At 43.8% G+C, this 144,179-nt stretch overlaps 1 protein-coding gene across 1 annotated transcript; it reads left to right on the top strand.

The window, feature by feature from the left end:
* The first annotated feature begins 29,953 nt into the window (after positions 1 to 29,953).
* On the top strand, positions 29,954 to 143,968 carry VWC2 (von Willebrand factor C domain containing 2). The gene is made up of 4 exons (XM_032642591.1): positions 29,954 to 30,094; positions 30,155 to 30,883; positions 52,193 to 52,322; positions 143,817 to 143,968. The coding sequence occupies exons 1-4, from the start codon at positions 29,954 to 29,956 to the stop codon at positions 143,966 to 143,968; spliced, it is 1,152 nt and encodes a 383-aa protein (XP_032498482.1).
* Positions 143,969 to 144,179: the final 211 nt, after the last annotated feature.

The raw sequence follows: 144,179 nt of genomic DNA, 5'->3' as shown, positions 1-144,179 counted from the left end.
AATCAAGCCATGAAGGAACCCTAAATGCATATTACCACGTGAAAGAATTCAATCTGGGAAGGCTACACGCTGTATAATTCCAACTCCATCACATTCTGGAAAAGGCAAAACTATGGAAACAATAAAAAGATCGGTGATTGCCTAGGGTTGGGAGGAGGGAAGGATGAATAGGTGGAGCACAGAGGAATTTGAGGGCAGCGTAAATACTGCTTGATACCATAATGATATATTCATGTGATTATTCATTTGTTCAAACCAATAGAATCTACAACATCTAGAGTTAACAGTCATGTAACCTATGGATTCTGGATGATAATGACATGTCAGTGTAGGTTTATCCCTTTCAACAAATGTACCCTCTGGTGGTGGATGTTGACAGTGAGGGAGGCTGTGTCTGTGCACATGGGAAAGGCTACACGGGAACTCTCTGTCCCTTCCCCTCAATTTTGCTATAAACCTAAAACTGCTCGAAAACATAAAGTCTTAATAAAATTATTTTTAATATATATAGCTATTTCATTTATTAACATTTTATTTCCAACTTTTTATTCTCTCCTTTGTTGATTTATAATTATTCTTTGTTAATATATTAAGGTCATACGTCTACTAAAACTTATTCTGAAGAACTTCTGTTTCATTGATCATCTAGGATTTCTTCATTGTTATACATGTATATGCTTTGTTGGGATTTTTGTGTGTGTGTGTTTTCTTTTAGGGGTCTTTCATACGGTCTATCACTAGATACAACAGGCAGGCTGCACAATGTATGTTGTAATAAAGAATAAGACAGGTCACCTCCCATTGTCTTCATTTTCAAAATACACTTTGCAAATCGTGAAGTTGGGGAGGAATTCAGGCAGAGTGTATTCAGCTTCTAGATTTAAATGGAAGATTAAACACAGACGTCCAAATTTTCTCCTTCCAGATACACTTTAAAAATAACTGTTCGTTTGAAAAGAGGCATAAACCCACAGAAACGGTGAGAACAGGGAAGGAGATAAGAAGAGGAAATTTCCAAGGCTTCGAAACAGATGGATGGGGTGGGAGCTGACCTAGAAGACCTGAACAAAGTGAATCCCGAGCAGGGAAGCAGCTGGAAGCCGAACGATTGACAGGGCAAAATCCTGAGTGCACACATGACTGATGACTCCAGTCTCTGTATCCAGAGCTGCTGTTGGGATGGGGCTAAACACAGAGGGGTGAGGTGGGCCATCCCTCTGTCCTCTGCAGAGACCTGCCTCCCAACAGCTATACATGGGACTGTGTCTGTCACTCGTGGCAGACCTCCAGTCCCAATGGAGAACCCCTCAATACCAAACAAGAGTGGGGTCCCTGCTGAGCCGACAGATGCACTGACCCCAGTAGCCCCCCATCCCAAGGCCAGGTGGGGTCATGGTCCCCAAAGGCTCAAGTATGACTAGCATGTCGCAGCATCAGGGACCTTCACTGCAATGGACTAGTCACAGCGTGGAGCAGCGGTATGATGTGTCCACCTGGGCCAGACAGCCTGACACGCTTGTGGACTCCCTATGCTGGGCAGCAAGACCAACTTGCTCAAGCTCTTCTTCAGCTGTGTCCCCCAACTTGCTCATCACTCCTGGGGATGAGAGGAGGACCTAGTACAGCCCAGGGTACCACAGCCCAGACCACGAACTATGGAGTTCCAAGCATCACAGGCAGCATCGCAGCAAACAGGCACAGTATGTGTTGGAAATGTGCAAAGGATGAAGTACCCTTACACATGGAAGAAACAGTTATGCTTTGAGAACAACAGATACCTACATGGAGCCCAACCCACCAATATAATTGAATGCAAGAGAGCAACTGTGACAAGCTTCAGGGCACAGCATCGGACGATGGCACCGCACCATTCCCAGCAATGGACAGCATTCAGAAAGACCCCAGGGAGGTTGCCTGTCTGCCTTGATCCCCAGTTGCCTGGAGTCATCAAGTCGGACCAACGCTGCTGGCTATCTGCAGCAACTGTGCTTTGGCAACAACAGGGTGCAGATGGAGGTACAGGACCCAGTGCCTGGGATGCCCCTGGGGAGAAAGTACCTTTCCGTTTGGCAGTCACAAGCTCGCATGCTTCAGAAATTGGCAGATGCAATTCAGAGCTCTTTTTTAAAGGGATTTTTTTTGAGACCAGATAGTCTTTTACTTCTAAGTATGTATTTCAGTATTTCTCAGGAAAAAACTAGGATAAATATCTATCTTGGAGTGCTTTTAGCATTTTCATATCATACGTCCACTTCATTAGCTTACTTATAAAACATGAAGCAAAAATCAAGTTAACCTGCATTTTTAAAGTATTTGCCAAAAATCTATTAGATAATGTAATATGTGTGAAACTTGTGAGCTCATGTGTTTTATGAGATTCTGGTCAAGATTGGTGCCAACATACAATTAAGGAGAGTTACAGAGGATTTATAACGGTTACTAATACTGAACATAGATGAATATTTTATTTCAGATTTTAAAGTATTTTCGGCATTTATAGAAACACAGTGAGTCACTGGTTACTGGCTAGTGTTCTGTAACATACAAATTCTTTCTATTTACATTTTAAGCCTTTTTTCTCCCTGCAATGTCATGTAGAACTTCAGTATTTTTCATAAATTTAATATTCAAAATAACATTCCATTTATGGACCTAAAGGTGGATACACTAAGCAAAGCACAGAAATATTCATGTAATGTACAAATGAATTAACAAATGAGAGAATATATAGGGAGAGTAGCTTCGGCAAACAACTCAAGGAACCAAATGACTTCCGTAACACACCATTGTAAAGCAATTATATTCCAATAAAGATGTAAAAAAAAAAAAAAATTCCTTCTTGTGAGGAAGCCTCCTGCATTGTTGGTGGGAATGTAACTTGGTGCAGTCACTATGGAGAACAGTATGGAGGTTCCTCAAAAAACTAAAAATAGAGCTACCATATGATACAGCAATCCCACTCCTGGGCATATATCCAGACAAAACTATAATCCAAAAAGATACATGCACCCCAATGTTCATAGAAGCTCTATTTACATTAGCCAAGAGATGGAAGCAAACTAAATGTCCATCAACAGAGGAATGGATAAAGAAGATGTAGTACATATATACAATGGAGTATTACTCAGCCATAAAAAAGAATGGAATAATGCCATTTGCCGCAACATGGATGGAACTAGAGGTTATCATACTAAGTGAAGTAAGTCAGACAGAGAAAGACAAATACCATATGATATCACTTATATGTGGAATCCAAAATATGACACAAATGTATCTATGGAACAGAAACACACTTGCAGACATAGAGAACAGACTTGCAGTTGCCAAGGGGGAGGACGCTTAGGAGAGGGAAGGATTGGGAGTCTGGGATTAGCAGGTGCAAACTGTTATATATAGGATGGATAAACAACAAGGTCCTACTGTGTAGCACAGGGAACTATATTCAATATCCTGTGATAAACATAATGGAAAAGAATATAAAAAAGAATTTATATATGTGTATTACTAAGTCACTTTGCTGTACAGCAGAAATTAACACAACATTGTAAATCAACTATACTTGAAACAAAATAAATTTTTTTAAAAATCTGTTCCTGTGAGTCTCCAGCCTTGCGTGCAGCTTTGCTGTGTTTGTGTATTTGTTCATTGCACTCGGAAGTGGAAGCACAAGGCCTGCATGTGGTTCAGCACCAGCTCAGCGGCCATGGCTCACGGGCCCAGCTGCCCCGCGGCATGTTGGATCTTCCCGGACCGGGGCACGAACCTGTGTCCCCTGCATCGCCAGGCGGACTCTCAACCACTGCGCCACCAGGGAAGCCCTCCCTTCCATTTCTTAATTAACCCGGGGAAAGATCTACATCTTCGAGAGTATCCTTAAACTTTATAAAAGATGTTTTATTTAGAATAAAAAGTAACCTTTGGACATTTCTTTAAAAAAGAGTATTGAGTGACAGCAAGAAGAGAAGCAATGCTGCCCTAAGATGACTTCCACTCTACATGGCTAGGCAGCGGCCAGAAGCCTGGAAATGCCTAGGGGATTCAAAGCTCACCTGAGAGTACAGGTACATACTCACCATTAAAGGAGAGTTCAGGGACAGGGCAGGGTCCTGCTGGGGACAGAGCATCCACCCCCCACTCCCCACACCAAGCTCCCCAGTGATGATGGAAGGATGGCTCTCACCCCACGGTGGAAAGGCTCTTCTCTGGCTAATTCAGCGAACCCAACAGGAAGGACCTAGAGATGAAATGTTAGTGGTTACCCCACAACAGCTCCCCTGCAGATGGGGTCAAAACTAACAATCCATTTCAGAGCCTCTGATCAGCTTTTCAGCCCTCAGACTCTTAATTATGAGACAGCAGCCATGTATTATCACGTATCTGAAGAAAGTGCCTATTAGGGAAAAGAGAGACTTCCTGAAATAATAGGAACAGACAAAAAACCAACTTGGAGGCAATAAAGACCATGCAGGGTGGAGAAAACTAAAACACAACAAAAGTTAACATGCTCAGAGGAAGAAAAGAACTACCCCATAAATGAAGTAAGTAATTATATATAATTAAGAGATATATGTGATAAATATATGACATCTATCTAATATACAGAACGTATATAATTAGTCATATAATCATAGCTAATTGTTAATAAATAAGAACTGTAGGCACATCCAATATATGTATGTATTGGACATATATATGGCATACATTTCTGTTGTATGTATTACATTCAGCAAAGAGTAAAGTGTTCATAAAAATTGAGACATGATAGTATGAATATAAAACTGAACAGAAGAATCTCCAAGTAGGGTCTGATCGAGACTGCAGAGAAAGAAGACCCTGAGCTCACCCCCTCCCATATGACCCAGCAATCCCACTCCTGGGCATACACCCTGAGAAAACCATAATTCAAAAAGAGTCATGCACCAAAATGTTCATTGCAGCTCTATTTACAATAGCCCGGAGATGGAAACAACCTAAGTTGTTTAGGTTCATCGGATGAATGGATAAAGAAGATGTGGCACATATATACAATGGAATATTACTCAGCCATAAAAGGAAACAAAATTGAGCTATTTGTAGTGAGGTGGATGGACCTAGAGTCTGTCATACAGAGTGAAGTAAGTCAGAAAGAGAAAGACAAATACCATATGCTAACACATATATATGGAATTTAAGGGGAAAAAATGTCATGAAGAACCTAGGGGTAAGACAGGAATAAAGACACAGACCTAATAGAGAATGGACTTAAGGATATGGGGAGGGGGAAGGGTAAGCTGTGACAAAGCGAGAGAGTGGCATGGACATATATACACTATCAAACGTAAGGTAGATAGCTAGTGGGAAGCAGCCGCATAGCACAGGGAGATCAGCTTGGTGCTTTGTGACCACCTAGAGGTGTGGGAAAAGGAGGGGGGGAGGGAGGGAGATGCAAGAGGGAAGAGATATGGGAACATATGTATATGTATAACTGATTCACTTTGTTATAAAGCAGAAACTAACACACCATTGTAAAGCAATTATACTCCAATAAAGATGTTAAAAAAAAAAAAACAAAAAACAACAACTATGACTACATATACAGTAACTATCTCTGAGAATGACCTGAAGACCTGCAGGACAGGTTTTCTACAACTAAGGATATGAAGAAAAGGCCACATGGAGATGGAGAAGAGGAGCAGAGATATGGTCCAGTTGGAACCAGCACGCTCAGGGCAGTGACTCACAAGTCGGGAGAATATCACCACCACAGAGGCCCCCCTGAGGAACAGGGGTCCAAGCCCCACTTCAGGCTCCCTAGCTGGGGCACCTACACCAGGAGAATGAGCCCCGTCATAAGTCTGACTTTGGAAACCAGCCAGGCTTACGTCCAGGCGAGCCTAAGGGCTGCAGGAAGTCGACCTCGCTCTTGAAGGGCTTCCACATGAACCCCCTCCTTCCGAGTTCCAGAGCAGAGGCAGCAGCTTGAAAAGCACCTGGGTCTTAGGAGGAGGAGATACATTGACTAATTTTAAGGAGTGTGCCAGGGGGACAGGGATCTCTCGGAACCTTTGGAACTTTCTTGGGGATGGAAGCAAGCACCGGCAGGTCTGCTGTTTTTTTTAACTCTCCTTCCACCTTGCTGGCCTGTCTCTGTTGGGTATCATTTCTGTCGCTCTCCATAAAACTAGCTCACCCTGTGCACCCTGCTTTGTTTTTCCCATGAGGACTTGCCCTGGCCAACCCACCCACCCCAGCCTGCCCCTCCAAAGCAGCTACTGCCCTCCCCCGACTGGAGCAGGTGCCCCACTAAAGTGCCTCCCACCAGGGGGGCCAGAATCGCCCCCCAGGATGCACACAGCAGTCACAGCCCAACCATGACAGGAGCCCACCTGGGGGATAACCCTGGGGCACCCGGCTCTGGAGACAGGAGGACTGTGCCACTGGACCCAATAGGACACCTTCTACATAAGGCCACCCCTTCAAGACCAGGACATGTAGCTGAAATACCTAATACAAAGAAACAACACAGAAAGATTGGCAAAATGAGGACAAACAACGTTGATTTAGAAAGTGGGCAGGGGACCTAAATAGACATTTTTCCAAAGAAGACATACAGATGGCCAACAGACATATGAAAAGATGCTCAACATCACTAATCATCAGGGAAATACAAATCAAAACCACAATGAGATGTCACCTCACACCTATCAAAATGACTATCATCGAAACGACAAGAAATAACAAGTGTTGGCAAGGAGGTGGAGAAAAAGGACACTCATTCACTGCTGATGGAAATGTAGATTGCTTCAGCCACTGTGGAGAACAGTATGGAGATTCCTCAGAAAATTAAAAGTAGAACAACCATATGATCCAGCAATTCTACTTCTGGGTATTTTTCCAAAGAAAACAAAAACACTAAATCAAAAAGATGTATGCACCCCTATGTTCATTGCAGCACTATTTACAATAGTCAAGACGTGGAAGCAAATAGGTATCCACTTAGATGGAAAGATGAATGGATAAAGAAATTGTGAGATATATATATATATATATATATATATATATATATAGGTGATGAAATATTAAATTAGATTTTAATTTAAAAAATAAAATCTCGCTATTTGCAACAACATGGATGGGCTTAGAGGGTATTGTGTTTACAAAATGATAATCCGAATTGTCCTATCTCTGTTATAGAAATTAAATTGACAGTTAATAATCTTCCAGCACAGAAAACGTCAGGAGATGATGTCTTCACTGTTCAACTTTAACACTTAAGAAAGAAATAATACGGAAACTACACAAACTCATCCGGTATACAAAAAGGAGGATACATTTTGTGATGCAAGCCTTACTCTGATACCAAAACCAGGCAAAGATGGTACAAATAAAGAAAACCACAGAATAATATCACTTACGAACATGAATGCATACATCTTTAATAAGCCCTCACAAATAAAATCCCACAATATGTAAAAATTGTCATATATCACGAACAAGTGTGTTTTACCCCTAGAATGCAAGCTGGTTCAACATTCGAAAGTCAGTCAGTGTCATTCATCATATATCTTATGTTAAGTGTTTTTACCACCATAAAATGAAATAATATATTTTTTAAAATAATGTGACTCTTCAAGAGTAATAGGTCATTTGGAAATTTAGGTCATTTGGGGGGAGACCTACTGCCAGGGTTGCTAGGGTGTGGGGATGAAAGGTCAGGTGAGGTGAAAAGCCTCCACTGGCATCTCCCTGATGGATAAAGAGCTGAGTGTTGGGGTACCACACCACCACCTCCTGCTCTAACTTCCTCATCTGTGAGCCAGGCATTAGAACAGAGTGGCACTGCTACACGAATGTTCCCCATCATCAAGCTGAAGAAGAAGAATTATAGGAATAAAAAGGGTTACAGGAGAAATGAGCATTTATCTTCTAATTCAGAACCTAAAAGGGCGTAGCAAACAGTGACGCATTTTACACATTTCAAGGCTGGAAGATGTTTGTCCACTCACCCTTTTCTAGTGAAATCAATGAATGGGAGCACTGGCCTCCCCCAACGGTCCTTCTGGTGAGGATTCCAAAGCGCCTACTTACATTTGGAGAAGTAAGAACTAAGAGAATCCTGAACACAGTTTTTAATTAAACCCAAGTATTTATATGCGGCTGCTAAATCGTGATTTCCCACGACTCTAAATAACAGGGGAGAAAAACTGTGTGAAAGTGTCTCTGGTGTCTGACCCGTGGAGCACAAAGGGCAAAGGTAGCTCCATCCGCCAAGTCCCCGTAGAAGGAGAAAGGGAAAGTCAGAGACAGCAGTAGAATGAAAAAGAATTCCCAAAAGTGGCTTTCAGGTGAGCAACGTTTCGGCAGTTACCTGAATATTTTCTGCTTGGAAAATGTAACCCTACTTTATGTCTTCTGCCACCTTTCTTCTATATTGAAAACACATTGGCTCATAAATTGTCAGCTTTTCTAGATTTTCAAAGGTCGGAGTTTTCCTTGCTTACGGTGTTAAATGCGCTATGATTGGTGTTGGTATTTTTCTTTGTATATTGCTGCAGCATGTAGGCAGACTTTACCCTTCCTTTCGGAGCATTCTTTCAACTGAGAAACGTCTGGCAGGGTTTCTGTTAGGGAAGTCCAGCCACTTCTGTATCTGAGGCTCACTGAGCACCACATGGCAGCAGCTCCTTACACCTTGAAAAACAGATAATTCCCCCAAATTATGGCATTCCTTTTTTTTTTTTTTACTTTAGCTTTGGTATTTCATTGTTTTCATTTTTTTCAATAAATTAAAGTAATATAGTCATTGTAAGAGAATAGGAAATGCAGGTAAACAGACATGGAAAAAAAAAGTAACATAGAATTCCATTTTCTAGAAAGAACCACCATTCATGTATTAGTTTATATTCTTCCAGGCGTATATGCTTACACGTGTATAATAATTCTCTGCCTTTACTAATCTACTTTCTCTCTTCGAATGCAAGGCTTTCCATGTAATAAATAAAATAGCTTTATCATTTTAAATAACTACTGCTTTTAGGATCCCATAATTTATTTTAAAATGGCTAGCTCGAGGCTAGAGAAGAAGTTTTATCAACAAAGATGGACTTTTAAGGACATAAAATGGCAAAAGATCTTGGGAGACTGTGTGGGCAAGGACTTTATATTTTAATAAATGAATCAATTTACTAAAAACCATTTGCAGTGAGTCTTCTGAATACATGGCAATCTTCTGTGAAAGAAATAAAGATAAACAGACCAGGATTCTGATCTCACAGAGTTTACTATGTAATGGGGAAAGAGACAAGTTCCTCCAAGAAACTTTAATTTGACAAGCCACATAACAAGTGAGGAGACCTTTATGGGTGCGTGAGATGGGTGTAGAAATGTGTCATGATTATACAGAGACGTTAGCTATGTCCCATTGGGGGACTGGAAGGTTTTCTGGAAAAGATGGCATTTGATTGAGTGCTTGAAAATGATGACTCTCAGGTCCAAGTCGACTAGAAAAGTTCCCAGTGACAAAGGAACAGCCTATGCACAATGCAAGGCAGGAGAGACAGACCAGAGCCTGGGGCTCCAGGGGCCACACCAGCTCCAGGCTGAGTGGGGAGGAGGGGCCCAGGGTGGACATGTAGGGCAGACAGTCACCAGATAAGAGCTGGCAGTGAATTCATCAGACGTTCCACAAACAAAACTCCCAACTGCTTATGACAGGTTCACTGGGCAGAATGGAAGAGGAGGAGGAACTTAAGCCCTTTGTGAATGACTTCCTCATGTCTGGAGAAGATGTGCCTTAAATCGCAGAGCCGTATACCACCTGTTTGAGGGAACATCACTGACTCAGTTTTGTAAACTGAAAAGCATCAGACTTGTCCTCCAATCTATAGATAATAAGTGATGGAAGCCCATGGAAATTCATGTCCATTAGCTTTCAGAGACTATTTCTGTCCCATCATTGCCACCCTGAAAGTGATTTAAATGCAGGCAGTCACCTGAAATGTGCTTTTCAATGAAAGGGAGGCCCGAGCTGATGGAGGAGTCCAGGAGGGGATCTAAAGAAAAAGATGAAAAGAAAGCAGGAGGACTCAGTCTGGCCGACAGGCTTGCACCCCTAATTGATGCTTCTTCTCAACTACACTGTCTGGAAAAAAGGTCTCTTATAAGCCACAAAATACCAGCAGGACCTCTTTTCCCAGTATGTTGCCCACACTTCTGAGGGAGACCCAGAGTCTCCAGGGTGCATGGAAGCCGGGGTACCCTGGAAAGAAGGGAACCCTGCTCACATCCATAACTTACATAAGCGCAGACCGATCCAAGGAAGCTGGACTTGGGGAAAATCTGCAGCCGAACCCCGAGCACTTGAGCAGGGAGCACACAGGCCTGTACTGACCATCCCTGGCCTGACCTCGCTGACTTCCATGGGATCTTTTTGTTCTAGGACGGAAAACGCAAAGCTGAAATCCCTGTGTCACCCACAGCCCCAAAAGCTCTGCTGTGAGCCCCCTTCTCTGAAAGAGCTGGGTGTGCAGGGAAGAGTCACTTTAGAAGGCTGGGAGAGATTTGTAGTAGGAGAGGAGAGTGGCTCAGTTCCAGACACTTGGCAGGTGGAGAAATACGTATTCAGTGAATTTGGGACCAAGTATGGAAATGACTTTGCTCAGTTCCCTGAAGCAGGTGGATTTGTGAGACTTGGAATCTTCCTTGAAAATTTATTTGAAGAAAAAATTGGGGGAATATCAAACAGGACTCCCTGGTAATCAAGACTCCTGAAATTTAAGCTCTATTTCCAGCCCGTAGAGGCACCAATTTTTGAAAGCAGGGGCTTCCTTTCACTTCTGTGCCATGGTTCCCCAATGTTTATGATCTGTGGAGAGACTAGTTTTTCTCAGGATGAGATTTCCCAAAGCAAAGAATATCCAGGGCCGCCTGTTAAATAAAGATATTTATTAATTTTAAGCACCCTATTACAATTGAAATGCTCCATGTACGGACCAGGGATAAGGCCACAGATACTACCTCTGCAGACTACCATATGGCCCCCCAAGTTCCTATTTGTCACTGCAGTAAAATTTTTGTGGACAACATTCATCCTCCAATAAAGGGACATCAAATGCTGTTTCTGAACTACTGAGATGGCCTAGTCCTACCTCTAAGAATTCCAACGTCTTCCTCCTTTGGGTCAGTTGTATGGTTTCTTCAGCGATGGATGGCTTCCACTCTAGATGACTCTTGCCCTCTTTAGCACAGGATGGACACAGCTCTTCCAACCGAGAGCAAGTTCAGGGGGATGGGAAAGCCAACTGCTGGCCGGACTCAAAACTGCAAAAAAGCAAGCAATTAGCTGCTGTGACTGGAACAGGTGGGTATCTGCAAGGGGAAATCAGAGAGATGCTAACCGGGAGGTCTGAGGTTGTCTGTATCATTTGGAGAAGCAAGCAAGAGGTCTAGAGTAACAGAGAAAGGCAAATATCATATGATATCACGTATATGTGGAATCAAAAAAATGATACAGATGAGCTTATTTACAAAACAGAAACAGACTCATAGAACAGAAACATAGAAAACAAGCTTATGGTTACCAAAAGGCTGGGGGAGGGATAAATTAGGAGGTTGGAATTAGCAGATCCACAATACTGTATATAAAATGGGTAACCAGCAAGGACCTACTGTAGAGCATAGGGGACTACATTCAATATTTTGTAATAACCTATATGGGAAAAGAATTTGAAATTTTATATATATATCTATAATTTGAAATTATATATATATATATAAAACTGAATTACTTTGCTGTACCCCTGAAACATTGTAAATCAACATTGTAAAACAACATTGTAAATCAACTCTACTTCAATAAAAAATAAATATAAAAAATACACAAAAACTAACCACCTCCAAATTTAAAAACAAATGAAAATTTAAAAAACAGTTACTAAGACACAAAAGGCAGAGTCATCTTAGGCCTTCAGAATTGCTCGTGTGTGTAGACAGGTATGAAGTCAGCATGTAAAAGTTATCTTGCAGGCTAACAGAAAGCTGTTTCTGTAAGCTCACGTATAGCTATGGTCACAGTCTGACTGCTAGAGTATGAGACATAGCAATTCTAAAAATATGACACATACACACCCTTCTTCTGTCTATAAAGAGTGAAAGAAATGGGTCAAAGCATGAAGAAGCTTTTCCTGAGTGGTCACATTATTGTTTATTACTTTCTTAGGCATTGCTATAATTCCCCAGATGTCCTTAAATGAGCATGTATTATTTTTTATTAAATGCCATTGTAATATCAGTAAGAAGAGTGTGCCCTTGTCCGCACGGAGGTTACAGTATAATAAAAGAAACTTTAGTTCCACTAAACATTTGCTTGGATGTTTCCCCAGAAGTCAGGATCATAAAGTGACTTCACTAAATGTCAAAAATCTCTACCTACAGAGCTCCGGTCACAGAGAGGAGTAGAATGTTAAAATAGGCATTTATTTTTACCTTTTGACTTGGAAAAAAAAAGGAGAAGCTGTCATTATCATGTCTTCTTATAGAAACTCTTAACAAAAAAAGTCAGCATTATGCAATCAATGGAAATAGGGTTGTCCGCTTCAGCAAATAAAAATGGAGGATTCTCAGTTAAATTTGAGTTTCTGATAAACAGCATGGAATATTTTTGACACAAGTATGTCTCAGAAGGTATTTTATGCATTTATCTACAATCCCAAGTGGAAAGAATCCAGGCTAAGGAGCCTTATTTTTTAGCTCAGACTTTTGCCCTGGCTCTGAGGATCTTGCTCTCGGTTTTCTGGGTTAAATAAGATGGCTCACCATTGACTGTTCCAATATTCTATATAAAGCTTGCAGGACAAGGAAAAGTTCCTTATGAACTTAGCCTCCCAGAGAGCTGTGATTGAGTAAAATAATTTTTTTTCTAAAGTGAGACCTGAGGATCTTGAAAACGTTTGCACATAGCCTTTGAGGTTTTTGTATTTGTTTCATTGATTTTCAGTTAAGTTTCACTCATCAACTAATTTTTAAAATCATATGAGCAAATTTCACTTCAATTAATATTTAGAAGGATGTGAAAAGATCACTCCTATTATACCAATAAAAAGTCATAGGAAAGTGTTTTAATGAAGCATTGGGGAGTTGCGGACGCAAAGAAATCTGAAAGAACGAGACTCCAGAAGCTCTAGGCTGTCCTAGCAATCAAGGGCTGGGGCATCCTTTCCCAGCAGGAGAAAAGAAGAGGAGAGAAAGAGGAAAGTAATTTGTTTTTTAATGTTGTCCAAATTGTTTTTCAAACTTGATCAAAAACAGCAATCCAGAGATACAGAAAGCTCTGCAGTCTTTAAACAGGATAAGTATAAATGAAATGACACCAAGGAACAGCATAGTTAAATGGCTTAAAGCCACATATAGAAAATCTTGAGAGAGGCTGAAGACTTCCAAAAATATGTTGAATAAAAGTGGTGAGAGTGGACATCCTTGTCTTGTTCCTGGTCTTAGAGGAAACGCTTTCAGCTTTTCACCGTTGAGTTTGATGTTAGCTGTAGGTTTGTCATATATGGCCTTTACTCTATTGAGATATGTTCCCTCTCTGCTCACTTTCTGGAGCGTTTTTACCATAAATGGGTTGTGAATTTTGTCAAAAGCTTTTTCTTCATCTACTGAGATGATCAAATGGTTTTTATTCTTCAGTTTGTTGATGTGGTACATCACACGGATTGATTGGTGGATCTTGAAAACTCCTTGCATCCCTGGGATAAAGCCCACTGGATCGTGGTGTAGGATCCTTTTAATGCATTGTTGGACTTGGATTGCTAGTATCTGGTTGAGAATGTTTGTGTCTATGTTCATCAGTGATATTGGCCTGTAATTTTCCTTTTTTGTGGTATCTTTGTCTGGTTTTGGTATCAGAGTGATGGTGGCCTCATAGAATGAGTGTGGGAGTTTTCCTCCCTCTGCAATTTTTTGGAACAGTTTCAGAAAGATAGACGTTAGCTCTTCTCTTAGCCATTAAAAAGAATGAAATAATGCTATTTGCAGCAACACGGATGGACCTAGAGATTGTCATACTGAATGAAGTAAGTCAGGCAGAGAAAGAGAAATATTGTATGGTATTGCTTATAGGCAGAATCTAAAAAAAAAAAGGATACAAATGAACTTATTTACAAAACAGAAACAGACTCACAGACCTAGAGAATGAACTTGTGGTTACTAGGGAGGAAGGGTGGGGGTGAGGGATAGTTAGGGAGTTTGGGATTGACATGCACACACTGCTATATTTAAAATGGGTAACTAACAAGGACCTAATGTACAGCACAGGGAACACTGCTCAATATTCTGTAATAACCTAATTGGGAAAACAATTTGAAAAATAATAGGTACATGTATATGTATAACTGAATCACTTTGTTGTACATCTGAAACTAACACAACATGGTTAATCAACTATGCTCCAATATAAAATAAAAAAGTTTAAAAAAGGAAGAAGCTAAAGAAAAATGCCATATTAGATACATGGAAACAATGTTCAAAAATACTAGACTTTGTATTCAGAACAATGGAAGACCAAAAATAATGAAACGACATCTTTAAAGTTCCAGGGAAAATGAAAATCTATCAGCCTAGAATTCAATATCCAGTGATAAGAAATTTCTAAAATGAAGAAGAAATGTTCAGATAAATGAAAGCTGAGAGATTTTATTGCCAGCAGACCTGTACTACAAGCTAAAGGAAGTTTTTCAAGTTAGAAAGAAACTAAAAAAGGATACCAGATGGAAACTTCTATCTTTAGAAAGAAATGAAGAGCATTAGAAAGAATAAGCATGTGAGCAAATAGAAATGTTATTTTGCTTTTTTTCTCATTGAAAAAAAATTTGTGACTTTTCAAAGCAATATATATATACATGTTTTTATATATTAATTAATTATATTGGGGTTTATAACATATGGAGAAGTAAAATGTCTAACAATGGTAGCATGAAGAATAGGATAGGGTGTAAATGGAATTATATTGTTGTAAAGTTCTTATCTTACACACAAAGTACTGTAACATTAATGAAAGTGGGCTGGGGCTTCCCTGGTGGCGCAGTGGTTGAGAGTCCGCCTGCCGATGCAGGGGACATGGGTTCGTGCCCCGGTCTGGGAAGATCCCACATGCCGCGGAGCGGCTGGGCCCATGAGCCATGGCCGCTGAGCCTGCGCGTCCGGAGCCTGTCCTCCGCAACGGGAGAGGCCACAACAGTGAGAGGCCCGCGTAACGCATAAAAAAAAAAAAAAAAAAAAAAAAAAAAAAAAAAAAGTGGGCTGGCAAGTTAAGGATACCCATTGTAACCCTTATAGAAACCATGACAAAAGTAACACAAAAATATGTAGCTAATATCCAATAAAAGAGATATAATGAAATAATGAAAAGTACCTAATGAACCCACAAGAAGACCACAAAGGAGGAACAAAGGAGTCACAAACATAAGGGACAAATAGAAAACAAATAGATGGTAGACATAAACCTGATTGTGTGAATAACTGCAATAAATGAAAATGAACTAAACTCTTTACATAAAAGGCAGAGATTTTCATTTAAAAGGCCATAAAGAAGGGACACAGATGCTCATGCCTTGGGATGCTCACCTTTATGCCGGTCCCAAGAGATGAATGTTAAATATGAAGGTCTGTAGAAAGATTGAAAGAACAGGAAAAGACACACTACACGAATGGTAAGAGCTTAAAAATTCATGTGACTATGTTAATATCAAACAAAAAAGAATTTCAGACAGGAGCATAACCAGATAGGAAGAGGATCATTTCTTAACTTAGCAATCCTAAGTGTGTATGAAAACATATAATAATTTTAACATATAGCAAGCAAAAATGGACAGAACTAAAGGTATTCAAAGCAAATCCACAGTCATAAATATTTTTTAAGGTATACTTTTCCTTTAATGTTAAGTTCATAATGACAGAAAATATAAGTTCATAATAACTGAATAGAAACAAGCATATATAGAGGTGTGTGTGTGTCTTTTTCCTTTTTTTAAATTTTATTATTTAACTTACTTATTTTTTTATACAGCAGGTTCTTATTAGTCATCCATTTTATACACATCAGTGTATACATGTCAATCCCAATCTCCCAATTCATCATATCACCATAAATATCTTAATACCTCTCTCTCAGCAAATGATAGAAAATGTAAACAAAAAATCACTAAGAATATGGAAGATATGAATAATGTTATCAACCAACTTGACATAAGTGACATTTGCAGAACACTACACCTAATAACTTCAGAATACACAATGTTTTCCATAGCTCTAGGAATATTGACCAAAACAGATCACATACTGGGTCATGAAACAAGTCCCAGTACATTTCAAAAGACAAATCCTAAGTATTATGTTTTCTCTTCTATTTAAATTATATTAAAATTCAATTTCAGTAATAATAAAATATCTAGAAAATTTCCAAATATTTGGCAAATTTATGGCAGAGTTTAAACAAGAAATAGATCAAAGGAAAAATAATATCCAAAAAAATTAGAAAATATTTTGAAATAATGGTGAAACAACAACATAGAAACATATATAGGATGTAGATATAGTGTTCCTTAAAGTAAAATTAGTAGCTTTAAATGGTTATATTTTAATAGAATAATATACAACCAATTATCTAAGCTTCCAATGTAAAAACAGTAGGAAAAAAATGGAACATGAAATACCCAATGAAACAGAAAATAAACTACAGAACACATCAATGAAGCCCAACATTTTTTTTCAAACAAAGATTAATGAAATTTCAAGAAGAATAGAAAGAACACACAAGCTGTAAGGATGAGATTGGAAAGACAACTACAGATTGAATTTTCAGGCATTATTAGGGTAACAAAGATGTAGTAGGAACAACATTATGCCAAAATCTGACAACTTGAATAAAATGACCAAATTTCTTGAAAATATCTTACCAAAGTGGCACAGACTAGAATATCTGAATTGTGATATATTTATTTCAAAAATTGAATTTATAATTGAAATTCTACTCACAGGTGTTGGGTTTGCAACCTCAGGAGCTTCCCAGGTGAGATCCGAAACTGGTCCCCCTACTCAGCAGGCAGGGAGAGGATGAAGAAAAAGGCAGAGTCTCCAGATGGGCAGGTGGGAGGTTTAACAAGCAGGGAACTTACTTGAGGTTTGTCTTGGGCACCTCAAGATGAGTAGATCTCAGCACCTGCCTGCCAGAATCTTAAAGTTTAAGATTTTAAACCCAGGAGGCCTTACCTGGGTTCAGTCACATTACCATCCAAGTGGTCTCAACAATACTCTCTCTACTCCTCAGGCAGCTTTTATCCTGGGGAAGGCAAGTAGGTCGCACCTTCCAAGTATGGGAAGGCTGAGGAGCCTCCAGTTGCCTGGGTCCAGCTCAAGGGTCAACCAGCAGTCAGGTCCTCTCGATGACCACCTCCAAAAACAAGGAAGCCCCCAAGGACAGATGGCTTCACTGGTGAGTTCTAGCAAACATTTAATGAAGAAATAATATGAATCTTAAACTCTTTCAGAAAAGAGAGGATGAGAAAATGCTTCCCAATTTCTTCTGTGAAGCCAGCCTTAACTAACAAGAAAATGTGATAGAGCTCTTACAAGAAAAATATATATAGGCCAATATTTCTGTGGAACATGAACATAAAAGTCATCATTAAATATTAGAAAATTGAATCCAGCATTGTGACCTAGGTGGGTTTCTCCCAGAAATGCAATATTTGTCCAACCTTCAAAAATCAAGCAGTATAATTCACACATTAAGAGAAGATCACGTGATCAGGTTAACAGATGCAGAAAATAGACAAAATTCAACACTTGTCATAAAAACAATCAGCAAAGAAAATAATAGGAAGAAATTTCTTCAATCTAATAAAGGTAATACATAAATAAACCTACAGCCAACACTATATTTAATCATGTAATTTGAATGCTTTCCATGTGGGATAGGAGACAAGGCTCTGAATCTTTTTTCCCACATTTTGTTGGTGGTCCCTAAAGAATACAGTGGAGCATTAAAACAATAAAACATAATAAAGATTGAAAAAAAATTAAAACTGTCTTTGTTTGAAGCCCATATAAATTTTTGCTTAGAAAATTCTGAAGAATATACAAAATAATTATTAGAATTAATAAGTGAATTTACCCAGATCAGTATGTAAAAACCAATTACATTACTATATACTAGCAATAAACAATTGGAAAATAAAATTTTAAAGTATCATTTACAATAGCATCTAAAAACAGAAAATATTCTTTCTAGTAAATTTAAGAAAGTATGCATAGGATATTTACATTAAAAAGTCCACAGAAAAAATAGAGCTAAACATATACAGAGATATACTATGTTCATGGATTAGAAGACTCAATGTTACTAAGTTGTCAGTTTTTCCCAAATGAATCTATAGACTCAACGCCATCCCAGCAAGCATTGCTGTAGAAATTGACATACTGGTTCAGCTACTCACATGGAAACCCAAAAGACTTATTAAAGCTAGTAAAAGTTTTAAAAGGTTGGAAGGACTTACATTAATGGATTTCAAGGCTTACTCTAAAGCTATTTAAATAGGGCAGGATAGCTGTTGCCATAATGATGTTTGTATAAATCCATGCAACGCAAGAGATCCAAAAAATACACATGGTGGTTGATAGAATTTTGACAATTCTGAAAGAAAAGTTACCTTAACAGTGATGCTGGAAAAACTAGATATCTATGTGAAAAGTAAAGAAATAAATCTTGACCTCTAACCTTGGATAAACCACAAAATTATCTTGACCTGAACATAAAAGCTAAAGCTATAAAGTATCCAGAAGAAAACAGGGAAGAAACTGTGCTCAGCCTCGGAGTAGGCAAAGATATCTTACAAAGCACATACACACACACAAAAAAGAGCACTAATGAATGAAACACAACTTTGATAGGCTATTTATGAAAATTAAAAATGACTGCTCTTCAGGAGACAGTTCAAAAAATGAGACTATGAACTTTTAAAACTTCATTTCATTGTTAAAAATTGAAAATGCAACCTTTTAAAAGTTTTTTTAAAACAATGAAAATGGGAGAAAACATTCATAATACTTTTAAAAGTTTTTTTAAAACAATGAAAATGGGAGAAAACATTCATAATACTTATAGGAATTCTATTGAAAATGTATAAACTCCAAAAATTCAATAAGAGGTAGACAACCAATTTTAAAAAGGGCAATTTCACGGGCTTCCCTGGTGGCACAGTGGTTGAGAACCTGCCTGCCAATGCAGGGAACACGGGTTCGAGCCCTGGTCTGGGAAGATCCCACATGCCGCAGAGCAACTGGGCCCGTGAGCCACAACTACTGAGCCTGCGCATCTGGAGCCTGTGCTCCACAACAAGAGAGGCCAAGACGGTGAAAGGCCCGCGCACCGCAACTAGAGAAAGCCCTCGCACAGAAACGACGACCCAACACAGCCAAAAATAAATAATTTTTTTTTTTTAAAAAGGGCAATTTCAGACAGTTTTCAAAACGTAAGGTACACCAAAGCCCAAAAAAGCACATGAAAAAGTATCCAACTTAGTTAATAGTTAACATTGCAAATGCAAATGAAAACCACACTGAGATTCCACCTCACCCACCAGAGAGGCTAAAATTTTAAAAATTTGATCAAACTTGTTGATGAGTATGTGGGACAGTGGGAACACTCATACTGCTGGTAGAAATGTATAATATTTACAACTATTTGGGAAAGTAATTTGGTAATTTCTTTTTCTTTTTTATTCTTTTGTTTTTGGGCCCCTCTGTGCAGCATGCTGGATCTTAGTTCCCCGACCGGGGATCGAAGCTGCGCCGCCTGCAAGGGAAGTGCGGAGTCTTAACCACTGGACTGCAGGGGAAGTCCCCTGGTAGTTACTTATAAAGGTATGTACACACTTATCACAGACACAGCAATTCTACTTGGAAAAAACTGGAAACGTGTATCCACAAAAAGACTTGTATAAAAATGCTCATGTCAGCTTTTATTCTAAAAGCCAGCAACAGCCCAAATGTCCGTTTGCAGGCAAGCGAAAAGACAAGCTATGGCAGAGCCATACAAAGGAACATGAGTCAGCAATGAGACTGCATAACCTCCCGGTCCCCATAACATATACGGGAATCACAGACACGTTGAAAGAAGCCAAGCACAGAAGGCTCTAAGATGTTGCATGATTCCAGCTAAAGGAAGTCCTTAACCAGCAAAATGAAAGAAGCTTTTGGGGACTGGGGAGTGAGGGGTGGAGTTGGTAGTCAGATAAGGGATTGACTGAAGGTGTTAGTAGGGCACTTTCTGAGGTGTAACCACGTGCATCTTGATTGGTGTGTGGTGACTCAGGTATACACATGGGTCAAAATGTAGCACAGTATAAAAAGTCTATGCAAGTTACTGTTTGTAAGTTCTTCCTCAATAAAGTCGGTGAGAAATGTAATAATCCTGATCTAGACCCCCAGGGGACTGCCTCACGGAAGACGGTGACATGATTCAATTCCCACAGCCCAGTTACGATCATGAGTACGCTGACACCACACTTGGTACAATTTTAATACTCACAGACTCAGTAAGAAACTTATCATCAAAACAGAAATAGACTCACAGACATAGGAAAAAAAAACCCTTATGGTTACCAGAGGGGAAAGTGGGGAGGAAGGGATAAATTAGGAGATTGGGATTAACGTACACATTCTACTATATATAAAATAGATAGGCACAAGGACCTACTGAATAGCACAGGGAACTAGACTCAATATTCTGTATATATACGTATATATATGAAACTGAATCACTTTGCTGTACACCTGAAGCTAACACAACATTGTAAATTAACTACATTTCAATTTAAAAAAACGGTTATTGAAAAGAAAGAATCGGCAGTGGGACTTCATAAATAAATGCCGTAGTCGTGATAAGTAGAGGCCAATGACCTTAGAGGAAGCCACGCTCATTGAAGTAATTTGAATACAGGAAAATGCTGGAGGATCCAGACCCCACCAGGCATGAACCCACTCACCACGCTGAGCTCAGAACCTACGTAAATGAGGACACAGCCGCCGACACTGCCCACAGATCTTCAGGGGTGGTCCTCCTCTGTCTCCTCAAACTAATACGGTTCATTGCAGTTCTATTGGTTTCGTAGTTTATTTTTTAACTGATCTGTAAATTTACTCTTATAGGTGCTTAAAAACTAAAGGCCTAAGAGTTTGTAGTGTTTAATATTCACATACGTTTAAGTAAAATTACAGTAAAAAGAATTGAAGTAAACATCGGGGGTCTGTGAGAATATTTCTCCTTTTAAAGGGATCAATACATTATTCAAGGCTGGGAGCTGCTGAGTATTTCTAAATGGTGTTATAATTGGAAGAGACCCAGAAAACTTGATTGAATGCTGGGGCTGCCAGGGAAAAAAATGTAGCAGCCCTGGCAATGGTGACTCTTTGTACAATTCAGAAACAGCTCTGCCTCTGAGCACACAGAGGCGGATTTGCTGGGATGGCATGAAAGGAATTCTTGTGTCGAAAAAGCAGTGGCTTCGTTTCTAAGTGAGAGGGCACTTTTGCGAATGCTGACAAAAGGACTAAAACCATTGACAGTCTAACCATTATGGTGGGATTTTGGTGTCTGCAGATATATTGGGCACCACTATTTGAATTATGATATCGTTGAATTCCATCAATTAAGCATTATATTTACCAGGGCTTTTGAGTTTGCAAGGGATAGAAAACTCCAATTCAAATAGACTCGGGCAAAAAAGATATGCCCTGGCTTTGACCACTGAAGACACCAGTCTCCTTTGAGGCTGTGAGGCTCTCACGTAATATTTTCAGGACTAAATTTGTCATCTTTTTTTTGCTTCGACTTTCTTCAGGGCTGTCTCCATTTCAGGTAGAGTCTACAACCAGTGATGCCCCTGGTAGGTCCGGCCTTAATTTTTACGAGACTCAAGTCAATGAGAAAGAGAAAAAAACTTCAATTCTCAGATGATTCAAGCAAAAGTGATAGACCTGACTGTCACAGCCTCAGCAGGACCACGCGACCATCCCTGACGCAACCATGGCCGAGGGACTGTGACCCCGGCCAGACCCGGTCCCTTGCCCCATCTGACAGCTCTGCCTGAGAAGGAGGTGGTTGAGGATGGAGATGGGCTTGGTTCTCTAGAAGAAAACGGTCAATGTTTGTTATCAGAAGGAAGAGAACGGATATTGGATGGCAAACATCCGGTAAAATCAGTGTGAGCGTAAATAAGTAAACCTCTAACGAATGAAATAGTAACAACATATTTGGGGCACGAGGAAGAAATATGATTTGAACGCAGCGTAGAAGGTGGGTTTGGAATTGTCTGAAAAAATTTATTCCAAGAATACTAATTAGTGAATTGGTTTCCATCTGGAAGCAAAACAGCTGTGGTACCCTGAGAAGACCCACCCTTGGCCACAGAAACACGAAGCTGTGCTCATCACATCTCCGGACGAAATAAACTTCGGCCGTTGAGTTAATTTATGGGAAGATAGAACGAGGATCACGAGAATAATGGACCAAATTGAATAACTTGATGTAAAGAATAAAATGAAGACTGATGATTGTGTACAGAGGAGCAAAGTATATGATGGAGAAACCTTGCCAGTGGAGACCCAAGTAACTCTTCACTGACCAGTGGTGGTGACCAGGTTTTGAATCCCTCAACCCTCACTCAATTCCTCAAAGGATTTTTTCTTGAATCTTGCAAGAAAGTGAGGGATAACAGGATGAAGAGGGTGCGGACAGCACAGTGGACGAGACTTCTTCTTGGCTCAAGACTACAGAGAAGCTTCACGCTTCCTTCTGCCTGCTGCTGGAAGAAAGGAGTTTCTCTCGAGAGCTAGAGTTAAAACCTAACTTGCATATTTTTGAGTGAGGAGAAGAAGGGTAAGAGTGAAGAGAGCCTGGCGGAGGGCAGAAGGAAGTCGAGAGACCCCCGAGTGCACCTGCAGGACTTCAGTGCGTGACCAAGCAGAGTGTGGAGGTCGGGGAGTAGCTGGAGATGCAAGCAAGGTGAGATCCTCAAAGATCACGCTGTCTGCATCCTTCCCTAATTCATCTGATAAACATTTGTCACGGCCCAGCTACATACTGCACAGGCCACAGGAGCTAGGGATACAGGAGTGACTTATGGTAAGGGGGTTGGGGCACGGAAGGTGAGAGGGCTCATTAAGCAAGTATATGCAACACTGTCTTACAGACGCTCAGTAGTGTAGATTTGAAAATAAAAGGCTGTTGGCTGTGTGGGCAGTTTGATGGTGTCAGCCTTGTTCTGCTTTGCAGGTCCAAATCACCACCCCCACCCAGGGAGGACCATAGACATGGACTCCACGGAAGGCTCTGTGTGCAGCAGGAACGGTTAACCTGAGATATGTGATGAATGACACTGACTGACATCCTGTCCATCACACGCTTCCCACACTCTCCCTTTGTCCTTGATTCCTCCTGGTTTATGCGCAAACCACTGACCATTTCCTTCCAGCTGTATCTCAGATTTATGATGCAGACAGCGTCCCCCTGAGCTCTGGATGTCTGGATGGCCCCACGTCTGGGGTCGATGCAGAAGTAGTTTGCGGCAAGGAAGCACTCCTGACCATCGTTGTGAGGCACACGCTTAATGTTGGAAGCCCAGGGCCTGAGCCCAAGCAGTGTCCCGGGCCAGGTTCCCCTTCCTCTGGTGCTGGCGTTGCTCCAGGAGCTGGTGACATCTGGAGAGCCTTGAGATCCCCCAGAGAACTTCAAAGTGCCCTCGGCATACCATGGAAGGGTCAAGAGGCCAGTCAGTTTGGGGCCTGGGGGAGAAGCCATCCCAGGAAGATACATTGCCTGACTCCCCAGCAGACATGTGTGCCACCCACGTGTGCTGTGGGTCCTCCTGGAAATATGCTCTGCCCCGTACTTGGCCTTCTGCTGGGTGGTGCCACGGCCCACTTTGGGGGACCTGGGAGCAGAGTACAAACAAAGCTAGGTCTCTGGTTGTGCCACTGCCCAGTCTGGTCCATGACTCCTGGTTAGACCAGGAGCCAGAGATGCGGTCCTTAGAAAACACACCCCCTCTCAGAAGTGCTCCGGAGTGGACCCCAGGCTCCCTTTATCAACCAAGGAAAACCCTGCCCGGGGTCAGCATGTCACCCAGCACCTGCCAGGCTGCCTCCTTTGGAGCTGTCCAAAAGGAGGAGGAAAACAACCTAAATGGTGTCACCCAAGGCTTTTCTGCCTCGCTCGATGCACACAGAACCTCGCCTCCGAGGGCACGGCATGTGCCAGCAGAAGCCCCCAGTCTTGTGCTATCCTCCTTAGGCCAATCCATGCCGAGGGGCCCGGGTTCCATTAGGACTGTTTTGGAAACTTCTGTATTGGTCCACGTGTATGTGGTCTGGGGGTCTGGGATGTTAATGCAGTGCAGGCCGTTATAGTATATTCGAAATGGATCCCTGGCCACCTCCTTTCAAGAAACATGCTTTTGCCACTGATTTTAGAAGACTTATCTGGGAGTCATCCTTTCGATTATCTGAACAGATGCTGCTGACTTTGGGCAGAACAGCAGGAGGGATGAGTCCCCGAGGTGTGGTGTACACAGGCAGCCCGTGCAGAGGGCCAGCATGGGAGCAGTAACTCTCCACCCCAGCCGTGGATCAAAGGCTGATCGGGATGGAGCTAGCTGTTGCCTCTGCTGACCAGTAGCCCGATCCAGAGCTGAGCTTTAGTCGCCAGCTTGCTCTGTGCACATCACAAAAGGCCACCTGAGCGCCCCAGGTTCTCTCACTCATCCCGTTGAGTTAGCGGTCCGCCTTCTGCCCCACCACAAAAATCCTGCTGACCCCGATTTCAGGTGCGAGTGGCTTTTATTCCCTCTAACCCGGAAAGATGAAGACTTTACAGCTTTTCCTTTTCTCTGGCCCAAGTCCAGAATTCAAGGTAAATGCGGCTTTGCAAAGGTGTGAACTAAATAAAAGCAACCCTTAGGCATTGGGCCCCGGCAATCAGGGAACAGCAGGATTTTGTGAGAGGCTGGAGGCTTTGCACTTTCTGCCCCGGCTTTACCTGGAACAGGAGTTTCCAGAAGGCTCTCCTTCCCACAGAAGCCACTCTGCATCCCCTCCCCGTAAGGCTGGCAGCGCTGGCAGCACCCTCCCCGTCCACGGCCAGCCCTGGAGAAGTTCTTCCTGCAGCAACAAGCAGCTCTTTACTCGTGGAGAAAATGCACAGGGCGCTTGGCCCCTAGCATCTGCTTTCCAGTCTCCACCAGGCCCTCTGTTTCGCAGCTGTTGTTTTTTTTTTCATCCTCCTAACCTCATCCCATATTTTATCCCACAGTCTCTTTTCTACTCTCAAGCCACAAACACCACCTCTGCCCCTTCGATTCCCACAGACAACCCTGTCTCATCCCCCTGGGGGCAGGGGGCAGACCCAAGTTTCCTGACATCTCCTCCCACTTTATCCTCTGATGTGCCTCCCTTCCCAGGGCACCTGGTCTGACTTTTTCCTCCAAGGAGTTACCTTCCCTGAGTATTGCAGGTATCACTCTGTCCCCGATTCCTTGGCGGACAGAGACTGAGCCCCAGAGTAGGTTGGTCTGGTCTAAACATGTGACCACAAGGACGTCCCCGGAACTGACAGCTCTGGTCATTTCCATCCCCTCTGCCTCTCTGTGCTCTCAGGAGAGCAGGGCCCGGAACGTGAAGTCACGTAGAATCAGCTGGATTGGGAAGCTGGGAGAACCTCATGTCACGTACAGTAAGTCAGGGACAGAGCGCCACCGAGGCAGGGAGCTGTGGCACTGGACCAGAAGCCCTGGAGTTAGAGTGAGGTTCCAGGGTCACCTGGCTCCTGCCCTGTGAGCTGGGACCTCAGCCAACTCACAACTTCCTTGAGGTGTGGTTCCCCACTGGCAAAATGGCAAACAATAATGGTGTCCCCAAGACCAGGTGTGCTGTGTGAAATAAGTGAGATGCTATGAATGGGCCCAGGACTGTGTGAGGCACAAGTGCTGTTTTCCCAGTTTTCCCTCCCTCCCCCATCCCATCCTCCCTTCCTTCCCTTTTTCTTCTCTCCCTCCCTCCTCATTTGCCTCCTGGGCTGTAAGCACAGGAAGATGAATCAAGCACAGCTCCAGCCCCTCGTTTAATAAGTCACTGTTTCAGAGGTGGGTGCAGACTCCATGGAGCTAAGACACGGTCGAGGCTACAAGACCTGAAACAGAGACAGAAACAAGCCTTGGTGAAGAGGAGGGTAAATGAGTTATGCCTCAGGGCACCGAAAAGGTGATGAGGAGGCAACTCTGAACTTGGCCTGGAACCCACCTGCCCTGCCCGCTGGGCCTGAGCACGGACTTGCAGACTCACAGCTTCTGCTGGTTGGTTTAAGACTAATAAAGCAGATTAAAACAGGGCCGGGGGCAGAAACATGCCATAGTCCCAGAGCACTTTGGGGTTCCTACCCACTCAGAGGTTTTTTTTCTTCTTCCTTTTAAAGATGAGAAAATGGGGACCCTGAGACAGCAGTTGACTTGTCCGAGATCACAAAACTGGCCCCTACTGGAGCCCAGTGAGACCCATATCTTACTCCATGACCAGAGATCTTTCTGATGCCACCTCTTACTCTGCAGCCTGAGAAGAATGTAGATAAAAGAAAGGAAGAAAGGAAGGAAGGAAAGAAGAAAGAGAGAGAGGGAGCGAGGGACTGGGGGTTGGGGGAGTGGATCAGATTCCCTCGATACCTGCAAAGTCCCTGATACTTCCTTGAATCTCTCAACTAATCAAGGCGGCTTGAGCGTTGTTTGCCACTAAGGACAGAAATCCTTCTAAAATTACTTCTCCCCTCATCTCGTCTGACCTACCACACTGCCTCTTAGAGTCGCTGCCCAAATGAAGAGGTTGGGACACTGGGCAACATGGTTAGCCCCTCATTCCGTCAGGCCCCTTCCCGGGGGGACCTACGGTCTCATCCTCAGGGCTCTCCACTGCACCCACGCGCGCTGGCACAAAGGTTTTCTGATTCAAGGGCCCCGTGATTGAGGTGGGATCGGAAGAGACTTCATGCTTCCCTCCATCGGACCCCCAACCAACTTGTCAGCCAGAAGTAGAATCTTCTGTACATACTCTTAGCGTTTTATTCTGATTTGTCACATCTACTTGGGGCTATGTCAGTGTAACCTTCTGAGAGTCCTTCTTGTCAAAACAAAAACAAACATGATATGTAATGACTGGGGGGCCAGGTTGCTCTGTCCCACAGGCAAGTGCAACCGTCTCTTGCCTCGAGGTGACAGCAAGAAAAGGGGGGTAGGGACTGCAAAGGCAGAAGTGCTTAAATCTTTCTGGACATTGAAACCCTCCACCCAAACCTTTTTTTCATTTTTTTGTTTTTTTGTTTTTGTTTTGGTAGATAAGGAGAAGCTTCTTCTCGCCCAGTCTTCCTGTGGCTGGGAGAGGGCCTTTCTGCAGTTCATTTAAATCTGGTCTGTCCACTATCAAGAGGTGGGAGAGAAGAGGAATTGGTCTCAAAGCTCCCACCCCAGCCCAGGGCCTGACCTTGTAGGGGAAAGGTTGTGTGTTTATACATCCGAGCATTTTCAGTGATTCTAAGATGACAGGGTAGGAACCATTGCCTTGGGAATGCACATCTCTATAATAAAAACCCCATTTTAGGGGTTAACGTGAAGTTTCCTTTCCTCCTTTATCCAAGAAAAGTAGCATGTCCATTGTGCAAAGCGTAAGACCGAGTCTGAACCACACAGGCCTCTGCTTCACAGCTTAGCATCCCAGCGAAGTTAACCCGAAATGTTTCTCTTCGGTGACAGGAGAGTGTGGGCAGGAAAGGGGGGACATAGGCATCGACGGGGAGAGATGGGCAGAGAGCCGGAAAGCACGCTGAACGGGTTTTTATGAGTTTCTGAGTCTTACGCGCCTATACCTCCGGGTTTCGGAATGTAAAGAGGAAAAAAAAAAAACCCTCCCACAGGCTGCTAAGCTAACACGGCCTTCGAATTCCAAATTGAACACACTTTGGTTCTGGTTTTTCAACAGTCGCAAAACCAAGCCGTCCACGGGGAGGAAAGCCAGAGGGGACCAATTAGGAAGGAAGAAATTAAAGGGAGGAATAAAGGAAAGGAAAAAGCCCAGATGAAAGGTCCAGTGGAGAGTGAGTGACAAGGCCGGAGGATGGCAGCCGGCGGCGGAGGTGGGGAGGCGGCTGCGCTGCAAGCTGACAGGTGGGTCTCGGGCCTGGAAGGGGGCGGGTGGGCGGGAGGCCCTCCAACCCCTGGGCAGCGCCGGCCGCCGCGGCGACGCCTCCCGAACCCGGGCCGCAGAGGAGGGGCGGGGAGCGCGCGGGGCGGGAGGCGGGAGGCGGGCGCGCGGGCTCCCACTCCGGCCTCAGCGCCACTCTCCCGCCGCGCTCCGGGCGTCCCTTCTGCCTCCGACGCGCCGCGGATACCCCAGCCTCCGGCTGCCTGGTACGGGGAGCTCCCCGCGCCTGCCGGAGGAGAGGAGCAAGGCCGAGCCGGGGCGGCCCCGGGGCACGATTTGTCGCGGAGACGCGGGGACCAGACCTGAGGATGAGCGGCGGAGGGCGGCCCGGGCACTGACGCGAGTTGGGGCCACGGCTCCCGGCCGCCGGCGGTGCGATGAGCCTGCCAGCGGAGACGCCCTAGCCGGGTGCACGCGCCGGGCGAAGCGCGCAGGTGGGGCTGCGCTCTCCGCGGTGCGCCCCGCGCCGGGCCCCCGCCGGCCGGAGGATGGGCGCCGGCGCCCCGGGGCCGCGCCCGCCGCTGCTGCCCCAGCGCCCGCCGCGAGCCCCGCGTCCGGCCGGCGCCCTGTGCTCATGTACGTAGGCTGGGCGCCCGCCCCCGGGGGATGAGGGTCCATGTTGGGTGTCCGCGCCCGGGGCGCCCTTCCGCCTCCCTGCTGCTCGGGAGCAGCCCCCCTAACCCAAGCCCAAGTTTGTACATATGGGTGATCGCCCGGGCTGAAGTCTGCCGGGCCGGGGATGGGGGTGGGCAGAGAGCACGGACGACCCGAGCCTGCTTGAGGGGGGTGGGGATGAGGGGGGTTGGAAGCCACCCGGAGGCGCGCTGAAAGGGGGGGCGAGGGGAGTTGGAGGGCTTGGTGGAGAGAGGCCGCATCCTGCGGCGTCTAGGGTTCCCTCGGCCCCTTGGGGCGGCATAAAGTTTGGGAACCAGAGAGGCTTTCGGAGACAGAGAGAGTGAAGGGGGCTCGCCCCGCCCGCCATCCCCGGCCTCCTCCACCGCACACCCTAGTGCTGCCGGGCCCCCCTGCTCCACCGCCACGACCCCCCCGGGTCAAAGAAATTAGGCGACTGCGCGTTGCGGCCCACGCAGGGGTCTCTGGTCTGCGCCCCGAGTCGCTGAGCGGCTGCCGGGGTGCTGTTGGAGGAGCCACAGCCTCCCAAAGCCGCGACCCGCAACCGGGAACGGGGATTGGGCTGGGGGACAGTCACGGACCTTCTTCTGGGCAACCGGGCCTCGGGCGGAGGGCGGGGAAGGGGCGTCTGCGCCCCGCACTGGTGGCGTTTGCAAAGTTGTTAGGATGAGTCACCGGGTCCTGGGAGCTTTCTTACCCCTCTCGCGCCCTTCTTCCCCAAACACCCTCGGGCAAGCGAGAAAGGGTTTCCCTCTTATTTTCCTGCAGGGCCGTCAGCGCCCGCTCCAGTGCGGAATTCTCCACTGAGTCGCCTTTAGGGAAGTGTGGCCGGGACCTGGAGAGGGCGCCGGGCTCCGGAGTTCTGTGGCTCCATCCGAGCCTTGCAGGGGGCGCGGGCCCCGCTAGCTGCATCCCCAATGCTCCGCCACCCCGCTAATCAAGAAGACACGGGGAACACTGCGGGCCGGTGTTTTTCTGGGACTCGCTTCCATGTCCGTGTCCACAGTCTGGGATGTGTAGGACCCCGGGCCGTGCCCCGGCGCCGGGCATGCCGTCCCTGCCCTCGGGGTCCGGCGCGTCCATTTCGGGAGCCGCCGGGCCGGGCGCGCGCGGGCCTCGGGGCTCAGCTGTGCTGCTTTCTCTCCGCAGGGACGGCGGCTCCAGACTGGCGGCGGCGCGCCCCCGGGCTGTGAATGCGACTCGCCCCTCGACCTCGCTCCCCGCCCGCCCGGCCGCCGGGACGCGGTAGGGGTTGCCCAGCTCCACTGCGATGGCAGTTGGCGCGCTGTCCAGTTCCCTCCTGCTCACCTGCTGCCTGATGGTGGCTCTGTGCAGCCCGAGCATCCCGCTGGAGAAGCTGGCCCAGGCGCCCGAGCGGCCGGGCGAGGAGAAGCGCGAGCACGCGTCTCGGGACGGCCCGGGCCGGGTGAGCGAGCTCGGGCGCCCGGCGAGGGACGAGGGCGGCGGCGGCCGGGACTGGAAGGGCAAGGGCGGCCGCGGGCTGGCCGGCCGGGAGGCGTGGAGCAGGCAGAAACAGTCCTGGGCCGCCCAGGGCGGGGGCGCCGGGGCCGGGGACCTGCAGGGGCGGCCCCGCGGGGACACCCCGCACGAAGAGCCCCCGGCCGCCGCCGCCGCCGCCGCCGCCGCCGCCGCCGCCGCCGCCCAGGACGCGGCGGGCCCAGACCCAGAGCCCACGCCCGAGCTGCCGGAGGAGTACGCGTACCCGGACTACCGGGGGAAGGGCTGCGTGGACGAGAGCGGCTTCGTGTACGCGATCGGGGAGAAGTTCGCGCCGGGCCCCTCGGCCTGCCCATGCCTGTGCACCGAGGAGGGGCCGCTGTGCGCGCAGCCCGAGTGCCCGCGGCTGCACCCACGCTGCATCCACGTCGACACGAGCCAGTGCTGTCCGCAGTGCAAGGAGAGGAAGAATTACTGCGAGTTCCGGGGCAAGACCTACCAGACCCTGGAGGAATTCGTGGTAAGAGGCGAGCGCCCGGGCGACTTTGCCCGTCCCAGGAGAGGGTGAACCGGCTCTGAGTCCCCACTTTGGAGAAGAGGCGCTCTGTGGTTCTCAGAGGTGGGCGGCGCTGTGCCCGCGTCCCCTCAGCACGACCCCTCTTTTTCAGTGCTGAGGTAATTTTTGAAAGCCGTGTGCCCAGTCCACGTGCATTCGCTCGGTCTTCACGATAAAAGGGTTTCCTTAGAGTGAAGCCCGTCCGTGGCCCTAAGGCGAACAGACCGAACAAAATCACTGGCTGTACTTTTAACCTTAATTGGCTGCCCCTGAGTTAAAAGTGTTGCTGCCGAAATGCTCGCCCTGTTTTCAAACACAGGGTAATTTACCCTGCTGTTTGGGATGTGTTCTTGAGCTAATAGCTCATTAAGGGAGACTGTACATATAAATAAGCCGTTTCCCTAGATTATGTGCTGGGTATCAGGCAGATGTTCTAGAAATTAAAAGAAAAAAATGCTTACTCAATGGATGCCAAAACAAAGTCGACAGCAAAAACAAGTCCAGGTTACGGTTAAAAATGGTTTTATTTTAGGTGAGTACTGGTAATAGTATTAGTAACGCTATTTCCTGAATGCCTAGTGTATGTTAGGCTCCAGGCTGCATTTCTCACCTGTATTAACTTAGTTAAACCTCAAACCACGCAATAAAGTAGATTATTATCTACTATCTCCAGCTGATAAAGAAGAGGAAACTGAGACACAGAATATTTTTAAAAGGTGTCGAAGGCAACACAGGTGTTACGAAGCAGATTCACGTGTCAAGCACGCTTTTACCCCCTACACTCTTATTTGAACCAAGAGCCCAGCCCATCCAGTGCTGTGCTGGCCGGGGGGGGGGGGGGGGGGGGGGGGGCGGGGGCGGGGGCGGGGTGAACTCCTCCCGAAAGCCCTGCTTCTTCAGTACCGAGCCTGGGAGACAACTGCACGGCTGCTCAGTCATTCCAGTCCCCCGTGGTCGGCTCAGTCCAACTGGACTTGGACAGTTGACTTGGCATGCCAGAGGTTTCCCGGGCACCTCCAGCCCCCAAAGCTGAACGAGGAGGCAGGTGCGAAGGAATCCTTCAGGGCGCCCAGACCATAGCCTCTGAGATCTGCAAGTTGAGAATGTACCAGGGTGTGACAGCGTGTAGTGAGTTTTAGGAATGAATTCCTGAGTGTTGCAGAAATATTAATACAAAGCCGAGAAGGACAGATCTATAGGTAATGTACAGAGTGTGTAGATGCTGGGATTTGGTCAGAAAAGATGAGTTTGCATTCTGGTTTTGCCACTAATGGGCTGCATCATGGGAACAAAGCACATCTCCCCTCTGGCTTTCTTTTTCCTCATCTCTAAGGTAAGGGCCCGAAATTCCTTTAAGGCTCCTTGGAGTTCTAACAACCTGACACCCAGGGTTTGTCTCCAGGCAAACCTGTTTAAGACAGTTCTTGGCTTCAGCCCTTTGGAGAGACAGACAACCTTGATGAGAACCTGCTAGGAACCAGGCCCTGGCCATACTACAGAAGTAAGTCTGGAACCCTGCCCTCAGAATGCTCCTGGAGGACTGGGGAGCTCGGCAGATGCCTCCCCAGATGTTCTGGGGTGCAGCCCGGAAGTGCATAAGTAATGCTGGCCATGGGAGCTGGTGGAGCCCAGAGGAGGGGCCTTCCGTGTTGGCCTGGGATGGGGCTGTAGCCAAACGATTCTCTGGAGTTTTAGATTCATAGGAAAATCTAAGTGTTACAAGATCAAAGACGAGGGATTAGTTTTTAATTAATACCATTTATTGTTTGCACTGTGTGTAGTTCCATAGTCGTTTCTTATAGGTGTCCATGAGGTAGGATGAGGAATTACTAGCATTTTGATCTCAAAAGCCCAAACGCATCCCAGAGCAGCCATCACAGGTAGAAGGAAGAATTCAAACTTCTGTTCTGTTATTCATTGCTAAGTGCTGGATGCCATGAAGCTGCCTGTGTGTATGGGGGTGGGAGATCGTTTTTTTGTTTGTTTGTTTTGTTTTTTTAACATCTTTATTGGAGTATAATTGCTTTACCGTGGTGTGTTAGTTTCTGCTTTATAACAAAGTGAATCAGCTATACATATACATATATCCCCATATCTCTTCCCTCTTGCATCTCCCTCCCTCCCACCCTCCCTATCCCACCCCTCTAGGTGGTCACAAAGCGCCAAGCTGATCTCCCTGTGCTATGCGGCTGCTTCCCACTAGCTATCAGTTTTACATTTGGTAGTGTATATACGTAAATGCCTTGTATTGTATTCCTGTTTTCAAAAATTGGTGCATAAGTAGAATGTGTTTCCCACTCTGAGATGGGAGATGATAGCAACTAAAGGGAGATTGGAAAGATTATAATCTCAGTAAGAATTAAAATACCAATAAAGCTATTTTTACAGTATTAAGCGCATCTTTCATCTTCAAGTGATCCTTTGTTCTTAACTTTCATCCAATCATTACCAGATGCTTGGATGAGACTGTGCACAGCTGCTATAAAATTTTCATTATCCTGCTCCTATGATAGGTACAACTGCATAACGATTGCGTTGTATATATCATGCTTTTTCATTCTGTTAGTATCAGGAACGCTCTAAGGCATTTCCCTAACTTAGTGTGGCTTTGTGCAAGTTTCACTCCGTGAACAAAAGAGGGTGCGGTGCTTTCTGGGAGTGTTGGAAGGATGAACATAGAGGGGTATAGGGTCAGCTGTGAGTCCAGGGGTTTGTGGGGCACAACTGCTCTTGTAGCTGCTCTGGGTCCTCCAGGCTTCCAGGAGACCCATGAAGGCCTGCAGTTTGCACAGCACACAGTACACGGAAGACAGGAAAGGAACGCATTTCACATCTGAAGCACTTTGCGCTTCTCTGAAAAAAATGTAATTCAGTGGAGGTTGTGGTGCCATAGGGTCATGTCTGGAGCGCTCCCGATCATGGCCAGGTCAGGGGAGGTGAAAGGCAGGCCGGTTCTGGGCCTCTTTCCTTGGCAGGCACGCAGGCGATTTCTGTTCTCTGCTTTCCGAGAGAGAGTCGGTTACTGAGGGAGGCTGGGAGCTCGTGGTGGGTGCCCGAGAAGGTGGAACCCCGGATCCTTGTGCCTGTGATGCTATCGCGTACGTGTTCCGGACAGAGCATGTCTCTTCCCTGCCCTCTCGTGCTCCTCTGTCCTGGGTATGTGTCTGCAGTCCCTGTGCCCGGTGCACAGTGAGGCCAAACAAACCGAAACGTCAGAGTTCGGAGCCGAGAAAGGTTTATTTATCACAGGGCCACGCCAGGAGAATGGCTGACGCATGCTCCAAAGACCCGGTGGGTTTCAGGGAAGAAGGTTTTATAGGCGAAACCTGGGGGGTGGGATTCAGGGTGTGTAACCCTCCTCTGATTGGTTGGTGGTGAAGTCACAGGGCGGTGCTCCAGGGATCTGTGCTCAGCCTGAAGTCACCATCCTCCACCGGGATGGGGGCCTTAGTTCCTGCAGAAGAGCTCAGGGATATGTATCAGATAATCTGTGCCCATCCCTCAGGAGGAACTGGGACCCTCCCACATCCTGCCCCTGTTTCCTTCTGCATTTCCTCACTCCCCTAATTAGTGACTATTTGAATCTGCCCTTTGGAACTCAGGGAAGGTCTTGGAGGCAGAAACCTTTTTCCTACAAACAAGAAATAAAAAGCACAGAAAGGCTTTTGTACTTGGGAGGGCCCCACAGGGTCCTGCTGGGTTTCACTCTCTGCCCAGTTTTCTCTGTACTTCAGTCCTGTCTTTCCCCTTCTCACCAAGGCTCTTTACCCCATTCAAATTCCCCTTCCTTACAGCCTGGTTGATCTCAGGCAGATGTCAGCACAAGACCTTCAGTGAAATACTATTAAGCTGCTGATAACAATTAGAGTAATACCCTCATCCCTCCAGGGGTGTTTGCAGTTTACTTTGTATATTCAAATAAAAACATAGTTACCAGTAGAATGTCCTCCACTGCCTCTGAAAGTATACCAAGTGTCCTGTTCTTACACCAGCAGGCCTCCAACTTTGAGTAAGGAAGCTGGTCTATTCGTTTATAATTTTTATACACGTCCCGTGCTCTCTTGCTCCCTGGGGCAAGCCATTTGTATAACAGAGTACCACAGACCCGGTGGCTTAAACAATAGAAACTTATAGCTTCACAGCCCTGGAGGCTGGAAGTCTGAGATCAAGGGGTGGGCAGGGCTGATTCCTCCTGAGGCCTCTCTCCTTAGCATGTAGAGGACCGCCTTCTCCCTGTGTCCTCACATGGTCGGCCCTCTGTGCATGTCTGTGTCCTGATCTCCTCTTCCTCTAAGGACACCACTCATATTGGATTAGGGCCAACACATACGACCTTATTTTACCTTAATTACCTCTGTAAAGACCTTGTCTCTAAATACAGTCACGTTCTGAGGTATTGGGTTTAGGACTGCAACATCTGAGTTTGAGAGGGGACACAGTGCAGCCTGTAACATAGGGTCAGTGACCAGAGTTGACCTCGTAGGCCTGGGTCCAAGGAGGTGTAGGGAATGCAGTGGGGCAAGGATGCATCAGCAAGTATGACTGGAAGAAAGAATTAGTAGAGAAGGCACAGAATGATGGGTAATACATGGGATGCCTTATAAACATAATTAAGCCGCCAACCCAGATTTTGTTGATTTAGTGTCTATTCCATTCCGAGCTCCACTTCGGGAATTACTGTGCTACTTACTTACGTCAGTGGGTCCTTGTATCATACGTATGAGGACCTCACTTTTAAATTTGCCCCTGAGAGCTACCATACATGCCAGCAGCAAGTCAAATTTGAAATTCATTAGTTAAAACACGATTCCATTTTGAGCAACAAAAGAACTTGTTCCCCTCCTGGGAATCCTGATTTCTGGGGAACTGTGCAGACAGAAACAGGGTCTGCAAGTTTGTTTCCGTGTTTTGTAGAACCTAACAGAATGCATGCGACTCCCTGAGATGCAGGAGAACTGAAATTTCACTTTGCTTTCGGTTGGGATGATATCAGTTCTGTGTGTCCACGTTGGTTACCGTAGCCGATCAGGTCTGACTGGCAATTGTATTAAGTCTTAGAAGAAAAAGAGAAAATGAATTATTGATGCGTGTTGCTTGCTGGGCTGTCTTGCAAAGCATAGGGACTGTTGGACAGAAGATCAGTGAACGAGGTAGTCACAGGTGAGATGACCCAGAACCACTGAGTCACAAGCCTCTCCTGGGGCCTCAGCAGCCGACTTGTTGCAAAATCTCCTTTCTCGGAGTTTATTAATGAAAAACAACTTACATGAAATTTGGAATCAAAAGCTCCATCTCAATAGATCTCTACTGCGATTATAAGCAAGTGCCAATAAAGAGAAAGACACAATCTCCGTATTTTTCAGTCTAATAGTATTTATATTCTTTTGACTGATGCTACTTAGACCAAAACAACACCATTATTATTTTCCTCCGCCGAGGAACACGAACCAAGTTGTGTAAAGTCGATGTTCTTTCCTGTAAGTCAGTTTCGTGCGCGCGCTATTGCTACGACTGAATTCGTTTTGGCTTCTAGGAAGATTTGGCAAATTCCGGACTTCTTAGTTTCTGCCCTTCTGTTCAATGCCATTTAAATGTTAACTTTTTTTTTTTTAAAGAAAGGAGAGTACATATGGTTCCCCTAGACCTTTCAGATGTGTCCCTAACTCAGGTAGGGGAAACCTAACGTGAATGACTGCGCTTTTACATGCTCCATTGCAGTACTTTTTTGCGCGTATGAGACAAATGCTATAAAAGTTCCCACGGGACATTTGGTCCTATCCAACACTTCCACAAAACCTCTGGTCCGTAAGATATTCCGTCTCTGCCAAAAGGTCCTTGATATTTGCAAGACCATTTTGTCCGGTCCAAAACTTACATAAGATATTTGGTCCATAGCAGAAGGTCTTTGTAGCAACATGGATGGATCTAGAGATGATCATACTAAGTGAGGTAAAACAGGCGGAGAAAGACAAATGTCATATTATATTGCTTATATGTGGAATACAACAAAAGATACAAATGAACATTTTACAAACGAGAAATAGACTCACAGACATAGAAAACAAATTTATCCGTACCGAAGGGGAAAGCAGGGGGGAGAGATAAATTAAGAGTTTGAGATTAACACACACACACCACTATATATAAAATAGATAATCAACAACCACCTACTGGATAGCACAGGGAACTGTATTCGTATCTTGTAAAAACTGTAATGGAAAAGAATCCGAAAAATTATATATACTAATATAATATAATACTGAAACACTTTGCCGTACACCAGAAACTAACACAGCATTGTAAGTCAACTATACGTAACAAAAACAGAAGAAAGGTCCTTGATATTTGGTCTTGTCCAAAGCCATTTGGCATGGACTCTTTGGATAGGACCGAATTTCAAGGACCTTTGGGTGTGGACCGAATGTCTTATGGAAGTTTTAGACAGGACCAGTATCTGCTCACCTAAATGTTTAGCCTTGTATGTTGGGAAGAAGGAAACCAACATTCATCCATTGCTTATATGTTTTATATGTTGGGTGGGGGCAGGGTTTACACAATAGACTGATGAGCTGGTGGTATTTTTTTTTTTTCTTAAAGGAGAGAAAACTAAGGTTCGAACCAGTTAAGTAACTTGACTGAAGTCATCAAGCTCGTGAAGGGGGAGCCAGGAGTTGAGTCCTGGTCTGTTGGACACTTCCTTCCAGCTCTGCCTCTTTACCTTCCTGATCCCGTGGGGATGGAGGGGCATTCTGTGTGTGGCTGGGACTGCACAGAGTCCTTACCCTCTGAAGACGTGAGCTTGTGTTCTGGTTCGTCCCTGTGCCCATGGGCAACACTCAGAACCTCCTTATTAGCTGGCGGGAAAACGTGGAGAGGATGCTGTCTCTCACATTATAAGAAGGAAATGAGAGATATGAGAACCTGCAGAGCTCTGCACAGACAGCAGAACAAAAGCCTGCCGCACTTGTGGCCTGGGGAGCTGTGCATCTCAGGGGCGGTCCTGCCCCAGCATGGCACTTGGTCACCAGCAAGATGGCCTGTGAATTTCCTCACCATCAGAGAGTGACTCTAGGGCGCTGTGTGTGCCCAGAAGTATTTCCTTCTCAGATCTGATAAGTCCCAACAGAAAGCTCATGCTCGCATTTATTTATTAAAAAATACTTTTTTGAATAAATATTTGCAGGCATTGGGCTACATCCTGGATACACAGTGACAAACCGTCAGGTCCCTCTGCTCAAGGGGCAGCGACCCTATAGAGAGTGATGTGCCCAGAGGTTGGTCAGGTGGGGTCGTGGTCTGCAGGGTAGGCAGGTGGAGGCCCCTCGCCTAGATTTCAGTGCTGTTAATGCTTTGTGTTTAAATGACAGAGGAAGAAGGATCCTGGGGCAGCTTTCTAGGGAAAAGACCAGAGCCTGTTTCAGATAGCGTAGTTGTGAGATTGAGTAAAGGATATGGTTTTCCGCTCAAGTCTGCATCCCCTGTAGCCGTCCTTCATGGCACGGTTCTGATTATGTAGCCGGAAATCCTTCTTGCTGCTTCCTGCCAGCTGGATCTCACTTCTCCTTCTATTTCTGTCGGGCACTGGGGTGCGTCCAGGACAGAGGGTGCCTTTCGAGGCATCTGCCCGTGGCCCTGCAAGCTCTCTGGGAAGCCCTAGGCCTGTGGAAATGCATAGCAATGGAAAATTAAGATGCCGTGTGGCTCTGTGCATTTCCCCTCGTGGCAGAAATGATTTTACCTGGGAATATGGAAGACTCATAGGCTGAAAACCCACTGTTTAGAAAACTCATGAAATCCTGGATCTCATATAATAAAACACATCTTCTCAAAAGCACAGCAGGAATGGCAAAAAATAAGAGAAATTAGTCCATAGAGGTGGGTGTATGAAACCAGAGAGGAAAGTCAGTCGTTCAGGGGAGGCTGTCCTAGCATGTCCACTGATGCCCGGGGCCTGGACCCTTGGTACTCGAGGCCAGGCTGGGCCACGTCACAAGTCCAGGGCCCCAGGTAGGGAGAGTCAGATCAGGGTACCTCTCATAAAAGCAGACTCCCCGGAAGAGCCCGTCCTGCAAGAGGTCAGTGTAGACACACCCCCTGGATGGCCTCAGCACTGGGAAGAGCTGGAGGCTTCCCTCTCAGCAGTTGCACATGCCCTGCTGTGGATGTGGAGCCCCTAGTCATGCTTCCCTGAGTGCTCTGGATAATCCATGTGGAATATTTTTATTTAAAGTGGTCCCAGGCCGGCAGGGCCCACAGGTATCTGACAAAGGCAAACACTCTCCAGCCGCAGAGAATCCCCACATATAAGGTTCCAAGGAATGTGATGTCAAAATAACAATTCCACACAAGAGGAAAGAGCATCAGAAACCAGAGTCAGCCGAGACAAACGCAGTCAGATCAGACCCAGATGTTGGGATACAAACGAGAATATTTTTTTATGCACAGAGAAATCAATGCGGGAATCGAGTGGATTGGGTAAACCACATCCGTATATACCAAGTACCTGCCAGCTTTGGAAAGGAATCACATAGAGCCTGTATAAAGGAATGCTACAGTAATTGGAACTAATCTTCTAGGGGAAGATTTGACAGGATGATAGGTGCAGGTTGTGAGATAAGTTAGTGAATCTGGGGGTAGATTTGAAGAAGTTGCCCAGAATGAAACACAGGTGCACGGGTGGAACATAGGAAGGAAATGTTTTGGTACATGGAGGACAGAGAAAGAAGGTCTAACATACATCCAGTTAGAATTTTGAAAGAAGTAGCAGAGAATGTGGAGAAGATGAAGCGTTAGTGCCGGAGACTTTCTAGTTGAAAGACCCCTATTTCCTGATTCAGGAATCCCAGTGAATCTAAAAAAAGATATATGTACGTGTGTGTATATATATCACACGCACATATATTAAGTATATATAAAATATTTATGTATATATATACATATATGTATATGTATAAAACCATACCTAGTGAGACTGCAGAACACCAGAGAGAAAGGAAACATTTTAAGAGGGACCACAGAGCAAAGACTTTATCTGCAAAATAACAGTAACTAGGCTGACCACTGACATCCCGTCAAGAATAGAAAATTTCCGCCAGGATTTCCCTGGCGGTCCAGTGGTTAAGAGTCCGTGCTCCCACTGCAGGGGCCATGGGTTCAATCCCTGGTCAGGGAATTAAGATCCTGCAAACCACATGGCGCAGCCTAGAAAAAAGGAATAGAAAACCCAAAGCTGTAGAAGAACATCTTTAAAGAACAAAGAGAAAATAAGCATGAATTCAATTGATGTACCTGGCAAAACTATCTTTCAGGAATGAGCCTGAACAAAAATATTTTTCAACAAAAATAGAGTGCATACAACCAAAAAACCTTTCCTAAAAGAAGTTCCAGATGCAATCTAAAGGTTGAAATCCAGGAAGCCAAACAGGATCCCAGAAGCAGAGGCACAGAGTTAAGAAAGAAGGGATCGGGCTTCCCTGGTGGCGCAGTGGTTGAGAGTCCGCCTGCCGATGCAGGGGACGCGGGTTCGTGCCCCGGTCCGGGAAGATCCCACATGCCGCGGAGCGGCTGGGCCTGTGAGCCATGGCCGCTGAGCCTGCGCGTCCGGAGCCTGTGCTCCACAACGGGAGAGGCCACAACAGTGAGAGGCCCGCGTACCGCAAAAAAAAAAAAAAAAGGAAAGAAAGAAGCGATCAAAACCCATCCTTCACCAAATTGCAGATCACATTGTCCCTACGAGGGAGCTTTGGCCACATGTGGAGGCGTTTGTGGTTGTCATAACTGGGGTGGGCAGATGTTACTGACGTCTGGTGGGTGGAGGCCAGACAGGCTGCTGGAATCCTACAGGATCCAGAACAGCCCAACAACCAATATCAAGGGTGCTGGGGCTGAGAACCCCGACTGCCTATTACAAAAACGAGGGTCTCCAGGGTGGTGACAGCTGAGCTGGTGGTGGGGCTGATGTCCCCGTGCCTTGCAGGGGTTGGTGTGTCCTGCACTGAATTTTGAGCTGTGAAATTTATCCTTAAACAGGAGATGCCATTAAACACAACTTTTAAATGTTCTTGGAAAAAAATGATCGCTGGGGAGCTGGTGCAGCTTGAGGCCAAATTCTGAAATAGGTGAACATTTTCAAAGGCTCCTTCTGTCATCCAGGGCTACAGGTCACAGGTGGCACCAAGCTCCAGCAGGCCATGGCCAACTGTTCTGCCCTTCCTGGAAGAAAATTCAGACCACTACTAAGTGATATGCCCCCTGCTCCCGAAGCACCTCAGAAATAAATACTAACATACACCGTACCAGACAGGTTGGCCCTTCTGTATCATGTCTTTGCTTTTGTCAGAGGTTGACATGCTACACTCGTTTATATCTATCTCCCTGGTCCAACTTTCAAAACAGTTTCTTACTTACATTTTACTTTTAAATTTCATGCATTGTTTGAAAAAGTATCTCAATATTTTCGTTTCAGAAGGCTTGAAACAAAATACGCAATTAGTTTCAAGCAAGCCAGGACTCATATTTATTCATTCCTGTTAAGGTGTCAGGAGCCGTAGCTCTGTCCCCGGTCACGCTCTCTCATTGTTGACAGTTATGTTCTGGGGGCACAGGGCCCTTGGCCAGTGGACGGCTGTCACCGTGGCACCTTTTTCCCCTGGGGCCGCAGTGCAGGGAGTCTCCAGCTGGCCAGGATGCTGGCAGTCTCTTCCCACATGGAACAAGGCCCCCCTGAGCACCTTTGCCTCAATCGGCTGGTAGTTCAGCCATGTCACACGTGGCAGAAATGTCAGGGAGTGTGGGGTAGGAAAAGAAAGAATTCTGACAAGGCTGCTGCCTTTCCCTGGGCCTGTGAGGAACAAGGGACGCTGGTGGCCTGAGGGATAAACTGTGCTGTGATGTCAACCCCTCAGCTCAGGTCACCTCCTGCAGCAGAGTCCCCTCTGGCCTCCTGTGCCCTCCAGGGAGTCAAAGAGATAAGCTCATCTTGCTCTAGGGTGACAGGATGCAGCAGCTGACACAATTGAGTGCTCGGCTCTCAGGGGTGCATCTGAGCTCAGAGATGGATCCCTTTCTTGTGAGTGAGCCCCACAGTCTCTTAAACCCCTGTGGAAAGGGACCTCATTAACTGGAGAAACCGCTGGGCTGGCCTGTTGTAATATCAGGATGCTTTGGAAGAGGCTCAGCTTCAAGGGGGAGTGCAGGGGCCAAAGGTGTGAGCCGAGGATGCCCGTGCCCCGTTCTCCCGCCCTGGTCCAGCACTTGCTGGGTGATTGGCAGCTGAGGCAGGCTGATGGGAGCCAGGCTCCGACCTCAGGTGTGTCCAGGTGGCCACGTCCTAGTTGGCGATGGTGAGCCTTGTTCCTGGAGCTGGGTCAGCTGTCCTCTGGTTAGCACAATTTTGTGTGCCCGATGCACGGTGAGGCCACGCACTGAAACGTCGGAGTTTGGAGCAGAGAAAGGTTTATTGCAGGGCCATGCAAGGAGACTGGTGGCTCATGCCGTAAAAAGCCCCGAGCTCCCCGAAGGGTTTTGGCAAACCGTTTTAAAAGCCAGGTGAGGGAGTGGGGCAGGTAGTAGGGTATGTGATCAGCTCCTGCTGATGGTGAGGGAACAGGGCAGGGTCACAGGGGTTAACATTATCAGTCCTTAGGCTCCAGGAGGCCTGGGGCTATGGGCTCATGGTCATCAAGTCGTTAACATCTTCCATTTGGTGAGGGTTTTTGCATCTGCAAAACAACTCAGGAAATGTGCATCAGATACTGTTATCTGAGTACTTCAGAGAGGCCCCATGGCAGAGGATATGGGGAGGGGTCTGTCCTGGGGACAGACAGACCCATTGGGTCCTGCTCAGTTACACTCTGGTCACCTTCACTGCTCCCTGCTTAGCGTTTAAACGATATTACTGCCATCTCAAATGAAGAATGGTGAAAGGGAGCAGCATGGTTTTGTTCTCTTCGTGTGTGTTTGTGTGTGTGTGTGTGTGTGTGTGTGTGTGTGTGTGTCTATATTAGGAAGAGATACGCACATGGGTTTCAATGCATTAAGTGTTTTCCCCGTTTGCTGCAGTCTCCACCACTCCCTATTATGCACCTAGTTCACTGACTCGTTTTCTTACATGACGAATCCCTGAAAGAATCTGAATTTGTGATCCCTGAGAGAATCAATCCCCACATCACACCTCACACCCATCTTTTAAAAGCCTACTCTTGGAAAACAGTTAGTTTTAGTCATTTATATATTAAAGGAAAACCATTTCCTTTTCATTGCTTCTTTCTGCTGAGGATAACTTATCCTTAATCTTTTATACTAATTCTAAAAAAAGGGTTTAGTGCTTCCCATGTTTTAAGAGGAGTTTGGCTTTAACAAAACTGCCCCCAGCCCCAGTCTATAGGTGGTCACGCCCAGTTGGCATCACATCCATTCTATTAAGGTCTTAATTTAGAAATCTGTGACTAGGCAAAGTATCTATTAGAGCTACTCCATCAAAATCTCACCATCACCCATGCTCCCAATTGGGAGGAGAGAGGCCGCACCTGACTGGGCCCAGGGTCCAAGGTAGCACTCCAAGCCTATCTGCCTGTGGCCCTGGGGTTACTCTGAGCCTTGCTGGCCCCTTCTCCTCCTCTCTGCACGGCTCTGTTTGCAGCAGGCCAGGACTGGGCGCCAGGGGCGGGTCCACCGTGGGCACACACCTGCCTCCACCACAGAAATGGGGGTGCACGTGCTGTCTTAGCTCAGGCTGCCAGAGCAACATGCATGAGACTGGGTGCCTGAAACAACAGAAATTTACTTCTCCTGGTTCTGGAGGCTCGAAATCCAAGATCAAGGTGTCTGCAGCGTCTGGTTCTGCTGAGGACCCGCCTCCTGGCTTGTACACCGCTGCCTACTCATCATGTCCTCACTTGGTGGGGAGAGGGCCCTCCTCCTCTCCTTACAAGGACACTAATCCCACCCGCCAGGGCCTCACCCTCGTGACCTTGGCCTCATCTAACGCTTATGACCTCCCAAAGGCTCCACCTCCAGAGACCATTGCATTGGGGGTGAGGGCCTCACCATATGAATTTACGGGGAGGCATTCAGTTTGTAACAGGAAGCCAGCAGGTTTTTGCTACATGTGATCGGACTGTGTGATCTGTTAGGTCAGCACCCTTCCAGGACATTCCCCAGGTCTTCAGCCCAGAAGAAGCACCCGGCTTCATTTTCATCTGTTTGCCACCAAGTGAAATACACCATGTAAACACTGCCTGCATCTTTCCCCTGTAAGTGAGTTCCTGCATGATCCAGGGAACTATTCTCAAGAGGATTTGAAAGACATTAAGGGGTCCTGCCTCAAGCTAAACTATAAAAGTCAGTCTTTGGTGCCTGAGAAGAAAGCAGTGCCTTGTCGGGTTGTCAGACTGTTGTTCTGTTCATCTGTTCTGTGTGTGTGTGTGTGTGTGTGTGTGTGTGTGTGTGTGTGGTGGAGTCGTATTCTTCCTGAGACTGGAAGCTGACAGCTCCTGGGGACAGTTCTTAATTAAGTCCCTTTGTGTGCAAATCCGTTCTCTGACAGCCAGTAGAAAGACAAAAAGAACAAAACAAAGCCAGAATCTTCTCTGAAGACGCAGGAAGCAGCAGCTTGCTGTAGCTCCGTGGCCATTGGCTTGTGCTGGAGGCTGGAAGGTAGCCGTGGATCAGGTTCATCAGGGGCTGCTATTCCCATGGGAGGGAAGATGGGGGGTGGGGACGGAGGGGCTGGAGCCCTCCCTGCTGGCCCTGATGTACAAGGGGAGCTCAGACAGCGGGCGGAGCCAGGGAGGCATGGGCTGCTGGGTGGGCACCTCTGTGTCTGGCCCGGACCCTGCTGCTTCCCAGGGTGGAGACAGAGCCTTGCTCTAGTTTAAGATATTTCAGGTCGAGGAAACTTGAGTAAGGTTGGGAAAGGACTTAGTTTGAGGTGACTGTTGAAAAGAAAGCTGGGACCTGCATAGCATCTTCCAGGCATCTTGCAGGGAGTCAGGGGAGGGTGGTCAGAGCAGGCAGGGTGGCCCAGCACATACTCATGAAGATGGTACGTGAACAGAGCCCGGTGGCCTGACCAGACCCTGCGTTCCGGCCGCTGCCTTGCCTTGCTGTGTGGGTTTCTTGACAATTCACCCGACCCCTGGGTGTGTGTTCACCCCATAAAAAACGCAGAGTTGAAAAGCATTGCTCCTGCATTTTCTTCCAGCTCCAAAATATCACAGCTCCGGGTTATCAGAAGCTAATGAGACCTGTGGTTTAAGTAGAAGGGGATTCCCCTTAAGTGCAGCGCACTCACGAGTGTGACCCTGGGCACTTTTGGGAAGACACCGAGCAGCTGGAAGGACACTTTCGCCATCTGGTGACAAAAGTGTGACAGTGGCTTTGGGAGGATGCCTGTCATCCAGGGCCAAGCCAAGGACTGCTTTCAGCGAAGGGCGATTTTAGCTCCTGCCTCTTGTTTCTTCTTTTTCTTTTCTTTCCTTTCTTTGTTTTTATTAGTTTCAGATATCATTTGATTTTATCACATTAAATTTTTGTTAAAATAAAATGAACATTATCCTATTAAAATGTAACGTCAGAAAAATAGAGAGAGGTTATTAAAGAAGTTACCGTCCTTTTTGGGGAGGGGAGATATGCTTGAACAGAGGAATTCTTTTTTTTTTACGAAGATTATCTGATCGCAAAACTTTAACTTAGATTGTTGTTTTGGAGGTAAAGAAAAAAATGAAATGATAAAACGATATAGTATCCAAACTCTAAAACACTTACTTTAGATTTTTATTTTGAGAACTATTGAAAACTTACTCCTGGAAAAATGGTTAAACTTTGTATTTATCTCTGTACACGGCAACTTGTTTCTTAATTGGAAGTTATCAGAATAATTATACAACAGGGTCATAACGCGTAAACAAAACTCAAATGCACAAACACTGAGATCTTGTTCTTTAGCTTTAGAACAATTCTTCTAGTTCTGCTGATGGTGGGAAACGTTATGCTTTCCAGTTTAGATTTCTAAGTCTCTTTGGGGTAGGTTCTCAGCCCCAGGAGGGAACCGTGGAGCCGGCGAGGCCCCTCCTTGTCTCGATGGCGCCCCTCTCCACCTGCTCTATCCTCCCCAGCTGACTTATCCAAATTCCAGTCTGATCCCTTTCCTCTCCCTCCCACTCCAAGAAACAGCTCTGCCTTTAAAAGCCATAATATGCACACAGCTCAGCTGCCATCTGCCATTGCCTGCTTTTCTGCTAGTTTTTCTTTTTATGTGTCAGCTCCCCAGCCAGACTGGGCACAGAGGTGAGCGACTTGGGTGTGTCTTTGTATCTCTCTGTGAGAATACAGGGTTCTGTTCGGGTCATGAGCCTATGGGATTGGTCAGTGGAGGGTGGAGGGCCTGGTGGTGGGGCTGAGAAGCCTGCTCTTGTATCGTTGCCCCGGAACCCACGTGTGTCTAATCCCCAGCCTGCAGGGTGGGTGTGTCCACATCGTATATCTTCCACTTTTGGATTTGAAGTTTGTCCACTGGGTAAGTAAGAGAGTATGAGTCCTCAGCTGCTCCTTATAAATGTTAGCGATATATAGGAAACACTGACACACAGAGTAGAATAGTTAGGAAAGATGTAATAGGCAGAGGGTGGTGTGACACCTGCTCCCCACGTGCAGGACTAGATTGCTCCAGAATCTCGAGGTTCTGCTTCCTGATCTCAGGCTGTGCACTTAGGGACCCTGTTTCTAGCCATGCCCTTTATGCCCTTGTCAGATCCCTTCTGTAAAGCCTCTGCTTTCATGTTTATATCATCCTAGCATCTGTATCTTCTCTTCCATTTGTGGATTAAATGTGTAATCCACATCTTGAGCCCTCATGGTGGAAAGATTTCTCTTTCTTCCCTTTGCCTCCTGTGTGGGTATCTAATCCTCCAGCAGCTCCTTGCCAGGTGGTGAGCAGCCCTTCCTGAAGCAAAGCTGTAGATTTCATTTTTTAAGTTAATTTCAGCTCCTGTGTCTTTCGATGGTTTCTTCCTTGACTCGGTCAATACTTATTGAGCCTGTGCAGCGTTTTGCATCAGCTCAGCTGCTATAATCATCCTGGATGTGACAGAGACATGACACGCCCTGGCCCTTGAGTTGCACTGAATCTAGTTGGCAGCTGACTGCAGGCTGGGAGTCGGGCTCTCAGTGACAGGACACAGTGCTCTTGGCCAACACGCCTGGAGGAATTCAAGGGGTCCCGGGCTTATGGAGATTCAAAGGAAGGGGGTGGGTCGAGGAACTGGGAAAGAGGAAGGGAGAGGCAAGCCCGGATCTCAGGGTTTCTCTTTGTTTTCACGTTGATCTTAGTTTGTGTCATCGTAGAATCCAACACTATGGGGGTTAGAAACATAAACGGAACCTCTCTGGTGACTGACAAAACAGAGAAATGGAGAGAAGACTTTATTTTAGGTGGAATGGTTTTAACTGAGAAAGGTCTGGGCTGACACCTCTTAGCTCACAAATTAATCCCATCCATGAGAACATTACAATTCCTTGGGAAGCTATGCTGGGATTTTCATGCCTCTCGTTTGTCCGTTCCAAAGGAGGCATCTGCATTCAGCCTGGAATTAGTGGGGTTTCATGGCACGCACGCCAGCAACCACAGGGCGAAGTTCCAGACAGGAAATACAATGGTGGTTGCTCGTCAGAGGGCAGGGTTCCGGTGACACAAGGCATCTGAGTTCTCACCCAGGCCTCTGGCCTCTGCTGGCAGCACAGAACAGAAAGATGTGTTGAAGCTGGATTTAAGAAAAGTATGTTGGCCTTCCCAAGTAGGTGGGCATTCTGCTGGGTGTGGAAGGTGCAGCTGTGTAGGCAGGATAGAGCAGGAGGAAGTGGCTGGAAATTAGTTTCTTGTTTTTGTGCATGAATTTTCACAGCAGCTTGATGGGTAACAGCCCCAACTAGAAACAACCCAAATGTCCATAAACAAGCAAACGGATAAACGAACTGTAGCATGTCTGTACAATGGAATGTTGTCAGAAAAGGAATGACAGGAAACAGCACAGACACATCTCAAAATAACTCTGCTGAGTGAAAGAAACCAGACAAGAAAGAGTACATGTATGAAATAAGTTTCTGCCTTCCAGAATGGAAAGACATTTGGGACACAGACAAGAGTGGGATTCAAATTCAACCTGCCTTCTGCTGTATTTCAGAGCCTGGTCCTTCTCATGGTTATGAAATGACACAAGGCAAAGCTCCTTATAGATAGATAGCTAACTGCACCAGAGTCCATAAATGTGAAATATGTGAGATAAAATACAGCTGCTAACAAACAACTAGTATAGAAGCTCCTCCCAAACGACCACTTACTTCGTGTAGATCCGTTTGTGTATGAGGCCCTGAATGTAAGCAGTTTCCATTAGGAAGGCCTCATTCTACATCTGAGAAGTTCCCCATGTAAATTAGATTTCTTGTTCCTACTTAGTTGTTTAGAAACAGGCTCAGTATGTAGTTTACAGTCCTTAACTGCCTATGTACACGTGATACAGACGTGTATATCATTACTGAGCGTTCTGAGGGTCTAACTAATTATGAAAATACCTTAGCTGCCATCAAGTTAAGATCTTTCTTTCGCCTCTGCTGTGCACTTTGTATTCACGGCTGCCTCGTGGAAAGCATGCTCAGACGTGTCTGTTCTGCATGGATTTGCTTCAGGTTAGACCCACTTTGCAGCACTGTCGTTCCGAAGCCACAGTCACTGGGGTGACTCTGAAAGCAGAGGGGGCCAGTGAGAGCCCTCAGCAGCAGCCCTCAGCATCGGTACCTGGACCCGAGGCTGGTCCAGGCGCTGGCCCTTCGCCAGCCTTCCTAACCCCTCCCCCTCCACCCCCCAGCCGTCACCCATGTTCCCGCCTTCCTGGAACTAGCACAAGTGGGTCTCATCGGTCTGGGCTGAGGACTGGGATGAGTGAATGAAGAGCCCAGAGCTTCTCTTTACTCTCACTCCCAATCCTGCGAGACTGTGCTCTCTTCCTCCAGCACAGCGGTTGACTGCTCCAGCCCATAGTGGGTACCTTGAGAATGGCTCCTCTTCCCCAAATGCCCGGGTGTTCCTCTAGGTGCTTCATCTGAGTTCCGTACGAAACTTGATTTGTAACCGGAAGATTGCAGAGGACGGCATTTCTGTCATTAGACGTGTAATACAAGGTGTAGGTGGCTATTGCTAGCAGGCGGGATTGCAGAAACACACCCTAGAAGCTCATGTTCCTGCTCGCAGATCCAGCCATGCACTGGGCATTCTTACCTTCCGTTTGCACAGAAGGACAGAGAACATGGGTCGACAGGAGGCCTTCTGGTGCTTGAGCTGGTATCTGAGGGCTCTTCGGTTGGGGTGACGCTCAGACCTGGTGCCTGGAATCAGAGCAGCATGTGGAATCTAGTCACGGTCTGGGCAGGCTGACGTCCCACCAGGGTCCCAGACACCGGAGCTGGCCGCCCCACCTGCTCCCATGGGGTGTGGGGTGGATCCCAGCCACACGAGTGGGCTGGGGCAGACAGAGCAGGGCTGGGAGCTGAGGCCGGGGAGGGACACACACACACTCGTGACCCTCACTCTAAGCCTCAACTCTGATTTTTGAGAAGTAAACAAATCTCCACATAGTTGAACCAGGATTTCCAAATGTGTAGTGATAGTAAAACCCACAGTTCAATTTTTGATCACGTTGCAGACCTTTCAGAATTTAGCAGTCCCGGGTGCGTGTGTGGTTTGAGCATGGCTCTGTGGTGGGAGAGGGTGATGTTTCAGTCCCAGAGCAGGAAGGAGGGTTTAGTTTGCAGGCCTGCCCAGGAAGCAGCCAGGAGGGGCTCCTCGGGTCCTGTGATGATGCCTTTCTGATTTGAAGTTGCACCTTTGTTGTTCTCCTGAAGCCCTGTCCTGGGGACAGGACAGAAGGGCCCTTCTTTCCTTTCAAATTCCAAACCGAAATGGGGCTTTTTCCTGCTCCCTGCAGAACAGGAAGGGGGTGGGAAGGGCCTTGAACTCGAGCCGGAGCCCTGTCTCTGATGAAAGGTCTGCCCACAGCCTTCCAGAACAGGAAGGGCCATGCCCCTTTCTTGAGGACAGACCCCAGTCATCCCCGGCCCTCTTTGCCCCTTCCTGACTATCCAGCCCTCCAGATGGGACTGTCCTCACCTCATCCAGGGCAGGGGCTGCCTCCCCACCGTCTGACCCAGCGGGCGAGTGCCCTCCAGACTGTGTGTCCCGCCCTGGAGGGGGCAGTGAGAAGTCTTAGAATGTTCCAGAAGCAGAGGGCGTGGTCAGCTCCTGGACATTCTTCTGATTGGCTGCTGGTGAGGTCATCGGGAGTCGGCATCAGCAACCTCCTGGCTCCAGCTGGTCTGGGGTCTCCGTGCTGGTGAGCAGCTTGCAGCTAACTTCTCCCACCCGGTGGGGATGTCAGTATCTGCAAAACAGGTCAAAGGACACGGCTCAGAACATTGTCTACAGGGCTTGAGGAGGAACTAAGCCCTAAGGAGGAGCTAAGTTTAAACTTTGTTTAATGGCTAAAGTATTATTTTGTCTTGCTTGACTGCTTTCCTTTCTTTCTGCATTTTCTCACTTCTCTGATTAAATTTACTCTTTGGCTAAAGTTTTTCCACAGACAAAAGACAGGCTGAGGACATGGGTGAGGGTCTATTCTAGGAAGGACCCATAGGGTCCTGCTCGGTTACATCCTGTGCGACTCAGGGTCTCCGCTTTTAAAATTCCGAATCCTTTTCTTATCCTGCTTGCTGAGTAAACCCACCCTGGACACAAGGATGCTACAGGCTGAAAAGAGAACTGGTAGGAGACAAGGACAGGAGGAGAGCGTTGGCAGAGAGATGCCTGTTATGGTAGCGAGAGAACCTTCTTGTGCCAGCACCGCTTCTCAAAAACGTGCCTTTACATTGTTGTAAGGTTGATTTTTAACTTCTAAGGCTATAATGCAGACCAAGTCAAGATTTTGTCCCGGGCCACTCTAAAGTTTTTTTTCTCAGTGTTTTTCTTTCTTTTGTTACTTTCTAAGCGTGAACACACACACACACACACACACACACACACACACACACACCCCTAAGTCGTGACTCCCAGCCAGACAGTGGTCTAGTGCCTTTAAGTACAAATTGAGCTTTTGCTTCATGCAGTAACCAGGCCACTTGGTGGAGATTGCAGTTTGGGGTTTTTGCACGGTACAGACCAAGGGAGCACCCGAGAGTGCTGTCTGCGCAGTGCTGGTCGTGCCACTCGTGTCGTACGCAAAAGTCAAGTGGGGCCTCCCGGCCAGAAAACCGTTTGGCGCCCCCTCCCATCCGCACTGTCCTCTAAAGCACGTATTTCCGCATCACAACTCCCGACTGCTGGGTCCACATGTGCTGTTTCTGCTTTGGCGTGGGTCACCCCAGATGAAAAATCACTCTGTGGGTGGTTTCCAGGAAAAAAGAAATCATCCCCATCACGGCCTGCCTGAGTTACTACAGGAGGATTTGTTGGCAGTGTCCAGCATTGCTAGGAATGGCCATTACTTTTGATTGGAGCCACCCAAAAAGGTAGAATTGGGGCCAGTGGCTGGAAAGTGCAGCAAGGCCAGTTGGAACCTGGAGATGAAGGCCATGGTGACGCTGGGTGACGACCCCTGAGAGGCCTTGGACTCGAGCCGGAGCCCTGTCTCGGATGAAAGGTCTGCCCGCAGCCGGTGGCCTGATGCCTCTCGGTCTCAGTTTCCTCGCCAGAAACTAGGACGATCATGTTAGTAGGGGTGTTTAGTATTGCCATGAGACTGACATGAGATCACGTTGGGACAGCTCCCCGCCGGGTCCCCGGCCCTGAGAAGCCCCCCGTTTCTCCTTCCCTTACCCCGCCCTTCCTGCCCTGCTCTGATGTCTTCTCACAGCTGAGATGCTGGGGGCGGGCCGGGCTGGCTGGGTGGCCCTGGGCAGAGCTGTGGGAAAAGGGTTCACCTGCAGGATGCGTGGCTGGGCAAGAATTCAATATGACGTGTTATTTAATTTTTTAAGAAACAAAACCCTTTCTTCAACATAAAGCTTATAAAGAAGCTCACTATGTGGGTTGATAAAAATACAGAGGCTCAGGTGTGGAGCTGGGAGGGATTGAGCATCCCAGGCCCCACCAGTGTGCCCCTCCTTCCCCCCAGGGGAGCCTGCTCAGCCCCAGCCCCGTCCTCACGCTCTGGGACCCCGGGGTTGGTGAGTGCGTGACGTTCAGGGCCAAGGATGGAGACACTGCCCTGACCGTGGCCTGTGTTGCAGGTGTCGCCGTGCGAGCGGTGTCGCTGCGAGGCCAGCGGGGAAGTGCTGTGCGCGGTGTCCGCGTGTCCACAGACCGAGTGCGTGGACCCCGTGTACGAGCCCGACCAGTGCTGCCCAATCTGCAAAAACGGTAGGTGGATGCGCGTCCGGCCCGTGACCACGCAGGGGTCCCTGCGCGCTTCCCGCCCATGAAGCACGGGATGCAGCGCGGGATGCACTGCGGGAGGCATGTGAGTTTCAGTATTTGCATCCACGCCCTTGCGCGCGGGTCCCTGCCCTCTGGGCCCCGGGGACCCGCGGAAGCTGGGCTCCAGTAAGGCCTGCTCTCTCTTATCGGTGTCAGAACAGTGTTTTACACACGTTTAGTTCTTTGGGGGAAAATTCAATTTCCACTCTCAGGGAGAGTCGCTTATTTTAATTTAACTGTGTTTGTTCTTGCAAAGCAGTTTCTCTCTTTCCGAGACAAATCAAACATGCCGGTTGGGCTTATTTACTTTTCATTACTAAGTGGATTAAACGTGAAACATCGTTGAAAATTTTTCATAAGCAACATTGGCAGGAAGAGAACCCCCTCTTACTCCCAGTGAGAGCCTGGGGGAGATCAAAAGCCTTGTCTGCTTTATGAAAGAAAAATGGCAGGATGGCTTTGGTTAGCAAGGGAGAGTGTTTCCTCATCCGAAAGGATAAGTACTTTGTACCTGAGATGCTGCGTGCATCCAGGCTTCACTTTAAGAGGGTGTTGAGAAGAGTGGGTTCCCAGGGAGGATGGGATGAAGACCCGTGGCTCAGGATGGTGGTGGGATGAAGCAGTTGAGCGCAGCTTGGAAGAGAGCAGACTCTGGACATAAGACCACATCTTCAAGTACATGCGGGTACTGCCTTGGGAGAGGGTTGGGCCGTCTCTCTGTGGCCCCAAGGCCACAGTGCTAGGACGAAGCCAGGGCAGAGTGTCTCAAAAAGAAGAAGGCAACTCCATGGCCTGAGCGTTTCAGAGACGGGAGGGGCTCACCTGTGATGTCATCAGCTCGTCATCTGTGGGGTTGCTGGACATCAGGCCGTGTGGGGTGGGCTTTGTCAGTGGCTGACGGTTACACGGGGCTGCTATTAGGGTCTGCGGCAATTCTGAGATTCTGCAGTCAGGCCCACTGTGTGGGCTGTGAGGTTCCACGGATGCCTTTCACCAAGTGCACACAGATACCCAGATTTCACCACGAGAAATTTTAAAACTCTTGAAAGGAATCAATAGAAGAGGATGTGAAGCTTCTGTGGAAACAGGACGGTGGCAGCCTCTCCACCGGTGGTGTGGAGTGAAGTAAGCGTGGGGAGGGGGCGCTGGTGCCTGGGGTTGGTGAGGAGACCACAACGACTGAGGTCCAGGCTGCAGCACACTGCACGAGGCGGCATGACTGAGCCTTCCCGAGTCAGTGACACTTAGTGAATGGCTTGAATATAAGTGGCTCAAATAGTTGGCATCTTAAGTATGCAAGATATTGTGTCGCTTTTGTCAGTTATGACAAAAAAATAAACACAAAGTTTTGGCCTTAGACAGTCAGGGAATCCTCGTTTCGTACAAAAGATGGAAAGACATGATTTCCATCCTTGAGGATATTTTCAATCCCCGAAACTTTAGAAAGGTTTCAGACCTACAGAAAAGTTGATAAATAGCACAAAGAACAGAGGTATACCCTTCACTGTATTTACCTATTATTCACATTTTGCTGTTTTATTTGCTTTATCTCTTTTGAGCTCTGTCTCTGTGCCCGTCTCTCCCTATCTCTGTATATCACCCAACACTGTCAATACATTTGCTTATTTGTTCTTTTTCATAACATACACAGGATACCTTCTATTTATACCACAACCAGCATGAAACCTACTGGTTAAAGTTCAAGATTTTTTTGCAGTTCTTTTTGCCCTTAAGATATATCCCACTTAGGGTATAGAGTTAGAGAACTTAGAAATTATTTGAATTAATTCTTTATCATGTGTGGATATGTTAAAATTTTATAAAGATTTAAAGTCACTTATTTCTGGTTGATTCAGTTTTTAATGTTAAGATTTAATTTTATTGTTTGAAGAAGCAAACAATGTTCAAAAGTAAAACCTGTATAAATACGGTATAGTCAGAGGCTCACAGAATGTTTTAATGTTGCACTGATGGTTTGGGGAGAGAGATGGTTGCTGCCCTGATAGCAAACTTCTGAATGCTCTGCCATTGCCTTTACACTTTGAGAGACAGCATAGAATGAAATAAGGCAGGATTGGGGGTATTGTATTAAAGATTCTTAGAAGGAGGATGAATATGTTTTGTAAAACTAGATTAAAAAAGATTACAGGATACAAAAGGATTTGTATTCAAAGGTTTGATCCAATTATATCGAAACAGCAACAACTTTTTATTTTCAGGAATACACCCAGAAATAAATGTAAATGTCTATAATCATGTAAGTACTCTTAAATTTTGTTATAACGTATTCACTAGATATAATCTGTCTTTCATCTGTCTCTAGCTGTCTCTAGCTGTAGGGTATTCTGACCTTGACAGGGCAAATGGTGTTCAGAATTCTTACTGAAAACTTTGCTTGAAAAATGAGAACAGTTTCTATCTACAGGACGTCCTGTAATAATTGGTTCAGATTAGTGAATAAGTGACAGTAGTCTGTTTTCAATAAGAAAAAGTTATACATCTGATAGATCACAGATTACAGGACATCAAAAGTGATGCCTTGTAAAATTAAATGTTTGGATGGACTTAGCTTGGATGGAAAGGAAAATCACGATTCAGTTGCAAGCTGCCAAAGTCACTTGCATCAAAGGAACAAAAGTTTGAAATCAAGAATGCCTGGAATATAAATAAAAGATCACAAATAGCATACAACTTAAAATAATCACTTTGTTGATTTGTATAGATCAATCTCCCAAGGATTTTCTTTTCTTTGGGACTGGTTTTTGGATTTTTCCTACTCATACAAACAGTGAGTGTTCTATTGACTTTCAGGATTTCAGGTTTTCTCTGGTGCTGGAGTACCTCAGATGAGGCTTACGTTCACAGCACACATTCCCTTCAAGCTGGAGATCAGAAGACTTCCGTCCTGCATATGTGCACGTTACCTTACTTTAAACATTCAAAGGCAGGAAACTGACAAATATAAGACATTGATGTTGACATAAGAGGGCCTTGTTGTGATTAGAGCTGATTCTCCAACGTGGAATATTATACCCAAGAGGGAATATGTACACCAAAAGCACAAAGGCACTGAGTACAGAGATTGTATATCTCCCAGAAGTATTCACTACAACTTGATGGTAGTTATTTAGAACTTTATTTCCACCAGAAAATGAATATGGCTATTTTTGGAGGAAAATGAAAACTTTTATGAAATTTTTAAGATAAATATAGAGACTTCAAATTATTAGAAGCACTTTCGTGGAAAACATGTGAGAAGCACTAAGAATTAGACATGGTTGTTTTTGTTTTTCTCTTGTGTATTTCAGACAGTAAGATAAGACCATAATTAAACCACATGTAGTGAGTTGGACAGAACTGAATGATATGTGTGTGTGTGATTCATATCAAGATTCTTCTCACAAGGAAAAGCCTACTCCCGTCATATGGCTTCAACATTACATTTTACCAAAATTTTTACCAAAGAGATAATAACGAATCTTGTGGAAACACTTGATCATTAGTTAAGATGACATGATCTTAACCATAAAAAAAATAAAGGAAACTACAAATATCAGTATTAATACTTGATTATACCAAGTTTGTTTTACAAAATCAATATGTAAAAATCAGCTGTATGTCTAGATACCAGCAACAAACAAATAGAAATGAATTAAAAACTGCTCTTTCAAATAACATCATACATACCAAATAATTAGAAGTAAATCTAACAAAATTGGACAAGAGTGCCACACTTAAAAATCTTAAAGCTTTATTGAGAGAAATTAAAGAAATCCTCAGTAAATGGAACGATAGACAATATTCATGATTGGAAGACTCACTAATGTAAAGATGTCAGCAGCCTCAAATTACTCTATTAAAGAAATAAAATCTATGTATTCAGCATAATTCCAGTAAAAAAAAATACAATGACTTTTTTTGTGCAAATTACCACATTGATTTTAAAATCCACATGGAAAGACAAGTTAAAAACTGGCCAGTGAAATACAGAAGAAGAACAACAAAGCTGTAAAATGTATACCGTAAAAGTGATCAACACACTGTGGTACTGTCTCAAAGATCAAAAGACTGACAAACCAGAGCAGAATAGAGTCAGAAAAGACTTAGGAATAAAAGACCTCTAGATACACGATGAAGCTGATGCTGCAGTATAGTGGGGAGGGGGTGATCTTTCCAATAAATGCTACTAGGTCAGTTGGGAGCAACATGAAGGTAAATGTTGATTTCTTCCTCACGCTGTACAAAAGATAAACAGTTCCAAATAGATTACAGATTTAAATGTGAAAGTTAAAATAATGCTTTCAGAGGAAAACATAGAACACCTTTATGATTTTGATTAGGCAAAGGTTAATTTTAAAAGATACTAAAAGCACTAACCATATGGAAAGAATTGATACATTGGACTTTATTAAAATTAAAAACCTCTGTTCATCAAACAACATTACTAAACCAATGCAAAGCAGCTCACATGTTTGGAAAAATGTATGCAATGAATGTATCTGACAAATGAATAAACCATTCTAACACAGAAAAACAAAGTAGAGAAAAAGTAGAGATGAAAAGTAGAAAGAAAAATGTAAAGGGATTCCAACTGTCTGTGGACCTCTGTGTCTTTCTTCTAGTTCCGCTAATCATACACACAAGTTTTCTCACTGAGTTGTATGTACTGGGATGCTGCCACTCACCACTACTTTTGTAACATTGTAGTTCTGTGATAGGACCTGCTCTTGGTGTAGAGTCACGAGAGAACAATAAATTGGATTTCCTACTTTAGTGAAAATAATCTAGTATTAATCTGAAGTAGATTGTGATAAATTAAGATGCATATTTTAATTCTTAGAGCAATCACTAAGAAAATGAACAAAGGAATTAAACATAGCACACTAAAAAATATTTATTTAACTTAAAAAAGGCAGTCAGGGAGGATCGAGGAATATAAAGCCAGAAAACTTGTAGACAACAAATAAAAAATGTATATGCACTTAATAATAGAACCTCAAAATACAGAAAATAAAAATTGATAGAATTCAAAGGAGAAATAGAAACTTAATCATAGTTGGAAATTTCAACAAGCTATTCAATAATTCACAGAAAATCTATACAGAAAATTAGCAAGGATATGGAAGACTTGAATGACACTGTCAACTAACTTGACCTAACTGACATATATGTGGAACATGGCACCCAGCCACTGAAGAATGCTTTTCAAGTTGGTGGACATTCTCCAGGGTAGACCGTATGTCGGGACATAAAACAAATCTTAATAAATGTAAAGAACTTACTCATACAAACTTTATTCTTTGAACATAACAGAGTTCAGCAGAATCGATAACAGAAGAAATCCGGGAAATTTGCAAATATTTACAAATTATATAGCACACTTCTGAATAACCCATGTGCCAATGAAGAAATCACAGAGAAATTAGAAAATATTTTGAACTAGTACAAATGGCAACAGACCATACTAAAATGTATGGGATGATGCTAAGGCAGTGATTAGAGGGAAATTTACAGCTTTAAGCACCTGTATCAGAAAAGAAGAAAGCTCTCCAATAAATATGTGAGCTTCCACCTTAAGGAATGAGTGGAAGAAGAGCAAAGTATTCTAAAAACATAGCACACAGTGAAAAAGAGAAAGTAACAAAAACGTGAGCAGAAATAAATAGGATAGAAAATAGGAAAAGCTTAGGAGAAAGTTAGTTCAGTTAAGTTAGCTCTTTGAAACTTGGGACTTTGAAAACATCAGTAAAATTGACAAAACTTTCACTAAACTAAGAAAAAATCAGAGAGACAAATCAAGATGGAAAGAGGGGACATTATTACTGACCCTACGAAAATGAAAAGGAATATAAGGTGCTATTATTAACAACTTTATACCAACAAACTGGACGAGTTGGAAGAAATGGACAAATTTCTAAGAGAACACAAATTACTAAGACTAACTCAGTTCATTTCTGAATTGCCCTAACAGAAATAAAAATTCAAATTTGTAATCAAAAGCTTCCCACAAATAAAAATCTAAACCTACATGGATTCACTTTAAATATATTGTCAAATATTTAAAGAAAAAAATAACACCAATCCTTCACAAACTCATTCAGGAAATAAAGATGAAGGAACATTTCTCAATTTATTCTGTGTGTTTTTTATGGTCCTGGTACTAAAGCAAAGCAAAGGTATCACCCACAAAAATACAACTACAGATCAATTTCTTTCATGATTATATATGGAAAACTCCTTAACAAAATATTAACAGTCTGAATCCAGCACCATAAAAGGGATAATACACTGTAACCAAGTGAAATTTATCGTGGGAATGCAAGGTTGGTTTATTATCTGAAAAATCAATTAATGTAATATGCATATTATCAAAAAGATAAAGAATAAGAAAAATTACCTCAAAAATGGAGACGAGGTATTTGACAGTATTCAACACTCATTCATGATTAAAGCTCTCAACAAAATAGCAAAAGTGAAATTTCTATCCTGATAAAGGGCAACTATGAATAATCTATAGCTATAGCTAACATCATACTTAATGGTGAAAGACTGGATGTTTCACCAATAAGATCAGAGAGAAGGCAAGAATATCCACTTTTGCCACTTTTATCCACTACTGTAGTGGAGGTTCTACATGGTGGGGTTAAAAAGAGGAAGGAAGAAAGAAAAAAAATACAATAAAGCAAATTAAGAGGTAAAATTGCCTTTACTCAGAGATGTCCTGAAAAATATTTGAAAAATTCCAAGGATTACACACACACACACGCACACGCACACGCACACACACACGCAACTATTAGAACTAATGAAGAATAACACCAGATTAATATATACAAAGTCATTTTTTGTAGCAAGCAGTGAACCACTAGCAATGGACAATAAAAAAGAAATTGAGAAAATAGCTCCACTTGTAATAGCATCAAAAAGAATAGAATACTAAAGAATAAATTACCAACAGATGTGCAAGATTTATACACTGAAAGCTGCACGTTATTACTGAAAAGAGATATAAATAAATGGAGAGACATTTTATGAGTAGAAGTCTTAATATCATCAAGATTGCAGTTGTCGCCAAATTGATCTATAAATTCAATGAAACTCTATACAAATCCCAACACACTTTTTGGGTAGAAATTGACAAGTTGATCTTAAAATTCCTATGGATCTTAAAGGATAGACAAAACAATTTGAAAATGAACAAAACTGGAGAATTTGCACTATCCAATTTCATAACATATTATAAAGTCTTAATATACGGTGGTATTGGTGTAAGGATAGACGTGCAATAATGGAACAGAACTGAAAGTCTAGAAATAAACCCAGAATGTAAATCCTTACCTATTTATTTTTCACCAAGATACTAAGGCATTTCAACAGGGAAAGAATGAAAGAACATCCTTTTCAACAAATGGTGCTGGGGTTATTAGACACCCTTGTGAAAAAAAGAAAAAAAATAACTTACATCCTTACTTAGATCACCCCATATACAAACACTAACTCAAAATGAATCACAGACCTAAATGTAAGAGTTTAAACTATATAATTTTTATATTATTAAAAATAGAACATCTTCATGACGTTAGGTTGGGCAAAGAGTTCTTAGATTCAACACCAAACTCACAACTCATGAAAGGGAAAAAAACTGATGAATTGAATATCATAGAAATTAAAAGCTTTCACATTTCAAAGCACCTCATTACAAAAATGAAAATATAAGATACAGACAGTGAGAAAATGTTTACAAATTATATACCTGGTAAAAGTCTTGTATCCAGTGTATATAAAGAACTCATACAACTCAATAAGAAGATGAACAACCCAATAAAAAATGGACAGAGGATTTGAACAGACAATTCAGTGAAGAAGGTAAACAAATGGTAAATAAGCACATAAAAATATGCTCAACCTCCTTGGTCCTCAGGGAAATAAAAATTAAAGGCACAGTGGGATACCAGTATACCCGCTCTAGAATGGTTCTAATCAAAAAGATAGACAACATCAGGTATTGGCACAGATGTGGAGAAACTGGAACCCTCAAGCATTTCTGGTGGGAATGGTCCATGTGCTTTGGAAAACAGTTTGGCATTTTCTTAAAAAGTGAAACAAAACCTTTTATCTATCCTAGCAATTGCATCCTGGAATTCAATCCCAGGAAACTGAACACATGTCTATGCAAAGGTGTGTAGGTAAATATTCATAGCAATATTATCCTTTGTAGCCAAAAAAATAGAAATAACCCAAATGTCCATCAGCTGGTGAATGGATAAACAACGTGATTATATCCACGCAATGGAGATCCACCAATAAAAAGAGATCAGCAAATTATAAGTATATGCTACAAAATGCATGAGCCTCAAAAACATCCTAAATGAAAGAAGCTAGTTGCAAAGACCACATATTGTATGATTCTACTAATTTGGAATGTCTAGAGAAGGCAGATTTACACAGGGAGAAGGCCCCTCAGTGGTGGCCTAGATCTAGGATCAAAGAGGGGAATTAATCACAGATGGGCAGGAGGGAATTTACTGAGGTGAGAGAATGTTTATTAACTGGGTTGATTACTAAGATCATTAAATTGTACACTTAGAAGGGGTGAGTTTTATGGTGTTTAAAATATACCTCGATAAAGCTGCTAAAAATATGGATAGTCTCTTTAAAAGATAGACAGGTGAAATTTTTGTAATTTCCTTTGATTGAATTCTCAGGCCAGCCTTGATTACACATCTTTTCATCTTCCCTGAGAAGGTGCCTTTTCAAACCCTGTACTGGTACCTTTGATAACTATGAAATCTTTTCATTAAGCCTGTAGAAGCTGAGGCCCTTCTAAGTATATACCGTTATGTACCTTGAAGAGCTAGGAGGCCATAAAGGGTTGCAGACACACAAACCCATAGAGGCCCGTGGGGTTTTCTAGACTTCCTGTGCTCTGGAGCCCCGTGCATGACACAGACGTACAGCCCACACAAACCCCTCTTCTGTATTCTTCACTCGTGGTGTGGACACCTCTCTGCCCCCTTCGGTGCTGCGCTCCCCCGTGTCATTCTAGACTCTCCCTCACAATGACCCAACTTCCCAGGACACGGGGCTGCAGATGCAGGGAGAATGGAGGTCGCTGGGTACATCCAGATCTCATGCAGGTATTGTGCTCTTCTGGGATCCCAGAGCCCAGGAGGCAGGGTTCACCCGGCTCAACCCTGGTGAGCGTCACCTCCAGGACTTGTTATAACACAGATTCACTGACGCACGCCCTCCCCAGAGTTCCTGATCCAGCTGGTCTGGCCTGGAGCCTGAGAATTTGCATTTTTAATACGTGCCTCCCTTGGTGTTTTTGGTGCTGCTGGTCTTGGGACCACCTTGGAGAACCACTGCTTTGAGGTGCTCATTTTCTCACTTTTTAAAAATTTTTCCTCCCAGTCAAGTTTAATAAGAGAAGCACACAGTGGAGCCGTGCAGCTTTAGGCAGGAATGAGATCTTTTTGAGATTTTGATGCATTTTTGTTGTTTTTCTAGAGATTTTAGAGTTTATAGAAATATGTAGTATGTAATATTTTAAAACTTGAAATCTCAGGGCAGAGAAAAAATGACTGTTGAATGGCAAGTGAGAAAAAGTTAGTATAGACACATGCTCCGCATCACCCTGGTTTCATAACAGCTCGTTGTTAAAGACGGCCTGCAGAGTTGACAATAAGTTTTCTAGCAGCCGAAGCAGAAAAGAGAAACTTAATAAATATCACCTACACAGAGAAACACCCCAGAGGAAATGACTTCCTAATAAGCAATTTTCCTAAAAAATAATACCTAAATAAAGTTTTTTTCTCATTCCAATTTACAGTCTCTGGAGGTGTAGAAGTGTTTATTATTGGCCTTATTTTTTATGTTAAAAAAAACTAAAATGAAGAGAATTGAAATCCGATCACAGTGATTTTGTAACTTGCTGCTATAAGCCATATGGTATATTTTTTCCTGGTTCAGTGTGCTTACCTTTTTTTCAATTTTATTGAAGTACAGTTGATTTACACTGTTGTGTTAATTTCTTCTGTACACCAAAGTAACTCAGTTTTATATATATATTCTTTTCCATTATTGTTTGTTACAGGATATTGAATATAGTTCCCTGTGCTGTACAGTAGGACCTTGTTGTTTATCCATCCTGTATATAGATTACATCTGCTAATCCAAAGCTCTCACTCCTTCCTTCTCCCTCCCCCCTCCCCCTTGGCAACCACATGTCTGTTCTTTATGTCTCTGAGTCTATTTTTGTTTCATAGATACGTTGATTTGTATCATAGTTTAGATTCCACATGTAAGTGATATCATATGCTGTCTTTCTCTGTCTGACTTACTTCACTTAGTATAATAATCTCTAGGTCCATCCATGTTGATGCAAATGGCATGCTAAATAGATTTTTTAATGTCAAAGCTTTATTCACCTTCTTGTTAGTGTTTCCCAATGTAGACCAAGAACTTAACTCCAAAGTCCTAGCGGATTTCTTATCCGTGTGTTTACTTACATTTTGGTTTAGTGGGAGTAAAGATTCAGATCGTATTCCATGAATCCTCACAGAGCCCATTGAGCATCGATACTTATGCTTTAGAGAAGCACTTGCATGCCCCATGGTGTTCCTCCTCCTTCGTGAACTGTGAACTAAGATCAGCTCTGGGTTTGCTGAGGTCCACTCTAGGCGAAGATGCTGGGTGTCCTGAGTGCAGACGGCTCTCAGGTCTGCTCACGTCTGACAAGTTAGACACAGAGAAGGGTTGGGTCGGGGCTGATCTCTTGATTTCAGGAACTTAATTTGTTTTCATCTCCTCTGGAGACCTTTGAATTAGCAGCTCCTCTTTGCAAATTTGTGAATAGCTCAAAAGACACTTTTGTTTGCAAACATTGGGGCAAAACCTTATTTTTTAAGATAAGTAAATCAAGTTAGACACAGACTGCCCTGAAGTCGTCGCTACCCAGTTATCACAATGAAGTGCTTTCGTGAGTTAGATGCTCACAATGAACCTGGGCAGAAAGTGTATGACCGTGGCTTTATTTGCATGTTTCCTAGAGTCTGGATGCATTTGGCTGTGGATTTTAGACCAATCTGGGGCTCAGGCCACAGACCAGCCTCCACGAGGCTTGGCCACTTCCAGTTTGCATCGTGCCCTTTGAACTCGCTGAGGACCCGCCTGGAGTCCCTTCCCAGCCTCCCCCTTTTTATAAAGACTGGCACTCGAATGTCCTCACCTGGAAAACCTTCTCTGTCCTGTTTCCTACAGGAGGTTAATTCCCCTGTGTGTCCTTCTCACAACCCAGAACCCGAATCACGTGTCTTCTGATGTAATTAAGCCTGTTCCTTTGTTGAACTTTTGGCTCTTTTGTTGAACGCTGGGTTCTTTTTTTAGATTTTTGTAGAGGAGTCTGTGTGTATGTACGTGTGTGGGTGTGTGCTTATATATTGCTTTTATAAAAGTTAGGGGCACTTATTATATATTTTACATCAAATACAAAGATGAGTAAGGTTCTGGTTCCTGCCCTTATGAGCTCACCATCTAGACGGGGAAGTGGTCTGTAAATAACCTGTCTGCTGCTTTCGTTGAATGATGAGGAAAGTGGTGAGGGAAGCAGAGGAAAAAAACTGAGTAATACTGCAGTAAAACATCACCATGCGTGTGGCCTCTATTTGCTTTTGAATTATTTCATTAGGATAACGTCACAGGAGTGAGATGATTAGGTCAAAGGCTTGGAACAGTTTCATCATCCTGGTACATATTTTGCCGTGTTGTTTTACAGGAGGTCGCGCACAGTGTAAAATCTCTGGTTCTATGATAAAATTGCTAACCTTTCATTAATTTAATTTATAGAAAATTGTGCCCATTGTTTGAATATTAAGACTGAAAACTCTACAGTATTTCGATGCTATTTTCCCTACAATGTGTTCTACTTCTCTCCCTTCTTAACAAAGTAACGTTAAAGAGAACTCTCATGGTTCTCGATTACTGAAAGTCACTGATGTGAAAACCAGTTATTGGACTGCCCCGTTACACAATGAGGGCTTCAGAGTAAGAATCTGATCAAGTAACCTGATTTCTCTGTGTCGTTTCTGGAAAATGGACATATTAAATGTAGCTACATCTGTGGACGTTTTGTGACAATTAACTAACATGATGGATTTAGAAGAGTTTCATTCATTCAATCAGCAGATATCCATTGACCCTCTGCTGTGTGCCAGGAGATAAGATGGCAATGGGAAAGACCATGGGCGGGGAAGGGGTGATTTCCCCAGTGGGGAGGAGGCTCTGAGGGGGCCGGGGAGGATTGTGGCCCCAGGGGTGGCTGGGCAGTGGAGGGGTGAAGGTCCCCCTGTGTGTGGGCTGGGATAGCCCTGCAGGCCTGGAGGTGGAAGCAGAGCTGGGGCCTGCCAGGCAGGGGCACAAGGATACATTTCCAGCTGTATTTCACAGGCAAGGCCCTTTGTCCTCTAGAAGATTATCCATTCATACTCCTTCGCCATCATTCATCTGTTAAAAGCCACTTGGTCATTAATCCAGTGGTCTCAGATACCTCCAGACTGTGTCCTCAGCAAAAGGGAAATCAATTTTCACGAGATACAATAAAGCCATTCATCCAAGGCAGGCAGATACCTGTACCCCATCCACCGCTTGATCGATGGTGCCATTACCAGAGGTAACTTGGAATTGCATCCAGAACCCTTCCATGGGATGCGTTCTGGTAGAAATGAGCTGTCGGTGGCTGACAGCATGAGACACATGGCCCTGTGGACAGCTCGCCCAATCTCCAGGAGAACAAGGCGATGAATATTCTCAGCCAGGGCTTCCAGTGGGTGCGTCCACGGGATGTAAAATACCCTCTTTGTTGATCAGAATATGCATTCTGCTCTTACACTAACAGCAAAACCCAACCTCTTATTTGTATTTCAGGAAGATAAGCTCCAGGTATAAAAGAGCCCATTACCCCAGGAGGTCCCCCTAAACCACCGGTTCTGAAAATTGCATCTCATCTTTTCTCAAACAAATGCCTTCGCTTAAGAGTAGTTACAATTTGGTAATCCTGACAGCTGTGAACTGAATTTATCTTTAATCACACATTCCCTGAGTGTCTAAGGAAAGCACGTCAGCCATCGCTGAGTAAAGCATTATTATAGGAGAGAAAAACATCACCGCTCTTTACTTAGGAGCGCTCACGTTAGATAATAAGAATGATAGGCCTCTGAATAGAGTGTCTGTATTTTAACCTGTGTTATAACCTGACTCTCATAACTCTGGATAAAAATGCGGTTTGGGCAACTTTTGGTCACCTGAGGCGGTGAGGTCACGGTGGGTACCAAGGTACACTTTAAACTTCAGCTCCTGAGAGCACCAGATGCTGGTACATCTGAATCCAGGTCACCTCTGGAGAGACAGGCTAAAAATGGGTGGACTTTGAAACAAGGCAGACTTTTCTGACCATTAGAACTCTTCGTCAGCAGTGTTCAGAGGCTGGGGAGCCCAGTTCAGAGATAAGTACTTTCCACCTTGGACCGGATGACTGAAAGAGCACTTCAGTGCTAAAACTGATTATTCTTTGACACTAATGCATACACTAGTCAGGATGTCCCAGGCATCCTGACTCAGCAATCCACTTTGGTGGCACAGAAAGGACAAGCTTCCTTTCTTTGGTTAATTCGGACGTTATCTTTTTTTCTTTCTCATCTTCTGTTATGTCACTAAGTCATTCTGTAAATTAACAAGATAAACAGTTAAGACAAGATAAACACTTATTCTTTGAAGAACAAAAGAGAGAAGACCCCGTATCACCTTCCTCTAAAGCACATGGAGAGAAACATAAAAACCAGGCAGGGCGATCGAGCCTCCCCAAGGGGCCTGGAGCTGGCGGCAGGGTTGCTGGCTCTGGTTCCACCCACCCTCTGCTGCTGCCACATCTGGACCTCGCTTTCCTTATCTGTAAAAGGGAATAGATAAAATAGGGAAGAATATATATGAACTTGCCTTTGCAAATGAAAACCTGTTATATATCTGTCATTTAAAGGAGGGCTATGCCTTAGCAAACAAAATACATGTGATTAATATTTACAAAAAGCCTCAAACATTTCCCCCTAAAAGCCCCAAATTCATTTATCTCCGAATAATTAGATTTTTGAAGCCCCCTTGCCGCCCCTTGGACAGGCCCAACACACACATAGCCGCCCAGCTTGCCCACAGGGCCCCCGCCTCCCCGCCACGAGCCTTCCTGGGCTGAACCTGCCCAGAGCTGTGGCCACACTTCACCTGCTTCTCTGCAGTTGCTCCCTCCACCTGGAAGCCATCAGAAGCCTCTGGAACCAACAACTCTACCTGTTTCCAAGGGCCAGTGCTGATGTCTGTGTCCCACGTTACATGTGTTCCTCACCTTCCTATCACAGGAAGCATTGCGGCCCCCGGACCTTTGTGTTCGCCACCCCCCAGGAGTGATTCCGTGTTGGCCGGCTTTTTCCTGTGCGGCCGTGGACGGCCCCAAGGCCAGGGCACAGGACTTGCTCATTTCATCCTCCATTCTTGGCTGTTTAGAATAAACTGTCAACTATATTGTTTCTTTACATGTTTCCAAGGTCTTAATCCCTTCTAAAAAGACCGAGCTTCCTGCCTTTACTTTGAGAGACTGACCGTACCAAGCTCCCCCAAACCCTGGAAGCAAATTTCGTCGTTTCAGCTCTTGTAAATACCTTCCTGACCCTTGACCCCACTGCCTCTTCGGGCTCTGACCCATTTCTGAGTGCCAGGAACATCTCACATCAACCACTTCAAACCCCAGGCTTCAAGAAACAATGATCACCAAGGCAGCCTGCTGTTCATTATGTAAAATACAGCATCGGAATAATGAAGATGTGAGACTGTTCCCTCTGGCCCTGTGAGTAATGAAAAGCCTCCAGGAAGGGCTCATTCATTAAGATTTTATAAGCAGGGGGGGAATAAAAGGATATTTGTTTTAAAGAAAGCTATTTTCATCCAGTCTGGTCTTATTTTTAGAGGACATTTGGAGAGAATGTAAATTTATTTTTTAAAAACAATAAAAATGAAATCCAGCGCCTGCAAAAAGTCTTTCACCTGCCGGTAAGATGCTTCAGTAGTAACGTTTTGTTCACACATTCTAATCAAACAGACAAGAATCTGATTTTTGTTCTGTGTTCTGATGGCATGTTAATCTGTTTGAGTGCCTATATGCCGGGAATCCAGAGGAAAGCTGAAACTGGCTGTTCTTCCTTGTCATTAAACTTAGAGTGATTTACAGCACCTCACTCAACAGGCAAAAACCCAAAATGTCAAAAGCCTTTGTGAAATTACCAAAAAGGTGAACATGGACAGTCCTACCCCAAGGAAGCAGCACTCTGGTGGCGCAGGAGTCCCTGAAAAGGTGATTGGACAGGGATGAGACACTGAGCTGTGTGCCCCCCATTCCCCCACCCCACATGGAAGTCTGAATAATGCTTTACTGTTTGGCAAATAATGATTTCCCTAGCAACGAGCACAAAAAAATTTTTTTTTTTAAAGGGATGAAATTAGGAAGAAAGTGAACATTTAACAGACCTTTAGTATTGATTTTCTGTTTCTCAGAGCTATTGAAGATGAGCCTGTAATTTGCACAAACTTTGTCTAGTCATTTTAGAGAGCTGTAGTGAATTCACTAAGCAGATAGGAATAAACTAGAAAACATCCATCTGTTTAAGAAGTATCAGCTTGTAGTTCATAAGTTAGTAGTCATTTTAAGAAGACCGTCTAAAGACGATGATTTAGGGACTTTCCTGGTGGTGCAATGGGTTAAGAATCCACCCGCCAATGCAGGGGACACAGGTTTGAGCCCTGGTTCGTGAAGATCCCTCATGCCGCGGAGCAACTAAGCCCACGCGCCACAACTACTGAGCCTGCGCTCTAGAGCCCGTGAGCCACACGGTTGAAGCCCACACACCTACAGCCCGTGCTCCACAACAAGAGAAGCCACCGCAATGAGAAGCCTGCGCGCTGCAGTGAAGAGTAGCCCCGCTCACCACAACTAGAGAAAGCCCGCGCACAGCAACGAAGACCCAAATGCAGCCATAAATAAATAAATTTAATTAAAAAAAAAATAAAGGCAATGATTTAACAGGCATGACAGCAGAAAGCGTGACTTACCTGTCACCATCTGAGCCATGGAGTCTCACTGAGAGCCACTTACTCTAGATTAACCTTGCTCCTTTTCAATTGCAGGGTTTTTTGTATCTGTGGGTTTTTTGTATTTGTACAGAAAGTAAAACATAGCTGTTAATATGCTGGCTCCAATAGCAGTAGAAAAACATAGTAAAAACTTAATGTCAGTGTTGCATCAGTTTTCCGTGTGCTTTAGATAGAAAATCAATTCAGCTACTTTCACAAACAAAATCAGTTGTCTTTTTTTTTTAATTCAGTTTCTGGAATCAAAGCAAAGCTTTTGGAAATTGAAATCAATTAAAATCAAATGCAAAACATCTAATGCTATTGCTAATTCTGTTTTAGGTGCATTTTCAAAATTCGATGTTGAAAGTAAAATCATTTTTGACTGCTACTATGAATACATTTTTAGCAGAGCAAAGCATCATTATAAAAACATGACCTACCTAACGTAAGGAACCAGTAGGGTAGAAATGCATTTGAAGTTGACTGGAGTACACATATTATTCATAATTGTGTCCAAACAAATTGATATCCTAGAAATAACTGTAGAAGCTATAATTGTCAAAAGTATTAAATAGTTTTCTAAGCATGTCTTTTTGTGAGTAAAAAAAAAAAAAAATCTCAGCTTGGCTAGTGCCTCTTTTGCCAGTTAGATTTTTTCTTTAGAAATGGTTGAACCTTGGAAGAACTACAGTGAAGTCAGTCTAAGTGCTTTGCAACATTTTTTGACTTATTTCTGTAGATGAATTCTCTGTATTTTGGCTGCATGTTTCTTTCAAAATCAACTGGAGATCCTTAATCAGTATTCAACAAATAGATTAAAAAGTCTTCTGCTTTTGAAGTTTGAGAAGGTTACCATTGTTGCAACAAAACCTGTGAACCAGACAGTGCGGAGGTGTCTCCAGAACACCTGAGGGAATGACACAGTGGGACCTCCATGTGTATTTAAGGTTTAATTTTCAAATTTTCTTACTGTGTTTTGGGCTGTATCAGTTTGTAGGTAGAATGTTTTGATTGAGCTTATATGTTTAATTGGATCTCTAGATATTTTGTGCTGAGAAGGCCCTTGATTTTTCCAACATTTGAACTCAGTGACCACTCAAAAAAATCAGAGATGAATTATTTGGTGCTTTTGTCTTCAAACCTATTTATTAAGGAAAGTTCCTGTACAGTGCTATAAAGATAGTACCTGTGAAAATATTTGGCATATCCATGAAAGTAAGTGATTAAAAAGGAGGATGTTTTCCATTTAACAGATTTTCTCTAAGTTTACCCAGCATCTCAGCATCTGTAGAGAGAGAGCATTTTCTTCATTAAAAATAATACTCTTCAGAAGAGTCAGTTTAATGCGCCAATAATTCCAGATGTATAAAACCATAAAGTGTGACCTGAAAAAAATGCAGATGGTTTAATGAAACATTTAAAATAACAAGACTATTGGGGAAAATAAAAAAGCTCTCAAAAATGCGATTATATAGTTAAGAAACGGAACGGATTTTATGAAGTATACCAAAAGGAAAAAGTTTTCTTGACCCTCTTAGGGTCCGTGGCTGGGTCTGAAAAGAAAACTGACAAAGACAGATTAACAGGAGAAAAAGCATACAGACTTTATTAAAATTTTACTTGTACGTGGGAGCCTTCACAAGAGAATGAAGATCTGAGGAATCGATCAGAGCAGGAGTCGTTTCTACCTTTAGGCAAATAAACCATAAATTAGTGAAGAGTTGACAAGGAGTTTGGGACTAAGGATAGGTAAATGATGGAGTAACTAGGAAGATAAGGGCGAGTTTAACAAGTTTGTTTGTACAGATTTTTCTTCATGGTTCAATCAGTTTTGTTTTATCATGTATAAATTATGTAGTGTTTTTACTTTAGTTTTAGTGTTTTTTAGTTTTTTTTAGCATTTTTAAGTTACGTATAACAAAAAGCCCCCTTTTGACTGTGTGGTACAATTCTCAGTTATCCCTCCCCAAATCCCCAACCCATACACCCTGTTCCCGAGCAACTGCTGACATGTTTTCTGTCACGACAGTGTTTGTAACTTGCTTTTTATGGAATTTCATACACCTGGAATCAGAGAGATGAGCCTGCGTCTGGCTTCTTCCGTCTGCTGTGTTTTTGAGATTCATCAACACTGTTGTTGCATGTATCAGCCACATCCTTTCCTTGTTGGGTAGCATTCCATTGTGTGGACACACCACATTCTATTATATTCCGTTGTATGGATATGCCACATCGTACTATATTCCATTCCATGGTCTCTAGTAAAAGCAAGCCATTCCTCCGTGGGAGGTGTTGGGACCTCTGTAGGTGGGGTGTGTGTTTTCTAACTCAGGAGTGTTAGAGCCTGAAAAAGGAAGAAGTTGGGATGGGAGCTTGGTAACTGCCCATGGAGTGGACTTGAGAGATTTCAGCCCTGATTTCAAAACAGGATCAGCACAGCACTCGTGACACAGTTACTCCATATCCTTGAAGACACTTGGTTTGACAGTGTTTACTTTTAGAAGTTCTGCTAGTTCTAGTAGACGTAAATTTGCTTTTACCTTATGACTGCTGAACATCTTTGCATGTGGCCGATGACCATTTGCACAGCTTATTTCGTGAAGTGCCTTTTCAAATCTTTGGCTCAATTTTTGTTGAGTTATTTGATCCTTATTATTGACTTGAAGAGGTTAATACAAATTTTTTGATAAATAGTGAACATTTTCTCTCAGTCTGTGGATTACAATTTCATTCTCTTAATGGCATCTTTCAAACAGCAGAGTATTTCATTTTGGTGGCAGCTACTCTATCAGCTTTCCTTTTGTGGGTTATATTTTTTTGTATTCTGTCGATGGCACATTTGACTAACTCAGGTTACAAAAGTTTCTCTTGTATTACTTTTAAGAAGTTTTGTGATTTCAGGTCTCAGACTCGTTGTCTGTAATACATACGTTGTGTAGATGGTGAGAGGCAAGGGGTAATGTTTGTTTTTTCCCCAAATTGATATCAAGTTGTCCTGGCACCATTTGTTGAAAAGATTATCTTTTCTCCATTGAATTATTGTGACATTTTTGTCAAAAATCAGTTCACCATATAAGTTTGGCCTATTTCTGGACCATCTTTTTTTTTTTTTTTTTTTTTTTTTGCGTTACGCGGGACTCTCACTGTTGTGGCCTCTCCCGTCGCGGAGCACAGGTTCCGGACGCGCAGGCTCAGCAGCCATGGCTCACGGGCCCAGCCGCTCCGCGGCATGTGGGATCTTCCCGGACCGGGGCACGAACCCGCGTCCCCTGCATCGGCAGGCGGACTCTCAACCACTGCGCCACCAGGGAAGCCCTGGACCATCTATTTTGTTCCATTGATCTGCACACTTATCCTTATGCCAGCGTCGGACTCTGGATTACTGTAGAATTATTTAAATCTTTTTTTATAGATTGCTTTGGACTTTGCATTGTCATAAAAATTTTACATCAGCTTTCAGTTTCTACAAAAAGACTGTTTGGATTTCGATTGGGATTGCATTGAGTTTATAGATCAGTATTGGAGAGTAGACATCTTAACTAGATTAAGTCTTCCAGTCCATGAACATAGCATCTCTCTCCATTTTTTTAGGTCTTCTTTAATTTCCCTCAGTGATTTATAGTTTTTATTGTATAGGTCTTGTACTACTTTTGTTAATTCAATTCTTCATATTTTTCCTAATATTAAATAGCAATGTTATTACAGTTTATTTTCCTGCTGCTTCCATATATAAATACATTTTATTTTTGTTTATTAATCATTGTCTTACCACCTTGCTAAATTCACCAACTTTGTGAGATTTTCAACCTTTATTTCTTCAGTTATTTTTTGTGCTGCTTTTTCTCTCTTCTATCCTTCCTGGACTCCAAGTACACAAGTGAAAACTTCTTAAATTGTCCCACAGGCTTTGAGGGTCTGTTCATTTTTCCTTCACCTTTTTCCTTTCTGTTTTTCACTTAGATAATTCCTATTGATACACCTGCAGGTTCACCGACTCTTTCTTCTGCCTTCTCCAACCTGCTGTTGAGCTCATCTGGCGAGTTTTTTTTTTCATTTCAGTTATTGTGCTTTCAGCTCCAGGAATGTTACAGAAGTACTTTTACAGTTCTCATTGCTCAGTTTTGACTCTATATGTTTACCCATTGACTCATTAAGACCACATTTAAAAAAATTCTTTCTGCATATTTTAATACCTGCTTTGATGTCTTTGTCTGCAAATCCGGCATCTAGACCCTGTCAGAGTCAGTTTCTGCAGCCTTTTTCCTTCAACTTGGGGTAGACATATTTGTGGTTGTTTCTTTTTATAGCTTCTCATTTTGGCTTAAAAACTATGTATAGAGAGAACGGATAAGCAACAAGGTCCCACTGGAGAGCAAGGAGAACTACATTCAATATCATGTGACAAACCATAATGGAAAAGAATATGAAAAAGAATGTATATATATATATATATATATATATATATATATATATATATGTCACTTTGCTGTACAGCAGAAATTAACACATTGTAAATCAACTATACTTCAATGAAAAAAAAAAGAACTGAGACTTCCCTGGTGGCGCAGTGGTTGAGAGTCCGCCTGCCGACGCAGGGGACACGGGTTCATGCCCCGGTCCGGGAAGATCCCACGTGCCGCGGAGCGGCTGGGCCCGTGAGCCATGGCCGCTGAGCCTGCGCGTCCGGAGCCTGTGCTCCGCAACGGGAGAGGCCACAGCAGTGAGAGGCCCACGTACCGCAAAGAAAAAAAACTGTACGGTGTAGATAGGATGCTGCAGCTCCTCTGGATCTGTTGTTGTCTGAGGATCACTGGCACCCTGCCCCCGTGGGCACTGGCTTTCCTGGACTCACACTGTACCTGTGGCTCTCTCCTGTCAGGGCAGGGGCTCTGCCCCAGGCCTTCGTGCCTTGGCTGCTCGTCCCCAAGCCCGATGTCCTGGGGTCTCCCTGTGCCATCTGGCCCCGCACTTGTTCTGTCCCTGCTGGTGCTCAGGCCCAGCCTGTCTGTTCCCTGCTTCAGGTTTCTCTCCCCACTCCCCACATCTCTGCCCATCACACCTGTGTCTTCGGACGCCTCCAGCCAGGAAGGCTTCAGCCTACTTCTGCACGAGCCGCACGCGTGTTGGGAGATGCATGCAGCGTATTCACAGACATTACGCAGGGCTCTGTCCTTTGGGATGCACTCCCCCTCACACACCTCCTTCTGGCCGGCCTGTCGGACTCTCCGCCACAGATGCTTGCTTACTGGTCGGCCAGGAGACAAGTAGACTTTGTGCTCAGCTTTGGCATCTCACCTTTGTGAGGCTCTTTAACTGCAAGGACTTCCCCCCTCAATTTCCAGCTTTCCCTGACTCTGTCCTGGAGGCAGTAACACTGATTTTTCTGCGACTGGAGTAGCAAGTGGGTGTTGGGATCACCATCGGCAGAAAGACACAAACCCATGATTCTTACCCTTTGTTCTCAGTGTCTGCTCAGAGCAAAGTCTCTCAGGCTTTTGTCTGCTCTTGGTGACTTTCCAGTGCCTTCTAATTGTTATTCTTTTCTTCTGGTTTTCAGCATTTTCATCTGTAGAGGATTTTTCAACTGTACCACCACCATTACCAAAATCTTCTGCTTTTAGTTTTCAGGATGAAGGTATGAGGATTCTTTAACAAGCCGTACTCTGTATTCTCACAAAACCTGATAGTCAAAAATGAAAATAAATTGCTAAACATCTTAGAACATTTAAAAAATTGATCATATACTAGGCCCCAAATGAAATACTGATGGACTTCAAAAGGTAAAATTTATAGTCAGTGATTTTCAGTTGACTAAACCAGGTGTGATTCTAAGGGTAGGATATGCAGATCAACAAGCCGCAGTCTGTGTCTGGGAGTACACGCAGGTACGGCCTTAGGAAAGTCCAATGAGACAAAGAAAAATCCTCCTCTCAGTTATTTTTAGCTTGAAGAAGAAAACCATACTGAAATTATACACTGTTTAGAGATGAGTGGAAATAAATATTGCATGTCAAAACCAGTGATATTTTTTATCATTAAAGTTTTTTACACACTGTGAGACTGGTGGGAAATTTTCAGTAGTTACATGTAAAAGGTCTTTAGTAGATTTCTTAGGCATCTGGATCGACAGACTGAAGCATTTCATTGAAAGTTTGGAAAACATTATCACAAAACCTGCCTTAAGTTCTTTAACGGAGTCTGGCAGTTATATAAATATACGTGTGTGGTTTTCTTCAGCAAGTACTATGTATTATTGGCCTTATGGTAAGTCTGTTATTACGTGAATTCAGTATATTTTCTTAGGTAAAATTTTCTTCTTCAGCCACTCAGAAAAAACTAGTTCATCCACAATTATTTTGTGTTTGTCTTGTATTTACTTACACATCAGTGGCATCTTGTCCTTATTACCTTCACAGGTTTTCATATGTTTATTAAATTTTCAGATATTTTTATTATTTTTTGCTTAGCCTGGTGTTTTCATACTCTGATAACACAATTACATATCTCGGCTTGCAATTGTATTTTTGAGTAGGGCTTGCATTTTTCTTTGTTTAGATTTTATGGAGCTTTTAACATTCTTGGGTTTGGTAGTCAATTCCGAAGCTTTCATACTTATGCAAATAGAATGAAGCTTTGTCCATTCTAGAACTTTAGAATATGTATTTTGATTTTGTTTTTTTTTTATACTCAGCAAAGTTGTTTTAACCAGCTTTAATTTGTTTTGTTCACCTTAAATGCAGGAGTATCTTCTTTTTGTGGAATAGTCTAGCCCATTTGAGTGTTTTATTAATACTGACCCATTTTCCCGTATGTTCAGCATTGTTGCTGGCCTTTGTAGTCTCTTTTTGTTTCTGTATTTATTACTTATTGGAACAGTACCCTCTTTTCTTTGTATGAGACAAGAGGCAATTGTATGTGACTAAATGTATTTGCTAAGATTTATGATGTTCAAAGAAGTTGCATTCGTTGTTTTCTGCCATTGTTACCATCACATCCTATTTTTAAGACTAACCACGTTTAGGAAGTCCGCTTTGTACAAGGAACTATCCATGGTCTCTGCACGTAATGGCCCAGGTACCCCACCATCCTCCCAGGAGACTTCTGTGGTGGGGACAGGCCCTCTGGGCAGCTCCCCACATCTTAGTCCTTCAGTTTTCCATCAAGAAATGCAACACTTTCCCCAGAATTTTCTGCGAATACGTGTCCAGAATGAACTTTGTTTGCTTCTATGTTCCTTTAGTGAGGCATAATTTAGGTACAATACAATGCACAGATCTTAATCATCCAGTCTAAGTTTTGATAATTATGTCCATCCACCTAACCATCAGCCTGGAAAATTCCTTCATGTCTATTACCTTTTATTTCCCCCGCTCCACTCACCAGAGGAACATATTTTCTGGTTTCTATCTCTATAGATGATTTCTGTGTGTTTCTAGACTTCACATAAGTGAAGAGAAATTTTGTGTCTGGTTTCTTGCACTCAACGTAATATTTTTAGATTCCTTCACGGTGCTGTGCTTATTTGGATTGTGGCTCCCTTTTCTTGCAGAGTAGTATCTATTGTACACATATCCTACAATCTGATGGACATCTGGGTTCCTCCCATTTGGCCTGTACTGTGCACAGTGCCATGGACATTTCCGTGCCAGTCTTGTCATGGACATGCACCTCCAGCATGACTCTTAGGTAAATAACAAGTGGGTCGTGGGTTAGGTTTTTGTTTAAAGTTATAAGAAGAGATTGTGCCATTTTTCACTTCTCTCAACAATTTAAGAGAGCCTCGGGGGCTAACCCCTACACCAGTACTTGATCTTGTGACTTTCTAAATGTAGCCCATCTGGTGGGCAGGTGGTGGGCCCTCCTAGTGTGTCCTGGCCCTGCTGTCACCCAGGTGGGTTCAGTTCCCCACTGGCTTCGGAAGTTTTCAGAGTGGGATAACGGAACTTTCCCTCTAGCTGGGCTTGAGATTTGAACACAGTTTGAACTTGATATTTTTTTGTTGAGTCTTTTTTTTTTTTTTTTTTTTTTTTGCGGTACGCGGGCCTCTCACTGTTTGCGGCCTCTCCCGTTGTGGAGCACAGGCTCCAGACGCGCAGGCTCAGCAGCCATGGCTCCACGGGCCAGCCGCTCCGCGGCATGTGGGATCCTCCCGGACAGGGGCGACGAACCCGTGTCCCCTGCATCGGCAGGCGGACTCTCAACCACTGCGCCACCAGGGAAGCCCTTTTTGTTGAGTCTTAAACTTCAGTGGCCAGCTTCTGAAATGTTGAGGTCGCTCTGGGGGGTTGCTCCCAGCTGTGGTCCTGGCTCCTGGCTTTGGAGTTTCTCTGCTCTGCTTGGCCTCCAAGGCCGGTGTTCTCCTGGGGTCTAAGCATCAGCCGGTCCACTCACAATCATTCAAATTGGTGACCATGTTGACTGCCTTCTCCTCGCCAGTCGTTCTGCTGCCATAAAGGCATCTCTTGTCTAGAAGCAGGCTCACCCCTTTCTGGATTTAGTCCACTTGGGTCCTTCTGGGTCCTCAGCTCTCTAAGGACTAGCATGTTAGACGACACCACAAGCAAACTAGGTTTCGTAGTTTCCCCGGCTGCTTCTCCCTAGGGTGGAGACGGTTGCGTCTTGAGACTTTGTATACCTGAACTGAAAGCAGAGCGTCCTAATGGCTCCTGTGAATCTCACCCACTGTCCATTGGGTTCGTGTTATTCTCTCTAGTTAAGCTGCTCTCAGGTCTCTACTGCTGCTTGTAATGATTTTTTTTTACCATCTTGGGAGTGTGTTTACAGATGATTCTCGTGTCCTCCAGCGACTGAGACATTTTTCTCCTTCCTTCAAAGGAACAGTCAGCATCATGGGATGCATATTTTCAGGGGGCCCCCCTTTCTTCTGAAGCTTTCCCCTTTTACGAAGTCTCCAGGAAGAACCTGAGGCTTTCTCCTCCTTTTTGTCCTGCACGTTGTAGGATCTTCATTTTTTTCTTTAAAGTTTAAAAAAATATCTTTGCAAGTAGGAGTTCTGGAACAGAAGAGAAGCAGTTTCCTTCAGAGTCTCTCCTCCACGGGGTGCCGGGAGCTCTGTGCTGTGAGGATGCTCTGATTTCTCTGGTGTCTTGATTTCATCCCAGGTGGGGTTTCTTGGATGCGATTTCAAAAGTGTGAGTTCACCCTCGTTATTACTGTGATTCGTGTCTGTTTGATAATTTTCCTGAGCTGGTGTTTATCTGACATCACGCTTTCATTATTTCTCCCTCTTCAGTATTTTTCACCTCATAGAAAGTTTATTAATCCCTGAGTCCCCTGGAATTCACTGCTTTAGCAGGCCCGGTTCAATAGCATATGCTTGTCTGCTTTTTCCAGGGACCTAACCATTCTTTTGCTTCGAGAAGCTGCTCTGGCTCCTGAGTGGAGGGTCCCTGTCCCCTGCTGCCCTCTCTTCTTCCATTGTCCCATCAAACCTGTTTGTCGTGGGTGGGTTTGATTTTTTAATTTCTTATCGGTCTTTGGGGTCATTCTCATTTATTTTGATGTGGATGTTCTTTTTGTGAAATCACATCCTGTGCTTTAGATTGTTGATAGCTTAATTTTTAATTTTTTTTTCAGTGGCAGCCATAAAGAAGATCATTCCATGCTGTAGACAGCAGGATTTAGGGACAATACGACGAACATTGTATGTCTTTAGTGTAATTATTTAACCTGGAGAAAAGAAGATGTCGAGGTTTCATGGGAGAAATGTAATAACTGAGTACTTATTTCCTGGGAAAGGGACCAGATTTATTTTGCTTAGCTTCCGAGGGCCTGCATGTACAGAATAAACAGGTGGCAGATTTTGCCTCAGTGTAAAGAGAAGCTTCTAATGATGGGGGCTGCTCCCCACTGAGGTGGATGCTGCAGAGGCTGTGACCTCGCGCACTGGAGGGGGGTGGGTGATAACTGGGTGGCCATGCCTTTGTGACAGTGAGGAAGTCCTGAGTAGGGCAAGGACAAATACCATTCTTATTCTTCAACAAGGCAACAGACTATCAAAAAATTCCCAACTTAGTAAGGAGAGACATTTATTCTGAAGGATTATTGCAAGGGGGGAAAGGAACCATTGCCACAGGCAAGAACACTGTGCCCATAACACCTGCATGTGTCTCCAGCCTGGCCAAGTAGGTTTGCTGTGATAGAGAGGAGAAGTCAAGGTGGAGAGAGCTGAGTGTGTGTGTGTCGGGGGGGGGGGGGGGAGATGAAAGGGGGATGATGGATAGAAGGTCAGAGAACATTCTACCTGAGGCCAGCCTCTCCTAGGGGTGGCAGGGTGGGCTATCTGCTGCTCAGGCTGAAAGGTAAAAAATGATCAATCGTTGATATTCAGGAATTGAGAGATGGTTCGGGAGTAAGAAAGTATTTTCAAGAGATTTCATGGAAAGGCTTCTTTTTGGATTTTATTATCCTTCATTTGTATGAATGTGTGTGTTTTAATAATTTGACCAAAGATCACATAACCATGATTTTTAATTGATCATGGTGTCCTCACAATAAAATATAAATGGTTAGTTCAGCTTACGCACCTAGATTCTTTGTGGTTCTGTTCTTAGAATTTTTAGTTAATATGAAAATTATCATTTTATATATTATTTATTTCTGGGTCATTTTCTCACCATCTGAAAATCAAATTAGAAAATGTAATATGATGTCAGGGGCTGGGAGAGAGGTTAACATGCATTTTGTTCTGCTTGATTCCTGGGGATAAAACAGTTCAGCTAATCGTTTATGAGGCATGAATAGGAGGGTCTGGGTCTGGCCTTTTCCTTCGTAAACAAGCAGGCATCTGTGAGGTTCATCTCACAGATGAAACTCATGGGGAAGTCACATGGGGAAGAGATGCTTTGCAATCTGCTGTTTACTAGAACACAGGAGGGTGGGAAGATTTCTTGACCTTCAGATGAAACTCAACATTGTCAAGTTCCATTGCTTCTCGACAACGAGATGTTCCCAGGGGTCATTTCACTTCTCTCCAGTGATTTGCAACACGCCTGCCAGGCACTCCACCAGGCCCCAGGGTTAAAATTGCAGACGCCAAGGAGATCATACTCTACAAGTGTCCCAGGGAGAAGGACTTTTCCAGAATTGCAACTGCAGACCACGTATGTCTTGAGTTGGAAATGTGCAAAATCCAGGAAACCAGACTGAGCAGAGAGAGGGCTGGAGATCAGAGAAGATAAGACCAGTAATATTTGCTGATGGGTTGAACTGGGGCATTCAAGACAGAGAGGGGTCAACAGAGAGGTGAACTGCAGGTAGTTTATCCTGAGCAATGTGATGAATGGGGTTGATATTTGCTGATTCTAAGAGGGATGTGGGCACAACAAGGTGGTGGGTGGGGTTGGTTTGGAGTTCAGTTTTGGGTGAGTTAAGTTTGATAAGCCTGTTAGAAATCCTAGTGGTTTTATCAAGCAGGGAGTTAGATTCTGGAACTTAGAGGAGGGCTTCAGGCCAGAGAGGTGGCTGTGGACATGGCCTTTGGATCATCACATCCAGGGGTCTAAAAGGTTGGCCTGTATGGGGGGCTGGTTTATTGGTGGGGTGAGACCAGCAGTAGTCCTATGTTGATGGGTAGGATTTGGGAGTGAGGTTGGCTTGCATTTTCCCAAACAATGTTCTCTCCTCCTTGAGCAGGGCTGTTCTGATCTGCTGAATAACATTTTATGGGTTATGTAGGCCTTGGGGCAAACTTCAGGGTTGACTTGATGTAGTTCATTTGTCTGTTCTTCTGTCCTCTATTCATTATCCCCAGAGGCGAATTCATTTCCATGAGGAACTCTGTGGGAATCAAATAGTTCAATTATATGGAGGATGAATCTGGGCACAGAGCTTTCTTCACACATTAAGAATCCCAGGCTGGAAACAAGAATCAAAGCTTATCAGAGTCGGATTCCAATTACGTAAATACTAAGTGTCTGTAAAATATCCTGAAGAATCAATAGAAAATACAAAGGTTTCTGACAACATGGCAGATGGAACTGAGGTTCATGAAACCCCTCCTACTGGAAGTACAAAATGCTGGGTGTATATATATATATATATATATATATATATATATATATATATATATAAAATTTATTTATTTATTTTTGTTACTGTTGTTTTTGAAAAATATAACTTTGTTTAAAAGAAGAAAAAGTAAGTAAAATCATCAGGTGCTAGAAATGAAGAGAGATGTAAAAAACCAGAGGAATATCAGACAGTCAATGCCACAGTGACTCTGGGAGTTTGAGACTGGCTGGCAGCCCTAAGGATTGACTTGTGATCCCAACAGGAAATTTGGCTGTAGACACTGTGAGTCAGAAGGCCGAGAACATACCCTTTGATTAAAGTTTTCTAACTAGACTGTGTGTGATGTTGGGTGAGGGCAGAGATATTTAAACAGATGACACATGTAAGGAAGGAAAAATAATTTTTCCTCTACCTTCCATAGTTCTTGCCTGAGACTCCCTATAACAACAGACAGATTAGCAAGTGAAACACAAACAGAAGTTTATTAACTAAAAAGACCAATGATGTTGGAGGCGGGAACCGGTTATGAGGTGAAAGGAAAAGCACAGTAAATAGGGTTAGGCTGACATGCAGATTTAAGTTGGGAGCCTTCTCCTTGGAGGAGAGTTTCTTAGTCATCCTTCTTCTCTTCCTAGTATGGAGAGGGAGACACCCTCACAAATAGAGATTTCCCTTATAAATGTAAATTTCCTTCACAAAAGGGCAACTTCTGTTTTCTGAGATTCTCTGGTGTTGGCAGCCACTCAAAATAATCAGCTCCTGGGCTTCCCTGGTGGCGCAGCGGTTGAGAGTCCGCCTGCCGATGCAGGGGACACGGGTTCGTGCCCCGGTCCGGGAAGATCCCACATGCCGCGGAGCGGCTGGGCCCGTGAGCCATGGCCGCTGAGCCTGCGCATCAGTCTGGAGCCTGTGCTCCGCAGCGGGAGAGGCCACAACAGTGAGAGGCCCGCGTACCGCAAAAAAAAAAAAAAAAAAAAAATCAGCCCCCAAGAGGCCTATTCTGCTCCCCTTCACACACGTCGGCCAGGGCTGCAAATGTTCCTGTGTGCAAGGGGCGCGGAGTGGATAAAACAGGGTTGGAGACTGTCTTGGAGCAGAATACTAGGCACTGATTAAAAGCGGCAAGACTAATCCTTTTCAGACCACAGCAGTGAGGGAGAGACCAGTGTAGACGAACTCAGCTCCCACTGACAGGAGAGCAGAAAGGGGATGGGGGTTCTGGAGAAATGGAATTTGACAGAAAAGGGGTGGGGGAGAGTTACTGCCTGTGGCTCGGCTCTGGAGCCGGACAGGGCCATTTAGCAGCTTTGCACTTTTCCTGAGCAAAAGACTCAGCAAAGGCTAAGGGCCTGGGGTGGCCTTAGGGACAGCGGTGCAGGTGGCAGCCAGGCTACCGAGGGTCAGGTCTCAGCACTGCGGCAGGTGGTCCTGTGTGCTGCCTGGGGGGTTCCCAGATCACAGACAACACTTAGACGTGTGGAATTCTGGCAGAAGGAAGCTCAGACCCCGCGATGGCATTTTCACAAGTCAGAATAAAGGAACCCCAGAAACTATAAAACTGCACTGAGGGTGGGATCGCGATTTAAAATAATAATAAACTTACAAGATTGAGTGTAAAACAGAGAAAATACAAGCGGATATTTAGAAGGAGAAAAGATTTGAGGCCTGGTTACAACTATAATTGAAGTTATAAAAATTTAGAAAAAGAATACAGTAAATAATTTATGCAAAAATATTGAAAACTTAAGTAAAATAAGCGGTTTTTTAGAAATATATATTTCCAAAATTGACCCAAGGGGGAAAAAATAAAGCCCTAAATAGCAATGTAAACATTAAAGAAATAGAATTGGTGATTTAGTTTTTAAAAATCTGTTCACAAAAAACAGGTCCCGTTTGTTTTACAGGTAGGTTTCATCAAACTTTGCACAAAGAGGTGGACCTTGCGTTTCTTTGAATAAAGGATAGGAAATTCTCCCAATTCTTTATGAGGCCAAAAAACCTTAAAAAAAGACAGTATCTGTAACTCAATCTCACTTAAAAACGTAAATAAAACAAATACTACATAAAATACCATCCTACCAAATCCATCAATATGAAACAATGACCACGTCATGATCAGGTAGCTTTTATTCCCTGGTTTAGAAATGGTCAAAATAAGAAAATCAATGAGGTATTGATCACATTAGCACATTAGATGAGAAAATGTGTGATTGTTTCTAAAGATTCAATAGAAAAAATGACAAAATTCTGCCCCCACTCATGACTAAAAAATAAAAATCATGTTAAATAAGAACAAAAGCAAAGTTTAAAGACCTGAATGTAGTATGAAAAAAAACACCTGTAATTAATGCTGAAACATAAGTGTATTCTCTTCAAGAAAAAGAAGAGAATAACCATTCTCACCATTTTTTTTTCGGTACGCTGGCTTCTCACTGCTGTGGCCTCTCCCGTTGCGGAGCACAGGCTCCGGACGCGGCTCACTGGCCTAGCCGCTCCGCGGCATGTGGGATCTTTCCAGACCGGGGCACGAACCCGCGTCCCCTGCATCGGCAGGCAGACTCTCAACCACTGCGCCACCAGGGAAGCCCCATTCTCACCATTAAAAAAAAATTCAACACCTTACTGAGGATTCTAATAAATATAATGAGACAAGTAGTAATCATAAAGGGAATAAGAATTTCAAGGGTAAGGAAGAAGGTTTTATTCACAGAACACAGAATGTAGAAAATCCAAAGAATCTATCGATAAGCCATTACAGATAATAAAGGAGTTCACTAAATTGTTGATACAAAAAATCATTAGTATTCCTATACACCTGGAACAACTAATCAGAAAATGTAATAAAATAGGCTATTGATTTGTTGATTATCACTGAAAGACATTAGTTAATGGTATTGGCTATCTGTCTTAGGAAGTTATTAATACTTTTTGTTTATTAACATATTTCTTCCAGTGTGTTATAATGACCATTTTTTGAATCAGAAGAAATTGTTAACCTGAAATAAATAGACTTGGGTTTATTTGGGATCAGTAGAGAATTGCAAGTCAGGGTCTGCAACCCTGGTGAGCCCTGGTGAGCCAAGTGCAAGTTCTCCCATGGGGAGAAGGATGCTTTTATAGAAGAAAAGGAAGGTGGGTGGGCTTAGTAAACAGAGTCCCAGCCTCTCATTGGCTGAGTCCCTGCCTGGAAAGAGGAGGGGTCTATCTTCTTCCTGTCGGGCTGGGCTGCGGTCTCTGGGTATAAGAGCTCCTCCTGCTGGCCTCCCAGCTCTATTTAATTGGGGTTTCTGTTTATTAATTTTTTACAAAAAAAACAAAGCCTCTAAAATAACATCATGACTAAGTTCCTTATACAAGACAATCGAAGGTAAATTAAATTGCTTTGGGAGAAAATGCAGCTCTTTGGTTATCCATTCCCGGACGTTCAAGGATAACTTGAATATGATCATGAACAGAAGCCAGAGGAAGGGACTTGGTAGGCATTTTGTTTTCATTCTGGGTTTAACCAAAGTCTGGGATGCTGTTCCCAGATTAATCCGATATGGCATTAAGCCATCAAATTTAATTTAGATAGAATATTTTAGCCAGGTAACTCAAGGAGTATATTTATATCTGAAAAACAAACTGGTAAAAATTTTTGAATTAAAATAAATTAAGAGATAAATGTGTAGGTTGTTGGCATTCATGAAAATTTTTACACTTAAAGTAATGTCTTGTCTATGGCTTTATTTCCAACTATATTTAAAATCTATACTTCGGCATGCACAGAATTTATGAAATTTTTTCTTGGGGTCAGGCAAAATGTTTCAGAATCTCGATATGCCAAGAAAATAAAAATTATATTTATATATGTATATATATTCTGAAAAAGAAACCAAACCATTGTTTAGTTACAGATATACCTATACTGTATACCCTTCTCGGAGAGAAGTCAGGTCAGAAGTTCACACTACCTTTGTTCTGCCTGTGAACAAAATTTCAAAAGACGTAAGAATGAGTGGGCAATTAATTGCTAAAGAATAGTCACTAATGACTTGAAACTTTAGTCTTTGAAGTCTCAGTTGTTTGGTTTGTGACCTTAAAAATTGGCTTTACAGGTGAAAATATGTGGCAGCGACTGAAGTGAGTTGAGACCCTTAACAAAAATGATCAAGTTCTTTTCAAATATTTTTTAAATGTATCGCATAGAGACGTGAGGACTTTAAATTAAGAATTGCAACTGTGATATTCAGCGAGGGAATATTTAAATAACCAGAGCTCTGTGAAACTCAATGGACCATGCAAGTGTTTCTCATACTGCCTTGTGTAATCAAACTTAATTAAATATAGACATTCTTAGAATAATTGCTGAAAATTGTCTCTATCAAAAAGATAGCTACTAAGAAACTGGTATTAAATGCAAGGACACCAGTAGCGACAACTAACCTCAGATATGAGCTTGCCGTGTGGGAGCATGGGTGTCCCCGGGACACAGGAAGGACCTTTAGGGTCCCCTCTTACTGGCTAAAAATGCAGAGTGATCCTTCACTTGAAGTGTTGCCTTGGAATCCTGAAGGATGGGTGCGGGAGTGGAGAGAGTTCTGGGTGTGGATCCAGGCCACCCTCAGAATAGGGTACCTGGCCTGGCCCAACCTTGGTGGAATCATTGGCTTTGTGTGTGTTCTTTGGTCAAAGTTGGGAAGCTTACGTGAAAAAGGAATTTTATCTGCTACACTGCACCTCATTTGAAAGTGTTCTTGACAAGGCTCATGCAAGATACAGAATATGAAGAGATTTAAAAATTATAAACTGATGCAATTTTTTTTTCCCACATCACTTAGTCTTATTTCCCTTGTGCAGTCCCTGAAAAGGCTCTCAGAGTGCACTTGTGTCATGTTGACTGGAGCTGTGAAACACTATAATATCAGCTCTTAAGATGGATACTGGCACTGCTCCTCTCATTTAACCTTGACATTGTAAGTTGTTACCTATACACAAATGTATGGGGAATGTTTGATATTATTCATTGTCACCGAATGGTTATCAGCAGCCCTAATAATTACACAGGAATAGCAATACAAGAAAAAAAAAAATCCTGGGGTGATTATCATTATTCAGATGATTCTGTCAAGGTGAGAAAAAGGACAATAAAGACATGCTCAGGAATGAATTTTGCCCTTTGTTTCCCGTCTTGATCATCTAAAATGATGCAATTTGAAAAGGAAGAAAAAACGTAACTCTAATAGCAAAGTCAGCACCCCAAATGCTTTCTGAAGGTGATATACACTTACTGGAGACAGAATACACATTTTGCTTTGCATTTCTGGTAGCCAAGGGGGAGAAATCTAACCCCTTCCATGATCCGTGGTGTTAATAGTACAAATAAAACATATTGCTGGAAGAGGAGAATATTTATTTCTTCTTTTGAGGCCCGAGAGCAATTTTCTCATGCATTTTTATGATATATCATAATAAAAAACATCTTTGAAATCCTCACAGGAAATGCAACCAAAAGGTTTGAATATCTGCTTATCACCTTCTACGTCCGTGATGGGATAGTGCCGGGCACAGCTCAGTGAAAGCAGTTCCAAGAGAAGCTGGCTCCCCAGGGTGGATAAGCAAGTCTCAGATGGTTGGGTTAATCCAAGCATTACTTTACAGCATCTGTGGGATGAGCCTGGACGTCCTAAAGGTGCTCTTCCACGCAGGACTCCTGAAGGATCTTGTGTCAAAGACTTATACTCAGATTTACCTATAGTCTCTTCTTTAAATAATGTATTTTTGGCAGATGAGTCCTTGGTTTCACTTCCTAGGAACTGGTTGGACTTTTCAGGGGGTCTGGCCCTTAGCAGAAGTGGGGGAGCCAGGGCAGGATTTGAGCAGACTCCTGTCTCTCCAGGTCTTGTCCGTCGGGAAGCAGATGTTCACAGCTGGCATCCTTCCAGGGGCTGGGAGAGGAGGGACCCTCACCATTGGAGTGGGGAGCATGGACTCCAGGCCCTCCCCCTGGAAATTGCCCCTCTTGGAGCAGGGGGCAGCAGGGTGTGTGTGAGCAGAGTCCCGAGGGAGGGATTAGCCAACAAAATCAACATCCTCGTAACGTATATTAACTATCATGCATTTTTCAAGACCCAAAAGTTTCCAGGATTTTCTGTGAGCTTTTAACCTATATTATAGCCTTTAAACCTTTTAGTGACTCTGTGAAATAAATATAATGTACATTTCACAAATCAAAAAACAAGGCTTAGAGGTAGTATATGAGGTGCCCAGTGTCACACAACTAGTACGCGTTGCTATGGACTGAATACTTCCCTTTGAAATGCTTATGTTGAAGCCCTAACCCTTGGTATAACTGCGTTTGGAGATAAGGCTTACATAGGTCGTACGGGGGCCCTAATCCAATAGGGGTCCTTATCAGAAAACGAAGAGACACCAGCACCCTCTTTGCACCATGTATGGACATGGGGAGGAGGTGGCATCTACAGCCCAGGGCTCCCTCAGTAATGGAATCACCAGCACCTTGACTTCCTATCTCTCAGAACTCTGAGGAATAAATTCCTGTTGTTTAAACCACCCAGTCTGTGATGTATTGTTACGGCAGCTTGAGCTGAGTGAGACAAGATGTAAAGGCCGAATGTGGCTTCGGTCTGTGTGTCGCCTGAGGTCTTTCATTCCTGCCAGGATCCCTCTGGGTGACGGTGCTAACTTACCATTGGCAACATCCTGTCACCTGCAGAGCTCTGTCCCACATGCTCTCATGCCATTGGCACTGAGGGGCATACAGGCTTTTCTTCTTCCTAAACATCTGGAGTCCCACCCAACTTCTCGTTTGCACTGAGTTGTGTTTTACATTCTTGTGACTGGGGTGGAGAGAAGCCTGGGACTTACCCCGGAGGAGACCTGGGAAGGATGGCTGCTTTCAGTAAGGGCAGGGCTGGGATGTGGAAACTCGGCCTGGTTTCCGTTCCTGAGGCCAAAGTCCCTGTGCGGTGCCTGGGCCTGGAAGGTCCAGGACTCCGTATGTTGGACACTGGGAGTCCAACAGTGCAGCTTGGAGCCCCTGTAGTAGCCGGAAACATCCTGAGATTGAAACCGCACAGTCCAGGGTGGGACCTGAACCCACCATCTTTTAACTGAGATCACACACCTGGTCTCAGGACTTAATGAAGCTCAGGTTCTTGATGTCTCATTGCAAAAAGAATTTAGTGAGAGACAAAGTGATAGGTAAGAAGTAGATTCATTTAGAAAGAAACACACTTCACAGACAGAGTGTAGGCCATCTCAGAAGGTGAGAGGCCCCGAAACATGGAGTGGTTAGTTTTTATGGGCTAGGTAGTTTCATAGGCCCATGAGTGGGAGGATTATTCCAACTATCTTGGAGAAGGGTCAGAGATTTCCAGGAATTGGGCCACTGCCCCCTTTTTAACCTTTTCTGGTCGGCCCTGGAACTGTCATGGCACCTGTGGGTGTGTCATTTAGATGCTGATGTATTATAGTGAGCATATAATGAGGCTTAAAGTCTAGTGGAAGTCGAGTCTTCTGCCACCTTGGACCTAGTTGGTTCTAACCAGTTTATGTTGTGTCCTCAATGGCTATGTCATTCTCTTAAAGGTTGTGCCCTGCCCCCTTCCCTCCTGTTTCAGGCACATGTGAACACAACTGAGAATGCAGTGCGGCCTTGTTGTGAAAACTAGCGTTTGCTGAAATAGCCTAAGATGTTCACACATCATTTTTTTTTTTTTTATTGGCCGTGCCTCGTGGCTTGCGGGACCTTAGTCCCGCAACCAGGGATCAAACCCTGGCCCCCAGCAGTGAAAGCACTGAGTAGTAACCACTGGACCTTCAGGGAATTCCCTACATCAGTTTTCTTTTTTTAAGTAAGAGAATCAGCCAAAAATAATAAACAGAACCGTGAGCTCAAAGTACTGTAGGAGAGCAAAAATAAAAGATTTCAGAGTGGGGAGAAGAAATTAAACATGTTGGTGAATTTCAGGAAGGGTTCTCTGTGTAAATGTGGATGTAAAGTCCTCACTTGAACACAGCTGCAGGGTGTCTTTTCCTTGGAAGCTCACACCCAAGCTCTAGTGTGGCAGTGTGATTGCAGATCTTAGAACGGGTCACAAACTTCCAGAAATGGTTTGGATGTGGAGCTTTTTCCCTCAGACCTTCTAGTAGGAGAGATGGGTTGTGGGATGCAGCTGGGGCTGTGGTGGAGACCGTTTGAGAAAGGCCTGCTTTTCTTCGAATCCTTCATCCTATATGATGTCCTTGCCCACAAGTCTGAAAATGTGTCAGTTTATGGAGACATATTTCATATAGCCTGTTTTTGCGAGAAATCAGTGTTCGCCTCTCGAGGGTTCTGAGTGTGGAGAGCCTGTCCGTGAGGGCTCTTTTCTCACATTCCTCAGTCATGACCAAACAAATTAAACATTCTGCTTGTTAACAAAAAAAATTAATCAGTCAACCTAAGACATGGAAAACTCTATTCAAGCCAAATTTTAGGATTATAACCTGGGAACAACATCTCAGACAGCTCCGAGAACCGTTCTGCCCATTAGAAGGCAAGGCACAATTATATACGTTTTCTTAAGACAGAGGGCTATTCCTTAAATGACGTATTATTGTCAGTTTACACAATCCAGGTCTAAAGGTCATGTGACCCCTTATCAGGAAGGAATGTTATCTTATCAAGAAGGAGTTGTCTCACTGATGCTGGGAGAATGTCGATCTTTATGGTTGAGCAGGTATTTCTGCCGATGGGGGAGATTTGGTCCACGCATAATACAGATACATGATGCACAGTGGGGGAAGAGAGGAGGTCAAAGGACAGAAAAAAATTTTACGTTTGAATTTTTCTTGTCTTGCCATAAAACATGACTTGTATTTCACATGCTTCATAGAAAATGTGCAGCTCTCATGAGGAGAACCTTTAAACTCTTTTAAGTGATGCCGTTGGTATTATATACATACACAGTAAATATATGCTAAATTTTAGTGTAACAGCCATGAGCCAAAAAAATGTTGCAACATCATAGTTTATATGAGAATAGATCATTCAGAAAATAAAAAGAAATCTAAAAGTATATGACCCATCCACTTTAACTCACTTAGAATAAAAAATAGAATAAATTTGCTATAACTGTATTTTTAAGTGCACGCCTGCTAGGTGTGACCGTTTAAACTATCTATAAACACAATAGGGGAAACCCTAAAAACTCTAAAAACTTAGAGATCACGTGAGAACAAAATAGGGATTAGGATATCAATGCTGGGGAGGGCCACCCAGTGATCCTGTCCCCCAGTGACAGTGAATCTCATTTGTAGGATCCTTCCTGAAATAGATGACCCTATAATCACGTGGTACTGATGCCTAAAACTCGGCCTCTGTACACTGATGCCAAATCAAATCTCAAAGACAGTTTTGGGTGAATTGGAAAAGAATACCTTTATTGCTTTGCCAGGCAAAAGGGGACACAGTGGTCTAATGCCTCCAAAACTGTGTGTCCCAACCCGAGGGGATTTGGTGAGGAGTTTTATAGCAATGGTTCAAGGGCAGGGCTGCCGAGAAGGATCAGTGTGTGTGTAGGGCCTGCATTCCTTTAGTCTGGACTCAGGAGATATCTGGTTGAGCTTCTGGCGGGGGGTGGGGGGGGTGGGGGGGGGGTGGGGGGGGGGTGGGGGGGGTGGGTTATCAAACTGTGATCTTCTCTGGAATGAAGAATGCTAACATCTTCCATTTATGGGGGTTTTAGTTCTGAAGAAGAGCTTAAAGATATTGGTATGTGTGTCCCTTGAGGCAGAACCAGGACCCTGCCCCCAGGCTGCACTATTTTTTCCTGACTGCTCCTCCCTTGTCTCTGCATCCCCTCCCTTCCCTGATTAGCAACTGTTTGAACCTACCCGTTGGAACTCAGAGAAGGTCTTGGAGGCTGTGGTCTATTCCCTACAAAGGAGAAACAGGGGACACAGAAAGGCTTCCATGCCCAGGAGCCCCACAGGGTCCTGCTTGGTTTCAGTAGTGGGTGTTAGAAGGTTCTTGTCAGGAAGAGTCTGTACACTTGTATCTAATCGTCATTAATGTTATGGGGGATAAATATGGGGCATGATGTAATAAACTGTGCAAATCCACTCTCAGTGATTCCCATAGAGATGTTGAAATAAAGGAAGATGTTGGAGTGTGAATTTGTCCATGTAGCCTTAGGACTCTTTCCCTAGAGCTTGGCTAACATGAAGGCCAGTGTGACCTCACAGAAAAGAGTCATGTTTCCCCTTCTTCCACAGCTTACTAATAGATATCCCATAAGGCTATCCATTGCCTCTTCCTTTAGATTTTTTTACTATAACCATAAGAAGTGGCAAATATGGGAATTCCAATAACATGCCTAGTCATGTAAATCCAGATTCAGATTATGGCTTAAACTTCTCTCTCTTATGGATGAGCTGCGTTTCTTAGGGCCTCATAACTCCGGGCACAGGAAGCCATCAGGCTGCAGATCAGAAACATCAGACCCCAGGCTCCACTGAGTGAAGGAGAGACACAGGTCTTGCAATTATCAGATTCCATTCCTGAGTCAGTTCTTATTCGGGAGATAAAGGGGCCTATGATGAAGGAGCTTAGTCGGCGGTGGCCCAGCACAAACCCCTAACCCAGAAGAGTTTTCCTATTTTACTAAAAAAAAAAAACCCCACCAACAACCAAAAACCCAAAAATCTAAGAATCAGCCTTCAATGAATTATTTCAACAAGTGCAGGAAAGGTTTTTATCCATGATGCTTGCACTTCAGCTACTTTGGTTGCCATCATTTTTTCCACAACCCCCAGAAAAGCAGCAGTGGGTCCTGAGCCTGAGTGGTGGGTGAGGCTCATGCAATGCTCAGAGGAGGAAAGGTCTTGGAAACATGGCAGATGTGTCCCCGGGACAGTCTCCTGGTGAGCTCCGGGGCTCGCCTAGATCCTCAGGACGGGTATCGCTAAGGAAAAACATGATGTTAGCAAACAAAGTAGTGCTTATTTTAGCAGCCACCTCAAGTATCTTGGGGAAGAGCGATGACAGGTAAACTCCCTGGGGTGCATCCGTCTTTCAGGACTGTGTCAATGATGCCTGTAGATCCAAATACACCCTGGACTGGTTTCAGGGACTCATGAGTGAAATATCTTCATTGATCCACGCCCAAGAGAAATCGTGTCACATGTGTACACACACACACACGCACACGCACACGCTATCTCCCCTCTCCTTCCTGCCTGTACCTTTCCTAGTGACAAGGTTCTGCGTCTGTGGCCCCAAAAATTCTTCCACAGAAAAGGAGGAAATGGACCCTGTCATTTTGATGTCACTTTTGTACTGGGAGGTGCTCTTGGGTTCATTTTGTTGAAATGTCCAAGACCTTTTGTCAGGAATTGTAATTTGGCTCTAAAGTATCTTGGAAGGTTGGTGTCTTGAGGTTTGGAATTTCTGTTTTTGAAGACTGACTTGTGTTTCCCGGGAATTCCTCTTGGCCCCAAAGATCCTGTGTTTGCTGTTAGCGTCTGACCAGTTCCACACAGATGCAGCGGCCACCTCCCTCTCAGATGTACGCACTCACCATTCTACACCTCATTCCTTTGTAGGCAGACCATTAAATGTCAGGGGTCTGTTATCTCACTAGTGTATTGATGGTTATAATCACAAGTCATATTGTGGAAGTTATTGATGGTGTATGGAGATGTAAGCCTACATAGAAATTATAGACTCTAAAAGCTGGGTAGAGGGCTAGAATCCACGCTCTTCATCACCAACTTTTGTAAAGGAGGAAACCAAGGCGCAGGCACGGGAGAGGATGGACTTGCCAGGTGAGGTGGCCTCTGGACGCCAGGTTCTTTGACCCAAACTGACAAGGCCAGGCTTCTCTCCCCTCGTCCACCCTCTCTCTCCATTCAGGGACTTGTATTGCTGCTATCTCATGGCCTATTAACAAGTATAGATTTATATTCCTTAATGGGCGTACGACTGATTGAGTTAGCGTGGAAGAGGGGTGGCCCAGGGAACAACTTACAGGAAGGCTTAGAAGCACATCTGGAGTCAGCTGACCCCACTGGAGCAAAGCCCACCGTGCCCATGGGCTTCTTACCTGGAGCGGTGAGAACGGGCCCTAGTGATTGAGCAAGACTTCCAGATATAACACTGCAGGGTTCTAAATTGCTTGAAAGGTTGGAGAGGTTAGAATGACGGCCCTCAGAGGGCCCTTACCTCATCATCCACAGTGATGTGGAGACGCCTTGCACTCCCAGCCTGAGTGCCAGGACGCCCTGCACCCTCCACTCTGAGCCCCAGGAGACGGCTCTTCCTCTGGCCCAAACCCAGAAATCTTCATGGACTTTTCCCCTCGTCCAGTTAGTCCCACGCCTCGCCTTTTCTGTCTCCTCCATGTCTCTGCTCTCTCCTTTCTTCTCCACCTGTCAGGCCCTTATTACTTTGGCCTCCATCTCCTTCTGCCGTTCACCAGCCACAGGACTGCTGAGCCATCACCTAAGATGAGACATGACCGCATCCCTGCCCAGTGCACGCCCTTCCCGATGCCAGGAAATCTCGGATGGACGGTCTTACGTGGGGGCTTCTCGCTAAAGCCCCTTCTGTGCTCTGGCCTCCACCTTGTTGTTTCCCCAGGGGGGCATTCTGACGCCTGCAGAACAGCTGGGTTCTCCCTCACCTCTGTCTTTGCACCTGCCCTTCCCTGGGCTTGGAGTGCCTCTCCCCGCCTTCTTCATGTGGCCGTGGCCCTGCAGAATGCAGATCAGGCACTGTCTCCTAGAAAGCCTGGGAGTCTGGGACAGACGACTCGATCCTTGGATCCTAATCACGCTGTGTTTACTACTTACTGAATTCCTTCCTGCACGAGCTGTGAGCTCCAGACAGACTTTTGTCTTGTATCCAAGGTGCCCAGAGTGCTGACACAGAAGTCCCCCCCACTGCGTCTCTGTCGAATGAACTCATAATTTCACAACACAGGGAAGGTGCACATTTCCCCGTCTTGTGTATGGATGCATATGTAAATTTCCTGAGCAGCATTTGACAGGCAGAAAAGTAGGTTTCTTAATCACGCTGACACCTTGGCAGTTTTGCCTGGATGAGGTAAAATATTATGAAACAAATATCTGATTGGTTTTTCTCTGAAGGAATAATTAGCATTTTGACAGATTGCATATGTGAATAATCAGCGTGAGGCTGTGAATTTCCTACATGCAGAATTTAACTCTCTAGCTTGCAGGGAGCAGAAGGTCTGTGTTACAAATCTCGGATGTCTTTGAAAATGTTAGCTTATTATTTGCAAAGTGTTTCAAAAGAGCAACAAGCCGTAGAGATGGCCTTTCTCTAAGAATAGATGAATTTTGGAAGGGTCACTGCCAGGGGATAAGAATCTTCTGCGGGACACAATATTGAGAAACTAAAAGTTAGAGCATTTTCTAACATAACGCCTGATGAGGGTCTAAGTTCCATCTCTGATTCGTTACCGGCTACGTGAGCTCTGACAGGTTATGTATTATCTGTCAGCCTCGGTTTTTCCTACTGAACTTGGCATCGTGATGTTACCTGTGTTGTTGTGAGGCTCACACGGTGAATGCACGTCTGAGCACAGACCTGGGCGGTGGTCCGTGAACGCCGGCCTTGTGCTCTCCCTGTGACCTGCGTGAAGAGCGCAACGCTTCACAATGCCGGTTTCATGGTTATTAGTAATGACGAGGCCAACAGATCAGCAGACGACTGCCGTTCACAAGAGAGCTGGAAACAATCATCCCAGAGGAGGAGGGGGGCACTCATGCCATGGCGGAGGCACCAGGGTCAGTCAGGGGGCCGAGGAATGAGGAGCTGTGGGCAACAGGCTTGATTCCGGCTCCCCGGGGAGGAACAGGCGTGGGACTGGCACTTTGAATCATTTCAGGGCTGGGGGCACAGGGCTGCCCCTAGTTGTCTGGAACCTGGCACCGGGGGATTAGGGCAGGGGGACAGTGGCCCCACAGAGGAGATGGGGGTAGCGGGGGTGATCTCTGGATGGGTCAGTTTATATATGGAGAGCACTCTCAGGGGAGTTGTTTACTATATTTAGGAATTAGCCAAGCCTGGGGAGGGGCTGTCCCTCCAGGGTCAAACCTCAGAACACAGGAGATAAAGACAGGCGGGTGGAGCCGGTCCCCTCCTATGGGCCATCTTCCGGGACCCGGGTACCAGCCTGGACCAGACCCTGGGGAGAAATCTCACAGGCGTCCGTTTTGGTGTGCTGGATGCCCTGCCTCACACGTGGGGGCTGGAGGGGCTGGAAAGCGGGACAGGGCCTGCAGTTGTGCATGTTACGTACTCATCAGGACCTGCGGCGCGAGAGTCCCTGGGGATGCGGCTGGCACCAACTAAGCCTCCCATCCACGACCGGGACCACCCTTGAGAGTCACCGGGCCGCGCCGCGCCCCCCTCGGGCCCTCCCCACTCCCCGCAGGCTCCCCTCTCCCGGCACCAACCCTGCATCCCTGGTCCAGGGATCCCGCAACCTGGGTGTGCTCTGTAGGACCCGGACGGGTCCCGGGACGGGTTGGCCATCGCAGGTCGCCCCCCCCAACTGCGGACCTCCGTACCCAGTGGCTGTGGGTCACGTGCTGCTGATGGACTTGAAGGGCTTGGCTCTGCCCCCAGCACGTCAGGGAGATGATTTCATTCCATGTTTAAACCAAACCTTTGTTTTTATTTTAAACCTGGGGCGTAAGGGCTCAAGTCCATCCCCAGGGAGGACAGTTTTTAGTGGTTGTTCCTGTTTCTGTGGCTTTTTGGCTTTTCATCTAATTTTGGAGATGACGGGGGTGTTTGAGGGCGAAGAGCCTGGTCACCTGAAGTCACTGCGGGTTTGGGCCTCGTTCCTCTAGACCTACGTCTAGAGTGCGGGGGTGTCTCTGTCTTAATTAACTTCCTCCAGAGCCTGGGCCGGCACAGGCCTTGGGGACTTGGGCTTGTATCCCACTTGCCCTAAAGGACCCTCCTTTGTCCGGCAAACCCCCAAATGGAACGCGTGTTTGGGGGCGACCTGGACGGCGGTGCCATCTGGTGGCGGCATCCTTGAACTACAAGCGCAGACAACAGCCTGCTGAGGGTGACCCGCCGGTGACTCCCGAGACAGTGATGAAGAAGGTGGGCGCTGGGGCGTCATTCGGCTTCCATAAAATCCCGTATTACTACACATCTCTTCTGATCCAACACCCTTCCCACTTCCTCCCCACACTGAAAACAACAGCAGTAACAAAGGACAGAAGCAAAAGCCACAGGAACTCAGCGTGGCCCAAACGGCGCTGCAGCCTCCACGGGGTTACAAGGCGGAGGGGCAGGCGTGGCGTCTCTGAGTGGGACAGTCACCGGGAAGGCCGTGCTTGTGCCCTGGATCCCTGCAGAATCAGGGAGCAAAGCCCAGGGAGGCGGGACCCCTCTGCCGGGGGGCGAGGCGGCGGAGCAGACCTCCCGCCAGGAGGTGACGGCTGGGTGGGCGGCTGGTTCGCCAGCACCCGCGTGGGGACGCCCACCTCGTCCTCCCCAGGGCCCGTGGGGATGCGCTTGAACCGACCTTGGTTGGCCTGGGTAGATGCCCGGGGCTGGTCTGCGCTCTGCCTGTTGGGAGAACATTGCGGCACCAGAACTCAGTCATCCCTCCGGTGTCCGCGGTTGCAAGGATGCAGTGGGTAAACCAGGTGCTAACATTTCCTGATCACAGTAGCGCCTGAACCCTATGATGAGGCTAAATGAGAGAATTTACATACAGGGTTTTGGGGGGTGTTTTCTGGGGGGGGGGTGTGGTTTGCCACGTGTGCAGCACGCAGGATCTTACTTCCCTGACCAGGGATCGAACCCGCGCCCCCTGCAGTGGAAGTGCGGAGTCTTCACCACTGAACTGCCGGGGAAGTCCCTCTACAGGGCTTTTATGTACATTGATTTTCTTCCACTTACCACTTATATTTCTAACATGCGACAAGCATTGTGCTAAATGCTCTAAGTAGGTCACATTTGTCACAGCACTGAATGACAGAGCTGTTGTCGTCCACACTTGAGTGCAGATGAGAAAGCCGAAGCTCAGAAAGGTTAAGTTATTTGTCCAGCGAGTGGCACTAGTGACTGCCTGGCCCAGGGTCGAGGGAGGAAGCATTAGTTATTTTCCTAAGAGATGCGAGGCCAGGTACCGTGTCATGTCTGTTTGGGAGAGAGGAGGAATTCTCAGCTTCTGCATTTTGAAATAGAAATGTCTGTATACCTCAGTAAAGCTGTGAGATCGTGTTGTGAAGGGCTTGCTCGCATCAAGTTCTTACTAGAGCAATGGGCATCCCTCGTGGTCCCTAAAAGACACCGCTTTCTCTTTTGCATGTTATTGTCTTTGAAATTGGGACGTTTCACAGTCGGTGGTTGAAGAAGACCTGGGGTCACGGTTTCCTGGCAGTCCAGTCTCTTTCTTAGTGATATTTCAGGCTCCTTCTCATCACCCCTGACAGCTCAGATTAATTAGATGCTGCATCGCCAGTGGTTGGGTACATTGACTTGACAGGGACCCGGCCAGTGTTTCTGAACGGGAGTTCACCTTTCCCAGGATGGGTTCCGAGGGAGGATGCCAGCTTGACTGGTTCAGGAGTGAAAAAGGATGGGAGTCCGGGGGGGGGAGGGGAGGATGGAAGGCCAGTCAGGATGGTGTGAGGGGAGAGAAGGGGGCCTGTGGGCTTTGGGGAGATCCCGTTCCTTTACATCAGGACAGAATTCATGCTCGGAGCTGGAGGAGAACAGGGCAGTTCTCCCAAACCATTTCTGGGGGCCTTGTGGTAGCAGATGGTGAGCAGTGAGTCTGCCAAAACTAGTCCCCTGGGGCCAGCTCAGTCCTTGGCCTCAGGGCAGGCCGGCTCCCGGCTGGTGCCCAGGGATCTGGTGAGAGTGCCAGGCCTGCGGCAAGAGGAGGCTGATGGTTTTCTCAAGTCAGTGGAGGAACTAGGCCCTGAGGTTTAACCTGGCCTCCGATGTGTGCAGATGTATAAGGCTGCCTTTTGGGGCTGGTGCCCCTTCTGTGCCCACAAACGCCCCTTCTCAGAACCTTCTAGATCTTCCTCCCGAGGGAGCACCCCTGTCATCTCAGGTCGGTCCCCGCCTGGCACGGCTGCTGTCCATGGTCTTGATTTCTTTGGTGAGAGACAAACTGATTATGAACAGACATCTCCCACCAGCCCGCCCCGGCCCAGCAGTAACGCTATCTGGCCCGCATACTGTGACTTGCAGTTATTTTGACTTGCAGTTTTTGTTGTTGTTGTTCTTTTTAGGAACAAAAGGAGAGTTTATTCACGCAGTTCATTCAACAGATATTTATTGCAAGCCTCCCACTCTAGACACAGGGGATAGATGGATAAAGGATGCAGATGAGTTCGCTGCTCTCCTGGATCTTATATTCAGAGAAGATACTGAATACTTATACTTATATATATCCCATACTTATATTTGCCAGTATGGGAAAGGCAGAAAGGAGATGGGAGATTAATAAACAAGTAACTAAGTAACAAGGAAGTTATTCAAGTCCTTTGCCCATTTTAAAAAATTAGGTTGTTTGTCTTTTATAGTTGAATTATAGGAGTAATATAGATTCTGGATATTAAGCCATTATCTGATAGACGATTTGCAAATATTTTCTCCCATTCTGTGAGTTGTCTTTTCACTGTCTTGATAAAATGTCCTTTGATGCACAAAAGTTTTTAATTTTGACGAAATCCAGCTTCTCTGGTTCTTTCTTCCGTTGCTCATGTTTTTGTGTTATATCTAAGAGTCCACTGACAAATTTTTGTATACTGTGTGAGGTAAGGGTCCAACTTCATTCTTTTGCATGTGGTTGCCTACTTGTTCCAATGCCATTTGTTGAAGAGACTATTCTTTGCTATTGAATGGATTTGACATCCTTGTCAAAAATCAATTAGCCAGGGCTTCCCTGGTGGTGCAGTGGTTGAGAGTCCACCTGCCGATGCAGGGGACACGGGTTCGTGCCCCGGTCCAGGAAGATCCCACGTGCCACGGAGGGGCTGGGCCCGTGAGCCATGGCCGCTGAGCCTGCGCGTCCGGAGCCTGTGCTCCGCAACGGGAGAGGCCACAACAGTGAGAGGCCCATGTATGGCAAAAAAAATAAAATAAAATAAAATAAATTAGCCATAGATGTCTGGGTTTATTTTTGTTTTTGTTTTTTTTGGCTGCGTTGGGTCTTCATCACTGCACACAGGCTTTCTCTAGTTGCGGCGAGTGGGTGCTACTCTTTGTTGCAGTGTGCAGGCTTCTCATTGCGGTGGCTTCTCTTGTTGTGGAGCATGGGCTCTAGGTGCGCAGGCTTCAGTAGTTGTGGCACATGGGCTCAGCAGTTGTGGCTTGCAGGCTCTAGAGCACAGGCTCAGTAGTTGTGGTGCACTGGCTTTGTTGCTTCATGGCATGTGGGATCTTCTTGGACCAGGGCTCAAACCCATGTCCCCTGCATTGGCAGGCAGATACTTAACCACTGTGCCACCAAGGAAGTCCATGGGTTTATGTTTGGACTCTCAATTCTGTTCCATTGTTTTTTGTAGTCCACACTGTTTTGACTACTATAGCTTTGTATTAAGTCCTGAAATTGGGAAGTGTGTGTTTCTGACTTTTTTTTTTTTTGAAGATTATTTAGGCTAGCTGGGGCCCCTTGCAATTCCATAGGAATTTAAGGTTTGTCTATTTCTTTTTTTTTTTTTTTAAAGCTGTTGGAATTTTCATAGAGATTGTGTTGAATCTGTAGGTTCTTTTGGAGAATGTGGCTATCTTAGCAATATTAAGTCTTCTAAGCCATGAACATGGGATTTTTCTCTATTGATTTGTATCCTCTTGAATTTCTTTCAGCAATGTTTTATAGTTTTCAGTGAACAAGTTTTTCGTATCCTTGGTTAAATTTATTCCTAGATATTTTATCCTTTTAGACAAATGGAATTGCTAACTTACATTTTTTTCTTGTTCAGATTGTTTGCTGGTGTTTAGAAATACAACTGATTTGTGTGTTGATCTCGTAACTTGCAACTTTGCTGAGTTCAGTTATTAGCTCTAGTAGCGTTCTTGTGGATTCTTCAGGATTTCCTATGTTATCTGAGAACAGAGATAGGAAAAAAAAAACCAAAAAACCCAGTCTCTGCAGACTGGCTCAGTCTGTGCTGGGGCCCTACTTCAGTCCATAGCTGGGCTTCTGCGGAGCATAGGGGTCAGCCTGCAATGAAAGCTTAGGGTCCTTTCAGGAATTTTCTGAGCATGTATCTTGCCCTGGGCATGTGTGTGGTTTTCTAGAACCCCCTTGAGCATGCACACTTTTGATTACCTTAACATGCCACATAAACTCTTCCCAGGTTCCTACTCCCTTGATCTAGGTGGCCTGTTGCCTGTCATGTTTTGATCCAGCAAAGGGGTCATCTGTTGACCCCGGTGGCTGCAGGTTGATTGTCCTTTACAGAGTCTGCTGCTTTTCTGCCCTCGTGGGTTCTGAGCTAGCAGAAGCAGAGACCTTGTGTGTCTCCTTCAGGTAGGCCCAGGCAACTTCAAACAGACACACACAGTAACGTGCAAATACAGTCAGCTCTGCTGCCCCCCGGGAACCAGGGGCTGAGTTCCCACCCAGGGAAGGTGAGCTGCAGTCTTCCACACTGCAGCTGAGGTGGGGAGGGCAAGTTAAAACACCACAGGGCTTTTCTTCCGTTTGTACATTGCCTCTTTCTGGCTTCAGTATTCATTGGTTGCTGTAAACCTTTGAAAGTTGTCCACAGTTCCAGCAAAATTGGTTTTGATGGTTCCTGCTTGTTTTCCAATGTTTCTGTGGAGGAATGGAGTGTGGAGCTGCCCGGTCTGCCATCTTGCTGACACCACTCTCTATTTATTCTTAAAGGTCTTACTTTTTGTTTTAAACTATTGTAAGTGGGACATGTTTTATGTGGTGTTTTCTACCTGAATATTTTTGTGTGTAGAAATGTAATTGATTTTGTAAGACTGTGAAGTTCAGGAAGAGGGGACCATGGGTGGTGATTCATGAGCTGGACTCTGAAATCAGATTACCTTGGATCAAATCATGGATTCTCTCCCATCCATTTTGTAATCTTTGATAAGTTACTTAAAATTTTCAGCCCACAGTTTTCTCAGCTGAAAAATGGGAATAACTTGAGTACTGAGCAATTGGCTTTTGCTACGTAACCGACCACCACCAAGTTCAGTGGCTCAGGTAAGACTTCTTTTCTGTAGCTCATGAGTCTGTGGGTGGCGACGGCAGTGGGGCTTCTCTCCGCGTGTTCTTAAAAGTCTCTCCTTACCTCGTGGTCCACAGTAAAAATAGTCCCCTCTTCCTGAACTTCATGCTCTTACAAAATCAGTGTACAACATCAATTATATTTCTACACACAAAGAAGTTTCAGCTAGAAAACATGACCGAAAGCATGTACCTTTAACAATTGTTTAAAACAAAAAACAGGACCTCTAAGAATGGTGGTCTCTCAGGAATTCCCTGGTGGTCCAGTGGTTAGTACTCTGCGCTTTCACTGCGGAGGGTCCGGGTTCAATCCCTGGTCTCAAAACTAAGATCCCACATCACACAAGCCCCGTGGTGTGGCCAAAACAAAAGAATGTTGGCCCCTCCCCATCGGGGAGGCAGGTAGCCCAGGCTTCTTCACATGAGGGGCTCCGGGCTCTGCAAAGCAGCAGGAGAAGACAGCCTTCAACCTGCCTGTGCGTCACTTCCTACTGTCTCATTGTCCAAAGCAAGGCACAGGGTGAGCTGAGAACCAGATTGGTGGAGACCCTGCAGAGATGCGGTCCGGAGAGACGTCGGCAGAGCAGGCAGTCCCGGCAATGGTCCAGCCCCGTCCAGCCTCAGCACCAGTGACTCACCCTCCTCCAACACTCAAGCAACAAGCTCCTCCCAGCTCCTCCCAATTCTCATCCAGGACCACACTGGTCTCAGTGCCCAGGAATCCCCTACTGTGGGCAGCATCTCACTGTGTGCTGGGACACAATGTCCTTGTGACCCTCAGTGCCTTCTGTCCAGCAGAGACCCTATGAGGCACTGCCTGAAGTCCTTCTTAGGTCATAAAAGACCTTACAGTCATTCCTTGATTTTTTTTTTTTCCCAAGGCCATTTCTTCCTTTGAGACTTTTCTACGAGTTGGGGATATTAGACACGTGAAACTTTTATTTTTCAAGTCCAGAAGGTTCTGGCTTCCCCATTTTTGCTCTAAATTCTTCTTGTAAGCCAAATAGTTCCTTCTTTGGCTCACCTCTTTCCTGTCAGGGGGACCAAGGAGGAAGAGGTACATTTTTTCTCCGAGTCACTGCCAATGTCAGGGGTGCTAGTATTTCTTCATTCGTTAGAAGGAGGGGATAAAATATGAGTGGCTACTTCACGGGATGGTCGTAAACACCACCTTGGCAGCTGGGGTTCTGTGCAAAGTGCAGCTCTGCTTTAGGACCTGCTGGCCTCTCTGTTGCTGGATTGCATCTGCATTTGCTTCCTTTCAACTTGGACATCCTGAGGCAAGAACAAGCCTTGGGTGGTTCCAGTGGACAGGGGCCAGGGAGGCATAGCCCCTTCCCCCTGAGGACAGAGAAATGCAGAAATCCTCCTCTTCCTAAGAGACCCCAAGAGAGCCTTTAGCCCAGAGCGAGGATCATCCAGAATGGAGACATCATTGTCCTTATAACACAGGGGAGACAGATAGCTCATGAAATTTAAATGGCAATACCCAGTGGTCTTGCAAATATCCTGGAGCCATCTCTCTAGGGTCCAATGGATACAGAAGAGAATGGGAAGAAAGCTTTTTCATTTTAGCAACTTCCTGTGAAGAGATTGAGCCTTTGTCCCACATCCTTTAAAAATTCCACAGGGAAATGATATTGACCAAGATATCACTGAAATACATATTTAAAGAATTTTCACTCCTGGAGATTGCTGGGAAGGAAGAATTAGGAGAAATGAGACAGGCTGAGTTCTCATTAACTTTTTCTGTGTCAAAATTTGCTGCTCAGCACAGACAGGAGGGGTTGGGGGAGCACAGCCTGGTTTAAGAAAAGTGTCAGGAAAAGAGGCACCACGCTAAATAAAACACGCCCCACATACTGACACTTACTACTCGTTTGTTAAAAATAAATGAATGTAAAGCACGGGGAACTCTATTCAATATTCTGTGATACACCATCATGGAAAAGAATATGAAAAAGAACATACATATATGTATAACTGAATCACTTTGCTCTACAGTAGAAAGTAACACAACATTGAAAATCAACTCTACTTCAATAAACTAAATTTTAAAAAAATAAATGAATGGATGGACAGCTAAAGGCTCACAGAGGCCTGGGCTGTGCCCGAGGGACAGATAGCCTGAGGCACTCACTTCTCTGAGCTCTGGCTCTTCTGAGCTCTGGGCTGAGGACATAGGAGACTGGTCCTAAGGTACACCTATCAATCAACATGAAACTTGAGGCCATGGGGACGCTCCCAAGCCCCGTGTACAGAAGCAGGAAGATCAGAAGACCTGTCCAAGTGGATTCACGTGCCTACTGCCTACACCAGCATGGATTTTATTTCAGGAAAATTCCATCAAAGGGGAGAAGAACTCAGGTAATAATCCATTTCCCTTACAATAACTGTGTTCTTATCTTCTGAGGTAACGTTCGTGGATTCTCTAGAGCTTAGGGAATGATTAGGTTTAATTAGTAGGAGACATGTACTCTCTGTTTTAAAGCGAACACCAGGTTTGATCCTCTTTTGCCAAATTAATTTTGTATACATTTCAAAATATCCGTTGGTGGTTTATTTCCTTGATCACAAATCAGCTGATGACAACACTTTATTAGTGTTTGTGAGATGACTTGCCTCTAATTCAGGGCCGCTATGTCTACTTGTGTTTATAAGTAGATTATGTTTATATTTTATAAAACATCAGAATCACCTAGTAGAGAAAATGCCTACAAATGTTGCCATACATGGTTGATCATACACCTATGAGCAATTTTTCTAAGCATGGACATGCATCATTTAAATAATCTCATGTAGGGAGGTAGAGAAGGCGTTATATGGAAGGAAGTTTTCTTGTCTCGAATTTATGTAGGGTTTTCAGGAATATAATTTCCAGAAGAATAAGCTACAAATTAGGAAAATGTCAGTTGTTTATCTTTCTGAATGACAAGGAATTTTTGAAAACCCTACAAGTGAGGGATCATTTACTGTTTCATTCGTATTTTTTCTGTGAACATTCATGGAATGCTAGGTGCTTAAATGCTGCAGTAAGTTGTGGGCGTAATCTAGAAGTTTAGGAAAAGAGGCGACATTGACCATAATTCCACGTTGTAATTGCTGTAAATTAAGCATTTGTGAATAACACAGTGGATGGAGGACTTATGCCACCAAGGGCCTCAGGGAGGCGTGGTCAAGGGGTCTGAAAGGCTATGTTCACCTGTCCAGGTAGAGAAGGCGGGAGAAAGTATTCCAGACAGGTGAAAGATTTTGAAAATTAAGGCCTACACTAGGGTAGGAAAATTCCAGATAGGAAAAAAGAATGGTCTCATATACTATAAAATAGGTGCTCCAATCTCTGTGTCGTGGTTACTTCTAAGTTTTAAACAGCTTAGATTTTTATATCGATCCTTTTGCAAAGTTTTAAATCCTTATTTTGATATCTTTTGGTCAAAGGAGTTAAAATAAAAGATAGTCTTTAAAAAGGATATGTTCTCCCCCACAATGGTTAAAATTAAGAAGCCTGCTGATAGAAAGTGATAGCAAGGATGTAAAGCAGCTGGAGTGCTCTCTCTCTACTTTTTAAAAATTTTTTAAATATAAATATAGTTGATTTACATTGTTATGTTAATTTCTACTGTATAGCAAAGTGATTCAGTTATACATATGTATATCTATTCTTTTTCATATTCTTTTCCATAATGGTTTATCATAGGATATTGAATATAGATCCCTATGCTATACAGTAGGACCTTGTTTTTATCCATTCTCTATATAGTAGTTTGCATCTGCTAATCCCAAACTCCCAATCCTTCCCTCCCTCCTGTCTCCTCCCCTTTGGCAACCATGAGTTTGATCTCTGTGTCTGTGAGTCTGTTTCTGGTTCATTTGTGTCATATTTTAGATTCCACATATGAGTGATATCATATGATATTTGTCTTTCTGTCTGACTTACTTCACTTAGCAAGATAATCTCTAGGTCCATCCATGTTGCTGCAAATGGCATTTTATTCTTTTTAATGGCTGAGTAATATTCCATTGTATATATATATATACCACTTCTTCTTTATCCATTCATCTGTCAATGGACATTTAGGTTGCTTCCTTGTCTCGGCTATTGTAAATAGTACTGCAATGAACATTGGGGTGCATGTATCTTTTTGGATTAGAGTTTCTTCTGGATATATGCCCAGGAGTGGGATTGCTGGATCACATGGAAGCTTTATTTTAGCTTTTTGAGGAACCTCCATACTGTTTTCTGTAGTGGCTGCACCAATTTACATTCCCACAAAGAATGTGGGAGGGTTGCCTTTTCTGCACACCCTCTCCAGCATTTATTTGTAGACTCTTCGATGATGGCCATTCTGACTGGTGTGATGTGGTACTTCATTGTAGTTTTGGATTGCATTTCTCTAGTAATTAGTGATTTGAGCATCTTTTCATGTGCCTGTTGGCCATATGTATGTCTACTTTCGAGAAGTGTCTATTTAGGTCTTCTGTGCATTTTTTGATTGGGTTATTTTTGGTTGCTGTTGTTAAGCTGTATGAGCTGTTTGTATTTATTGGAGATTAAGACCTTGTCAGTTGTATCATTTGCAAATATTTTCTCCCAGTTGGTAGGTCGTGTTTTCGTTTTGTTTATGGTTTCCTTTGCTGTGCAAAAGCTTGTAAGTTTGACTAGGTCCCATTTGTTTATTTTTGCTTTTATTTCTATTGCCTTCGGAGACTGACTAAGAAAACATTGGTATGATTTATGTCAGAGAATGTTTGGCCTATGTTCTTTTCTAGGAGTTTTATGGTGTCATGTCTCCTGTTTAAGTTTTTAATGTATTTTGAGTTTATTTTTGTGTATGGTGTGAGGAAATGTTCTAATTTCATTGATTTACATGTAGCTGTCCATTTTTCCCAACACCACTTACTGTAGAGACTCTCTTTTCTCTACTGTATATTCTTGCCTCCTTAGTCAAAGATTAGTTGACCGTAGGTGTGTGGGTTTATATCTGGGCTCTCTGTTCCGTTCCGCTGATCCATGTGTCCGTTTTTGTGCCAATACCATACTGTTTTGATTACTGTAGAAAAGCAGCTAACCTAACCTGATGTGGCAAACTTAACCCCATGCCTCGCCATGCACACAGTTCTCCTCCTAGATACACATCCAAGAGAAACAGTGCACGTGTCACCAAAAGATGTTTATAAAAGTGTACGCGTCTGCTTTAGTCAGAATAGCCCCAAACTGGAAATAGCCTCAGCACCCATCAAGAGGAGAAAGGATGAAAACCTATGGCACATTCACACAGTAGAGAACCACTCGGCTATCAAAAGGAATCAACTACCTCTTATACGCAAGACAGGGGTTGAGTCTCAAAAATAGTATGCTGAATAAAAGGAGCCTTAACAAAAGAGTATGGAATCTATGATTCTGTTTATTTGAAGTTCAAGAACAAGATAACTAATGGATGGTGAGAGAATAGAGGATAGTGCCATAGCAGTGAGGGGCATTAGGGAACTTTAGGGGGACGTAGAAAACCTTGTATGTGATGACCAGGGTGGTAGCTTCACAAGTATGTACATGTGTAAATAGTCATGAACCTGTAACATTTGTATATTCTACTATATAGAAAACTAAAAATTGTAAAGATGAGTAAATGACAGTGGTGACAGTTACTTAAGTAATAAAGGATAGGGCATGTCTTAAGGGTTGAGATTTTCACACCTGCACAGGTGAGCTGAGGCTGCAGCTCGCACGTGCATCTAGAAGGTCAGAGTAGCTTCCCCTTTCAAAACAAGAGCTGGGAAACCATGACAGTACTATGAGTAAATAACAGAGAATTTCCCCCCATCAGTGTAGCCTGGTGAAAATGCATTATGCATAGTAAGTCATGATTGGGTAAGAGTCACCCTCAAGGCAGGAAGTTAGAACAACTTCTTTTCATAATGACCTTTATGGGGGAAACTTAATTCAAGAAACTATCAAAAAACTGATTAATAGCAGGTGAACTCCCTAGTGCGAGGGCAAAGTGACCATGAAACTGCTCCAAGATATAAGTTGGGCTTTTTTAGAAGAAAACTCCTTTTTAATATGAATTTTTATCAAAAATGATAAAACATACCAGAAAAATACAAAGCCGTGAAAAATAAACTACAGAACCAACAAATTGGAGATTTGCCCCTAAGGATGTCGAGAGAATGGAACATTCCAAAATGGACATGAAAAAAGTATTTTTAAAATAAAGTGATCAAGAAATACAATATCAATTTATAGCAAGATTTGAGTAGTAGGGACTTCTCCGGTGGCGCAGTGGTTAAGACTCTGCACTCCCAGTGCAGAGGGCCTGGGTTTGATTCCTGGTCAGGGAACTAGATCCCACATGCATGTCGCAACCAAGAGTTCACATGCCACAACTAAGGAGCCCGCCTGCTGCAACTAAGGCCTGGCACAACCAGTTAAATAAATAAAAGAGTAGTAAGAATAAAAATGAGTGGTGGTATCTATTGCTGGTACCTTAATGAGACTTCTTACTGCCTTCAGGGTAAATAGGAGAGTGTGGTTGGCTAGAACTGAAACTTTGACCTTTCAAGCCAACAGTTCAACCCCTGGGACCACCATGCAGTGAAAACCCCAGCATGTGGAGGTCTGTGCCATGGGTTTATTATTATTATTATTATTATTATTATTATTATGGCATTGCTTGTAATCAGAGAAAATAAGGAATTATGGTGAATGCTCACCTGTAATGGAAAGACTGAAAGAAATATGGTGCATACATTCATGAGCTAATATAGAGTGATTAAAAGAGATGACAGTGATAGATGTGCTACTTGGTGGAGTTTCCATGATGTGTTTTTAGGTAGAAAAATGAGAGAGAGAAAAGTTGTTTTTCCTAAGAGAGGCATTGCACAAAACAAAACTGAAACCTCTAGGGACTTCCCTGGCGGTCCGGTGGTTAGCGCTTCCCCTGCAGGGGGCACAGGTTTGATCTCTGGTCAGAGAAATAAGATCCTGCATGCCGCGCGGCATGGACAAAACCAACTCCAAACAAAAAAAACCTGTATATGTTTTCATTCATTTTGTTCCTATATGATGTGAGAATGGACGGTTATGGAAGGGAACACATTAGGGTGATAACTTGGTTTATGCAAATGCGAGGCAGGGGATTTAGATTAGGTAAGGGGGAAAAATTGAAACAAATCAATGGTTTCTTCAAAAAAAGTACAGACCACAGAAAGTAGAATGCATTTTATAATCAGGCTTAAGGGAAATTACACCCCCAAACACACATATATGTACATATATACATAGACAGAGACAGAGAGGGGGGGAAAAGGAGGGAGGAAAGAAGGAGACAAGAAAGAATAAGACAATGTGTAGGAGAAATTAATTAAACAAAACTAAAACTAATGAAAGAATAACACATGTCTAAAGAACAGCAGACTATGAAACAGAAAAGGTAGTTAAGATATAGAAAGAAGTAAAAAAAAAAAAGGCTACAAGTGAAATATATGGTCATTGAAAGTAAAACTCCAATTGCCTAGTGACAAGTGCCTCCCTTAGTGAAGGGGTGGGGTGGGTTCAGGCAGAGGGGCAACTGATGAAGGAGTTTTGAGCAGTGCTTACAGATGCGAGGTCTTCACTTCACAGGGTCCACCATGTGTCCGGTTAGGACACCCAGCTGCATCCCAGTGATGCTGCAGCAGAAGAAATTCCTGAAAAGCCCCAGAGAGAAAGTGCAGGTCCCTATAAAACACCAGCAATCAAAAGTGACATCATCTTGCCCTCAACAATAATGGGCGTGAACAGGCAACACACATTTAAAATTTTTGAAAGTGCGGTGAGGAGAGAATTGTAAACTAAAATTCGTTAGTGATTAAAACTCTCTTTTGAGAATAAGGCCGAAGTGAAGGCATTTTTACATTTACAAGAACCAAGACTGTGTGATCCCCTCAGATTACGGCTGAAAGATGTAGAGAAGATGTACCTCAGCCAGAAGAGCATCTGCAGGAAGGAAAGATTCGCAGGAACATCCCCAAAGAAAAAGATTTACAAAATGGTGGTTTTTAAGAGCCAGGAGCGGGGATGTTGCAGTATAGAGACTTCCTGGCTCAGCCCATCCCAACCTGGGGTCCCCGCTGGGACCCAGAGAAAGAAAGGCCCATAAGGGCTGCTGCCGGCAGCGATCTGATCCCTGGTGCTCAGAGTCTCATCCTGTATGAAAACACCAATCCCAGGTGGTGTAGGACTCCACATGTGAAAAATAGTCATTCAGTCTATGAGAATCTGTAGCGTAAGGGATGGTGGAATTTTTCTCAATCAAGATAAAAAATATATGTAATATTTTTCTGTAATAAAATACAAAAATTCCATGAAAATAAGGATTTGGTACCCAAAATGAATTAAACCCTAAATTAATAAGAAGAAGTATTTGGGAAAAGGGCAGGAGCAGAAAGGAGATATTGACGACCAGAACTATATGGAACAGTGTTCAACCTGAGTAGTTTTTTGGGAACTGCAAAACAATACAGATGAAAGCTAAATCTCACCCATTATTTCAAAGAATGAGAGTAACAACTTGGCTCGGGGTGGGGGAATGATGCTGCAGACAGCTGGGGCGAGCGTGCAGCGGAAGAGCTGCTTTGGGAAAACGTTTGGCAGAATATTTTAAAATTGTAAATGTGTATAGCAAGGCAATGTGCAATGATCGTGCGTTTCTGATTCTGGGTACATAGAGAGAGGCCCTCATGGATTTTTTGTACAAGGAGACATGAACAAGTATATTTGTTAAGTCATTGTTTTTAACAACACAGAAAATGGAAACAGTCTACCTGGTGGCCATCAGTAGAAGAATGGATAAGTTCATTATGGTCCATTCTTTCATATAATGTACCACTTTACAGAATTTGAATTTAGGTCAACATGGAGAAATGTCAAACATATAACCAAGTAAAAATTTAAAAAGCAAGTTCTGATAGTATTATATATTACAATATGCTTGTTTAACTGTAAAAATCCAACAGATTAAAATCAATGCACTATTGTGATTGGAGTGTGTTTGTGTGTGTGTGTGTAGTTTTGTTGATGGAGCCAGAGCACACACAGCATAGATTGATACAAGTTTTCTCTGGGGAAGGGCAATGAATAGGATTGGAGTTCATGGGCAGAAGAGACCCTCACCCTGGGTGTTGCATCCGAAGTTTGGAAAGAGCAAAATCAAATAACTGCACACACCCACACATACATATAAAACAATTAGAAGCTGATAGAGTTGCTAGGTCTGGGTGGGAGGATTGAGGGCATTTATGGTATTCTGTTCTCTTTTCTGGGATCTATAAATTCACTGTACACACGCAGCGACCCCATTGGCAGCCCTGGGCCAGGCCGCCTTCCTTCTAAGCAACACAGGCTGATGAGAGCGAGCCATCCTTTTCCAGCCTGACCTGCTGAGGATTCCTGCCCTTCATCCACCCCGCTTTGTAGGAGGGAGCCAGATTCCTGGAATTCCCATTTCCTATGGAAATGAGCTTTAAATTGTGCAAAGATGTGGTTGAAATAGTTTTATCGTTCTAATGTCATTTCAGATGGGTAAAATAAGTTTTGGAGACAAGGCTAGAAACTATTTATGATATTGTTTCTATGAAAAGAAAAGGTGTTTTTGTTTTTTTTAAGAAGATTTTGGAGGTAGTAGTTTATTAATTAATTTATTTTTGCTGTGTTGGGTCTTCGTTTCTGTGTGAGGGCTTTCTCTAGGTGTGGTAAGCGGGAGCCACTCTTCATAGCGGTGTGCGGGCCTCTCACTATAGCAGCCTCTCTTGTTGTGGAGCACAGGCTCCAGACGCGCAGGCTCAGTAGTTGTGGCTCACGGGCCTAGCTGCTCTGTGGCATGTGGGATCCTCCCAGACCAGGGCTTGAACCCATGTCCCCTGCATTAGCAGGCAGATTCTCAACCACTGCTACACCAGGCAGGCACAAGAAAAGTTTTTGATGAACTTAAATAACGGAAAGATACAAGTGTTTGGATCCAACCCACTCACCACGTGGGGCCCCTGCGCCGAGCTAGCAACAGTCTAGGAAAGCCGTGTCCCTGGGGAATGCCCTGGGGTGGGACATCTGTCTGAGCTATTATTCCATTAATCGAAGGAGACTCCGAATGCAGGGAACACGCCCCCTTCCTTCTTAGCTCTGGGGCCCAGCGTCACCATGTTACCCCTGTACCCACCTCCTCTTCTGCACAGTGAGGGAGTCGTGTGCATCTGACGGGACAGGATGAGGGTGACATCACTTATATGTATTTAGTGCCTGGACCCCTGCCCGGCCCAGGTCAGAACACCCAGACTGTAGCTCTTGCTTTCGTCGGTGTCCATAGTATGTGTCACCCTAACCCTAACCCTAACCCACCAGGACAGGAACCACGCCCGGAGTTTTCAGCTTGGCATTTTCTACAACAGCTAACAAATAGCTGCAAGAAGGAGCAGAGGCACCAGCGTTGTGTGAGCTCAGGCCTCATCTTCTGCACCGAGAATGTGAACTCATACACCGCTTGACAATGTATGTAAAGTGTGAGAAACGTTTAGAATGTGTGATCTGGATTCTACTTCTAGAAGTTCATTCTAAGGAAGTAATCCACTTTGTAGGCCACGATTTATACGGAAGCTGTCTCAGGAGTGTGAGTAATCGGTGAGGACCTGGACTCCAGGGTCAGTGGTTGACTAAGTCGTGTCTATGTGGAAGGACACTAAGATGCACTGTCCAAGAAAATTAGAAAATACGGGGGGAGAGGCACTTTTCCACATGGGGAGCAGTTATGGTCGATGCAATGGAAAATACATATGATTTTCACTTAAAAGTCCAGATTTTGATTTTTCTCCTTGCCACCTGTGGTTGACACCTCTGACGAGTCACTTAAGAGCCATGAGCCTCAGTTTCCACATCTGTAAAGTGGGACCATGGCACCTGCTTCACAGAGTTCTAAAAATAATCAAACGTGTGTAAAAGCTCTTCTAAGACCACAAACTCATATCTAAATATAAGGTAATTCTCAAGGTGTATTCAGCGATATGCTTTTTACCTAATTCATATTTAATTTAGAACTTCAACTAAATAACCTATTTGGAGAAAGTATATGAGCATTAACAAAGAGCAGCTTCAGGGCGGGGTCAGGGTAAGAATTTCCTTTGCAGAAGTCTTGACATTTTATCCCATTTTCAGATCCCCCTTCTTCCTCCCTTTCTCACAGCGTATTTCTGTATTCTATCATTACCTGTCAACACGGCTTCATTGGTATGCGTAAATATGGCTTAATCATCTTGAAAACGATTCTCTTAATTACAGTGGTAGAGTTCCGTTATTTGCTCAGCCTTCATATTCTAAGGAATATGACACAACCTGCCAAGTCAACTTAAAACACACAGTCTGAATTTATCAGTGAGATGCTTTTGATGTGCCCATTTCACGGTGGTTTTGCCCAATTCCTTCTGACAGGTTTGGCGGGTTCAAATGCATGGAACCACATTTATTCCTTAGGACACCCTGGAGTTGAAGAACTTTCTATTTGAATGTCAGACTCTGCCAGAATGAGAGATGGTGCCAGAAGGAAGCGGGAGGAAAGATGTTGCTGCCAGCATCCATCACTGTGGTGTGAAAATCCAATGAGAAAATACACTGGGAAGGACGTGGCGCTTTCCCGGCACACAGTTGGTGCTCAGAGATAGTCCCTGAGTCACGTGTTCATCCACTCATCCTTTGCCTTCCTCTGTTAGGCCTTACCATGAACAAAATCCAGACTCATGGATGGACCAATTCTGGTCTGTAGTTGCTGTGATTTATCCATCAGGGAGGGAGAACAGACAGAACCTCATATCTGGTCCTAATTTATACCCTGGAGAGTCACCGTCACTTTCAGGCATCGGCTGCTTTTATGGAAGCCTTTATTAGTATTATTTTGAAACAGGTGCTGGTCTCCAAAGGCGCCTCCAACATTTCCCCCCACCACTGGTGGGCACTTGTGCCTGCCCCATCTGCTTCCCCTCCCCTGGAATGTGCTCTGAGTTTTGTGAGTGTGGTTAAAGAATGTGTATTCTTGTGTCACGGGGGTCAGCATCCTGTATCCTATATCATTTGGAGTAGATTTTCTTCTCCTTTCTTGATTTCTTTTGGCTGTCTGAGGGTCTTTTATTGTCTTCCCCCTCCATTAGCTCAAGTTGTCCATCACCTCACACGGTCACCTTGTTGTTTTTTTCTGTGTGTGAGAACACTTAAGATACATCACAAATATGCAGTGCTTTATTATTAACTATAGTCACCATGCTCTACATTAGATCTCCAGAACTTATTTATCTTATAACTGGGAGTTTGTACCCTTTGACCAACACTTCTCCATTTCCCATCCCCTCCAGCAGAACCAAAGTTCTTCTCTTTGCTTCGACGAGTTCTACTTTTTGAAATTTCACATATGAGATCGTGCCGTATTTGTCTGTGTCTGGCTTATTTGATTTAGCATAGTATCATCTAGTTATACCCAGCTGTTGTAAATGGCAGGATTTCCTTTTATTTTAAGGCTAAGTAGTATTCCATTGTATATATACCACGTTTTCTTTATCCATTCATCCATCAGTAACCACTCAGGTTGATTCTTATGTTGGATATTGTGAATAACGATACAGTGAACGTGAGAGTGCAGGTATTTCTTGAGATAGTGATTTTATTTCCTTTGGATATGTACCCAGAAGTGGGATTACTGGATTATATGACAGTACTATTTTAAATTTTTTGAGGAACCTCTATACTGTTCTCCCTAGCAGTTGTATCAATTTACATTCCCACCAACAGTGCACAAGGGTTCCCTTTATTTTTCCACACCTTTGTCAACACTTAATTCTTTTTTTAAGAATAGCTATCCTATCAGATGTGACATGATATTTCATCATGGATTTGATGATGATTAGTGATGTTGAGCATCTCTTCATGTACTTCTTGGCCATTTGTATTCCTTCTTTAAAAAAGTGTCTCTTCAGGTCCTCTGCCAGTTTTTAAAATTGGGTCATCTGTTTGTTTTTGCTGCAGAGTTGTATAAGTTCCTTACATATTTTGGATGTTAAGCCTCTATTGGAAATATGGTTTGCAAGCATTTTCTTCTATCCTGTAGGTTGTGTTTTCATTTTGTTGTTTCCTTTATTGTGTAGAAGTTTTTCAATTTGATATAGTCTCAGTGTTGATTCTTGCTTTTTTTCCCCCGGTGCTTTTGGTGTTACATCCAACAACTCATTGCCAAGATCACTGTCAAAGAACTTTTTACCTAAGTTTTCTTATAGGAGTTTTATGTTTTCAGGTTTTACCTTCAAGTCAGGTTTTACCTTAAGTCAGTGGTCAAGTTTTATCCATTTGCACGTGTAATTCCAGTTTTTCCAACACCATTTATTGGAGATATTATCCTTTCTTCATTGCGTATTCTCATGCCTTTGTGGAAGATAAGTTGAGCATATATGTGTGGGTTTATTTCTGGGCTCTTCAATCTGTTCCATTGGTCCATATGTCACTCTTTATGAAAATACCAGTATGTTTTGATTACTATAACTTTGTAATATACTTTGAAATCAGGAAACGTGATTCCTCCAACTTTGTTGCATGTACAGCAATACATTAATATTGTCATTTTCTTCAGACAGTGATCATTTATATTAAGTCACATATTTATGATTTTGCTGTTCTTTTGAGTGTCTGCCAATCTGAGCTCCTTCTGGGAAACTAATTTTTCTGCTTGAAGATTGCCTGTAAGTAAGGGCCTGGTGGTAATGAATTTCCACAGTACATGTTCATTTGAAATGGTTTTTCACAAATACTGCATGATCTCACGTATATGTGAAACCTCAAAAAGTCTTCTTGAATTTACAAAAAGAATTTTAAAATCATGTTTCCTCAGTGTATCCTCTATTTTAACTGTCATTTTCTTTCAAAACTCTGAAGATTTTTTTTTCATTGTTTTTGATTTCCAGTGTTCAAGTTACACTCAGGCTGCTTTTTGTTCTATTTTTCTCTGGTTTACATAAAGACTTTGTATTTCATTTTTTTCATTTGTTTGTTTGTTTGTTTCTCGGCAGTTTTATAATGATATTCCAAGCTGTTCACTAATTTTTTTAACATTCTTATTGGAGTATAATTGATGTACATTGTTGTGTTAGTTTCTGCTGTATAACAAAGTGAATCAGCTATACATATACATATATCCCCATATCCCCTCCCTCCTGTGTCTCCCTTCCACCCACCCTATGCCACCCTTCTAGGTGGTCACAAAGCACCAAGCTGATCTCCCTGTGCTATGCAGATGCTTCCCTCTAGCTATCTATTTTACATTTGGTAGTGTACATATGTCCATGCCACTCTCTCTCTTGCTCCTAGCTTACCCTTCCCCCTCCCCGTTTCCTCAAGTCCATCCTCTATGTCTGCGTCTTTATTCCTGTCCTGCCGCTAGGTTCTTCAGAACTTTTTTTTTTTAGATTCCATATATATGTGTTAGCATACGGTATTTGTTTTTCTCTTTCTGACTTATTTCACTCTTTATGACAGACTCTAGGTCCATCCACCTCATTACAAAAAACTCAATTTCGTTTCTTTTTATGGCTGAGTAATATTCCATTGTATATATGTGCCACATCTTCTTTATCCATTCACCTGTTGATGGACACTTAGGTTGCTTCCATGGCCTGGCTATTGTAAATAGAGCTGCAATGAACATTGTGGTACATGACTCTTTTTGAATTATGGTTTTCTCAGGATATAGGCACAGTAGTGGGATTGCTGGGTCGTATGGTAGTTCTATTTTTCATTTTTTAAGGAACCTCCATACTGTTCTCCATAGTCACTGTACCAATTTACATTCCCACCAACAGTGCAAGAGGCTTCCCTTTTCTCCACACCCTCTCCAGCATTTATTGTTTGTAGATTATTTGATGATGGCCATTCTGACCTCTGTGAGATGATACCTCATTGTAGTTTTGATTTGCATTTCTCTAATGATTAGTGATGTTGAGCATCCTTTCATGTGTTTGTTGGCAATCTGTATATCTTCTTTGGAGAAATGTCTATTTAGGTCTTCTGCCCATTTTTGGATTGGGTTGTTTGTTTTTTTGATATTGAGCTGCATGAGCTGCTTGTAAATTTTGGAGATTAATCCTTTGTCAGTTGCTTCATTTGCAAATATTTTCTCCCATTCTGTGGGTTGTCTTTTCATCTTGTTTATGGTTTCCTTTGCTGCACAAAAGCTTTTAAGTTTCATTAGGTCCCATTTGTTTATTTTTGTTTCTATTTCCATTCTAGGAGGTGGGTCAAAAAGGATCTGGCTGTGATTTATGTCATAGAGTGTTCTGCCTATGTTTTCCTCTAAGAGTTTGATAGTGTCTGGCCATACATTTAGGTCTTTTATCCATTTTGAGTTTATTTTTGTGTATGGTATTAAGGAGTGTTCTAATTTCATTCTTTTATGTGTAACTGTCCAGTTTCACCAGCACCACTTATCGAAGAGGCTGTCTTTTCTCCATTGTATATTCTTGCCTCCTTTATCAAAGATAAGGTGACCATATGTGCATGGGTTTATCTCTGGGCTTTCTGTCCTGTTCCATTAATCTATATTTCTGTTTTTGTGCCAGTATCATACTGTCTTGATTACTGTAGGTTTGTAGTATAGTCTGAATTCAGGGAGCCTGATTCCTTCAGCTCCATTTTTCTTTCTCAAGATTGCTTTGGCTATTCAGGGTCTTCTGTGTTTCCATACAAATTGTGAATTTTTTTGTTCTAGTTCTGTGAAAAATGTCATTGGTAGTTTGATAGGGATTGCATTGAATCTGTAGATTGCTTTGGGTATTATAGTCATTTTCACAATGTTGATTCTTCCAATACAAGAACATGGTATATCTCTCCATCTGTTTGTATCATCTTTAATTTCTTTCATCAGTGTCTTATAGTTTTCTGCATACAGGTCTTTTGTCTCCTTAGGTTGGTTTATCCCTAGGTATTTTATTCTTTTTGTTGCAGTGGTAATTGGGAGTGTTTCCTTAATTTCTGTTTCATATTTTTCATCATTAGTGTATAGGAATTCAATAAATTTCTGTGCATTGATTTTGTATCCTGCTACTTTACCAAATTCATTGATTAGCTCTCGTAGTTTTCTGGTAGTACCTTTAGGATGCTCTATGTATAGTATCATGTCATCTGCAAACAGTGGCAGTTTTACTTCTCCTTTTCTGATTTGGATTCCTTTTATTTCTTTTTCTTCTCTGATTGCTGTGGCTAAAACTTCCAAAACTATGTTGAATAATAGTGGTGAGAGTGGGCAACTTTACCTTGTTCCTGATCTTAGTGGAAATGGTTTCAGTTTTTCACCATTGAGAACAATGTTGGCTGTGGGTTTGTCATATATAGCCTTTATTATGTTGAGGTAAGTTCCCTCTATGCCTACTTTCTGGAGTTTCTTTCCTCTTTTGTTTTTAAAGGGCTTCTTTTATCTGTGGCATGATGTCTTTCATAAGTTTTGAAAGTTCTGTGCCATAACCTTTTTAAAAACTGCTCATGAAATATTTTCTCCTTGACATCTGGCATTTTAATTTCTCATATGTTACACCAGGACTCAACAATGTGGCTGCCTGGCCAAATTCGACCCTCTGCCTTTTTCTGTAAATAAAGTTGTATTGGAAGACAGCCACACTTATTCATGTGTTGTGTGTGGCTGTTTTCATGCTGCAGTGGCAGAGGTGAGTTTGCCGGAGATGGTCTAGTTCAGAAAGCCCAGAACATCCACTCTTTGGCCCTTTGCAGAAAGAGTCTGCAGACCCCTGGTTTAATCTTCTTGCGAGCTCCTTTGTGTCTGTCACATACTCTCCATAGTTTTTAATGTTTTGTCTCTTTGTGATTCGTTCTGCATATTTTCTTCTGAACTGTCTTCAGCTCATTCACTCTATCTTCAGATGTGTCTACTCTGTGTTACTTCTTCCCATTGCCTTCTTTTTTTCCCCCATTGGCACCTTAATATTGAATATTACTATCTCCAGTTACAGGACTTCCACTTGATTCTTTCTTTATAGTTTCTAGTTCTCTGCCAAAATTCTCAATTTCTGTCTTTTACCTTCTTTAATATAGTGAGCAAATTTCATTTAAATTCTATGACACATTTATGATGCATAAACAATTGAATAGTTTATCATTAAACAAAAGAGTCTGCATGGTGAGCATGGACTTAGAACAAGGGGAATTATCTATAAAATTCAAATTACTGTGACACCCTTGGATATTTATCTTTGTGACTGTTTTGTTTCTATGCTGATATGGCTGATCAGTCACCTTTATGACTGACAGTTTTTTTCATGGGTTATACTAATGTACTGAGTTTACATTCATTTCTTTCTGGTCTTGGAGAATTTCTATCTCTAGACATGGAGAGATGGAAGTATAGTTACCTAACTGTAGCTGATTATGTTCCATAAACACCCTAACATGGTCTAGGACTAGAGATAGAAAAGTAGAGGGGAATTTGCTGTCTCCATATAGATCCAAACTGCAGTCTTGTATAAAACCCAATGGTAATAACCTTATTTTTACATGATATCAACTTGTAACAGAGTATAAAAATAGATCAAAAAAAATTTCATGTCAGATAATTCCAATATCTGGAGCAATTATGTTTCTAATCTATAGATTTTATTCCTGTTGACTGGTCTCCTAATGTGTTTATTCATTTTTATTATTTGCTGGATACTCTCTTGGCAAAACTTTGTAGGACTGATTTGAGACTAAAGATGATGTTATCTTACCCACGGAGGGTTTCTCTTTGCACGTTCCAGCTTGCATATACTGCAATGGAGCTGACCAAGGAGAGCTTCTGTCCCATGAGGGCCTGTCTGCTCATATTTCACTCTGACTTCCAGGGGTAGCAATGCAGGGTCCTGACCCGAAGCTGGTGGCCTTCACAAACAGCTCTGCCCCATCCCAATGGGAAGGCCCTGAGACACAGTATTTGTGATGTATAATGTCCCCTTCCTGGTATACAGTATATCCTTCTTTTTAGTTCTTGTGTCATTTCTTTCCATAGTTAGTTTTTTAAGTTAGCTCTTAGCTAACTTTGTTAATTTTATTCTTAGAATTTTTAGGTGTGCTCACTATTGAAAATGGAATTCTTCTCTCATTTCCTTTTCAGAAAGGAAAGTTATTTGGTTTTCTGTGTGTCTCCTCTTAACCAGCAGCAGGATGGATAGACTCCTCAGTAATTTCCCAGTGTTTGCTGAGTGATTTCATTCTTTGTCCCTTTTCATTTTCTACAGTGTTCAAGTGTAAATAAAACAATGATGAGAGGGGGCTTCCTCTTCTAGTCCTTGACTTTTTCTTATCACATCTTTATTGGAGTATAAATGCTTTACAATGTTGTGTTTCTGCTGTACAACAAAGTGAATCAACTATATGTGTACATATATCCCCATATCTCCTCCCTCTTGAGCCTCCCTTCCACACTCCCTATCCCATCCCTCTAGGTCATCACAAAGCACGGAACTGATCTCCCTGTGCTATGCAGTAGCTTCCCACTAGACATCCATTTTACATTTGGTAGTGTATATACATCAGTGCTACTCTGTCACTTAAACCCAGCTTCCCCTTTCCCCCTGTGCCCTCAAGTCCATTCGCTACGTCTGTGTCTTTATTCCTGCCCTGCCACTAGGTTCATCAGTACTCCTTTTTTAAATTCCATATATATGCATTAACATACAGTATTTGTTTTTTCTCTTTCTGACTTACTTCACTCAGTATGAAAGATTCTAGTTCCATCCACCTCAATACAAATAGTGGTGAAATCACCTCAATGTTGTTCCTTTTTATGGCTGAGTAATATTCCATTGTATATAGGTGCCACATCTTCTTTATCCAATCATCTGTTGATGGACACTTCGGTTGCTTCCATGTCCTGGCTATTGTAAATAGTGCAGCAATGAACATTGTAGTACATGTATCTTTTTGAATTATGGATTTCTTGGGGTATATGCCAAGTCGTGGGATTGCTGGGTCATATGGTAGTTCTATTTTTAGTTTTTTAAGGAAGCTCCATACTGTTCTCCATAGTGGCTGTACCAATTTACATTCCCACCAACAGTGCAAGAGGCTTCCCTTTTCTCCACACCCTCTCCAGCATTTATTATTTATAGATTTTTTCATAATGGCCATTCTGACTGCTGTGAGGTGATACCTCATTGTGGTTTTGATTTGCATTTCTCTAATGATTAGTGATGTTGAGCATCTTTTCATGCATTTGTTGGCCATCTCTATGTCTTCTTTGGAGAAATATCTATTTAGGTCTTCTGCCCACTTTTTGATTCGGTTGTTTGTTTTTTTGATATTGAGCTGCATGAGCTGCTTGTAAATTTTGGAGGTTAATCCTTTGTCAGTTGCTTCATTTGCAAATATTTTCTCCCATTCTGAGGGCTGTTTTTTCATCTTGTTTATGGATTCCTTTGCTATGCAAACTTTTAAGTTTCATTAGGTCCCATTTGTTTATTTTTGTTTTTATTTCCATTTCTCTAGGAGGTGGGTCAAAAAGGATCTGGCTGTGATTTATGTCATACAGTGTTCTGCCTGTGTCTTCCTCTCAGAGTTTTATAGTGTCTGGGCATACATTTAGGTCTTTTATCCATTTTGAGTTTATTTTTGTGTGTAGTGTTAAGGTGTGTTCTAATTTCATTCTTTTACATGTAGCTGTCCATTTTTCCCAGCACCACTTATTGAAGAGGCTGTCTATTCTCCATTGTATATTCTTGCCTCCCTTGTCAACGATAAGGTGACCATATGTGCATGGATTTACCTCTGGGCTTTCTATCCTGTTCCATTGATCTGTATTTCTGTTTTTGTGCCAGTACCATACTGTCTTGATTACTGTAGGTTTGTAGTATAGTCTGAATTCAGGGAGCCTGATTCCTCCAGCTCCGTTTTTCTTTCTCAAGATTGCTGTGGCTATTCGGGGTCCTTTGTGTTTCCACACAAATAGTAAAATTTCTTTTTCTAGTTCTGTGAAAAGTTCCACTGGAAATTTGGTAGGGATTGTATTGAACCCGTAAATTGCTTTGGGTTGTATAATCATTTTCACAATATTGATTCTTCCAATCCAGGAGCATGGTATATCTCTCCATCTGTTTTTGTTTTCTTTGATTGCTTACATCAGTGTTTTATAGTTCTCTTAGTACAGGTCTTTTGCCTGCTTAGGTAGGTTTATTCCTAAGTATTTTAGTCTTTTTGTTGTGATGGTAAATGGGATTGTTTCCTTAATTTCTCTTTCTAATCTTCTGTTGTTAGTGTATAGGAATGCACGGGATTTCTGTGCATTAATTTTGTATCCTGCAACCTTACCAAATTCATTGATTAGTTCTAGTACTTTTCTGGTGGCATCTTTAGGATGTTCTATGTATAGTATCATGTCATCTGCAAACAGTGACAGTTTTACTTCTTTTCCAGTTTGTATTGCTTTTATTTCTTTTCTTCTCTGATTGCTGTGGCTAGGACTTACAATACTATGTTGAATAATAGTGGCAAGAGTGCACATCCTTGTCTCGTTCCTGACCTTAGAGTAAACACTTTCAGTTTTTCACCATTGAGAATGACATTTGCTGTGGGTTTGTCATACATGGCTTTTATTATGTTTAGGTAGGTTCCCTCTGTGCACACTTTCTGGAGAGTTTTTATCATAAATCAGTGTTGAATTTTGCCAAAAGGTTTTTCTGCATCTATTGAGATGATCATTTGGTTTTAATTTGTCAATATGGTGTATCACATCGTTTGTCTTGTGTATATTGAAGAAACCTTGCATCCCTGGGATAAATCCCACTTGATCCTTTTAATGTGTTGTTGGATGCTCTTTGCTAGTATTTTGTTGAGGATTTTTGCATCTATGTTCATCAGTGATATTGGTGTATAGTTTTGTTTTTTTGCTATATCTTTGGTTTTGGTATCAGGGTGATGGAGGCCTTATAGAATGAGTTTGGGGGTGTTTCTCCCTCCACAATTTTTTGGAAGAGTTTGAGAAGGGTATGTGTTAACTCTTCTCTAAATGTTTGATAGAATTTGCCCATGAAGCCATCTGGTCCTGGACTTTTGTTTGTTGGAAGATTTTTAATTACATTTTCAATTTCATTACCTGTAGTTGGTCTGTTTATATTTTCTAATTCTTCCTGGTTCAATCTTGGAAGGTTGTACTTTTCCAAGAATTTATCCTTTTCTTCCAGGTTGTCCATTTTATTAGCATATCATTGCCTGTATGATATCTTATGATCTTTTGTATTTCTGCGGTGTCAGTTGTAATTTCTCCTTTTTCATTTCCAGTATAATTGATTTGAGTCCTCTCCCTTTTTTCCTTGATGAGTCTGGATAAAGGTTTATCAATTTTGTTTATCTTCTCAAAGAACCAGCTTTTAGTTTTATTGATCTTTGCTATTGTTTTCTTTGTTTCTATTTCATTCATTTCTGCTCTGATCTTTATGATTTCTTTCCTTCTACTAATTTTGGGTTTTCTTTGTTCTTCTTTTCCTAGTTGCTTTAGATGTAAGATTAGATTATTTGAGATTTTTCTTGTTTCTTGAGGTGAGCTTGAATTGCTATGAACTTCCCTTCTAGAACTGCTTTTGCTGCATCCCATAGGTTTTGGATCATCGTGTTTTCATTGTCATTTGTTTCTAGGTAATTTTTGATTTCTTCAGTGATCTCTTTATTATCTAGCAGTGCACTGTTTAGCCTCCATGTATTTATATTTTTTACTGTTTCTCTCCTGTAAAGTGATTTCTAACCTCATAGCATTGTGGGTGGCAAAGATGCTTGATATGATTTCAATTTTTTAAAATCTTCCAAGGTTTGATTTGTGACCCAAAATGTGATCTTTTCTGGATAACGTTCCATGTGCACTTGAGAAGAAAGTATATTCTTCTGCTTTTGTGTGGAATGTCCTAAAAGTACCAATTAACTCTATCTGGTCTATTGGGTCATTTAAAGCTTGTGTTTCCTTATTTACTTTCTGTCTGAATGATCTGTCTATTGGTGTAAGTGGTGTGTTAAAGTCCCCCACTATTATTGTGTTACTGTCAATTTCTCCTTTTATGGCTGTTAGCATTTGCCTTATGTATTGAGGTGCTCCTATATTGGGTGCATAAATATTTATAATTGTTATGTTTTCTTTTTGGATTGATCCCTTGATCATTATGTTCTGTACTTTCCTATCTCTTGTAACAGTCTTTATTTTAAAGTCTATTTTATCTGATATGAGTATTGCTACTCCAGCTTTCTTGTGATTTACATTTGCTTGGAATATCTTTTTCTATCCCCTCACTTTCAGTCTGTATGTGTCCCTAGGTCTGAAATGGGTTTCTTGTAGACAGCGTATATAAGGGTCTTGTTTTTGTATCCATTCAGCCAGTCTCTGTCTTTTTGTTGGAGCACTTAATTCATTTACTTACATTCAAGGTGATTATCAATATATATGTTCCTATTACCATTTTCTTAATTGATTTGTGTTTGTTTTTGTGGGTCTTTTTCTTCTCCTTTTGTGTTTCTTGCTTAGAGAAGTTCCTTTAGCATTTGTTGTGGAGCTGGTTTGGTGGTGCTGAATTCCCGTAGCTTTTACTTGTCTGTAAAGCTTTTGATTTCTCCATCGAATCTGAATGAGATCCTTGCTGGGTAGAGTACTCTTCATTGTAGGTTTTGTCCTTTCATCACTTTAAATATATCCTGCCACTCCCTTCTGATTTGCAGAGTTTCTGCTGAAAGATCAGCTGTTCACCTTATGGGGATTCCCTTGTGTGTTATTTGTTGCTTTCCCCTTGCTGCTTTTAATATTTTTTCTTTGTATTTAATGTTCGATAGTTTGATTTATATGTGTCTTGGCATGTTTCTTTTTCGGATTATCCTGTATGGGACTCTCTGGCTTCGTGGACTTGATTGACTATTTCCTTTCCCATGTTAGGGAAGTTTTTGAGTCTAATCTCTTCAAATACTTTCTCAGTCCCTTTCTTTTGCTCTTCTTCTTCTGGGACCCCTATAATTCAAATGTTGGTGCATTTAATGAGGACAGTCTCTGAGACTGTCCTCAATTGTTTTCATTCTTTTTTCTTTATTCTGCTCTCCAGCATTTACTTGCACCATTTCCACCGGTTACTTCCACCATTCTATCTTCCAGGTCACTTATCCATTCTTCTGCCTCAGTCATTCTGCTATTGATTCTTTCTAGAGTGTTTTAACTTTCAGTTATTGTGTTGTTCATCACTGTTTGTTTGCTCTTTAGTTCTTCTAGTTCCTTGTTAAATGTTTCTTGTATTTTTCCATTCAGTTTCCGAGATTTTGGATCATCTTTATTATCATTACTCTGAATTCTTTTTCAGGTAGGTTGCCTATTGTGTCTTCGTTTATATGGTCTTGTTTTTACCTTGCTCCTTTATCTGTAATGTATTTTTTTATCGTTTCTTTTTTTTTTTGATGGGTGGGGCTCTATTCCTCTCTTACTGGTTGTTTGGCCTGAGGTGTCCAGCACTGGAGTTTGCAGGCAGTTGGAGAGAGCCAGGTCTTGGTGCTGAGATGAGGACCTCCAGGAGGCCTCACTCTAATTAATATTCCCTGGGGTTTGAAGTTCTCTGTTAATCTAGCGGTTTGGACTTGGAGCTCCCACCACATGAGCTCGGGCCAGACCTCTGGCCTGGGAACCAAGATGCCACAAGCCGTGTGGTGTGGCAAAAAAAAAGAACAAAAGGAGAACGAAAAAGAAAAAAGGAGTGGTACAATAACAAAGAATAATACACAAAATAAAATTAGAAAGATAAAAAATATATTAGAAAAAATAAAAATACAATTGAAACAACTGCAACATGGTAAAATAAAACCACACCAGAGGAAAAAAAAACCGGGGGGGGGGGGCGGGGAACAAGCCAAAAGGAGAGAACAATAACAAAGTATAAAGAATAAAATAAAATTAGAAAAATAAAAGATTTATTAGAAAAAATAAAAATATAAATGAATCAACAACAATGAATCCACTAGGTAAAACAGAACCCCGATCTAAAAGATGAAAAAATATAATAAAGCCTTGGCTATGGGGGTAGAGTTTAGGCGGGGGTGGAACTTAGGCAGGGGCTGGGGTTTTGGGTGGGGCAGGACCTAGGCGGGTGGTGGTGCGACATTTGAGCGTGGGGTGAGGCCTAGTCTCAGAACCCATGCAGCTGTAGCCGGAAAAGGCCCTGGGAGTGGGGCCTAAGTGGGGCATCCTTCAAGTGTGGGGCGGGGCCTCTACTTAGGACCTATGTGGAAGGGGAGTGACAGGACATGGAAGGAGGGCCTCTGGAGTGTTGAGTTTGGAGGTGGGGCCCTGAGTGAGGGCGTGTGGGTGGGGTTTAGGCCCACAGTGTTGGAGGGGGTCTCAGAGGGGGTCTCCGAGTGTAGAGGTGGGGCCCTGGGTGAGGGGGTAGGGTCGGGGCTTGGGTTCTGCCTGGCAGGAGGGAAGCTCCTAGGGCAGAAGATTAAGCCCGGGAGCCCAATAGGTTCCCCGGTGCCTAAGTGGACAGGGAAAGCACTAGCCCCGTTCCCTTCCGTTCCTTCGCTCCCCTCCCCCACCTTCTCCCCCAGGGTCTCCCCCATCACTGCTGGATCCCTAACCGTGGGTGGGTCCCGCTGGGTGTAGGAGCTCATCCCCTCCCCCAGCCACCCTTCAGGGGTGCTGGTCCCAGAGGTCCGGCTTTTACTTTTGCTCCCCCTTCCCTCCCTCCCTCTCCTTCAGGACCCGCGTGGCTGGAGGGGCCCTCGGTGGGCAGATGATCAGGCCTGGGATCTCAGCAGGTTCCTGGGGGTCCACCTGGGCAGGGGAAACCTGGCCGCGCTCCCTTTTGATCCTCTGCCCTCCCAATGGTCCCCCAATTTACCCCTTCGGGTGTGGGATCCCTTCTCCTCCCCCAGCTGCCCCTCAGGGGTGCCAGTGTTGTCCCACCTCCACTTCTCCTTCCCCTTCACTCCCCCCACGCTCCACGTCCTACCCGGTCTCTTGGGGTTCCTTCCTTCCCCTTGGGTGTCCATGGTCCCCCACGGGTGCCTGGTAGGTGCCCTAGTTGTGCGGAGAGGCGAATTCCACATCCTCTTCATACGCAATCTTGACTCCGCCCCCCTAGTCCTTGATTTTAACTGAAATGATTTTAGTGCCTCATCATTTAAGAGGACAACTCTCATTAGATTTTGTTGAACAGCTTTCAAGAGTTTTCTGCCTTTGCAGTGTTTTACTAAGAGTATCTGCTAAATGTTACCAAATGACTTCATATGATAAAGGATTTGCTGTTACAGGTATTAGTATAAAGCATGTTGCTACGTTTTCTAATGTTGAACCATACTTGCATTTCTCAGTACAGCATTACCATCTTTATTACACTTTGGAATTTAAGTTTTTCTGGCTTCACGATATTATTGGGGGGCTCTTTATTTTATCCTATGACAGAATAGTTTAAATAGCTCTAGGGTTAAAGGTTACATTAAAATCAACTGTCAGTTTACCTGGCATTGGCATCTTTTTTGAATAGTAGACTTTTTATCCAGCTTTCCTATGGGAATTGATCCATTCAAATGTTTCACCCTTTCTTGGCTCCTTTTCCATTCCTTGGGGGCTGAGGCCTTGCTCGGAAGTACCCATTCCTGGTCCTGGTTCTTTTGGGCCCCGGGACCCAGTTTTGTGTTTCACATGAGTGCAGTTGTCCTGGGGCCTTAGGAGCAACTGGCCCAGGAGGTGAAGGTACATGAGCTTGAGGAGAGGAGAGTCCAGTTTGGCCCCAGCTCTCCAAGTCTTTTTCTCTTTTTGTTTTAACGAGTTCACATCTTTGGAGTGTTGCCTGCCTACATAGCAACTCCATCCCATCTGACAATACAGCTTGTCCTGCTTGAGACATTCACAAGACCAGGGCAGAAATTATATTTGGGGTAACAGGAAATCTGGAATAACAGTGAATTATTAGAATGTTTAAAAAATAAAGAGCTCATTTGTCCCCACCCCTATCATACCTCTATGTTCCTTTGTCTTCCTCTGTTATGGCTTTAGTTGTGTGGGTTGTCCTGGGAAATAATTAGGAAACTAATTAGTTATGTAATTACAAGATATGTGTGCTGAGACCCACAAAATGTGTCCCATAGTTCTATTGGGGAGGAAGAAAATGTCCTCTAAGTTCTTCTGGCTGGTCTAAGAGTAAAATGGACATGAGACAGATTAACAGGAGAAAATAAACAAAATTTAATAATATGTATACATGGGAGAGACCCAGGAAAACTGAGTAACTTGCTAAAATGGTCAAAGCCTTCATCTTAAATACCATCTTCAGCTAAAGATGAAAGAGGATGTTAGGAGTAGTGGCTTGGAAATTCAAAGGGGGTGAAGGCAATTCACGTGGAGACAGGAAAGCAAATGTTGGTAAACAAATATTTGCTGGGACAGTGGGACACAGAGTGGACTTTGGCCTCTGGGCTGTGCCAGTTCCCCCCCACCCCTACCCCTCACCCCAATTCTTTGCAGACATCCCTCCCTGCTGATGATAACTCTGTTCCAAGGACAGTCCCTTTATCTCAGATCTTTAGGCAGCTAAGGGGGAGGTAAAAAGAGAGACCTTCTGGGCTTCCCTGGTGGCACAGTGGTTGAGAATCTGTCTGCCAATGCAGGGGACACGGGTTCGAGCCCTAGTCTGGGAAGATCCCACATGCTGCGGAACAACTAAGCTCGTGTGCCACAACTACTGAGCCCGCATGCCACAACTACTGAGCCTGTGTGCCACAACTACTGAGCCTGCGCTCTAGAGCCCACGAGCCACAACTACTGAAGCCCACGTGCCTAGAGCCTATGCTCCACAACAAGAGAAGCTATGACAATGAGAAGCCTGCGCACCACAACAAAGAGTAGCCCCCGTTCTCTGCAACTAGAGAAAGCCCACGCGCAGCAAAAAAGACCAATGCAGCCAAAATTAAATTAATTAATTAATTAACTAATAAGAAAAAATGTAAGACGTTCTGTGTCTTCAAAATGATCAGCCTAAATTAATCCTCATGCCAAAGAGACATATTTGGGGGTGGTGCGTGTGCAAATTGTTCTGCTCTGCAGTTTCTTTGAGACATCCTTATTGTCTGCATCTATCACGCTTTGCCTGTGCCCTTGAAACATACCACCATGATATGGTTCTAGGACATATCAAGTTTCCCTAAATGTCTTTGGTTAGATTTCTATTTGCATAGCCATAAATAAGCTTTTGAAGGGAAATTTCTCCTTTTTTAATAATGACTGAAATTGTTTTTATATAATAATAATGTTAACTGAAATAATTAGTAATTTATTTTTGTATTATTAAAGAGATATATATCTGGAGTTGAATTTACAGATATATTTAGAAAGGATGAACAAATACTAAAAAGTTTTTATTATTTGGTATAATCTGCAACTGATTAAGTTTTTCTATTCTTTGTTGAAACTTGTCTTAAAACTAAATTGTATTTTTGCATCATTTTATGTGCCTAAGAGAAAAGGAAAACAGCCCCTAGGTAAGCATCCAAGCACCATCTGCCTGCTTAACTACTACTCACAGATTATTTTTCTGTTTTAGAAATTATTTAACATGGAGAATGAGTGTATATAAATATTTAAGAGTGGATTTACATATGCCATAAAACTGGAGAACAAACTGGTGATACAATCAATATTTGTTCTATTCTTTTATTGATTGAACAGAAAACAAAACTAAGGAAAGTGACCCACCCTTACAGGGAAGTTGTCCAAAGTTGGCAAATAGAAGTAGGATAGATTTCTGCAATGTTCCATTTGTTCTGTAGAGCCTGGCTTCATTCCCCACCCCCTGCCGCCCTGCCTTAAAACATTTACATGTATATTATGGCAATAAAAAATAAATTAGAAAACAAGAGAACAACACACTACTATTTCCTATCAATAAACCATCCACTGTCTTCATTTTTGTGTTCTCTTCTAGTCTCTTTCCCCATACATCCTGCAATTTAGAGTGTCATTATAATAGTTTGGATACAACTCTGCAAGCTGTGCAGGGAAAGGAGTGGAGAGGGACAGGGGAGGGAGGGAGGGAGGGAGAGACGGGACAGGTGTTGGAACACAGCGTTGTGTCGATTCCTGGCATGCTTGTGGCTTCCGTGGCCCCAGACTGCAGTTGAAGAGATTAATGTGGAACCCTAAAGCCATGAGATCAGAATTGTCTCATTCCAGAAGCACAGGCAAAAAATTATTAAAAGGAATCTGATTCTCTACTTTAATTCCTAAAAGGGAATTAAGGCAATTTATAAGCTTCATCTACATCTCTTTCCTGTCTGAATTTTCCTCCCCCTTACCTGATCAGAAGCAGCAAGCCACCCCAAGGCTCAGTCCTCTCAACACACCTTCAAGTGTTTTATGTCACCCCCCTCCCTGCCCACACCCCCGACCTTGTAACCTGGACTTTGTCTCCCTCATTGTGCTAGTCTGGGCCCTCTGAGTCAGAGATGCCAAGACAGGATTAGACAGGCAAGAGATTTTCAAAAAGAAACATCTTTGAGGAAATGAAGAGGGAGGCCAGGGAGGTGTCTGACCTTGAGGAGAGAGGGAAGAATGGTAAGTCAGGTGATCTGTACCCTCAAGCAGAAACCTGGTCCAGGGAGACTCCTCCCAGATCAGAGGCCGGACATCAAAGCAAGGCCCTGCCATGGAGAAGCAGCTCAGGCGGATGGATGTATGACCAGTGCCCTAGGGATCCAAAAAGAGAAACTCATGTGCAAAAAGAAATGTACTGAAAGAAATGTACTAACAGAAAGAGGAAACAAATTTGGAATAAAAGGTAATTTAGGTTTTCAAAATAAACGTTGAGAAGAATGATCTGTCTATGAAATTAGACTTGAAGTAATTCAGGGAGATTAGGAAAGCTAATGAGAAAACTAAAATTTTATTTTCCAGTGTTTAAAAATTGCAGTGGAGAAGTGAAGTGAGTTAGCTCAGAGGTGTGGACATGGCAAATGGTGTAAAGATGGAAAGGAAAACGTTGACAGAGAAGTCGGGAAGAGCATGAAATCTCACTTCCTAAATGAGACGTCAGAACAGTGAACAGATTGAACACAAATTAACAGCAACAAAAAAAAATGTTCTTAGAGACTTTTGAATCTGTTAATAGAAAATGTCTCACCAAGCATCAGTGAAAAGAGTCCAGTATGTAGACATAAAGTAGTTCATGTTTGAATTTCTGGAGTAAACAAAGAGAGTCCAACAAAGAAGAGAAAGTCTTACTGGCCTTGGATCTGTCCTGTGCAGAGGAGAGAGCAGTGGCCAGCAATCCCCCGGAGCCTGATGGTGGGAAAAGCACTTTGATGCTGTAGGGGTTAGGACAGCCAGCTAGCTCTCAGGAGAGAGGTGAACTGCAGACAGAACTGTTAAGCAAAAGGGAATCAGAACTTGGAGGTTTGGAACATTCTCAGCCTATCCACTGTTTCAGAAAATTAGAAAGTTTGTTCTAAAGAGAAAACTAGGGTTGCGGCTGAAAAACTATTTGATAAAGTGATCCTGGTGAGCTGTGGACTTAATCAGCCATCTCAGCAGAAGCTGGGAATGGAGATGGGATTATACCAGCAGGAACATGGCCAGTTCGAACTAAAGGGACACAGAGAGCAGAATGAAGGAAGGGATTCTACACAACAAACCACCGAGCTAGTCAGCCGTGAATGTGTACTATCCTTCAAGAAAATCATTTGTCTTAAATATTTCCATTTCTAAACAAGGATAAACATAAATCAATCAAGCAAAGATTCCAAAGGAGAGCAAAACAAACAGTCCAAAAGTAATACGGAAGTTAGTAGCTAGTAAAACAAATAGAAAAATAATGAGTTAGAAAATTTTAAAAAATAGAATTGATAAAACCAAAAACTATCTTCGACCAAATCAATAAAATTATGACTGTTAACAAGTCAAATAAAGAAAAAGATGAAAAGCACTGATTTTATAAAACTAGGGAAAATAAAGAGAAGATACTAGCTGTGGAGCTGAATTTAAATGTATAGGAGAACACTTTGTGCAATTGGAACTTTTATTAATAAAAGAGGAAACCCTCAATGAAGCAGACTATTTCTGGGTCTACTGAAAATGTCTCATAATTTTCTGTCCCGTGTGCCGTAGGTTTTGTCTTCCCATAGAATCGAATTAGATAAAATCATCGAACAACCTTCCTGCTAAGGGCAAGTTTCTCTTACTTGAGCAGCCTGGGTTTCATGCCCAGGAGGTCACTTCTGTTCCCAAGTCTGCGGCTCGTTCCAAAGTCACGTGTTGCAGCTCCGGGGTGGACTTGATGAAAGTATAACTGGCAGTTCTGCTTCCTGGGTCTTCTTTCCTTTTCCTTTTTCTATCTGAGAGCCAGCTGTTAAATGCCTTCCAGACCATCACTAGATCTCCTTTCCCCTCTTTCCTCCTCAGGTTGAATCCTGGCTCATGTGACATAACAGGCAATGCTTGGTTTACTTTTCCTTATTTGTTCACAATAACTTAGGGTTGATCCATGTTGCCAGCTCTGCAGCTGTGGTCTAGACACTGATTTTCCAAATCCAGCTCTTGTTCAGTTATCAATTTATGTGTTGAAGAAGGCTAGGAAAACTGTGGTTTCAATACATTTTATTCTGAGTATAGATTCTGTTCTAATTAATAACATTATTACTGATTGCAAAGCTCACCATTCAGAATTGATGAGACCCTCTTGGCCTTTGTACAAGCCCGATATGAGGGGGTCCGACCAGTCCAGGAGCCATCTCGGGGGTGACTCAGAAGCTCATCCTAGTGCCTGGAAGGCCGGGATGTGCGGACAGGCCAGCCGTGTCACTGTCCACACACAGAATTGCAAGGGAGACCAGATGTCCGCGGCCCGTGTACCTTTTGTTGTTGCTGCCGCATTACGGTGGGCTGTTCCCTCATTTCTGATCTCACAACGTTCACTTCACATTCACTGCTGACCCTGTGTATGTTTCAGGTGACTTTTTAGATATGTCAACTGAGAAAAATGCACAACCTAAAAGTTGGAATTATGCTTTATTTGGCAGACTTTCCTAGGACTTCAAGCCTGGAAGGTAGTAGCATCTCAGATAGATCTGAAGGATGGCTCTGAAGAGGTAAGGGGGCCGCCAAAAATAGGGATCTTTGCAACAAAGGCCAGGCAGTTGGAACATCAAAAGATGACTACTTAAAGAAAACCAGCTATCTCAGGTTAAGGAACTTAGTGTTTTTCTATGTATGGGAAGACGCAAGAGTCTGGGCTCACTGAAATCATCCCTTTGATACACACCTTGACTACCTAGGGCCAGTATCCTGTTTTTCTCCATCCTGAATTCCCCTCAGGGCCCATAGTCTGGGGTGGCCACAGTGGCTGATGGCTTGGTGGCCCCAACATTCATTGTTTACTGGAAGGGCAGGTGACATATTTTGGTCCACAGATACATTAATGGCATTTGGAAAAAGGCTATTTCCTGGAACGCGGGCCTCTCACTGCTGTGGCCTCTCCCGTTGCGGAGCACAGGCTCCGGACGCGCAGGCTCAGCGGCCATGGCTCACGGGCCCAGCCGCTCCGCGGCACGTGGGATCCTCCCGGACCGGGGCACGAACCAGCGCCCGCTGCGTCGGCAGGTGGACTCTCAACAACTGCGCCACCAGGGAAGCCCTAGGCTTCTATTTTGAAGGTTAAATTTGATGACGTGCTGTGGTATTGAATAAAGCTAGGTCTAACTACCAGAGTAAGGTGATGAATCATTTAAACAGTCTGGCAACAGCGCCAGTGCTTCCCCCCATAGGTGAATGTTTCTGCCTTGTGTGCGGGGATCAGAGGGAAGCACAGACTGCAGAAGAAGGTGGAAGATGCTGGCAGAATCTGGGAGCTCGGGCATTACACTGACCCTTGAAGGAGGAGGTCCCAGGAGCTGAGACCTAGAGCCATCAAAGGGGAGGAAACCAGGAGGCAGCTGCATGGTGGTAGCCTGGATGGAATATGGGGACACACACGGGCATCCCTGTGGACACTGCTTGCACCCTGAGAATGAACAGTGTGTCCCAGGAGCTCCAAGGCTCCCACACCGGCTTTCCACAGTGACCACTAAAACTGTATTGGGAGAAATGGTCTAAATTGGAAATAAATGAAAAACTTGATTTACATGTTTTAAAAATATTCCATTTGAATTCAAGAAGCCTTAATAGGCCTTTGGCAACAGCAAATGGTTGCCCTGTGGTCGTCATTCACACTTGCAATTTTGAAACATGCGGGCCAGCTGGCATGTTAGATTGTACCAGAAACGCCTGAGAGACAAATCCATGCTTTGCAAAAGGAAGTCTGATGTACAGCCTCAATTCTAATCTCTTGATATTTCTAGGTTTCAGCGTTCCCATCTCTGTGTTGAGGGAGTCTGAATAAAAGATCTCCAAGGTCTAAAATCTGTGGTGCAAACATTCTCCACCTCAATGTTCCCACCCCGCATCTCCTGTAGGAACAAAGGGAGGGTAAGCAAAGCAAAGCAAGACTCTGAGTTCCTACCAATAAAGAACCATATACATTTACGCTGTACATATAACTATCCTAATAATTGTTGGTCAGATGTACTTGCTATAAACTGTGAAACTGAATCCTGATATAAATTATATTTTTACATAAATGGATAGACGACACATGCAAAATTGTGTTTAATTTGCTAAGGATAGAACCAGCAGGAAGACAAAAGAGCCTGTTCAAATACAGGGATGCATAGAATCATCCAGGAAAGGAATGCACATAGGAGATTGCTAAGTTCCATAACCTGCCATCTGACTTTTTACAGATCAATAAATCCACAGCATCTTCGAGTCACCATCCCCACTTGCCTAAACAGTGAAAACATCTGATCAATTTTTACAGGTTAACATCCTGTCTTACAGGGCTACTTAGCATCTTCTCCTTTCTCACTTGGGAATTGTTAGTGTCAATTGAAAAAAAAAAATGCACAACCTAAAAATCGAGAATTCTGCTTTATTTGGCAAAAAAAAAACTGAGGACTTAAGCCCAGACAGGCTGTCAGATAGCTCTGAGGGACTGCTGTGAAGACGTAAGGGTGGGCCAGGATATAGAGGAGTTTTTGCAACAAAGACCAGGTAGTGGGAACATCAAAAGATGACTGTTAGTTAAAGAAAACCAGGCATCTCAAGTTAAGGAATTTAGCGCTTTTCTATGCATGGGAAGATGCAAGAGTCTGGGCTCACTGAAAGCATCCCTTTGTTCTGCACCTCAGCCATCTGGGGCCGGTGTCCTGTGTTTTCTCATCCGGAGTCCCCTCAGGGTGCACCGCTGGGGTGGGCTGCCGTGGCTGGCTGACGGCTGGATTGAGGGCGTCCTGCTTCCATCCTGAGTTCCCTCAGGGCTCACCGTCAGGGCCGCTGTAACGTGATGGCTTGATGGCGGCAACATCCTTTGTGTACTGATGTCACAGTGACATTTTTCATTCACACCATGATAGAGTGTGTGGAAAAACTCTCCCAGTGAGATCAACTCTAAGGTTTGGATAAAATATACATGCAGTTTTTTTTAAAAAAATGGTTTGAAGATATCAGAGTGCAAAGGACTTGGAGGTCTAGCTGTCAGAGGAAAGGCAGGCTCACTGAGCTAAGCTCCATACTCACCTCCCCAGTGTTTGCTCAGGGCATTTGCAGGATCTAGAGCAGAGACAGGTGTCCTGCGGAAAGCCATAGCCCAGGTGGCAGCTTCTGGCTGAGCTGGGAGGTGGAAGGTGGTGTTTGGGCTGCCAGGGAGGCTGGGAACTGAGAGGGAGGCTGCATTTGAGAAGAGGAGGGAACGACAAAGAAGTGAGGCCCAAATTCTTCATGTAATTTTCCTTCAAGGCATTTGCAGACTGCAAAGCTGCAATGTGCCAGGTAAGAGAAGCAGAACCCGAGCAGAAAGCAGCAACTGGGTGGCTGGAGCTTGCGGAGACCTGCCAGGACTACAGTGCTCAAGAGAGCGTGTGGAGGGGCCCCAGCAAACAGCAGGAGTTTTCAACCAAGACTTCAAGAAAGGCTGTGCCCTAGGAGTGAGCTGGGGGGCTGGAAAAGACCAACCCGAACAAAGCCTCAAATCCATTCGCGGCCAGATCACTGTAGCCCTCCTGTACTCTGTCAGCCAAAAGGCTCTATCCGGGGCCTGTACAATGTCGCTTTCACAGTATCTGTTGTTTAATTCAAAACTTCCAGGCAAGCCAAGAAATACCAAATGACCCCAAACCAAGAGAAAAGCAAACTAGGAAATGAGAGACTCACAGGTTATCAAGATATGGTGACTATTTCAGAAGGTTTTTAAAGTAACAGATTAACATGCACAAGAAGACAGAAGAAAAGCTGGAGAATTTCACTGAGAACTGGGTTATACTGAAAAAGTTGAAACTGAAAAATGCAATAACAAATTAAGAATTAAGAATTACGGTTTGGGTAGCCAACGCCCATCAACTGCCTGCTTGAACAACTGTTCCTCAGGCAAAAAGGCATTATACGCTGTGTTCGTTTTGAAATCAGCCATTTTTAGCCTGAGCGTCCTTGAGTAACAGCCAGGCCAGCAATAGAATTTAATGTATCAATGATTAGTTATGAGCCATGTGACTTGGACTAATGTTTATTCCCTCTAAATCTCATTTCCATTTATAAAATTCTTCTGCATGCATCGTATTTTTTAAAGTACCATATAAATATCAGATATTATAATTAGATTAATTAAGATTAAAAACTGCTTCTCTCTATTCCCCTACTTCCTAATGAAGTCATATATATAAATATGGCTTTATTTGCCACTGAATAATTGTAGTGACCAGACTGCTTTTGTACATCCGGATTCTCTTCAGTAATTTATGTTTTAGTTCATCAAGTTATATGTGTTTTTTTTTGTTTTTCAAGTTCCTAAGTGGTTCTTGGACTTCAAGTCTATAATTTTTTTTTTTTAAGAAGATGTTGGGGGTAGGAGTTTTATTAATTAATTTATTTATTTTTGCTGTGTTGGGTCTTCGTTTCTGTGCAAGGGCTTTCTCTAGTTGTGGCAAGCGGGGGCCACTCTTCATCGCAGTGCGCGGGCCTCTCACTATCGTGGCCTCTCTTGTTGCAGAGCACAGGCTCCAGATGCGCAGGCTCAGTAGTTGTGCTTCACAGTCCTAGTTGCTCCGTGGCATGTGGGATCTTCCCAGACCAGGGCTCGAACCCGTGTCCCCTGCATTAGCAAGCAGATTCTCAACCACTGTGCCACCAGGGAAGCCCCCAAGTCTATAAATTTAAAGTAAGTGTTTCATGAAATTGAAAATACAACTACCACACATCAAAACTTATGAGACCACAGCTAAAGTAGAACTGAAAGAGAGATTTATGGAACTAAATGCTTACATTAGAAAAGAGGAAAATTCTCAAATCAATAATGTAAATCACCAACTCAAGAAACTAGAAAAAGAACATCAGGGACTTCCCTGGTGGCACAGTGGTTAAGAATCCGCCTACCAGTGCAGGGGACAGGAGCTCAAGCCCTGGTCCGGGAAGATCCCACATGCCGTGGAGCAGCTAAGCCTGTGTGCCACAGCTACCGAGCCTGTGCTCTAGAGCACTCACGCCACAACTACTGAGACCACATGCTGCAGCTACTGAAGCCCACGCACCTAGAGCCCGTGCTCCACAACAAGAGAAACCACCGCAATGAGAAGCACGTGAACTGCAACCAAGAGTAGCCCCCACTCGCCGCAACTAGAGAAAGCCCGCGCGCAGCAACAAAGACCAAGGCAGCCAAAATTAAATAAATAAATTTATTAAAAAAAGAAAAAGAAAAGAAAACAAACTGAAAGTAATAGAAAGAATAAAATAGTAATGATAAAAACAAAACAAGTCAATAAAACTGCAAACAGAAAGTCAGTTGTGAAAATTAAATAAAAAGCTGTTTTTTTTTTTTTTTCAAAGATCAACAAAACTGATAAACCCTTAATACGACACAGGGAAAAAAAAATAGAGAAGATGCAAATTACTAATATTAAGAATAAAACAGGAGATGTCATTACAGATCCCACAGAAATTAAAAGGATAATAAAAGAATACTAACAGCTCTACACACATAAATTTAACAATTTAGAGGATATGAACCAACTCCTTGAAAAATATGAGCTGCCTCAACTTACCCAACATGAGACAGATAACCTGTATGAAAGCTACTAAGGAAATGGAATTCATAATTTTAAAGTCCCCTCAAAACTCCAGGTCCTGATGTTTCCATTGGAGAAAAGTACCAGACATTTAAAGAACTAATATCACTTCTATAAAATCTTCCAAGAAGAGAAGAGGAAGAAATACTTCCCAACCCATTCTATGAAGTCAGTATCAACCTGATACCAAAACTAAACGAAAGGCAATATTTTAAAAAGTACAGACCAATATCTTTAATAAATAAACAGCATTTCTTAACATTTTTATTAGCAAATCAAATACATCAATATATAAAAAGGATTTTATGTTATGACCACAAGGAATTTTCTTTTTCCAGGAATGCAAAGTTGGCTCAAAAGTCAATCAGTAGGGTTTCCAGTCACCTCTCCATCCTAAAAACAAGTAAAAAGCTCAACAAATGGAAAAATCGGTAACACTTCTTAGATCCATCAAAGAAGTAAGGTCACAAAGCAAACTGAATCTCCCTAAAATTTGGAGAGACGTAGAGACAGATGTAGAGAATCAAACTCACCAGAGCAGAGACCTCCATGTGAATCAGCGCCAGGGCAGGAAAACCTAACCTGTACGTGACGAATTGCTGAGAGTCAAAACCCCCGGGGGCCCCAGACATGGGGTGTCCTCACAGTTACGTGAACTTTGACATCTTTTGACAGAAGAAGGGGGTACGTATCCTTTCTGAAATATTTCAGAACCTTCTGTTCTTTTAAAAAAGTTCTGATCTCAGGAGAAACTTGACCAGAGCCTAACCTGTTGAGGTTTTATCCAAGCGCAATTGAAGTGGGGGAAGGGAAATACCCAACTCCAGCCCCCGGAGCCATCCGTACAACCAAGGGGGAAGGTGGGGGGCTAAGAAACACTTGTGAAGCTCACAGTCCAGAAGCAAATACGAAAAGGTTAAGACCTAATGATGGGACTGAGAACCCTCCCTCCACCTTGCTGTCAGGGTTACTAAAGTTCTTTTTAGAGTAGTTCCTCTTCCCCAGTGCATCATGGGTGACCATTCAAAACGAAATTAACGAGGTACACCAAGAGGCAAAAAACAAACAAACAGTTTGAAGAGACCAGAACCAGAGTCAGATAGGACATGTTGGAATTATCAAACCAGAATTTTAAAATAATTATGATTGAGAATGCAAATAAACGGACTGCTGATTGCAATGTAAATTTCATAGTTACTCTGGTAAACAGTTTGGTAGTTTCTCATAAAACTGAACCTACAACTGCTGTAGGCGCCAGTGATTGCACTCCTGGGCTCTCATCTCAGAAGAATGAAGATTATGTTCACGCAAAACACATACGTGAATTTTTATAGCAGCTTTCTCCTTGATAGCCAAAAAACTGGGAGAAAATCCAAAATGTTCATCAGTAGGTGCATGGATAAAGTGGGGTCCATCCATAGCATGGAAACATCTCTGTAAAAGGAATGAGCCATTGGTACTTTTGACAGCTTGGCAAGGTCTCAAGGGTCTTATGCTGAGTTTAAAAAGCCAACCTCAGAAGTCACTTACTGTTCCATTCCACGTATGTAACATTCTTTTAATGACAAAACTATAGATATGAAAAGGATAGTGATTTCCAGGGTTAAGGTTGAGCGGGTGGGGAGGGTGATAACAGTGGCTCTAAACGGAGGCATGAGGGTGATCTTGGTGGTGATGGAGTGGTTCTGGATCTTGGTCTGGTGATGGTCACACAAAACTACGCAGATGATAAAATGACACAGGTGTGCACACACCCACTGTACCTGTCAGCTCCTCCCACTGGTTTTGTGCTATAACTACGTAAGATGTAACTTGGGAAAACTGAGTGAAAAGCACATGGGTTCTCCCTGTAATACCAACTTCCTGGTTTGACTGGAATCTATAACTTCAAAATAAAAAATTTTTAAAGTAATATGGTTCATAGGAAAACAATGTGTGTGTGTGTGTGTGTGTGTGTGTGTGTACACATTCAGAGGGAGTTGGGTACAAGAGTCTCATAATTTGGTTAATTTATAGGAACATTGCTTTCAAGATGGAAGATTTGGAAATTTTCAGTAATTGGAATCTGTTATAGAAATATCAATAGGTTGTAGAAATTGTATTTTAGTGAACTGTTCACAATTTACCAAAAACACTTTTATGTGGTTTTGATTCAAAAAGAACTTACAAAGTACAGGAGCAGTAACTCTGTTGAACTATATCATAAGTAAATATTTGAAGCAGGAAGAAACAGCAACAGTGCATATAATTCTAAAAGTCACGTGAATAACCCTCTACTCAGACTAAAATTATTTTACATGAAGAAAGCTTATTTTTCTTCTTTTTTTAAATCGCAGTATAGTTGATTTACAGTGTTGTGTTAGTTTCAGGTGTACAGCACAGTGATTCAGTTATATACCTATGAAGAAAGCTTATTTTGTAAATTCTTCAAGGGTCGACACTTGTACCACCTAACTGTGTTACTGATACGACCACACAGAGAAAAGAGTTAAGTGACTTTTGAACAAAACGCACCAATTTGGAACACAGTTCCCTCTCCCCTCCTGTCAGTCTTGCCACGACAGACAAAAGTGTCCCCACGTGGTGTCCAAACCTACGAGGGGTTAGGAAAGGGGTTATAACATAATCCAGATGCAACAATGGTCAAAAATTTACAAATTATGTCATAGTAAAATCCTTTACCAGGAATAATTGCTCTTTTTTTTTTTTTTTTTTTTTTTTTTGGGGTACGCGGGCCTCTCACTGTTGTGGCCTCTCCCGTTGCGGAGCACAGGCTCCAGACGCGCAGGCTCAGCAGCCATGGCTCACGGGCCCAGCCGCTCTGCGGCATGTGGGATCTTCCCGGACGGGGGCACGAACCCGTGTCCCCTGCATCGGCAGGCGGATTCTCAACCACTGCGCCACCAGGGAAGCCCTAATTGCTCTTTTTTAATCACAGGCCTGGGAGACAAATACCTGACAGTCCAGATGCTTGTAGAACCTTCGACCTGAGTTTAATCCAAAGTTAAGACTCAGTGAAGACCCAGAATCAGGGTTTCTTCTCACTATTCATTAAGCAGTAATAAGGAGATGACTTTATATATAAGTATTTTGAAAGCTTATGAAACAAACACTTTCTTATATGAGACAAAGTGTAAATTGTTGCTTTCTACCGCCTGGATTAGGTGCTTAAATTACCTTTTTGAACACTTGGTGTTTTTGTTGGATTTTGCTTTTCTTCGTGGATACACATTTTACTAATACACTACCAGCACTTTCTTGTGAGCCTCACTTTACCATATCTCTTCCTAGCCTGAAGCAAATGATAATAAACGCTCTCAGCATTTAAGCATTTCGTATACACGGGGTGGGGGCGGGTGGTTTTGGGAGGCCGGTTTCCAAATGCCCACTGACCTTGCTTGTGACGGGGACACAGGGGTGCTGCCTCACACGAGCCCTGTGTACGGATGTGGAGTGACCCCCTGGGACATATTTTTAAGCGAAAACAGCCAAGTACGTAGAGTTAGGAGTATGCTACCTTTTACGAAAGAAAGACGAATCAATAATAATTTGCTGATTCTTTTAAAGAAAGTTACGCTAGGGGATACAGTAGAGCTGGTGAAGCTGGCCATCGCAGTGGCTGGGTGGGAGAGCGCAGTGAGGCAAACGAGGCTCACGCTGTACACCACTGTTCATACGGCCACGTGGAGAGAAGGGCTGGGTGACTTCTGAACAAAGGGCACCAACTCTGAGAACTAAGAAAATCTTACTGTTAGGAATAGCACTTACGGTGTCATTTTAAAACTCTTTTACGTGACTGTGAGAGAGAGATCAATTTGAAGTGTTTCATTGTAAGAGAAAAGAGGTGCACGTATAAAATCTAAGAAGAAAGGATTATGAATCCTAATAATGTCAACTCACAATTTGAAACCTGTGCGTGTGTGTGTGTGTGTGTGTGTGTGTGTGTGTGTGTGTCCCCACCTGTGCCCACTGAGAGGGGCTGGATGCAGTGACTTCCCAGTAATAATGAGCACTTGCAATAATCAGGCCTTGGATCCTCGGTATCGCTCTCCACCAAAGGAACCTGGGCCCCTCAGAGAAAAGGCTGATTTCAGATGTGGGCAAAGTGAGCTGAAAATGCGTTGCTGGCACCGATGTGGCCGAGGCTGGTAGCAGCTGAGGGAGTGTGTCTGAAGGACACGGGAGTGGCCTAAAGCTGGGGCCACTCAAAAGCCGAATTGGGACAATTTGAATATAAAAAAGAATAAAGACTGCAGTGGTTACAAATCACTGAGAAAGAAAGATCCAAAGTCCTACAGTGATATAGAAAATAGACATAAGTTAATACTAATAAAAACTCATTAGAAGTGACTACTACAATGACATAGGTTAATTCAGGCAAGAGGGATAGGAACTGTTGAATAACTTGAGGGCAGAAGTGTGCTACCTATTCTAGCGTAATCCTCAGGACTCCGGTGATGTATGGTATTCCCATTCTGCAGATGAGGCCATTAAGGCTCAGAACAATGACATCCCTTAGTCCAAGATCTCATAACTAGTGAGTAGTGGTACCAGACTTTGAATCCAGATTTTTCTGAAGAGGAGACAGGTAACTGCATGAATATCTGTATCTAAAGGTACAGGTTTTCTGGGCAATTATGGAGTACCCTCTATGTGCAAAGCACACTGATAGATATTAGGGCAAATTAGAAGGCGATTGGACCCTCAAATCAAACTCTGAAAAAGAGACAAAAAGAGAAAAGCACACCAAAGAGACCTGGTGTCAAAAAGTCAGGGCATCCCAGGAGCCGAGTGGGACCAGGGCTCACAGGGTGGGTCCCACCTGCAGCTGCTGCTGTGGCTCTTTGGCCTCTGACCTCACAGAGCCGAGGACACAGTCCAAGGCCGAGGAACGGGAGGTGGGCTGGGTGGGGGGTTTGGAGATCAGGGACCTCCTGTGGGCCTACATGTGGGGAGGGTCTGGAGTTCAAGTATCCTGATTCACCGAAGCTGATGCAGGAGTGACTTTGGGACCGAAGAGGCAGTGGTTCCAGGCGTGTGAGCGTGACGTGTCAGCAACCTGCAGAGACCGCTGCCCTCTGGGAAACCAGGAGCAGTGCTCAACGGAGAAAACCGGGCTGATCTGTGTTTGGGCTCCTCCTCAGCTGGATGACTGTCAATGCTTTGAGGTCTTGGGGAGACAAGCGGGGTCAGGAGAGGAACCTAGGGCGGGTCTGAGTGGAGGGGCCCGAGGAAAGCGGAGCTCCTGGCGGGAGAAGGGGCGGTGCCCGGGGGTGAGGTCTCCAGGGCCACCTTCTGGAGCCCTGATCCTTGCCGCTTGGCTGACACAGAAGACAAAGCCACTGAAGCATGAGTTACTCTGCTTGGAGTTATTCTGACTAGAATGACAAAAAAGCCAGTTTTTATCCTAGAGTTTTGGCGGATTCATTCATTTTTTAAAATTCTGCAGATGAAGATTTTTCACGTGTTTGATGACTTGATACAGTGTCATTGGGCGTGCTTTGGTGTGAGCACATTATCCAAGGCTGTAGAAGCGAAGGAAGGGAGGATGAGCCTGAGAGCCCTGTGTTCAAGGCTGAGGTAAGGACCGATGTCTCCGTTTCAGAGAAAGGTTTGGAGGCTGAGCAGTTGTTCCCATATGACTGAGTGGTATGAACTGTAGCACAGAAACCATTTGTTTCAACCGAACACTCACACTGGAAATCTCCCTGATAACCATTGCTTCGTGTCCTGGATTTTACATGGAGTAAGATGTACACATGGCACCTTTGTTGGCGGAGAAGCTGGCAGGTGATGTTGATCAAGAATCGAGGGGTCTTCAGTTCTCAAGGAAGACTGTGGACCATGTACCCCTGGTTCATGCTGAGACAGTGCCTCTCAAAGTGTGGCCCCAGGCCAGCACCGGCATCACCGGGGCACTTGTTATCCAAGCAGATTCCCTGCTCACAGCCCAAACCTGAGTCAGAAGTGCTAGGGGGTGGGACCACTAACCGGTGTTTCTAGAGCCGTCCAGGTGGTTGTTCTGTAAGCTGACCTTTGAAACCTGCTCTAAGAGGTGTGGTGGTAACACTGGATTTATGTCACTTCAAGCAATTTGCTTGTTTCCGCTCTCTCTCCTGATAAGCCGGGTTCTCTGAAAGTCCCCGTTAATCAAGTTTTTCTATGATTACTTGGAATTAATTGAATCACAGGATTGCAGATCCAGCCCACGTAGAAGGCCCCCAAACTGAAAATCACAGTCGGTGAAAAACACAGGATTGTCATTCATAAAAACTTTATTTTTAAAATTTTTTTAAACTTTTAATTTTATGTTTGAGTATAGCCAGTTAACAATGTTGTGATTAAAACAAATAAAACAAATAAAAATCAATGTAGTGATAGTTTCAGGTACACAGCAAAGTGACTCAGCCATACATGCATGTATCCATTCTCCAAACTCCCCTCCCATCCAGGCTGCCACATAACATTGAGCAGAGCTCCCTGTGCTATACAGTAGGTCCTTGTTGGTTATCCATTTTAAATATAGCAGTGTGTACATGTCCATTGACTCCAAACCCCCTGAATATCCCTTCCCCCTCTGCTAACCTAAGTTCATTCTCTAAGTCTGTGAGTCTGTTTCTGTTTGGTAAATAAGTTCATTTGTATCATTTTAAATAACATGGCTTTCATTTCAGGAAAAAACTGGGAACACTTCATAGTCCTGAAATGGTAACTCTTTCACTGTCCTTCCCGAAAGGGAGTGGATAAAACACGCAGGGTAAAGCTAACTCTCCTAATTAAGTGCAATCTGTTTCTTCTTTCCAGGCCCAAACTGCTTTGCCGAGACCGCTGTCATCCCCGCTGGGAGGGAAGTGAAGACGGACGAGTGCACCGTCTGCCACTGCACCTACGAGGAGGGCACCTGGAGGATTGAGAGGCAGGCCATGTGCACCAGGCACGAGTGCCGGCAGATGTAGGGCTGGCCGCACGGACCACAGATGTTTTCTAGGATCCTTTCCCGATCTACCTGAACGTTCTGGATGCCTCTGGGAAATATCGACCGAAAGGAGCAGACTTTTGATGAGGAATTGTGGAAAACTGTTGGTACTTTTTCTTTTCTTGGTCACAACAACTGCAGGAGAAGGAAATGGACATATTTCAAAACATCGACAAGAACTTTGGGCAAAA

This window comes from Phocoena sinus, chromosome 9, assembly GCF_008692025.1.
Source record: "Phocoena sinus isolate mPhoSin1 chromosome 9, mPhoSin1.pri, whole genome shotgun sequence".
Taxonomy (NCBI): Eukaryota; Metazoa; Chordata; class Mammalia; order Artiodactyla; family Phocoenidae; genus Phocoena; species Phocoena sinus.
Note: the sequence above shows the minus strand (reverse complement) of the source record. Positions and strands in the feature narration are given on the sequence as shown.

Bases quoted from the DNA above. Each gene is read 5' to 3' on its own strand.
- VWC2 (XM_032642591.1), top strand. From the start codon at position 29,954: ATGCCGTCCCTGCCCTCGGGGTCCGGCGCGTCCATTTCGGGAGCCGCC. The intron at 30,095-30,154 runs GTGAATGCGACT...GGGACGCGGTAG, and splicing joins CGGCGGCGCGCCCCCGGGCT to GGGTTGCCCAGCTCCACTGC. The intron at 30,884-52,192 runs GTAAGAGGCGAG...CCTGTGTTGCAG, and splicing joins AGACCCTGGAGGAATTCGTG to GTGTCGCCGTGCGAGCGGTG.